The sequence below is a fragment of the Nicotiana sylvestris genome, chromosome 1, assembly GCF_000393655.2.
Source record: "Nicotiana sylvestris chromosome 1, ASM39365v2, whole genome shotgun sequence".
Taxonomy (NCBI): domain Eukaryota; kingdom Viridiplantae; phylum Streptophyta; class Magnoliopsida; order Solanales; family Solanaceae; genus Nicotiana; species Nicotiana sylvestris.
Genome location: NC_091057.1, coordinates 124,824,858 through 124,969,036, shown reverse-complemented (window position 1 = coordinate 124,969,036; position 144,179 = coordinate 124,824,858). Strand labels below are relative to the sequence as shown.

At 38.4% G+C, this 144,179-nt stretch overlaps 2 protein-coding genes and 1 pseudogene across 2 annotated transcripts; all 3 read left to right on the top strand.

Moving 5' to 3' along the window:
- The first annotated feature begins 50 nt into the window (after nucleotides 1-50).
- LOC138874411 (uncharacterized) lies at nucleotides 51-1,685 on the top strand. The gene is made up of 2 exons (XM_070152782.1): nucleotides 51-549; nucleotides 634-1,685. The coding sequence occupies exons 1-2, from the start codon at nucleotides 51-53 to the stop codon at nucleotides 1,683-1,685; spliced, it is 1,551 nt and encodes a 516-aa protein (XP_070008883.1).
- A 37,108-nt stretch (nucleotides 1,686-38,793) lies between these two features.
- Nucleotides 38,794-130,745, top strand: LOC104211031 (germin-like protein subfamily 1 member 20; annotated as a pseudogene).
- Nucleotides 130,746-131,936: 1,191 nt separating this feature from the next.
- LOC104211032 (uncharacterized) lies at nucleotides 131,937-132,903 on the top strand. The gene is made up of 2 exons (XM_009760026.1): nucleotides 131,937-132,530; nucleotides 132,613-132,903. Exons 1-2 carry the CDS (start codon nucleotides 131,937-131,939, stop codon nucleotides 132,901-132,903), a joined length of 885 nt encoding a protein of 294 aa, XP_009758328.1.
- The last annotated feature ends 11,276 nt before the right edge of the window (nucleotides 132,904-144,179 follow it).

Here is a 144,179-nt window from a genome sequence, read left to right as displayed (position 1 = left end):
AGCTTCCACGTGAGGATAATCCATGTTATTTTCAGTTATATATTTTTGACATGGACAATGAATTATGCAATCGGATTTCAAAATTGCAAAAAGCCAACTTATCTGAGGAAGTTGTGACAAAAATTAGGCAGCTAATGGATGGGAATCCTTATGCACAATTCTTTTGCCAGCTAAAGGATCATTCAAGCTTCCAAGATTTAAAAATTCGAATTGTTGTCAATGCTACACTGGATCAACGTGTCTACAACAAATCATCAGTAGATCAAATTGCTGCAATTTGGATAGATGGAAACAATCCAAATATACCATTCGATAGAGAGATTATTGTTCATGAGCATTCCGGCAACAAACATAAAGTCAAACATTATTATGGTTGCTATGGCCCACTCCAATATCCTCTACTTTTTCCAAATGGAGAGGTTGGATGGCATCAAGGAATACACAAATATAAATCAAAAAGAGGTGCAAGTACATCTGAAGTTGCCAATGTAAACCAGAATGTCCCAACATACACGTCCGCTAATGAGGTGTTTCACAAAGAGGAGCAAGGTAAAGTATTGCAATTAAATTACGTATCACTTTAGTTTTCTTATTTAAATATTACCTACAAATAGATACGACTTATTTTTGTAGGTGTACATCGTGAATCTAAATCATGTGTGTCTTGTAGAGAGTATTATTGCTACAAATTTCAAATACGCAAAGGAGAAAAGACAATACTACTATTGTGCGGACGGTTATTGCAGCAATTTGTGATTGACATGTACATCAAGTTAGAAACAACAAGACTTGAATTCTTTAGATTAGAGCAAGAACTAATTAGAAGGGAAATATTGCAAGGTATAGTTGATAGTATCATGGCTGGAGAATATAGAGGAGATAAAGTTTGCCAAAGAGTAATATTGTCGGCATCATTCATCGGAGGCCCTAGAGATATGCGTCGTAGGTATATGGACGCAATGACTTTGGTTCAACATTTTGGAAAACCAGATTTATTTATCACAATGACATTTAATCTCGATTGGGCGGAGATCCAGGAAAATCTATGCGAAGGACAACTTGCACAAGATAGACCAGACTTAGTGACTAGAGTTTTTAGGGCAAAATTACAAGATTTAAAGGATCATATTTTCAAGAAAAAAATATTTTGTCCTGTTGCGGCACATATCTTCGTGGTTGAATTCCAAAAAAGAGGCCTACCACACATACACCTTTTGATAATACTTGAACAAGGGTACAAGATAACATCAGCAGACCAATATGACAAGTTTATTTCTACGAAACTTCCTGATGAAGAAGAATGTCCACTCTTGCATGACTTAGTTGTCAAGCATATGATGCATGGTCCATGTGGAAAACATCATCCAACAAATTCATGCATGAAGGATGGTCAGTGCATGAATCACTATCCTAGGCCATTTAGTAATAAATCAATACAAGGAAAGGATGGATACCCTATTTATAAGAGAAGAAATGATGGAAAGATCGTAAATGTTCGTGGCTTGAGAATGAATAATCAGTGGGTTGTGCCATATAATCCTTACTTACTAACTAGATACAATTGTCATATTAATGTAGAGTCTTGCTCTGGAGTGAAAGCAATCAAGCATCTCTACAAGTATATATATATAAAGGGCATGATATGTGTGCTGTTTATATTGAATCAGATGATGGCGAAAAAGTAGTTGATGAAATCCAAAATTTTCAAGACGCACGTTAGGTGTCTCCGCCAGAAGCACTATGGAGAATTTATGAATTCAATCTCAGTGAAATGCAACCTCCTATCATTAACCTTCAACTACATCTCCCGGATAGACAAACAGATAAATATTTATCTCCAAGAAGGTTAATTAAAACTTTTGATGAAATAAATAACTATACAAGTTTTGTGAAATGTCAATACACAGTGTGCCATTGGAGCAAGCAAAATTTGCAAAATGTGATTGCGTGGGAATATGTGACGCTAACCATGGTCACGGAGTATTTTCGGACATACTCGAGGGATACTGAAGCACGACAATACATATACAAAGAATTTTCAGAGTATTATGTGTGGAACTCACCGGGAAAGATATGGACAAAAAGAAAACAAGATCAGTTATTGGTCTAATTGCTACTGGTAAGATGATCTATCAATTCTCTTTCAGATAAATATTGATGAAATTAATAATTTAAAACAATATTAGTCTTGTAGGATTGGGCACTTTCTGTTTGATAAACTAAAACAATTAAGGCATCAACCAAATAATACGCAGTCTAGGATCTGATATACAGACCATCAAAAAACAGAAGTCAGGGGTAGAAATTCACAACATAAATGTGAGTTTCAGAATGTAGCCAATCCTAAACCCAAATAAATAAGGAGGGTAATGACAGGTTGACGCCAGCGCAAAAATAGTCAAAAGTATAACGAAGCTGTGATTTATAGTCTGGAAACAAATGCGAGTCCTTTGGGACTATTTATACAAAATAGAATCGGGCTATTACTTAAAGTTCTAATCAATAAGAACAAGAATCAGTAAATCTAGGGAGAAATTCAAAAATAGCCAACTTTACAACTGGTCATTCAAAAATAGCCCAATTTGAAAAATAATAGAAATTTAGCCATTTTTCATGTGAAGATTGTCACGACCCAATTCCCGAACCTGGTCGTGATAGCGTCTCTCATGAAGACAAGGCCAACCATTCAACCCAATTCATCCTTTTAAGACAATTAATTAACACAATTATATTATAAACATGGTTTAATAATATCCAATAGCGAAAAGTATAGATAAAATACGGAAATCCAACCAACTCAGCCCTAACCGGGGTGTCACAAGTCATGAGCTACTACAGAGTTTACTAAAATTTTACAAAGTATGGAATTAGGAACAAAGTCTAAAGATATCATAAATAACAGAAGATAAGGGAGAAAACAGGTCTGCGAACGCCATGTAGCTACCTCGATAACTCCGATGAAAACTGAACAGCAGAAAACTCGCTCTATGCCTCAGGAATACATGTACCTGCACATATGGTGCAGGAAGTAATGTGAGTACTCCGACCCGGTGAGTAATAAATATAAATAATGACTGAAGGTAAGAAAACACGTTAAGGCACACAACATTCTATACAGAAGTAGTGAAGTTATTTAAAATAATCCAGTGAAACATCATGTGAAATTTCTTTTAAACCAGTAAAACAGGTAATTTGGCAGTAAAATGACGAGTAGAAATCTGCCCCTCGGGCTCAATATCAAAACAACAAGTAGAAATCTGCCCCTCGGGCTCAGTATCAAAATAATAACTAGAAATCTGTCCCTCTAGCTCAGTATCAAAATAATAAGTAGAAATCTACCCCTCGGGCTCAGTATCAAAATAATAATTAGAAATCTGCCCCTCGGGCTCAGTATCAAAATAATAAAAAGAAATCTGGCCCTCAGGCTCAGTATCTCAGAACAGTATCAGCCCCTCAGGCTCAGAACAGTATAAAGCAACCAGTCAATGAAATAAGAGCATATAATTATTATGGCAGATAATGCACATAAAGAATAAATGCATGAGTGCAATGCAATGCATATGACGGTACCCTCTGGTACCCTCTGCGGCGTGCAGCCCGAGCCATCCATATTTATTTATCGTCGACGGCACTCACTAGGGGTGTGTACAGACTCCAGAGGGGCTCCTACAGCCCAAGCGCAATATCAAGCCATCTCGTGGCATCAAATCTAGGCCCTCGGCCTCATATCAATCTCAGTATAATCACCCAGGCTCTCAGCCTCAATATCAATGTAATCAACTAGGCTCTTGGCCTCAATATCAATGTAATCAACCAGGCTCTCGGCCTCAATATCAATATAACACTGCTGCGGCGCGCAGCCCGATCCATGCTTAATCCAGAAATCATCATAAAACCCTTGGGCATTTGTAAAACAATAGTTCTCAGCCCGAAATATCATTTAAAAATATCATTTAAGTTTTCAAATCTTAGAAAGATGGCTGAGTTTGCAAAACAGTATTTAAAACCTTGGACTGAGGTCAAATGATATGCAAAATATGCGAAAGCAGTGATATCAATCCCTGAAGGATTCAAATAATTGGCAAGAAGCCTACAATTGGAAACATGACTGAGGATATAAATTCTTTAACAAAATAAGTGAGGAAAACCAGTCAAAAATCCCCTAAGGGTTCTACAGGTCGGCACAAGGCCCCAAGCATGGCAACAAGCCCAATTCACAATAATAAAGTATACGTCTCAACCAAAAATGTAGTAAAATATCTCTCGGGACGGACCAAGTCACAATCCCCAATGGTGCTCTACCCCACGCCCATTATCCGGCGTGCAAGTCACCTCAATATAGCGTTACGATGTGAAATTCCGGGGTTTCAAACCCTCAGGACATCATTTACATCTATTACTCACCTCTAGCCGGTCAAATACTACTCCGCGATGCCCTTTCCTTTCGTATCGACCTCCTCGCGCGTCGAATCTGGCCAAAACCACAACAAATACATTACAATAGGCTAAGGGAATATAACCCAATCGAAAAGACTCTAAAAATATCAAAAATCACGAAATTTACAAAACCCGAGCCCCGGGCCCACGTCTTTAAATCCAGAAATTTTTTCATCAAAATGTTCCTTATCTCGCCACGAGTCTATGCATACCAAATTCACAAGAATCGGAGTCCATTTGACCCTTCAAATCCCAAATTTAGAATTTCAATCTCAAGCCCTAATTTCTTATAATTTGGCTATGTTTTCATGGATTTCTAGGATGATTCTTCAATAAAATCATGTATTTAACTCATAAAACTTACCTCCAATCGATCTTAGTTGAAACTCCCTTCAATCCCCGTCCAAAAGCTCTCAAAATGACTAAAAATGGTGGAGAAATGGGTTGTTTTTCGCGAATGAAATGTAAACATTCTGCCCAGAACTTTTCGGAATTACTGTTCACCCCGTATACTGTTCACCCGTGTTACTGTTCACGGGGTACTGTTCACGGATACTGTTCATGTGGCATTGTTCATGGGTACTGTTCATGCCTACTGTTCACAGTGCTGTAAAAAAATTGATCAAAAACTGTGCCTAAATTGATCCGTTAACCTTCCGAAATACACCCGAGGCCCCCGAGACCTCAACTAAAAGCACCAACATGTCTTAAAACATTATCCAAACTTGCTCCAATTGTCAAAACACCTCAACTAACTCCAAAATCATCAAATTATATCGAATTCAAGCCTAAGTTCTTTTAAAACTTCTAAAACACACATTCGATCAAAAACCCGACCAAATGATGTCCGAATGACCTGAAATTTTGCACACATATCCCAAATGACACAATGAAGCTACAGAAACTCTCGGAATTTTATTCCGACACTCGGATCAATATCTCACCTATCAACCGGAATTCGCCAAAATACTAACTTCGCCAATTCAAGCCTAATTCAACACCGGACCTCCAAAATTACTTCCGATCCTGCTCCTAAGTCACAAATCACCTCCCGAAACTAACCGAACCGTCGAAATTCACATCCGAGTCCTCTAACTCATAAGTCAATGTCCGGTTGACTTTTCCAACTTAAACCTTCTTAAAAGAGACTAAATGTCTCATTTCTTATCAAAATCGCTCCAAATAAATTCTAATGCACCCAATATCGATAATGAAACATGAGGAAGCAGAAAATGGGATGAACGAGACAGTAACTCATGAGACGACGGGTCGGGTCATCACAAAGATAAATCTGAGAAAAAACACTATTCAAAACCTGAAAAATACGCCAGCATATTATACTGGAGTTCCAGGATAAGTATGCTGGAACTCCAGCATAATATGATGGAGTTCTAGCATAAGTACACTAGAACTCGAGCATAATATACTGGAGTTCGAGCAAGTATAATTGTCCAGTATAATATATTGGAGTTTGGAGCACCGGTGCTCCAGTCTCTAGTATATTATACTGGAGTCAGCAAATTATATCGGTCCAGCATAATATGCTGGAGTTCATACACAGGTGCACCGAACTCCAGTATATTATGTTGGACCGGTCTCTGTTGCAGCAAAATAGTGGCTATTTTTCATTGGCTTCGTAAACGCTGACTATTTTTGAATGACCAGTCCGAAAACTGACTATACCGTGCTATTTTTAAGTAAATCTAGATAGTTTTTTCCGGGGGTCCTATTCCTTTTACTGCAATATGGCTATATAGCAGTCTATAAGAGTTCATCATTATTTCTTAGAGCTGAATCCATTAGCTTCGTTACACGATTAATTGAAATAAAATACGATACAATGACTTCAACTAATGCCTAATCTATTTTTGGTATATGGCCAAGTTGAAGTTACCGTGATGAAGATACTAAATGGAAAATATTTTTTGTGTTGCATACAAAAATATATACAAATGTGTATAATGCAAAATTATCAAAAACTATTTGCACTTGTCTACAGTAAAGTTAGAAGCTGGTGTTATACGTTTCTTGATAAACATATTTCAATTCTTATCATCTAAGAATATTCTAAGGCTTCAACAAGAATTCAGAATCCAACATGTTTAAATAACGACACTTCTTTTAAGTAAAGAAGGAATATATTTTGGCATCATTCATTGACTTGGCTATATTATACTGACAGTCTGCACCCTGCTGTATTTTATCTGGATAAATGATAATGATTAGTCTCAACAGTTAATATATAATTTTACTCAATGCTATAGCTAATCCTAGAGAAGGCGAAAGGTATTATTTGAGATTATTGTTGAATCACGTCAGAGGACCCTTATCGTTTAAAGACTTGCTTTGACGAACGACATTTCGCTAAGAGCCTTCGTGCTTTTAATATATATATATATATATATATATATATATATGGCTAAATCTTACAAAGGGCTAGATTTAGTGTACGTGCGTTGTACGTGTATTAAGCGTTATGCACAAAAGAGCGTATTTTAATTAGGTAGAATAAAAATGAATTAAGTATAAAGGTAATTGATGATACAACAAATATTTAAATGGTAAACTGTCTAAATAGTGCATATTAAATTGAATAAGAATGAATTAAGTGTAATAGAATTTGACGATGCAAAAAAAGTTATTACATTAAAGAAATAGTTGTATTGAGCGTGTAGACACTAAATTGAGTGTTACAGTGAATCATGAGTGTGGTGATGTTGCTGGAACCATTAGTCAGACTATTGCTACCCTCTTGATGTCATCTGTTGAACAATATTGATGTGCTCCATGAAGAATGTTGCTTCATTTGATACTGGTAAGAGGAAGGCACCTCTAAAATATAACGGTATTATCGATGCATTCGGCGAAACAGTTTATAATCCGTAAAAATAAATATAATTATATAGTTGTAATATATGTGAAATTCATTTATAATATGTATAATTAAATTGTGTATAGTTGAGGAAGTTTCATAAAAAAGAAAATATTGCTTGAAGAATAACAACAGATCATCATACAATTATGTTTCTATGATATATGCTATGGTATGGTGGTGAATCTTACCTAATATCTCTTTATAGACGATGTTCTTCGTATATGTTCCTTTTTTTCGCTTCGGCTGCTCGGTCAAGACTAAAACTTTTGTTGTTGACATAGATATTCCCCTTGAGAGTGCAACATATAGTTGTCTATGTGAGAATACGTGTTGCAGTAAGTACAGTCCCACATTAGGTATTGTTTGTCCTTGTGCTTTATTTATTGTCATCGAAAAGTATAGCCGTACTGAAAATTGTTTTCTGATGAATTTGAAAGGGTAACCTTCATTTTCTGGAGGCGAAAGTTGAATTCTGGGAATAAACACATGTTTGGAAGCATTTTCGCCCATCATTATTTTTGCATGGATGACGTTGTTGTCAAAGCCTCTACATATCATTCTTGAACCATTACATAAGCCATTTGCCGGGTCCAAATTTCTTAATAACATGATCGGAGCATTTTTCTTTAAAACCAACCCGTCAACCAACAAATAATATCTTTAAACATAACCAGCAGAAGTTCAGGTTATCATCCAAATGATTTCATAATACTCTTTCTTTTCTTTTCTTTTCTTTTCTTTTTTCTTTTTTAATTCCTTTAGCTGCTTTGCAAGCTACCAAGATAATTAGAATTATTCATCCTTGATGTCCATTTTTCTGCTTTATTTTGAGTATAAAAAGGCGCACAAGGAAGACGACAGAGAAATAGACATACTTTATTACAGTAACGCCAAAATTACCGGGTCTAAGGCTGAAGTATGTTACTTTGTCTTTATTTCCTTGACAGTTACGTAGAATGTAACAAACAGAATATTTTAGAAATTATAGAAAAATCCAAAAAAAAAACCACCATTAATAATTACCTGCAAACTCTAAAATATTCAAATAAATCTGCAATTGTAGATTGTAAAGATGAAGCTACTATATGTAATAGTATATATTAATATAATTCCCAATTCTCAGAATGATCTACTATAAGTTCCTAATATTGACTTCAATAATAGAACTGAGTACTCTTAGAACTAAAAGGAACACATGCAACTTTTGTGTAAAACTCTGAAAGAAAAATTGTATAAGATGAATTTGCATGAGTATACATAATAGGATTACAGTAAGTTTAATAAATTTATCTCAATTAAAAACATATCGAGAAATTCTTTTTATATTATCAGATCTAGTACACAATGAATTCACAAAAAGATAGAGAATAGCAATTTGACACAAACCTGTGTGGTGGAAGACCACTTGGTGTTAAAGTATTTAAGTACTCTTCCTGGTAGTAGTTGTTGGTATCATCCTCTGCGAAGTCAAAACTCAAAAAAGTTCTGCTTTCACCAGGAAATTTAGCAATTAACATCTTATTTAGTTGATCAACATACTCATATCTACTAGCCAAGATAACACTTTCTGTAATGTATTTTGCACAACTTGACATTTCATCTAGAAAAGGAAATATTTCTCTTATTAAATTATCTTCACCAGTACTATCACCATCATGTTTGACGATCAATTTTTCTGGAAGAAGGACCATGTCATCTCTTATTGTAGGTTCCTCTCTATTACCGATCCGTAGTAAGAAATCGCTGAATGTTGGATCTGCTCTTGCCCTCATATTTCTTATTAATTGAACCTTTTTCATTTTATTCCACAAATATGATTTTACCAAGCTTGTATTTATTGTTTCAGCTCTGGTAAATTTTGGAACTACTTGTAGAACTTGACAAAAATCACCTCCGAAGACCATCACTTTTCCACCAAAGGGTTCATTAATATCCATTATATCTCTAAAGCTCCTATCAACGGTTTCAATCGTCTGATGATTGGCCATATGTGCTTCATCCCAAATTATTAGCTTTGATTTTCTTATCAATGTAGCACCACCACTCTGTTTTGACATATCTGTGATCGTTGTATCAGTTGTCTGAAGAGGGATCTCGAATCTAGAGTGAGTTGTACGACCTCCGGATAAAATTGCAGCTGCTACACCACTTGTTGCCGTTGCTAAAGCTATCATGCCTCTTGATATGAGATTTGCAAGCAATGCACGATATAGGAATGTTTTTCCAGTTCCTCCAGGTCCATCCACAAAGAACAATCCCGCTCTATTAGAGTCGACTCTCTCTAATATAGTCTTGAAAGTTTGTTCTTGTTCAGGATTTAGTTTTTATTGTGCATCAAAATCTCCGAGCGATACATTTATAGACCTTTCTTCGATTATTTCTCTGCATTCCGATACATTACCATTATCCCTCCCATGATCAAGTTTAGGTAAGTCCTACTTGTCAATTTTCTTGCCCATGCTCTCTAAGAAATAATTGATGCTCTTCAACATGCATTGGAGTTGAGCAACAGGAGAATTATCATGTATTTTTCTAAAATCTTCTGACATATCTTCGTAATAGATTTTCCAGAGCTTCCTAATGTCCGTTGGATTACAATGAACCAAAAATGTTGCAAATAAATTTCTCAGCGCTGATGACATTTTGAAGAGGGCCGCTTCACGTAAGCATTCTGAAATACTGTTGTCTGATTTTAATAAACCTCTTTCCTTTGCAGCTTCTTTGAATGTTTCACACTCTCTTCCATCCTAGGAAATCCTAACATTTAGGAACAAAATCCACTAAATATCTAGAAATTTATTTGACGTCAACTACAAGAAGAATAAAACAATTAAATCCCAATTGAATTCAGTTCCAAATTACAATTGTGATACATCTTCCTATCAAATTTAAAAGACAAAATTCACGTGATTATTGAATGTCACGACCCAATTCTCGAACCTGGTCGTGATGGCGCCTCTCATGAAGACAAGGCCAGCCATTCAACCCAATTCATCCTTTTAAGACAATTAATTAACACAATTATAGTATAAACATGGTTTAATAATATCCAATAGCGGAAAGTATAGATAAAATACGGAAATCCAACCCAACTCAACCCTAACCGGGGTGTCACAAGTCATGAGCTACTACAGAGTTTACTAAACTTCTACAAAGTATGGAATTAGGAACAAAGTCTGAAGATATCATAAATAACAGAAGATAAGGGAGAAAACGGGTCTGCGAACGCCATGCAGCTACCTCGATAACTCCGTTAAAAACTGAACAACAAAAAACTCACTCTATGCCTCAGGAATACCTGTATCTGCACACATGGTGCAGGGAGTAATGTGAGTACTCCGACCCAGTGAGTAATAAATATAAATAATGACTGAAGGTAAGAAAACACGTTAAGGCACACAACATTCTATACAGAAGTAGTGAAGTTATTTAAAATAACAATTCAGTGAAACATCATGTGAAATTTCTTTTAAACCAATAAAATAGGTAATTTGGCAGTAAAATGACGAGTAGAAATCTGCCCCTCGGGCTCAATATCAAAACAACAAGTAGAAATCTGCCCCTCGGGCTCAGTATCAAAATAACAAGTAAAAATCTGCCCCTCGGGCTCAGTATCAAAATAATAATTAAAAATCTGCCCCTCGGGCTCAGTATCAAAATAATAATTAGAAATTTGCCCCTCGGGCTCAGAATCAAAATAATAAATAGAAATCTGCCCCTCGGACTCAGTATCTCAGAACAGTATCAGCCCCTCAGGCTCAGAACAGTATGAAGCAACCAGTCAATGAAATAAGAGCACATAATTATTATGGCAGATAATGCAGATAAGGAATAAATGCATGAGTGCAATGCAATGCATATGACGGTACCCACTGCGGCGTGCAGCCCGAGCCATCCATATTTATTTATTGTCGACGGCGCTCACTGGGGGTGTGTACAGACTCCGGAGGGGCTCCTACAGCCCAAGCGCAATATCAAGCCATCTCGTGGAATCAAATCTAGGTCCTCGACCTCATATCAATATCAGTATAATCACACAGGCTCTCGGCCTCAATATCAATGTAATCAACCAGGCTCTCGCCCTCAATATCAATGTAATCAACTAGGCTCTCGGCCTCAATATCAATGTAACATTGTTGCGACGCGCAACCTGATCCATGCTCAGTCCAAAAATCATCATAAGTCCCTTGGGCATTCGTAAAACAATAGTTCTCAGCCCGAAATATCATTTAGAAATATCATTTAAGTTTTCAAATCTTAGAAAGATGGCTGAGTTTGCAAAACAGTATTTAAAACCTTGGACTGAGTCAAATTATATGCAAAATATGCAAAAACAGTGATATCAATCCCTGAAGGATTCAAATAATTGGCAAGAAGCCCAAATGTAACAATCAAATCTTAGTAAGAATGATTCTCAATTTAGTTCAAGTAGAAAATACGGTAAAAACATCTCTCGGGACGGACCAAGTCAGAATTCCCAATTGTTATCTACCCCACGCCCGTTATCCGGCATGCAAGTCACCTCAATATAGCGTTACGATGTGAAATTTCGGGGTTTCAAACCCTCAGGACATCATCAATGTCACAACCCAATTCCCGAACCTGGTCATGATGGCGCCTCTCATGAAGACAAGGCCAACCATTCAACCCAATTCATCCTTTTAAGACAATTAATAACACAATTATAGTATAAACATGGTTTAATAATATCCAATAGCGGAAAGTATAGATAAAATACGGAAATCCAACCCAACTCAGCCATAACCGGGGTGTCACAAGTCAGGAGCTACTACAGAGTTGACTAAAATTCTACAAAGTATGGAATTAGGAACAAAGTCTGAAGATATCATAAATAACAGAAGCTAAGGGAGAAAACGGGTCTGCGAACGCCATGCAGCAACCTCGATAACTCCGATGAAAACTAAACAGTAGAAAACTCGCTCTATGCCTCAGGAATACCTGTACCTGCACACATGGTGCAGGGAGTAATGTGAGTACTCTAACCTAGTGAGTAATAAATATAAATAATGACTGAAGGTAAGAAAACACGTTAAGGCACACAACATTCTATACAGAAGTAGTGAAATCATTTAAAATAACAATTCAGTGAAACATCATGTGAAATTTCTTTTAGACCAGTAAAACAGGTAATTTGGCAGTAAAATGACGAGTAGAAATCTGCCCCTCGGGCTCAATATCAAAACAACAAGTAAAAATCTGCCCCTCGGGCTCAGTATCAAAATAATAACTAGAAATCTGTCCCTCGAGCTCAGTATCAAAATAATAAGTAGAAATCTGCCCCTCGGGCTCAGTATCAAAATAATAATTAGAAATTTGCCCCTCGGGCTCAGTATCAAAATAATAATTAGAAATTTGCCCCTCGGGCTCAGTATCAAAATAATAAGTAAAAATCTGCCCCTCGGGCTCAGTATCTCAGAACAGTATCAACCCCTCAGGCTCAGAACTGTATAAAACAACCAGCCAATGAAATAAGAGCACATAATTATTATGGCAGATAATGCAGATAAAGAATAAATGCATGAGTGCAATGCAATGCATATGACGGTACCCGCTAGTACCCACTTCGGCGTGCAGCCAGAGACATCCATATTTATTTATCGTCGACGACACTCACTGGTGGTGTGTACAGTCTCCGGAGGGGCTCCTACAGCCCAAGCGCAATATCAAGCCATCTTGTGGCATCAAATCTAGGCCATCGGCCTCATATCAATATCAGTATAATCATCCAGGCTCTCGGCCTCAATATCAATGTAATCAACCAGGCCCTCGGCCTCAATATCATTGTAATCAACCAGGCTCTCGGCCTCAATATCAATGTAACACCGCCGCGTCATGCAACCCGATCCATGCTCAGTCCAGAAATCATCATAAACACCTTGGGCATTTGTAAAACAGTAGTTCTCAGCCCGAAATATCATTTAGAAATATCATTTAAATTTTCAAATCTTAGAAAGATGGCTGAGTTTGCAAAACAGTATTTAAAACCTTGGACTGAGATCAAATGATATGCATGTATCAGAAAACAGTGATGTCAATCCCTGAAAGATTCAAATAATTGGCAAGAAGCCTACAATTGGAAACATGATTGAGGATATAAATTCTTTAACAAAATAAGTGAGGAAAACCAGTCAAAAATCCCCTAAGGGTTCTACAGGTCGGCACAAGGACCCAAGCATGGCAACAAGCCCAATTCACAATAATAAAGTATACGTCTCAACCAAAAATGTACTAAAATATCTCTCGGGACGGACCAAATCATAATCCCCAATGGTGCTCTACCTCACGCCCGTTATCCGGCGTGCAAGTCACCTCAATATAGCGTTACGATGTGAAATTCCGGGGTTTCAAACCCTCAAGACATCATTTACATCTATTACTCACCTCTAGCCGGCCAAATACTACTCCGCGATGCCCTTTCCTTTCGTATCGACCTCCTCGCGCGTCTAATCTGGCCAAAACCACAATGAATACATAACAATAGGCTAAGGGAATATAACCCAATCGAAAAGACTCGAAAAATATCAAAAATCACGAAATTTGCAAAACCCGAGCCCTGGGACCACGTCTTGAAATCCAGAAATTTTTACATCAAAATGTTCCTTATCTTGCCACGAGTCTATACATACCAAATTCACAAGAATCGGAGTCCATTTGTCCCCTCAAATCCCAAATTTAGAATTTCAATCTCAAGCCCTAATTTCTTATAATTTGGCTATGTTTTCATGGATTTCTAGGATGATTCTTCAATAAAATCATGTATTTAACTCATAAAACTTACCTCCAATCGATCTTAGTTGAAACTCCCTTCAATCCCCATCCAAAAGCTCTCAAAATGACTAAAAATGGTGGAGAAATGGGGTGTTTTTCGCGAATGAAATGTAAACATTCTGCCCAGATGTTTTTGGAATTACTGTTCACCCAGTGTTACTGTTCATGGGGTACTATTCACGGATATTGTTACCGTAATTCGCCAAAATACTAACTTCGCCAATTCAAGCCTAATTCAACACCGAACCTCCAAAATTACTTCTGGTCCTGCTCCTAAGTCACAAATCACCTCCCCAAACTAACCGAACCGTCGAAATTAACATCCGAGCCCTCTAACTCATAAGTCAACGTCCGATTGACTTTTCCAACTTAAACCTTCTTAAAAGAGACTAAATGTCTCATTTCTTATCAAAATCGCTCCAAATAATTCTAATGCACCCAATACCGATAATGAAACATGAGGAAGCAGAAAATGGGACGAACGGGTCGGGTCGTCACAATCAATTACTCACCTCAAGACGGCCAAAAGTCCAGCTCGCTATGCCCTTGCCTCTCGAATTGACCTCTTCGTGCGTCGAATCTATCCAAAATCAGAACGAATATGTCACATTATGCTGTAGGAACAATACCCATTCGAAAATAACTGAAAAACATCAAAATCCCGAAATTTGGCAAAACCCGAGCCCCGGGCCCACTTCTCGAAATTCAGAAAAATTAACATCAACGGATTCCTTATCTCGCCACGAGTCTATACATATAAAATTTACCAAAATCGGACATCAACTCGACCCTCAAATCTTATTTTCAAATCTCTAGGCCTAAATCCCCAATTTACTCCTCCAAAACATGTAATCTAGTCGGATTATTCGATAATAATTCAATATTATGGAGTAGAAATGATCACAAGTGACTTACCTCAAGATTTCACATGATTTCTTGCTCAAAAATCGCCCCAAGCCATGTTCTTTCACAAGAAAAACGTGAAAATGAACTAAAAAAACAGAACAGCACTAATAAAGCCCATTCTGGTCGCTAAAAGACCTTTCTGGTCGCTAAAGGTGCCAAATCTGGTCGCTAAAGGTGCACACCAGAACCTTCTGCACCAGCAATATTTATTTTCACTAAAAAGGCTCTAACTCCACCATACGAACTCTGAATTCGATGATTCTTGTTCCTATGAGTCACAAATAATGATACGAACATAGTCCTTCAATCGAAACTTAATTCAGAGCTCGTTTGCTCAGTGCGATATCCATTTCGCTCGTTAAACAATTAACAGATGTTTCGCGTCAAAAACCCAATCGCGACTTGATGAAATTAGACCAAACTTTCCAGATCAGTCCTATAATTCATTATCAAAATTCTGGAAGTCTCGAAATCAAATTTCAATTTCTAGAACTAAAAATGGACTTTTGGATCATTACGTGCTTATGCTCAAAACGGCAAAAATCTTCCAAAAACTTTTCCAAAACTTATCCGAGCCTCATGTGACCCCGACCAAACATGCCAACACACCCCATAACATCATTCAAACTTTTTCCAATCAACAAAACACCTCAAACAACATCAAAACCATCAATTCACATCGAATTCAAGCCTAAGTTTTCCAAAAACTTCCGAAACACGCATTTGATCAAAAACCAGACCAAATCACCTCCGAATGACATGAAATTTTGCACACACATCCCAAATCACATAGTGAAACTACAGAAAGTCTCGGAATTTCATTCCGACTGTTGGATCAAAATCTCACTTATCAACCGGAAATCGCTAAAATACTAGTTTCGCCAATTCAAACCAAATTCCACACCGGACCTCCAAAACCAATTACGATCGCGCTCCTAAGTCATAAATCACTTAATGGAGCTAGACAAATCATAAAAATTCCGATCCGAAATCATTTACACATAAGTCAACTCTTGGTCAAACCTTTCAAATTCAAAGCTTTCAACTGAGACTATTCTTTCAAATTCATTCCGATTTTTTTTTCCTGAAAACCAAAACCAACGATCTACATCAGTCATAATACATAACACAGGGCAAGTTATGCCCGAGAACTGGCGATCAAAGCGCAAAAGCTCAAAACGACCGGTCGGGTCGTTACATTGAATTCTTAATTAGGAAATAGACATAAAGCAAACAGAGGTTAACACTATAAGTATGTTACCCAAAAAAGAACTATATATAAGATTACATTATAATAATTTAAAAATATAATTAATAAAAAGAATTTAAATTTAATATATAGATAAGTGTGCATATACAATATTATTTCAGATTTATAACATTTGATGATATCATATTTTTAATAGAAAAATTTGTAATAGCTTTAAATAAATTTGATCATCACTAGAACCTAGATGATTACAATACACCGGAGAGGAACTCAAAAAGATTTTGGTGATTTTTTAATTTTGCTATAAATTGGTGAAGTAATATTTCTAACATTTGTTGATACATTATTTTAACAGAAAAATTGTTGACAATTTTAAATAAATTAATCAAAAAGGTGGCATTCATGCAATTTAAATAAATTAATCAAATATGTGAATAATATAGTAAAGAATTTGGGAACTTTTTGAGGTAAATATTTTTCTTCGTTGAATTAGTTAAATAATATTATCATGTTCAGGGACTTGATTTTTTTCTACTAATTTCTTTTATAACTCAAAATATTCTTTAATAATCATTATGTGATTTAAAAAAAGTTTATATACATTAAAAAAATTACACGCACAACGCGCGTACACTAAGACTAGTATACTATATTAAAAGCACGAAGACTCTTAGCCAAATGTCGTTCGTCTTTTTTACCCTTTGTAAGTGTATTCTACTTTGGATAAAATTTTAATTGCAAATAACTAATACTATAACCCAAAAATATTAACTTGCCGATTTTAGTTGGATACGGCTATTCTTTATTTTAGGATTCTTTAGCAATGAATATTACTTAGGTTGTGTCTTTTCTTTGTATAGATTTAGGATTCACTTTAGGTCCTTCTACCACATATTAATGTTGTAATGTGCAAGAATTTAACCTTGTATGATAGTAATAGAAAGGCTCCAGCAGAAGGCAAAAACAGAGATGGTATCCATGCATGTTGCAAGATCCAGAGGTGTCAACATAACAAATTCACCTATTGATACTGGAGATGATTGCATATCGACTTGTGGGGAAAAAAAAACTAGGCTTAGGATTCGACAATAATATTGAGGTCTGCGGAAATTTCCGATTGTGGCAGGTAAAAAGCCAAAGAGTGCATGGCTTGTGATTTTGTGTAAACTTTAACCCTCTAAGCCGTCCAGAAAATAACACTTTATATCTACCGAATGTCTTGTTTTGCTCTGTTACTTCTATGTTTTTTGGGTAATTACGACAATTTATACTAAATTCATTCAACATCGTGTGATGCCTACGATTACCAGGATTGAAGACTTATGTTTTTTCCTTTTCCTTTTTTCTTTTTTTTGTTCTTGAGTGTTTGCTTTTTGTTTTTTCTCCATTTATCTTTTGTGTAATCTAACTATGGCTAATAGATATTGTGCAATATCTGCCGGCTCTTAAAATCTTGGTATAACTAATTTTTTTCACAACGAAGATTTATAATATGGATCTGTCTGAATATAATCTGGGAATTGAGGTTAAACTTTCTACCGCGAACAAAAATTCGAGCAATATTTTCAATAGTCTTATTGCAAAGTTGAAAGTATATTTAGATCATAAACATAGTCTAAAAGATATTAGATAAGATGCAATAACCTTAACATATTATTATCGTGTACTATAAATATCTATAATTAGAACTACTATATAAGAAATAAACAATATATTCATCTTTGCAGGTTGAGATGATATCAATTTTTAATACAATTTGTCAATGTAATAAACTCATTTTTCTCAAAATGAATATAATGTTGCATTTATTTTAATGTCGATCGAGATGTACACGTGCAACACACGTACTCTATAGTGATTAAAAGCTAAAAATAACAACTTAAGATTGATAATAAATCTATCTATACTTAATATTAAAAGCACGAAACCACTTAGAGAAATATTGTTTGCAATTTTTACCCTTTAAAAATAGATTCACATTGGATAAAATAGTCATTTAATTAATTTCCTAATATTTAAAATTGACTAAAATTTTGATTAGTAAATCTTTCCTTATTTGAGGTAGGTGAGAAGTCTTAAATTTCAGGACTTAAATATCAATTGGTATTTTATCATATATAAATTATTTCCTTGTTTAAACTCCATACATATATAATGTAATTATAATTATTTTCATATTAATTTTAGTGGATGTAGTTTCTATGAAAAAAAGATAAAACTAACGTGTTTTAACGAAATTAAAGTAATTAATAGATCGTGCAACTTTTATGCCTAATATTTAAAAGATTTTTAGGACTTCAAATAAGTAATATAACTTTCCCACATTTAGTCTTATATATATATATATATATATATATATATATATATATACCAAAAAAATTATCATGGATAAAATGTGCAAAGTTATATGTAAAAATATAGGTTAAAGGTAAGCTTTGAAAAGTAACACACTCCCGACAGGTGTAATTCATAATATCATCCATCGTTGGTATTATTGGAAATATACTTTAAAAGTTATCCCTGTCTTGCACCTAATTTTTTTTTGTTTGTTTGTTAAATCTTTATATTGGACTTTAAAGCCAATTAGTATTTTAATTATCTTAAATAAATTATTTTTTCTTTGAATAATGTAACATAATTATAATTCCTTTCATGTTATTATATGTGAACTAAAATAGTTCATATTATATTTGAACTAATTTTCTCTCCAAACAATATTTTTCTTTTTAGTAATTTTTCTTATGTATAATATCTTTAAAAATTACACTTAATAATTAAGATAAATGACTAAGATAATATTTAAAAATATAAGAGAGAGAGAGAGAGACTAGAAAAGTATTTGGTAACATTAATAATTTTGCAAATACAAATATCCAAAATCTAAATATCATATCGATTTTTTATCCCTTAAAACAGAATTTACAGTAAATAAAATTATAATTACAGTTAAATATTAAATTTTGGGTGAACTAATATTAAGAATTTGAATCAATAAGAAATAAATTATTTTCTTTAATGTTGAGAACAAATAATTAAGTTTTTGACTTAACTAATTAACAAAATAATTCTATCCCATTCCTTTCTAAATTCATCATATTAGTTAAAAGAAAATTTAAGTTGGAAAAACTCTTAGGATACATAAATTTGTTTCAATAAAAAGAGTATTGGTGGTTAAGGCAATCAGAAAATAAAACACAATTGATGATGATATAATATCAAGAGTTAAATTAAAATAATACAAAGCAATAATAATGAAATAATAGAAGATGATTTATTTGAGTTGTCATTAATTTTTTTCTCTTGCAACAAATGACAGCTCCCTATATCTTTTTTTTTTTTTGAGCAAACAGGAAATGTATATATTAATACTTAAGGAGGATTAAATACATTGTTCCCATATTTGGTGTCTCTAAGGACACTTTCATTACCTAGGCTTGCCAAAGTGTTGCAAGCATCATAAGAAAGTAGTTTAACAAAAATACATTGTTCTAATAAGTCTTTTTCCACAAAACATTTAACATAAGAGGGAGCTTCAACAAAAATCTTCATTCGTTCACGTTCCTCCTTTGCCTTTTTTGCCATGTGATGAGCTGCATTATTCCCCTGCCTGAATGTGTGCCGGAGGATTATCTCCTTCTGCTGGTGCATTAACCACCTGCATGCATTAACAATATCATCATAAAGCATATTTCCTTGAAAGATCGATTGTATAGTCTCCACAGAATCTGATTTTATTTCAAGCGGGTATAGGTTTTATTCCTTCGCCATTTTGAGCCCTTCTAGCATAGCTTTAAGCTCAGCTTCTAGTGATCCACTTGCATATGACGACTTTCCAAACCCCACAATCCAGTGTCCTTTAGAATTTCTGAAAGTGCCTCCCAAACAACTTTTTTGCGTAACAGTGTTATAGCTAGCATCTATATTAAGTTTAACCCAACCCTTTTGTGGCTTGTGCCAAGCAACATTAATAGGAATTTTAGGGGGAGTGAAGATGCTTTTTTCAGTAAGGAGTTTATATTCAGTAGCCTTTTAAAGATAAAATTACCATTGATTGGGGAGGAGATGCTTTTATGATTGTTATTATTCTTATTTGTCCATGTATACCAAATTATGAAAGGTAATAGACTGTCCCAATTTATGAGATTGTTAGTCATAGTGTATTTAAAAATTTTCAGTTGGATTAGCCAGTGATCACCTGAATCTTTGTAGTAGTGATGTCAACCAATCCTTTCCCAAAAAGGCTTAATAGCCTTACAATTTATAAAAATGTGTTCTTCCTCATTATTTCTACAAACCGGACACATTGAATCTATGTTCAAACCAATTTTTGCCAGATATTGTCTACATGGAATCCTGTTATGGAGACATTGCCACAAAAAATATTTTATTTTATTGGGACAATTTAGCTTCCAAATCCATTGGAAATATTGATAGTTAATATAAGAAGATTCAAGTAACTTAAAGCAAGTTTTAGTAGTGAAAAACTCTTTGGTAGTTAGTGACCATATATGGATGTCACTCTTTGGACCTTTTCTCTGAACTCTAACTTTTTTTAATAATGTCCTTAATGTGATTTGGGATTTCAAGAGAAAGATTATCAAAATCTCATTTTTTCCAATTAGTAACTCCTTTAGTTTAATAGCTTGTTCACTTTTTTGAAGAGGGCCTTCCACAGTAGCTCTAAGGTTTTCTATCCCAGGGATCCAATTAGCTTCCCAAATTTTTATGTTAGAGATGATATGGGGTGACCAAGTGATTCCCTTACTGCATAACTCCCAACCCTTTTTGATGCTTTTCCAAATAAAGGAGTTTTTGTTAATACCATTATTAGAAGCATATGTGGAGATTATAAGAGTAGCCCAAGGAGATGTGAGATTTGTGAGCATTCTCCAAACCATACTAGCCAATATGCAGTGGTTCTTTGAAGTGGCACTATGTATTCCTAGACCATCACTAGGTTTTGGTTGGCATATGGTGGACCAATTTATTAGGTATAATTTTTTCTTTTCATTGGTAGAACCCCAGATGAAATCCCTTTGTACCTTGTCAATGTTTTTGAGAATCTTTTTTGGTAGCAAGTTATATTGCATATAGTGGTTAGGAATAGAATTTAAACAAGAGTGTGCCAGTGTAGTTCGGCCGGCAATATTTAGAAAATTCATCTTCCAAGCAGCTAGCTGGGATCTCATCTTATCAATTATGAATTGGTAATCTCTTGGCCTAGGAGTGTTATTTAATATAGGGAATCCTAAGTAGGTACCAAAAAACTCACTTTTCCTAATACCTAGTATATTTGTAATGTCTTTTATGTCAGGTTCAGGACAATTTTTTGAAAACAAAATTTTGGATTTAGCTAGATTAATTTTTTGCCCAGAAATTTTACTAAAATAGTCAAGACCTTCTTTGATGGAGTAACACGATTTCTTATTGTCTTTAGCCATCAAAGTGAGATCATCTACAAAGAACAGGTGGGAAAATTTTGGACTCTTCCTGTTAGTAGTTATTTTGGATCCCATTTCATTAATCTACCTGATAATGAATATATCTTGAAAGCATTTCAAGACAAAGTATAAAGATATATGGCGAGATGGGATCCCCTTGTCTAATTCCCCTAGTTGGCTCAAAAGAGTTTGTCACAGAGCCATTTATTAGGACATATATTGAGCTAGTTGTAATACAATTTAACACGAGTTTTGAGAACTTAGGAGGAAATTTAAAGTACTGAAGAGTATAGTGTATAAACGATCATTCAATACGATCAAATGCTTTCTCCAAATCGATTTTTAGCAGCATTTGGCCTTGTTTTCCCTTTAATTTTTTAAGTTTGAGACAATTTCTTGGATAATAACAGCATTATCGGAGGCTCTTCTATTTTTCACAAAGTTAGCTTGGAAAGGACTAATAAGGTTATTTAGAAAAGGCTTTAACCTATTTGCTAGTTTCTTTGTCACTATTTATAAATTGTATTACACAAACCAATTGGCCTAAAATTTCTAATGTTATTAGTGTTAGGTATTTTGGGTATTAGGCATAGGTAGGTATTGTTAATAATAGGGGGAATTACTTGGCTGTCGAATATATCTTTACAAAGCTTCACCACAGAAGGACCTATGATATTCCAATACTTTTGGTAAAAGAAAGGATGAAGTCCATCCGGACCCGGGGCTTTAAAAGGCTTGAAAGAAAAAAATAGCTCTCTTGATTTCAATTTCTTGCAAGGGTCCAGCTAGTGTAGTAAGATCCACTTGGCCAACATTTGAACTAGGGTTTAGGGGATTTTTCCTACTAGTTATTACATGGGAGGAGGTAAAAAGATCCTTAAAATAATTGTTAACATAAGACATAATAAGAAGCAGATCATTGATCCAATTACCAACCTCATCCTTAAAAAAATTATTTTATTACGTCTCCTTCTATTTGTGGCACAAATGTAAAAATATTTCGTGTTGGAGTCACCCTCGTTTAGCCACATGATCCTAGATCTAATCTTCCAGTAATCGTCTTCAATTAAGAGAAGATCATTGTAAGAACTTTTTAATTCTTTTTTCCATATTTTGAAGGAAGCTACTGGTTGCATAATGGACTCAATGTTTGAATACCATTTAGTCGAGCCAATAGCTTACGTTTTTTCCCAACAAGTCCCCAAACGTACTAGCTTTCCATTTTTTTTACGCATTGAACAAAATTTTGGCAGTTCCTAAGGTAATTAGGGTCACACCACATTTTTTCTACTAGGGGTTGAAATTCCGGATGATTACACCAATATGTTTCTAGTCTAAAGGGTTATTTGTGGAGGAGTCGATTTTTAGGAATTAGTTCAACTAATATGGGGTTTTGATCCGAATAAGTCTTAGGTAAATGGATTATAGAGCTATTAGGGAATAATTTAATCCATTTATCATTTCGAAAAACCTTATCTAACCTTTCCATTATTAATCCCTTTTTTATGTCTATGATTGGACCAAGTAAACTTGCAACTCTTGAAACCAAGATCAACGAGATTGCAGCTATTAATTTTTTACCAAAGAAATTTTGCCCGTGAATCTTTTATAGGTCTACCACCAAACTTATCACTAGTAGAAAATACATCATTGAAATCCCCTTCCACCATCCAAGGTCCTATATGGTTTCTACTAATTTGCTCTAAGTTATCCCACATAACATTTCTATTATATAAAATAGTGCTAGCATAAATAGTACTAAAGAGCCACTGTTTACGTATAGGTAATACCTCAATCGTTGCATGGATTTCCTGATTCCTACGAACGAAGTTTTGGACAGTCACCATCTCATGGTTGTATAGAAGCATTATACTTTCTGCTTGGCCATCTGATGGAACTTCTATCATTTCTGTGAAGCCAAATTCATTGAGCAATTCCACATGACTTCCTATTCTTGTTTCCAGTAATGCTACCATGCAAGGTCTATGGGTATCGACCATCTCTCTAAAATTCCGCCTAAAGTTTTCATTATTCCCACCTCTTATATTCCAAATAATGATATTTGTGGGACGATTCATGGAAATACTAAGGTTTTGGTTTAGTGGCTCCCCATTTTCCCTCACAATCCCCAGAATAGGGTTCCTTCTTAAAGCTGGTACTAATATCATGGCCATGTTCCCCACCGTTGGATCCTGGGGTGGCCTGATGTCCATCGAGCATTTGTATAATGCTAATGGGCAGTTGAGTACATGCCTCTTCTCCTGCATCTCCGAAAAGACAAATACATTTACCCCGTTTAGGCTTGAGAACTCTAGGATTCGTTCTAAAATTATATTGAGTGGTTCCTCCTCCTCCTCCATTTCTGCCTCTACTGGTTCTTCATTTTGGGCTTGTTGGTGAGGTGGCGATGGAGGTTGTTGGGGTGGTTGAGGAATGTATTGCTCTTGGACTGATGGAGGGTTCTCCGAAGGCATGAAGATAGGGTTGAGTTGGGTTAGTGATTTTGGGGGAAAGAATGGCATGTCCAAAAGAGCATTTTGAGGATATATGGGGATGAAGTGAGGGGGTAAGTTCCAATGATTTCTCATTGCATGCACTAGTTGAGGGTTCACTGAGGCAGCTAGGGGTTGTAGAATGTTGTTAAGCCAAACTTGGTTGAGGTAATTGTTCATAGCTAGTCTTATTCCCTTCGCTACTAGTTGAGCCAGGTACTGGGTGTTGTGAAGTATCACAATTGAGTCCTGGCCGTTGATTTGCAGATTGAATTATATTGCATGGCCCATTAATCCCATTTCCATCCATGATACTGGTTGATAGTCTTGTGCTTGTGGTGGTTGGACGTAGATTATCTAAGGATTTTCTGCTTGTGGTGGGAAGGGTGGAAGGTTCTCCATGGCAATTGCTCTGTGTTGCCTTAGAATTTGTATCAATATGGGACGTTTCCTTATGGATGAAGGAATTCTGGGCATTTTAAGAGGGGATGGGGATATCTAACGTTACTAACTTAGGCGTGTGAGAGGGGCTAGGGGAAGTTTGAGAGGGATTGGGTGGTAGAGTAATGATTTGGTGTTCCGCTTGCATGGCTTTTGGTTGCCCAACGCCATGGTTTATAGGTATTTCCTCTATAGGAGTAGTATCCATTGCTTGGTTGTTTTGGTTGGACAAATGTAAGCTTTGGCCATCTTTTTTTGCCATTTGTCTTACATGCTCAGGGAGGGGGAGATTATGTGATCCTAACGCAAGAATTTTGTCCGAAATTTTGATTAAGGTAGTATAATTACCAAAAGGTATTGTTTTATTAATATTTGGGGTAGTGGAAGTTGTATTAGTAGAAGGGGTACTAAAGTCATTTCCCCTTAATTCATGCATGAGATTATTTTCTCTTTTTGTTGAGTTGGACACGTTAATATCCAACATGGCACAATCCTCATTTGTGTTGGACATTTGTGCCTCTGCGTGGGTCTTTTGATTATTAAGAAAAATTTTATTATTTTTGATTGTTTCATTAGTGGTTACTTCTGAAACCATGTGCTCATTTTCAAGAATATTACAAATATTTTTAATAAGAAGAGGGGTGGTGGTTTTGGCCATGGTTGCCGGATTTTTCATCAGGGAGTTTACAAAATTTGTTTTTTCAATTTTTGTATCCATTGAAGTAGGGGAATCTTTCAAATACTTCGATTTGTATTGCAGATATTTAGTATCAAGATACTTACCCGTGCTAGCGTTGAATATTTTAACAGGGATACCTGGACCTTTGGGGTTGTGAATTGGCTTGGTGGTATTTTGATGAGTGTTCCTTTGTGCTGACCTTTTTTCCTTATTGAACGAGACTGTTTTCTACTCCTCTTCTTGTTTTTTCAACATTGAGTTAGTTGCATGTGCTTCAGTTCCTTCTTTAATGGTTTTGGCATCTAATTTAATAAAGGAGCATTGGTTTTTTGTGTGTCCCAACCTACCACAATTTGTACATAGAAAATTATCTCCTTCGTAGTGGATGTGTTGTTTGTGTTGTCCCACATATAGAAATGGTTGAACTGGGATTTCTAAGGGAAGTTCAACACATAGCCTTGCATATCTTCCCCTTAGTGTAGTTGAGGTACAAACATCCACCTTTAGTAAACGACCAATCGCATTGCCAGTTTTTCTTAGTATTTCTCCATCGTAAAATTCTGTAGGCAACTGTGAGAGTCTAATCCAAACAGCCGTTGTTATCAAACTTTCCTTTGAAGCTACAAAGTTTGGTTTTCATTTAGTAATGGAGAGGAAGTGCCCGTTAATAAACCAAGGGCCTTGTTGAATGGCTTTTTCCATATTGTCCCTTTTTTGAACTTGATTATATAGTAGTCATCTCCTAAATCAATCATTTGGGGATCCTCCGTTGGTCTCCATAGATCTTGAATTTTCTTTTGCAAATAGTGGTGCATTATTCGTTTGCCCACTAATTTCACTATGATGGCATACTTCCAAGGTTCGTAAATTCTTTGCCTATCGTCTTCTGACAAGGCAATAACCTTGATACCTTCTGTAATGAGTGGCTTCGGATTGTCATTCCTTTCTTCCACTTGAGAGTTATCAGTAAGTTCTATATCTTTATGGACTAGGTTTGCATCAAACATCATCGGATTAGATGTTATTAGCATGTCTTTGAAGGATAATTTAATATCTAGGTTTGATTGTATGGAAATGTCATGTTCAATATCCGGTGGTTTGGGTGGTTTTTGGCTTGAGGATTCATGAGTCTGAAGTAGCATTTTTTAGTTGGTATAAAATTTGAGGTATATTGAGTTGAACCACTTTCATAGAATTGTTTCTCCTAAAACTCCATCTCTTTTATATTGCCGTTAGAGTGTTTTTTTTTTCTTCTTCTTTTTTCTGATCTAGACCGTTAATACTCGATTTTCTCTTCAATCATGATAAATATTTTGAGAATTCTACTTTTAAAATGTTTTTATCGTATTTGTATGCGTACAATAGACCCTTGTGGTCCGCGTCTTTCTCGCACCCCGCGCATAGCAGGAGCTTAATGCACCGGGCTGCCCTTTTTGTATATTTAGGATATGTTGAATGCAATTACTATGTTAATGAAATAACATTAAATTTTAGCATTTAAAAAGATGTTGCATTTATTTTAGCATAAACTGCTATTTTTTAAAAAAATTTATGCTATATATATTATTATTATTGTTATTATTATTATTATTATAAAAGCATGAATAAAATGTTGGTTTACCAAAGTATCCTTAAAATATTAATTGACAAATAATGCCATGTAGGGTAAAATTGATATTTTAAGCTTTGCTTAATACTACGATTTTCATGGACTTCTAATATTAAACAAATTTCAGATTCTCAGCTATTTGAGATACTACATATCCTACTAATCATTGAATTGCTATACTCATAAACCGACTTTTGCACCCTTTAACCAAAAATATTAGGATTCTTTAATTTCAAAGATCCACATGAATAAAACATAAGTTACATTATGACGCAGCATTTTACAAGATGAGGGACATAGAAGAGAATCTTTTTCTTTTAAAGATTAAAACATGGCATGCATTATGATGCTTTTGAAATTTTTAGTTTTTCCTTAATTTTTCCTCTAAAATTAAGTTGATTCTTTAATTAGCTTAATTATATTCTTATACAAAATATTATAATGAATATTGAAATTAAAAATTTTAGTATTACTTTGAATTTTAACCAATGTCATGAATGGTGTTTGTTATTTATTACACAGTACATTCCCTCAAGAAGAGTGCCAAAAACTTTAAGTTTGTACCATATATCAGTATCTATTGGTTTTACGTGCAAGGATATTTTTTATTTTTAGGTTGAAAACTTGAAGCGTGAAAGCCGATAATAGAATAGCGAATTCTAAGGTTATCAAAATTCTCACTATAAAAGTATACTAAAACCTGATTATAAAAGAGCACGAAGGCTAAATGTTAATTACATTATTCTTAACATAAATTTATATGAAATTTTGGTAAAAAGAATAAAAATAGATTTCTAAACAAATTCTACTTAAGAATTAAAAGAAATAAATTGAATACAGTTTAAACTTGAATTCAATTTAGTCCCGCTTTTTCTAAAGTTGACGAAGTACCTTCTCCTATTGAATAATGCTTGCAGGCTATATTGTAGAATATTTTATGTCTTTCTTTTTAAGTTAATATCGATTTTGATTATGTCCTTGGACAACTAATTTGAGTGGTGCTTATATCATTGATATAAATTAAACTGTGAGATATTTTTTGTGTTGATTCGATTTCTTCCACCATCATATGGAAATTTTGCAGCATTTGTCAGGTAAAATGTTTACCAACGTCTATAATTATTTTCTGCACTCTGAGTGTTCTCTTATTTTGGTTTAAATTACTTTCATGTGCACATAGTTACTTGATATAGTTTTTATTAGCACATTTATACTCAAAGATTCAAGTAGGATAATAGCATATAGATATACAGGAATACATGTTATTTTCTTTCCCATAAATTTTTGAAAGCTTTGCGAACATAACACTATTAATTGGTGAGCCTGAATATTTATCTCCACAATGCATCAAATATTTATAACTTTAAAGTTGCGGACATAAAATTACTCGGCTATTGGAGATAGGGGTGTTCAAGGTTTGGTTTGGTCGGTTTTTGATTAAAACCAAAATCAAACCAATTTTATCGGTTTTTAAAATTTTAAAACCAAAACCAAACCAGATTAAATACAACCCATCGATTTGATTGTTGTTGGTTTAGTTCGATTTTTCGATTCTTAGTAAGCTAATGATAAGTCGATAATTATATAGTAAAACAATACTAGACGATAATCTGAAAATAATTAGCTAAATTTATGTTTTTTTTTATATATTTCTTTAAGAACCAAAAGTTTATTTACCTGTTTATATGAAAAGAATGAACAAAAATAAACTAAAAGTTTGCTTTCTCAAGCTTTAGCCCATGTTGTCTTGCAATTTGAATTTGTTTTCTTTACTCTTGTGGTAGAGTTTTTTTAACTCTTCTGTTAGGCAAAAATATGTGCCGAGGGTTAGAAAATTGTAAAAATTGCACGGGGCGCCCTATTTGGTCGCCCCCATTTAACCTATACCCATTTTTTTTAAAAGTTTTAACCTGTACCTAGTTTTTAAACAACTTCGCCCCATTTCTCCTCCTCCTCCTCCTCCTCCTCCTCCTCCTCCTCCTCCTTCTTCTTCTTCTTCTTCTTCTTCGTCTTCTTCTTCTTCTTCTTCTTCTTCTTCTTCTTCTTCTTCTTCTTCTATTAACAACTGAAAGACACTATGATTAATTCTCTAATACTACCACCATTCCATATGTCTGACCAATTAGGCTCAAACTTCCCAGCCTTACTTCAAATTTATCGTCGAGAAGGATACTGCTAGCTTGAACATCTCTTCAACCAGAAAATAGAGAATATAATTAGCTTGGTGTAGAACTTTACAATAACTTGAACTTAATAATGGTTCTGTTACAGACAAGAATCATGTATATCATCATTTGAGAAGAAAATCAAGAATGCGAAAAAGTGAAAGAAACAAATACCTATGAACAAGGGGAGGATTACACTCATGGTGTAAATAGGCTTTACTTCAACTCTAGAGCTGAAGTTCGCCAGTTACAAACAAAAACTTCAGCTCTAGAGCTGAAATTTGCCAGTTACAAACAAAAACTTCAACTCTAGAGCTGAAGTTCACAAGTTACAAAACAAAAACTTCAGCTCGAGAGCTGAAGTTTACCAGTTACAAAAACAAAAACTTCGCCAGTTACAAAACAAAAACTTCAGCTCTAGAGCTGACGTTTGCCAGTTACAAAAACAAAAACTTCAGCAATTACAAACAAAAAGTTCAGCAAATAGAAAACAAAACTTCAGCTCCTATGCTTAAGTTCAACAATTACAAACAAAAACTTCAACACACTTGCTACTTCAGTCCTGTCTACTAGAATGCTGAAATTTTGCATGATTGCCTTGAAAGTACAAGGGGGAGGGCGGGGTGAATTGTAGCCTTTTTAAATTTCTAGTCGACTACTCTTCAGACCTAGTCGACTTATGCGGAAACAGCCTGCACAGAACTGTTAGTACTTTCGATTTAAACAAGTGTTAATCACAATAAACAGTAAAGGAATAGAATATAGTATAAGAACGATAAAGTAAATGACACCAGAAATTTTATACTGGTTCGGAACCAATGTGGTATCCTAATCCAATCCTCTTGGGTTGCAAGAGTGTTGTCTTTTAGAGCTCTTCGTAAATTGAATTGAGTACAACCTTTGTGATTTTCAGCGATCACCACCAACGCTGACATGGTTGGTTTTCACTCGCTCACCAATAATGACCCTTTGGTTTTCACTCGCTCACCAAAGAAACGAACAATGACACAACCTCTAGGACACACTGCCTCTCCAATATTTTTCTGTCTCTCTTCTCTCTTTTGGGTACACAGTAAATCTATTAAAGTGAATTACAATGCTTGTTAAGAGTAGAATAAAGAACTTGTAGTTGGATAGACAATTGTATAGAAGGTTGCGTGAGTTTGCTGTTGCAAGTATCTTCTCTTTTATACTTTGTCATTGAATATTCTAGCCGTTGCAGCGGTCTTCTAATTTTGGAAAAAGATTTCCTTTGCTGCTGCTCCAACTTTCCTTTACTGCTTCTTGCCCTTTTGAACATGATCACAATCTACAAGGCAGATTTGGATATCTTCTGTTAATGCAAACTTTCCTCTTGAATTGGACAATTTGAATTTCCAATCATGATGCCAATATCAATTCCTTCCTTGAATAGATACATGATTAATATTCTCTGCAATATATAATCTTTATGAATATCTACTTGAGAATAGTCATAATGATTCAATCAAAATCCCCATGATTTACTTTTTCATGATTGTAGTAATTTATTAATTGATTCCAGTAACTCATGCTTCTTTCCATAAGAATAGTACTTTCCATCTCATCCCGTAGTATATATTTTGAATAATAAGCTTCTTTGTGCAACATTCCTTAAATGCAAGACTTGGCCAATTCCTTGCAGTACTTGTCCTGGTAAAAATATCTTTCTTAAAATATTTCCTTTTTGATAGATCTCAATAAATCTTTGACTCCTTTTTTTATCTTGAAAAATAATCTCTTTCCATAATATAGAATATAATACACCCATAATATATTTTCTTTCCATAGAAAATATATTCTTCTCCCATTATATTGAAAATATTTCTTTCTTGATCTTGAAAAGTAATATCTTTCCATAATATAGATTGTACTACATCCATAATATATTTTCTTTCCATAGAAAATATATTCTTCCTTGTCATTGTAGTATCTTTTCCATATAGTATCTTCCTTCCACAAAATAATAGATCTTCTCCATGATTTTAACAACTTTCCTTTCAAGATGTTGAAAAATCTCCCATCCATAATTTCTGTAGATTCTTCTTCTGATATTGTAGTAAGACATTCAATATCTGAAAATTCACTTTCAAATATTATTCCTTCTATGGCGCTTGGAAATCAAATCTTTGAAAATAATCTTCCTTGATAAATTCTTCACACGATATCTCTTTTCCCATATTGGATCTTTACCATCATCTTCTTTCTTGAATAAACCTATACAAAAAATAAGATTACCACAAGTAAATGTTCTTATATTAATAATTGTATTGGTTTGTTATCATCAAAATTAATACGTGAAACCTTGAAGCTAATAATCTCCCCCTTTTTGACGATGGCAAACCATTGAGTACAAAAGAAGAAAATTTAATCAAAGACTTAGTTAAAGACAGTGATAAGCTAGATAGACTGGTTACTTCCCTGAAGTCTTCCTCTCGAAATGCATGTAGTACATCAAGTGTGAACTCCCCCTCACTCTATGCATTCCTTAGTTATGCTCTCTCCCTGTCTCCATACATTCTACCTGAGTTTTCGACCTTTTGCTACTTCAGCCCCGTATGCTGAAGTTACGCGAAAAGTGGGTACGCTTGCATTTTTTTTTTTGCAAAGCGGACACAAGTTAAAACGTGACCCAAAAAGCGGGTATAGATGCAAATTCCCCTAGAAAATTAGAGTCTAGGAAAAGAAAATTGGTCGAGTCCTATTGTTTTGGGCTTAGGCAATCTTTTAAGATATAAGTAGGATAAACCAAAATTCAAAATAACAATTAAAATGCATAAAATATTTAAAATTATTTACAAAAAGATATTATATTGTATATAAAAAATTATTAAATTTTGTATATAATTAATCGGTTTGGTTCGGTTTATTTTTGGATTTTTTATAATAGAACCAAAACCAAACCAAATATTATTGGTTCTTAAAATTTAAAACCAAAATCAATCCAAATCAAGAAAAATATCGGTTTACTTAATCGGTTTGATTCGATTTTGGGTTTGGATCGGTTTTTCGTCAAACCGTGAACATCCCTAATTGGAGATAGAGCGGGTCTAGGATATAAACTTTATGGGTCCAACCTTTAAGATTTTTAATATAAAACGTAATTTATTTTTAATCTTTAAGGTTCTTAATTATGTATTTAAATCTATTATTGTGTGCAACATTAATAAATTTCTTAACATAAACTCATGTCGTAATGCTACATCCACCCCTTATTGGAGATTTCATTTAGATTATGCGGGGTGGACTTACCGCCATTCCTCGCTCTCGGAGGCTAGAAGAACGTGGGAAATTTAATTTCTTGATTTGTTTTTGACTAACGTGCTTTTTTTTTTCTGCACTAGCAAATGTTTGAGGAATACTAGGAAGAAAACTCTATGTTGAACACTTCAAATTCATTAGATCTCACATAGAACTCTTTGATATTTAGCACATGCTTAGCACCGCTATTATTTTTCATCTATTATATTGTATTTTTTTTAATAAAAAGGAGATTTTGGAATAATGTAACACAAATTATCACGATATTTATTAGATACGACATTCCTAGCTAATATTGTTATCATGTTGATAACTTCTTACCAATTTTAATATAACTTCAAATGTATCTAATCAAAACAAATAAACCTAACATGAACTAGAACTCTCACTATTTTTATGCTTTAATTTTTACTTATAAATTTTAGTATAACTTAAAAATATATTTAATTAACAATTAAAACTAATAAGATCTGGAACTCCCACTACCTATATGCTTTAGTTTTAACTTATAAGTTAAATAAATATTTTTGAATGATACATTGTGTTAAAAATTTATTATCTTTTACATATAAATTTAATACTAGTTGCAGGGATTACACGTTCGAGGCATGTGACATAAAGACTAGTATATATATATATATATCCAGTTACACATGCAACGCACGTACAAACAATCTAGTTGTGTAGAAATGGCATGGGATAATCACTTTTTAATATGGTATTTAGTTTTATTCAGTATTTTTAATGCTGAGCAAAAATAGTCGCTACTCTATTAAGATTAATACGAAAAGACGATTTTACCCTTTCTTCATGAGTGCTGTGTAAATATTAAGGACATGGTGTTCTTAACATTTACACTACACACATGAAGTTAAGGACGCCATGTCCTTAACTTTTATACTGCACATATGAAGTTAAGGACATGATGTCCTAAAGTTTAACAACATAAGGTGCAACGGGATACTTTGTCCTTAATATTTACACAACATTCATGAAGTTAAGGACACCATGTCCTTAATTTTTACACAGCACTCATGTCTAGCACAATGGTATTTTTGTTCGGGCGGGTAAAAATTTATTAAGTACTGGCTAAAGAGTAAATATATTTTAAACAGTGGCTAAAGAGTAAAGATATTTCTAATTAGTGGCTAACCGTGCACTTCCTTTGAAGAAAGAAGCAATTCAGTTATTCAACGAAATCCTCTTTTACATTACCAGCAAAGGTATGGGTGTTAGTTTCTTTGGTCTGGATTGGATTAACAAAACATGATCCAAAATCCAAATATGTACATTTTATAGGAAACATTGATACTGATCTGCTTAGGAAGATCTTTCTTGGCTGCCACATTTTTCTCGAATTGGAGATTGCAGCTCTTTTCTTCCATACTGATCTTAGGATTATAATTAACTTGATCGTCATTTATATTTGAAACAGTACTATGCTGATTATCGTAACAAGAAACATAAAGCGGAAAATTAACGCTGACCTTCTCATGCATCTAATCTAAACTGTAAATAAGTTAACTAATCTTAGAATAATGAAATTTTGGAAATTTATAGGTCATAGGTACCAAGGTGGCAGAAACTAACAATCATATATATTCTCTGAACACTTGGTTAAATGGATACGCAAACACAACCAAACAATAGAAGACTTTTGGTCTTTTGGTTTTAATTTATACATATTTTATGTATGTATATACATAGTACGTACGTACATATATTTTATATTTACATAATTACATACACACACATTTATGTATGGTCCTGTGTGATCTTAGAAGCCCAAAAAAAGTAGGGCTGCTCGGTGGGCCGGGCCTGAACCGGACCGGACCGGGCCCACGGTCCTAACGGGCTTGGTGGGCCGGTCCTGGGTGGGCCGGTCCTGGTGGTCCTCCTGAGCCCGTCACGGGCCGGTCTTCAAGTTTGAGCCCACGAGCCCGGGACCGTTTAGCCCGGGACTGTCAGGCGGGCCTGGGCCGGTCCTGGCGGGCCCAACGGCTATTTTTTTTTTTAAAAAAAAATTTAAAATTCTCCAACGGCCATATTTAAAATCTAGTCGTTTGGGCTGAAAATATGACCGTTTTTAAGTTTAAAAAATGGCCATTTGACCCCCAAACTTTATTTTAACCCCAAACTTTATATAATTACACTTTTCCCCATTTCTCAACTATAAATACCCCCTCATTCTTTCATTTTTATTCACCAATTCATCAATATCTCTCAATATCTCTCAATCTCTCTCAATCTCTCTACTACAATTACTTAATTTATTGTTGAAATTTCGTGAAAAATTGTGAAGTTGTTGAATTGAAGTTTTCAAGTGTTCAACGATTTTCAATTTTCAAGAAGTTGTTCGGCAATCCGGTAAACTCGTTTCAACTCTTACGTTTTTAGAATATATTTTTGTGTGGTTTAGTTTGCATAATTATAATTAATATGGCATTTACTTTGAAAAAAATATTTGGTAAAGGAAAAGATAAAACCGGTGAAAGTAGTGGCCAACCAACTACCCTTCCCCCGGCTCCCCGACCTAGAAAAGATAAGCAAGTTGAAAGTAGTCGCCAACCTAGACGTCCTCCTCCTTCCGTAATTCTTGATAGTGATCACCCTTGTTTTCAATTTACCGATAGTGAATTTTATCATAATGTTGCACCAGGTGATAGATTAGATGATGAAATTATGAATGCTCTTTATCCTAATGAAACCATCTTAGAAAATAATGAGGAAAATGAGGATGATGATGAAACCCAAGCACCGGATTTAGATGATACACCTACTAGTCCTCTTAATAACCCAACTGATGCACCGGTCGACCCACCTGTAGAAACTCCTACTTTTAATAGAGAACCTGCTAAACGCCTAGAAACATCATTAGTTTGGAATTTTTTTACTCAAGTAAGAGAACAAAATAAGGCTAAGTGTAAAACTTGTGGGAAATTAATGGTGCATAAATATACTGGAGACCGTAGCGGCACGGGTAGTTTGACTAGGCACATAAAAACACACCCTAGAGATAAGGCTAGATTTTTTCAAATGAAAGCGCAACTAGAGGGGACAAGTGTAGATTCTGCGGTTAACCCTAGTACAGGTTCAAATCTAGTTCAACCAGGAATTAACACTGTCACCGGAGGTATTTTATATTACGATCCAAATAGAGATCGTGAAGAATTAGCAAAGATGATTACTGTTATGTGCTTACCTTATACTTTTGCATCTAATCCTAATTGGGTTCATTATATTAGAAGAGTTTTTAATCCTACTTATAAAGGTTGGCCTCGCGCAACAGTTAAGAGTGATATTTATAAATTCAAACATGAATATGAACAATATTTGCGGTATTTATTTACTCATATACCTAATCGGATTTCTATTACTACTGATATTGGTAGAAGTGGTAATGATTGTGATTATCTAACTGTTACAAGTCATTGGATAGATGAGGAATGGATAATGCAAAAACGCATAATTGCATATAGAATAATTAATTCGCGTCACACAGGTAAGTTTATAGCTAACACTGTTGCAGATATTTGTAGATATTTTTGCTTTAGCGATAAAATAATGGCAATTTCAATGGATAATGCTTCTAGTAACACCAGTGCTATAGGCATGCTTACAACAACACTAAATCCTGCATTTACTAATATTTTCCATGTTAGATGTATTTGTCATATTTATCATTTAATTGTCGGTGATGGTATGCGAATATTAAACATAGAAATTGAAAAGGTTAGAATGGCTCTTAATTGGCTTTTTTATTCAAACCGTAGAAGTAGACTTAGAGAGTATTTTAAAAAATGTGATGAATATGGCCTTAGAGAAAGAAAGGTTCCTAAACCTTGCCCGACTAGATGGAATTGTATGTACGAAAGTTTAGTAGTAGCATATGAATATAGAAACCCAATTAATGCAACGTTTAATTCTCGGGTAGGTGGTGAGGATGATGATGAAATGCTTACCACTCAAGATTGGACTAATGTTAAAATTCTTTTAGATTTTTTAGAACATTTTCAAATTGCTACAAATGCATTTTCTGGGCAATATTATCCTACTATTTCAAACTGTTTAGTTTATATTGCAGCACTATCTGATTTGTTTGTTGAATTTAGTGAGGGTGGGGATATTTATGAACTTGCTATAAATGAAATGAAACAAAAGTTTAGAGATTTGTTGAAAAATCAGTATTGTTTAGAGATTGGATCCGCTCGGAAAGAAGAAACTTTGGAATTGCAGAAGCACAACCGGCGATAGATGAAGCTTATGAAGAAATGATAGCGGAACTTGCGGAGGATTCGGCTTCGCCCGGAAGTGGTGATGAACAAGCTTCTTTTCCACCACCACCAACGCAACCTCCTCCGAACCTTGAAGGATTTATGAGATTTGTTAGAGATAATACATAGAATAATATGTAACTTGTATTTTGGCACATCTTCCTTAGTTTTTTTCCTTCTAATGGTGGTATTAGTACCTTGTTGTGCTCATTCCATTGGGGGAAGGATGACTAAGAAAGATATGCCATTTTTTGGTAATAAAATTTATTGCTTCTACCCATGAGCTTCTTTTCGCAATATTTCTTTGTCTATACTTAGAATTATTTATAAGCTACAATATATACATAATATACAATATATATACTACAAGAAAATATATAAGAGAATATATATACATAAGATACAATATAATATACTACAAGAAAATATATTATGCGAAAATATATACATAATATACAATATATATACTACAAGACAATATATTATGCGAATATATATACATAATATACAATATATATACTACAAGAAAATATATTATGCTACAATATATACATAATATACAATATATATACTACAAGAAAATATATAAGAGAATATATATACATAAGATACAATATAATATACTACAAGAAAATATATTATGCGAATATATATACATAATATACAATATATATACTACAAGACAATATATTATGCGAATATATATACATAATATACAATATATATACTACAAGAAAATATATTATGCTACAATATATACATAATATACAATATATATACTACAAGAAAATATATAAGAGAATATATATACATAAGATACAATATAATATACTACAAGAAAATATATTATGCGAAAATATATACATAATATACAATATATATACTACAAGAAAATATATTATGCGAACATATATACATAAGATACAATATATATACATAAGATACAATATATTATGCGAATATATATACATAAGATACAATATATATACTACAAGAAAATATATAAGAGAATATATATACATAAGATACAATATAATATACTACAAGAAAATATATTATGCATGACAATTTAGTGTTTTACTATTGTTTTGTTATTTTCTTTTTCGTCAAGCACTTTAATAATTAGATATACATATATACTACATATATATTTTTAATATAGCCATGATACTACAAGAAATTGCCTTAAAAAAAAAAGAAGCCCGCTAGGCCCGCGAAGCCCACAAGCCCGGTCCGTTAAGCACAGGACCATGTGGGCTTAGGCCCGTCACGGGCCGGTTCCACCCATTGAGCCCACGAAGACCGGGACCGCCAGAGCCCAGGACCACGAAGCCCGGGACCGCGAGGCCCGGCCTGTTAGGCCCACTAAAGCCCGGGCCCGGGCCAAAATACAACATTAAAAAAAAAGGAAAGAAAAAAAAAGTCAAGTAATAGATATATTAAATTCTAAAACTTTAAAAGGTGAAGAAGAGGAGGACGCCTTCTGTTGGTTTAATATCTTTTTTGTTTTTCTTTTGCATTATGTAGGACATGAACTGCATGCTCTAACTAGGATATTTGTATTCTAGATCATAGAAAGAAACTACTTAATATCATTGAGGGCAAAGTATATAATTCTTAGCTATTTTTACTTAGTGCGCTCTAGCTATTACTCCTTTATTAGTTGCAACAATTAGCTTGTTAGCAGGCAGTGTTAGTATAAATTTTCAGGTTGTTGTTGTTGTTGTTGGGATGAATGAATTGTGCTCTCGTGTAACCAACTTAGTCATCAGTTTAATTAATTTTAAATTTATAATTGTATTCTGATGTCAATGAAGCTTTAGACTAAATTCTAAATCATATATTTCAGATTATTTTATATTCTTTTTATCTTGGGAAGTAGCTATCATATCTAATTTCTCAACCTAATCTTCATTTTTCCCGCGATTCTCCTCATTTTCATGACTATTTCAAATGGATAGCTGATGTAAGTCCCAGGTTAATAAGATTTAGTCTTTGTAGTTGTTCAAGGAAACTTCAATATAATATTCAAGTGTTTAAAAAATTTACGCATTGATGACTTGTTTAGAGGAAATTGAAGACCAATTAAAACAAATATTCATCTATAAATACGAAATGTTTTCTTGTTATGTTTGTCAAAAAAGAAAGATCATTTAAATTATTTCATAAGATATATAGTTAATTTATATAGCAGCAATGGCACTCAATTCATTTGCATTAACCATTACTATAATGGCTGTGCTATCTTCAATAAGTCATGCATTTGATCCTAGTCCTTTGCAGGATATTTGTGTTGCTGTTGATGACACCAAAGCTGCTGGTAAAAATAATCAAAGTACTCTGAATGCCAAATTACAATCATGATCTTCACAGTGTTTTATTATGTTTTTTTGTACTTTAGCCTATCTCTTTTTGGTAGAAATGACACCAGGTAATCATTTCAGAAGGCCGCTATTTAGAAATTAGCTAGCATATCCCGAATTTCAGTTTTTTTAATTAAATTTTTCAGGACACAAAGTCCTAAAGTTAAAATTTTTAGGATAAAATAAGTACTGACTAATCCCTAAATAGCAGTCTTAAAATGGCTATTTGTATACTTCCCCCTCTTTTTATACCTTTCTTTTAATTAAAGTTTCTTTTTGCAGTTTATGTGAACGGAAAATTTTGCAAGGATCCAAAGCAGGTTGTGGCAAATGATTTTTTTAGATTAGGTCTAAACATACCTGGAAATTGTGACTTGATTTACAAGTCAATTCTGTGTATTGAGGCCTTAAAAACCTTCTTTTATCTCATCTCGATTTGCATGCGCGGTCCGGACGTATATCCGGAACGCTTTTATGTGAAATTTGATAAAAATGCTAATTTTGCCTTTAAAATTGAATATAAGTTAACTTCGGTCAACATTTTCGGTAAACGGACCCCGACCCATAACTTGACGGTCCCGGAAGGTCCGTAAAAAAATACGGGGACTTGGGCATATGCCCGGAATTGAATTCCGAGGTCCCAAGTCCGAGAAACGAATTTTTGAAGAAAATTATATAACTGAAATTATAAGAGTTTTTGGAAACTTAAATGTGTTTGAATTTGATGGTATCGGGCCCGTATTTTAGTTTCGGAGCCCGGTACATGTCTTATATGGTATTTAAGTTGTGCCTATAAAATTTGGTAAGAAACGGACTTCATATGACGTGAGTCGGACCCTCGGTTGTGAAATTTGAAATTTAAGAGTTCTTTAGATTTTTCTTTGATTTTGATGCTAAATTTAAAGTTCTTAGGTGTTAGTTTGGCAATTTGATCGCACGAATAAGTCTGCATGATGTTTTTAGGGTTGTGTGCATGTTTGGTTTGGAGCCCCGAGGGCTCGAGTGAGTTTCGGATAGGCCACGAGATGTTTTTACTCTTAGGAATTTTGCTGTTCTACAGCTTCTGGTGTCTTAATATTTTGTTCTTCGCATTCGCAATACAGCTCACGCGAACGCGAAGCACAAGCTGGGCTGGGAAGGAATTTCTTCTACGCGAACGCGAGGCCTTGGTTGCGAATGCGGAGCACTGGGGGGTTTGCTCTTCGCGAACGCGACTTGCCACACGCGAACACGTAGTGTAATGGAGGTGGCTGGGGGAACTTTGAGTTGTTCCTCGCAAACGCGGTCCCAGGCCCGTGAACGCGATGGTCGGGGGGACAGACCATCGCGAACGCGAGCAACTCATAGCGAACACGTAGGCTCTTCTGGCCATAAGCTTCGCGAATGCGACAGACCCCTCGCGAACGTGAAGAAGGTCTGTCCAGCGATTTAAAACAGAACCAGAACGGGAATTTAGCCATATTTTCATATCTTCTTCCCCAAAATCAGACTCTAGGCGATTTTTGAAGAGCAAATTCAACCCCAAATCATAGGTATGTGTTCTTGAACTCAATTCCTTCACTTTCCATCAACACCCATTAGATTTCTAAGCCAAATTGTTCTTCAATGGTAGAATTAGGGATTTTAGGTAGAATTAGGGCTTTTTGAATAATTGAAATTTAGACCTCGTTTTGGGGTCAAATTTTGAAACTAATTACATATTCGGGCTCGTGGGTGAATGGGTGATCGAGTTTTGGTCCGAACCTCGAGTTTCGACCAAGTGGGTCCGAGGTCAATTTTTGACTTTTTAGGAAAATGATAGAAGACCTATAATTAAGCATTTGGTATGATTTATTTAGCATTTATTGATGTTGTTAAATTAATTTGGGCTAGATACAAGTAAATTAGAGGCAAATTCTAAAGGAAAAGTGGTGTTTGAGGCTTGAATTGGCCGTGGAAGTTCGAGGTAAGTGTTTGGTCTAATCTTAGCTCGAAGGAATAGGTATTGTGCTTTATTTACTATGTGCTAGTGTAGTGTACGACGTATAGCTAGGTGTGGTGACGAGTATCTATACGTTGTGTCAAGCATGTCCGTGAGTCTTAAATTGTGATCGTTGTGTTTTCTTAATAAGTACTACATTTGCCTAAATTGTTGATTATCCATGTTGAGCAAGACATATGATTATCTTCTTGGTATTGGTTTATTATTAAGCATTGGCTCCAGTTGAGTTTCAATTGTGAAGTTAGTTGTTGGTACAAGTTCGGTTATAGCAGATTCCCTTGCCGGGATATTGTTGTTGTTATTGTTTGGGGAGGAAAGAGAGATAAAGCATGAAGGGTGATGCCGTGCACATTCATATTTATGCATATGGTGAGGAAAGAGTGATAAAGCACGAAAGGTGATGTCGTGTACATTTTTGTTGATATTGATGCATATGGTTAGGAAGAGAGATAAAGCACGAAGGGTGATACCGTGCACATTTCTAATATTTACATGGTGAGGAAGAGAGATAAAGCACGAAGGGTGATGCCGTGCATATTTTCATTACTTGATTGCATTGGTGGGGATTGAGAGTAAAAGCACGAAGGGTGATGCCGTGCCCTTATTGCCTGTTTGTTATGATTTCTTTCTACTTTCTGTTCAATTACCTTAATTGTCTTATTCCACTATTACTGTGATTCATTATGTTGGTATTTCCCCAATAGCAAGTTACCTCTCCCCCGTTACTTTTGAATTATTTTTATTACGGTTATTCTACTAGATACTGTTTAGCTATAGGTTTTTTGTTTGTTGTGTTCTAGCCTCGTCACTACTTTGCCGAGGTTAGGCTCGACACTTACTCAATACATGGGGTCGGTTGTACTAATACTACATCTGCACTCTTTTGTGCAGATCCCGGTACTGGAGCATACAGGCCTTAGCTAGGGGTTGCTGCCTTCAGTCCATCAGAGACCCGAGGAACTCCTGCAAGCGTCCGCAGGCCTTGGCGTCCCCTTCCTATCTATTTTCTTTTTGTTCTTTTATATTTCAGAGACAGACATCTATTTATTTTGTTCAAATCCTATTTGTAGTGTTCTTAGATAGTCCGTGAGATTGTGACACCAATTTTGGGTGATTTATGTTTATGGGTTCGTATTGGTATTAGCTTAATCGTTAAATTTCGTTCTTCCGCATTATTATTTTCGCTGTTTATAATATGTTAGCTCTCAATTGTAAAGAAGTTAAAAATAAAAATGGTAAATTAATCGGAATAGTTGGCTTGCCTAACTTTCACTAGTAGGTGCCATCCGAGGGTGGGAAATCCGGGTCGAGATAAGTTGGTATCAGAGCTCTAGGTTGCTTAGGTCTCACAATTCATGGACAATCTTGGTAGAGTATGAGGGATCGGTACAGAGATATCTGTGCTTATCCTCAGAGACTACAGAGTTAGGAACAGTTTCACTTCTATTCTCCTCTGTCGTGTGATTTGGTTTCTCAATGCTAATTGAACTTCTACTATATTCTTTTGTAGATGGCTAGAACGCGTTCTTCTTCATCCGTTGATCAGCAGCCCGAGTCCCCAGCGGCAGATCCTACGAGGGGCAGAGGCCGAGGCCGAGGCCGTGCTAGGGGCCTAGGGAGGGGCAAAGCTCATCCCAGAGCAACAACACCAGCGGCAGAGCCTCAGGTAGAGTTTGATGATTAGGTTATGGCCAAGACAGTTTCGGTGGGCCCAGCTCAGGTCCCAGAGGGGTTGATTGCTACCCTAGTACTCTAGGATGCTCTGGTCCATCTAGTAGGCCTTATGGAGAGTGTCACCCAGGTAGTCTTACTTCTTGTAGCACCAGCCGTCTCTCAGGCTGGGCGAGGAGCACAAACTCCCGCTACCTGCACTTTGGAGCAGATGGCTCCCCAGTTTCAGACTCCAGCAGCTCAGCTAGTTAGAGTAGTTCAGTCGAGTGTAGTAGCTCAGACTAGTGATGGGGCAGCTATGTCTACCGATGCTTTGTGGAGATTGGATAGTTTCACCAAGCTGTTCACTACTACTTATGGTGGTACATCTTCAGAGGATCCCGAAGATAACTTAGATAGTTGTCATGAGGTTCTTCAGAACATGGGGATAGTAGAGACCAATAGGGTCGACTTTGCTGCTTTCCATCTGTTAGGTTCCACCAAGAAGTGGTGGAGAGATTATTGTTTTTCTAGACAAGTTGGATTACCGGCTCTTACTTGGGACCAGTTCTCGCAGCTATTTCTCGAGAAGTTTCTTCCCATCACCCAGAGAGAGGAGTACCACAGGCGGTTCGAGCGTGTCTAGCAGGGTTCTATGACTGTCACCCAGTACGAGACGAGGTTTATAGATTTGGCTCGTCATACTCTTCTGATACTCCCCACTGAGAGACAGAGAGGGAGGGTGAGGAGGTTTATTGAGGGAGTCGCTCAGCCTATTAGACTGTAGATGGCTAAGGAGACAGGTAGCGAGATTTCTTTCCGGGATGTGGCCAATGTGGCCATGTGGGTTGAGATGGTTTTAGCTCAGGGGAGAGGTCAGGGGTCTGATAAGAGGCTTCATCATTCTGGCAGATTCAGTGGTGCCTCGTTTGGAGGCAGAGATTCTTTTGGTAGAGGTCATCCTCCTAGGCACTTTCAGTCAGCACTTCAGGTTTCTCATGGTGCTCCAAGTGGCCATGGCTCTCATTTGTAGTATTCTGATCAGTTGCCTTACAATGCACCACCAGCTCCTATCAGTGCACCTCCGCTCCAGAGTTTTCAAGGTGGTTCTCCAGGCCGTCATGGTCAGTTTCAGGGTTAGCAGTCTCAACAGCTGAAGTCTTGCTATACTTGCAGCGATATGAACCACATTGCTAAGTTTTGCCGTCTAGCCTCGAGCAGTTCTCAGCACCAGGGTTCTCATGCTATGGTTCCAGCACCGGGTTTTCCACTGCCCGCTCAACTAGCTAGAGGTAGGGGTAGAGGTGTTAGAGGTGTAGGTCAGGCCGCTAGAGGTGGAGGCCAGCCAACAGGAGGTCGTCATAGGGATGCAGTTTAGAGTGGTGGGGCCCAACCCCGATATTATGCTATGCCAGGCAGACCTGAGGCTGAGGCCTCTGATATAGTTATCACAGGTACTGTTTTAATGTGCAGTAGATATGCCTCAGTTCTATTTGATCCAGGGTCCACGTATTCTTATGTATCATTTTATTTTGCCCCTTATCCTCGTGATTCTGTAAATTGTGACTTGATTTACCTCGATTCCGAGTCAATTCTGTATTCTGAGGCCTTAAAACCTCCTTTAATCTTACCTCGATTTGCGTGTGCGGTCCGAGTGTATATCCGGAATGCTTTTATGTGAAAATTTGATAAAAATGCTAATTTTGCCTTTAAAATTGAATATAAGTTAACTTCGGTCAACATTTTCGGTAAACGGACCCCGACCCATAACTTGACGGTCCCGGAAGGTCCGTAAAAAATACGGGGACTTGGGCATATGCCCGGAATTGAATTCCGAGGTCCCAAGCCCGAGAAATGAATTTTTGAAGAAAATTATTTAATTGAAATTATAAGAGTTTTTGGAAACTTAAATGTGTTTGAATTTGATGGTATCGGGCCCGTATTTTGGTCCCGGAGCCCGGTACAGGTCTTATATGGTATTTAAGTTGTGCCTGTAAAATTTGGTAAGAAACGGACATCATATGACGTGAATCGGACCCTCGGTTGTGAAATTTGAAACTTAAGAGTTCTTGAGATTTTTCTTTGATTTTGATGCTAAACTTGAAGTTCTAGGTGTTAGTTTGGCTATTTGATCGCACGAATAAGTCCGTATAATGTTTTTAGGGTTGTGTGCACGTTTGGTTTGGAGCCCCGAGGGCTCGGATGAGTTTCTGATAGGCCACAAGATGTTTTTACTCTTAGGAATTTTTTGGTTCTGCTGCTTCTGGTGTCTCAACATTTTGTTCTTCACGTTCGCAATACAGCTCAAGCGAACGTGAAACACAAGCTGGGATAGGGAGGAATTTATTCTATGCGAATGCGAGCCCTTGGTCGTGAACACATAGCACTAAGGGGGTTTGCTCTTCGCGAACGCGACTGGCCATACACGAACGCATAGTGTAATGGAGGTGGCTGGGGAAATCTTTGAGTTGTTCTTTGCGAAAGCAATCCTAAGCCCGCGAACACGATGGTCAGGAGGGACAGGCCATCACGAACGCGTAGGCTTTTCTGGCCATAAGCTTCGCGAATGCGACAGACTCTTTGCGAACGCGAAGAAGGTCTGTCCAGCGATTTAAAACAGAACTAGTGTGAGCACGTGATTTTTGTTTCGCGCGACAATCGCTCCAAAAGAAATAAAAAAAATAACAATTGGTCCTGCTGTACAATTTTTGGATTTTTACATGGCACTTTGTTAATTATTTATGATTTTTGCCCATTTTATTTTATTAAAACAAAATACAAAAAAAATGTATGTGTCATGCATAATTTGAACCGTAATCCGGTTGTTAAATAGAAAATCATAAATATGCATCTTTGTCCGTGATTTTGTTTTTGTTTGATTTTACCTGTCTTAAAATATTTTAATGTGTGTGCAAATAATTGTATTAAGTGTTTATTTAATTTTAATTTGATTTACTTAGGTTTTGTTTTTTAAAATAAAGAAGAAAATAAAATAATAATAAAAAAAAAATCTTTTTCGGACTTGGGCCAATTTTAAACAAATTGGCCCAAACAAACTCAGCCCAAAAACCAGGCTTGCCCGGTCCGTGACCTGCCTACCCCTAGCCATCCAAACGACACCGTTTAATCCAGTATGATCTGGGCCGTTGATCTCAGATTGATCAACGGCCAAGATCTCACACCCCATAACCCACTAATGAACCCGACCCGTTCCACCCGAACCAACCTTGACCCCTACTAAGCCAAACGACACCGTTCCACTTAAGCCCTCAGATCCAGACCGTAGATCTAGATTGATCTAACGGTTGAGATCAAGCCATCCACCCCGTATATAAACCCTAACCCCTTTACCCCGCGCCCTAATCCAAACCCCCCTGCCTTAGGTCGTCTTCACCAGACCCCAGCCCCTCCAAACCCTAGCCGCCCCTGCATACCTTCGCCATGAAAGTCGGCGGCATGGACGCCGGTGACCCTACCCTTAACACCATAGATGCTCCTCACCGTCCTGAACCCAAATCCACCAACCACACACCTCGAATCCCATCCCACCTTCTCGAATCTTCATTTGAAGATTCGAGTCAAAACTCGATCTACCCCGATCTGCCCTAAATTCATACCAGGCAGTCCCTGGACCCCCCTCGTAACAAAACCATGCTTGGTTTGGTCCGAATCTGACCAGGGAAGCATGAATCCCAGATCTAATCTTTGAAACCTTAGGGTTCCTTGTCACTGGTCCGTATCTCGTTTAAACCAAAAGATTAAGGTCTAATGTACCTTAATCGAAGTGTTTCTCATCTGAGAAACACTTCGATTAAAGTCCGTTCAGCCTAAAGAAAGGTCTGTCCGAATCCGAGTTAAGGCTTTTGATTTTTCGAGATTTGAGGTGAGTTTTGCTTTTCTTTTCTTATTTCTGTTAGTCCATGTTCGTTTAAAAGGTCTGTTCAGGTTTTGTTTTAATCTGTGTTTTGAGTTTTATCAACTGTTCCTGTCCACTTTGCCTGAACCTCTGTTGTTTGATTGAGTCCTTCTTCTAATTGTTCTGATAATGTGTATGTATGTATTTGTTGTGCAATTAATTGAATTTCAAATGTGAACTGACCAACTGATTCCTCCCATGTAATTTTGCTTAGTCAGTACAATTCGAATCATGTGTTCGATACTGTTAAATGTCTGATTTTGGTCTCGATTGTATGAGTTATAACTAGTATAGTCGAGTCGACATATGTCGTCAATTAGTTTCAGTTGTCCAAACAATAACAAATCGATTTGCTTCTGTTAAACATTGCCTGAATCAATTAAGAACTAAGTTTGTTTACTTATAGTTGTTAATTTGAATCAGAAATATAAAAGGAATATTTGTTTAAGTTCTGAATTGGAGGGCATGTGCACTTGTGCACCACAGGTGCATTTGTGCACAGCCTATGCCCTGCATAAGGGCTTTTGAATAAAATAGTTGACAGCACATGCTGTCAGATCACATTCTGCTGCCCATACACTGCTTTAGTTTCAGAAATAATAAACCTTACTAAAAAGTAAGTTTGCCAGAGAGTGTGATGGGGGTTCTAATACTTAAATAGCTAAGTGGAACTGAAAAGAAGATGGCACATGGGAGGGGTATCTGATTAGTCTATCAGGCTGTAAAAGTGGTGATGTTAAGGCTTATAAAAAGGAGGCACATTGAGGGACATAGGGAAGGAGGGAGATAGAGATACAGACACACAGGGAATTGTTAACACAAAGAGAGAGGGGATTGGGATTGAACATTTGAGAGCTGAAGTTCTGGGAAAGAGATACACACATACAGAAAGAGAGATACACATAAAACACTGAGATTGAATATTGAGAGTTTTGAGTTCTGAAAAACAGAAAACTGGAAAAGATTTCTTTTGATAACTCAAGTATAGTTTCAAAACGGAAGATTGACATTTGGATTTTGGAAAGAAAGGAGATAGGGAGAGGGATATACAGAAAGCAGAAACTGTTTTCTTCTTCCTGCAGTTTGTTCGATTCCCAGCTTGTTCAACCCGTTCAGTCAGTTCTATTTTTCTTTCAAGTGTCAGCTGAGTTTATGGTTTGGTTTGCATTGGTTGATTCTCTTGGAATTGGTTTGTCTGAATTCTGATTCTACTCCCCTGGCTTTGTTGCTGTCATTTTGCTGCCTCTTTCTTCGTCTATAATTGCATCTTGCATTGGAATTTGTCCTGCTGTTGTTCATCTGTTACTGCTGGTGTTTCGTTTACATTGCTGCTCAACTGACTCCCCTGCTTATTTCATTGTGAGCATCTCCTCAGGTACACATTTCAAATTTGTCTGATGTAACTGATGTCGCAGTGAAAGATTGAATCGAAAGATCTGAAGGGATTATAATCATCTGTTGCTTCGCTTACAAATTTTATAACTACTGTCAAGCTCTGTAAATTTTAGTGTGTTAGTCTAGTAGAGAACATATTAGTAAGTTTGTACTTAATTAAAGTTTATGTTGATCTGAAACTGCGGTATTTGATTCGTTTAGTAGCATACAGGACGTAAATACAACTCATGGAATGTGAAACTATTTAGTACGATTGTTAAAATTAAACTCACCCTTTTCAGCATGCTTTGAATAGATAGGGGCAAATGGCTGTTAAATCTAGCCAAATATAATACAGTTTTGAATCACCCAGTTTCTATTTCTTGAGGCAGTTTATAGGACTAGTTTTGAACATCATCGGTAACATCCTTTAATAAGGAATTCTATCAGTCCTGTTTAAATAAGTTAATTTAGATCCAACTTAAGGATGTTTGTTCTGATTAAGTGTTGTATTTCGTTAGCTCATATGTGATTTTTGTCAAATTAAAGCATTATTTCATGAAATATAATATTTACTCCACTTTGTAAGTAATTAATCAGAAATTGATAAGAGTCCGGTTTAGGCCAAAGCATATACTTCAATTAGCATACATTTTCTTTCTTCTATTTCTGGGAACAAACACATTAGAAATGTAGTCGCTTTAGTATATCCTGTAAAAAAATAATGAGACTAGCCTCGCCAAATAAAAATGCAAATTGCGAGGCCCTCAACAATTAATCATAATATTTAGAATTCAGGCTAGGCCGTTTAGTGAATTTCATGGCCTTCCCCAAGAATTATAACACGTTAGACTCTTTAGGCACAGTTTAATTAAATAACAGTCTTAAACTCGGGTGCACATTGATGTGACCCAAATCCAAATCTCAACGGAGTCAAGATGTGTCGACGACCACGGGTGCATTGATTGTGACGTGGTTCGAGATGCATTTCCACGACGTTGCAATTCTATAAAAAAATAAAAAAATGATAATAATAAAAGCGGTTTAAACTTAATAAAAGCACGTAAGTCATAACATGTATTTAAATCAGATATTTAGCCATTATAACAATTTAAGCGATCGTGCTAGAACCACGGGATTCGAGGGTGCCTAACACCTTCCCTTGGGTCAACAGAATTCCTTACTTAGAATTTCTGGTTCGCAGACTTCATTTGGAAAAGTTGAAAATTTCCTCGATTTGGGATTCAAGATAAACCGGTGACTTGGGACACCAAAAGCCAAACCTTTCCCAAGTGGCGACTCTGAATAAAAATAAATAATCCCATTTCGAATATTGTCACTTAAATTGGCAAAACTCCCCTCGCGCATTTAACCCTTCGGGGCGGGGCGCGCAAAAAGGAGGTGTGACAGCTCTGGTGACTCTGCTGGGGAATATTTACCCAGAACCACTGGTTCAGGGTTCAAGAATTCGAGCTTAGAATAATTGTTATATTTGGCTTTATTATCTGATCTTTATTACATGTTTTGCATAACGTGCTAAATGTTGTCTTTTACCGCTTTGATATTATCTGAATTGTATATAAACTGTGCCGAAACCCTTCTCTTCTTACCTCCGGGGAGAAGCTCGCTGGTCGAGACTCCCTATTCTGTTAGTGTCAATACCTGAAATAAGAAAGAGGCCGGACAAGTTACAAAGCCGGACGATCTCGCGGGTCCCCGGTACGTAGCCCCCTCCTCGACTCGAGTTGTCCGCTCGGGTACACAGTCTAGAACAAATGCTCAGGTTATAAACCTAGTATAACGAAACTTCATGCCGGATCCCTAGTAGGAACGCTTATTTGCATCATGTTGCATTTGACTTAGGGGACTCAACACAGGGGTTGGGTCCGTCTAGGATAGACAACCTGAAATGAAAAGACCATCCTGCTGCATCCTATTTGTTTTGCGCATTTATTTGCTTCAGTTCCGCATGCTGACCGGTTTTTAAAAAAAAATAAAAAGAAAAAATAGCAGCGTAGGGAGATAATTACTTCTTTTGGAAAAATCAATGTCCGAGTAGTGTCGAAACCTCGCCGGAATTCCTTCTAAAATATATATAAAAAAGAGATTGTCTTCTAGTTTGATTTAAAAAAAAAAATAATAATATAATTTTTTTTTATCATTTTCAAAATCAAAAAAAGAGAAGGTATTTATTTAAAGGTTAAAAAAACGGAAAATTCATAATTCAAAAAATGTTGTTTCTTTCGTAGTACCCTTTTATAAAATCAGACTAATAGTCCAAATATTTCCTAAAAAAATATATTTTTTCTTTAGTCTTTATCTCTATTCAAAAATATAATAAAAAAAAAATTCTCGTTTTCTAGGTTTATTTGATTTTCTCTATTCACGATTCCCGAACTACGCCGGTTTGATTCTCACCGGATGTGAGATACGTAGGCAACCCTCGTCGGGTTCAACCCCCGTTTTTGCTAAAATAGCCAAAATCAATGAATAAAAAAAAATGTGTTTCAAACTTTAAAAAAGAGTCGTAAATAAATCAGGTGATGTTGTTTTGTCATAAATAGCCGAATGTTCCCGAAAGGAACGCCGGAAGGTTGACTTTGCATAAACAGCCACCTTTGAGTCATTTTTTTTAAAGGTTTGGCCCAATTGACCCACACAGCCTTAAAATCCTTGTCACCGAGGCGTTGAAAGGCCGTGTTGGCAACATTGAGTTTTCTAATTCGAAAAATGATAAAAAGAGTCATAAATAAATCGGGTGATGCTGTTTTGTCATAAATAGCCTAATATTCCCGAAAGGGACGCCGGAAGGCTGACTTTGCATAAATAGCCACCTTTGGGTCTTGTTTAGTATTTTGTCCAGTTGACCCACACGGCCTTAAAATCTTCGTCCTCAAAGTGTTTAAAGGCCGTGTTCAAAACTTGGTCCCTTTTGTAAAATATTTTTTTTGAGTCAAAATCATTTTTGTTGAAATCACCTTAATAAATGTGCAGGATGAGCACGATGCAAAATGAACATTTTTCAATAATGACCAAAATCCCTGTCAAATTACGGCTATGGTGGAATGATCTAGGCGCTGAAGGACAAAATGAGGTCAAGAAATATCTGAAAGGTCTCGTGGGTTTGTTGGAAATCCAGCCTCGGGGAGATATCATAAGAGCTTTGGTTACCTATTGGGACCCGACGCACAATGTTTTCCATTTCTCTGATTTTGAACTCACCCCGACTTTGGAAGAAATGGCCGGATACATCGGGAATGCTGAACTTCCTTTAAGGCAAAAATACTTGGTCGCCCCAAGAGTTGTCACGGTACATCGGTTCCTAGATTCATTGAAAATACCCAGAACGGTCCACAACCCGGATCTGGCAGCCGGATTTTGTACTCCATGCTTCATATATGATAGGTACGGTCATGAGGGGGGATTCAATAATCCAATCAACAAACTGTGCAGCAAAGGTGTTCGTCAGAAGTGGGACAAACACAGACGGGTAGCTTTCATGATGATGTTCCTGGGCCTTCTGGTATTTCCAAGGAAAGACGGAAACATTGATTTGAAGATATCCGGGGTCGTCAGCACTTTACTCACGCAAAATGACAGTACTCTCGCACCTATGGTGGTATCTGACATCTTTCGAGCTCTTACAGCTTGTAAAGCTGGGGGAAATTTCTTCGAAGGTTGTAACTTGCTCCTACAAATATGGATGACCGAGCACCTCTGCCATCATTCCGAGATTTTGAGCCATGGTTCCCCGGAAAAGACTTGCATAGAAGAATCTTACACGAGAACCAAAGAGATCAGTTTGCCCAAAGGAGTCCTGGCATGGACCTCGTTCTTTCAAGCTCTTACTGCCAGCCAAATACAATGGACGCTAGGATGGTTGCCTGTTGATGAGATCCTATATATGTCGGCAGCTAAAACTTATTTCTTACTGATGGGGCTTAAGAGCATTCAACCTTACGCACCCTGCCGAGTTTTGAGACAGTTCGGAAGATGCCAGACAGTACCTCATGAGGAAGATCTTAGCACTCAAGCAATTGAGATAAGTCCTAACGGACAATTCCCAGAAGCAAAGATTCGCCAAATCTGGAGTGAGTGTCAATATTTGAAATCAGATACTTGCGTGCGGGATCGAGCCAAAGGAGAGACAGCGCCAGGTTACCTTGCATGGTATAGAAGGGAATTTGAGCATGAAAGGCCGGCTAAGAGACCCCACATCCGGAATTTCACCGAATCATCGCAAAGGCAGTGGGATTGGTTAGCAAAGGAAAGAGGCTATTGCGCCGAAATCAGCAGGTTAAAGCAACAAGTAGAAGGCTTGAAATATGAGCACAACGTGCAAGCTGCTACCAATCTGGGAGAGCGGAACAGGTTAATTCAGGAAAACGAAATGCTCAGAGCCCAGATCAAACAGATAAGGGTGGATGCAGATAAACAGCCAAGGCGTCGATCAGACGAGCAGCTGATAAAAAGGTTAAAAAGTGAAATCAGGGAATGGCAAGATGGTTTGGAGAAATCTGAAAACGTCATAGCGGAGCTCAGGGCACAGTGGGATACAAGAACAGATAAGCATTGTCGATACCTGAATCAATTGGAAGGCGACCACGAGAAAACTGTTGCTAAAATAAAGAGAGAGATGGCTGCACTTGAGATCAAAGCAGTTAATCAGGCCAAGGATTTCCAAAATTGAGAGCAGATACTGGTACGACTCAATAGCCCAGATGAAGTTGGAAGTACGGCGACTGAAGCATCAGCATATACAGGATACTCAAGTATTCAAGATATGTAGCGATCAGATAAAACGCCTACTCGTAGAGAAGAAGCAAACCAGAGATAGGATCAAGGCCATTGCCCATGCCATCACCAGACGATGTCTACGATGTGAGAACATGTCCAGCGTTACCGTCCTCTCGGCAGTGATGGGTTATGTCAAGCAGACTATGCATGAGCTGGAGCAACTTGAGAGGGATATCACGCCTAGGACCGCGGCGAGGCCGAACGATGCCCCGCGGACACCAATTTTCAAAACCATAATGCACTCATAAGTCAAGCCTGTATCTTAGCATCTTCTGCCTGTTTTTCCATCAGGGTGATTTTTAGTCTATTTTGAGTCTAGGTTTATTTTCAAAGTTTGCTCTTTCTTTTGCAAAATGTAGTTTGTAATAGACCATTTCAACAATAAAGAGGTTGCTTCTTTTACGCTCATTTGTGTTTTTCGAACTACGTAATGATCTGATTCACGTAGGCATCATGATACGTAGGCAATCCTCATCGGATCCGGTCGCATTTCTTTTACTGCGAAATAAAAAAAAACATAAAAGAAAAACAAAAAAAAAGAAGAAAAAGAAAAAAAAAAAGAAAAAAGGGGGAAAAACTAATAAGAGTAAAAATGCCGGAATGACGCATGCTCTCGTAGCAAACATATAGTAATCCACTTAACTATATAGGTGCATCATGCCCAACGTGAGATTAACTATCTGTTATTTGCTGCAAATTAACCGTGCGTTTGTCGTTGAGTATTCCAGGGTTTTTGGAAAGACGGTTGGTTTGGTGAAAGTCTGGCCTCGCACTCATACTTCACGAGGTCAAGGAGAAGTGTTCAACTACCTGTTGTTAGGACCAGAAGCAGTACTCACACTTACTTCACCAGGTCAAAAGGAAGTGTGGAAATGTCTTCAGAAATTCCATTGCAAACAATCCCTGTTTCCGAGGAGAGCTCGATCTCAGCCGTCCTCACACCTGAATCCGCAACTGCGGAGGAAAATAGAATCCTACGGCTCCGCATGTTGGAAATGCTGGACGATTGGAATAATGGGAAAGAGCCGCCAAGTGTCGTCCCCGGATTCCCTGAATTATTCTCCAGGTCAAGTGGGACTTCTAATGTCCCCATAAATTATCCTGCTACCCCATTCGGGTACCCAGCCACCTCAGCCTTCTCTGCTGGATCGCCTTCTGAGCCTCATCCCCGAATGTCATCCACTGATGCAAGCATGAACATCTTTACTGCATCGCCTTGCCCGATTACGGCACAGCCTACCACGTACAAGCCAAGCTTTGACTCATCCTCTTTTACATTCCAAGCACCATCGTTCTCAATGGAACCAACTAGGTTCTCTACTAGCACTAACCCTCTACCGCCTCAGTGCGAGCTTGCACCCGGGCAAGATCAGAACCCCAGAATTGCAGAACAAAATGAGATTGCCAAGAGAATGAGAAGCCTTGAACAAAGTTTGAAGAATATGCAAGGATTGAGCGGACAGAAGAGCGTCTCTTACGCCGACCTATGCATGTTCCCTCACGTGCACCTGCCAGCGGGTTTCAAGACCCCAAAGTTCGAGAAATACGATGGGCACGGTGACCCCATTGCACATCTTAAGAAATACTGCAACCAATTGCGGGGAGCCGGCGGAAAAGAAGAACTGCTAATGGCATATTTTGGGGAAAGTCTAGTAGGGATAGCCTCAGAATGGTATATGGACCAGGAAATGTCCCGATGGCATATATGGGATGATCTCGCCAGAGATTTTGTGAAACAATTCCAGTATAACATCGACATTGCGCCCGATCGAAATTCTCTGTCGAATTTGAAGAAGAAACCGTCAGAAAGCTTCAGAGAATATGCTATTAAGTGGCGCGAACAGGCGTCAAGAGTGAAGCCTCCCATGGATGAAGTGGAAATGGTCACTACTTTTCTCCAGGCTCAAGAGTCTGACTATTTCCAAAACATGATGTCAGCCATGGGTAAGCCATTCGCGGAAGCGATCAAGATTGGAGAGATGGTAGAAAATGGTCTGAAAACAGGTAGGATTCTGAGTCAAGCAACCATAAGGGCAACCTCCCAGGCCGTCCAAAGTGGTCCCGGAGGAATGACAAGAGGGAAGAAGAAAGAAGAAACGACTATGGCAGCCTCGGAAGCAAGGGAGTATCATCATCCCAGGCCCCGTTTTCCGGAAAGAACACCACAACACTACTACCCCCACTCAAATTTGGCCTATGCTCATCAACCTTATATGGTCATGAATGCCCAACCTTATGCCCATCCACCACAACAAGCCAACCGAGGCCCAGCTCCACCTCCCAGAAATCAGCCTCCTTACCGCAACCACTATAACCCACAACCCCCGCAGAATAACTTCCGCCCTCAAGAGCCACCTCGACGGCGGACTTTCACGCCCATCGGTGAACAATACTCTACTTTGTTCCCGAAGCTAGTCCAATTGGGTTTCTTGCAACCAATCCCTCAAACAAGGCAAAACCCGACGTCACCTTCTTACAAAGCTGGAGTTAGATGCGCCTATCATTCAGGGGCCGAGGGACATGACACAAATGACTGCTGGTCGTTGAAAAGAGTGGTCGAAAACTTGATAGAGCAAGGGAAAATAGTGCTAAAGGACGAGGAGATCCCGAATGTAACTAACAATCTATTACCTGCTCACCATAATGGGCCGCTGATCGGAATGATTTGTGAAGACAAAGAGTTCGACCCTGCTCTGAAATCCATAATTGCCATTGTCGACACGGGAAAGAGGCCCGAAACAAACCAGAAATCAGAAAGGGGGGAGGAGGTCAAGGCTGCAGAAAGCAAGCCTGAAAAGAAGGTGGAGAAGAAAGTGGTACCAGCAAAGGGTGGAGTTCTTTACATACCGCGGGGTCAAGCCAAGAAGACGCAGAACTTCGGGATCAAAAAGACAAAACCTATGTACGTGCCAAAAGGGGCCTATGTGGTCCGGGGGACGATTCAACCACCTCGGCTGAATGAGCCAGTGGTTATCGGACGCGTGCCACAAAAGCCAATGACCAACCCGTCCACAGTGCCGTGGAATTATCAAAAGACTTTGGTAATGTACAAAGGTAAAGAGGTCATGGGAGAACTTCCAGAAAATACTTTCATTGGAAGGTATTCAAATACCCAAGAACTGAACAACGCCACACAAAGGCGCTTCCCGCCAAAGAAGCCCGTGAGTGTTGAAGAAGCGGAAGTGTTCTTCCAACAAATGAAAATGCCGGATTACGAAGTGATAGATCAACTGCGCAAGTACCCCGAGCAAGTGTCCATGCTATCATTGTTAATGAGCTCGACCGAGCATCAAAAGATCTTACTGAAGACCCTGAATGAAGCATATGTGCCAGTTGAAACCTCGGTGGAACAATTAGAGCGGATGACAGAAAGATTCTTCGCCGTCAACCAAATCTCTTTCAGCAAGAACGATCTACCCCCGGAAGGAGCGGCACACAACAAGGCTTTGCACCTAACAGTTAAATGCGAAGACTATTATGTCAAGCGGGTAATGTTGGATGGGGGCTCAGGCGTTGACATTTGCCCGCTCTCCACGCTACAAAGAATGGAAATTGGGACCGGAAGAATCCGACCCAACAATGTCTGCGTAAGGGCTTTCGACGGCATCAAGAGAGATACCATGGGAGAAATAGACCTGTTGTTGGTCATAGGACCAGTCGAATTTCAAGTAACCTTCCAGGTGCTCGACATGGATACATCCTACAATTTTCTCCTTGGCAGACCTTGGATCCATGCGGCAGGAGCCGTGCCTTCCACTCTTCACCAGATGGTGAAGTTCGAGTACGAAGACCGAGAGATCGTGGTCCATGGGGAAGATAAGCATGCTATCTATCGGGACCCATCGATCCCATATCTGGAACCAAGAGAAGGGAGCGAACATACGGTCTATCAAGCTTTTGAGATTGTACTGGCAGAGCAGAACGAAGAGGGAATACCCTGCCCCCAGCCTTTCTTGTCTAACGCCTCGGTTATGGTGGCCAAAGAGATGATCCGGCACAGATTTAGGCCAGGGAAGGGGCTTGGACGAACCCTTCAGGGAATAACAGAACCCATTACCTTGCCAGTCACCAAGAAACCTTTTGGACTAGGTTTCAAACCTACTCCAGCAGACGAAGAGTGGGCAAAGAAAAGGAAAAATGAGGGTTGGAAGTTACCTCGACCACTGCCGGATTTATATGCAACTTTCATCAGGACAAGGTACGCTGAAGAAGAAGATGATGAGGTCTTCACAGTTGAGGAAATCAAGGAGATATGTGGGGCGATGAGAGAGATGCTCTACGAGGTCCACATGGTTCAACCAGGTGAAGGCACAAGCATTGCTGAGATGATGTACATGGGGCCGAACGCCAAACTTCAAAACTGGGAGGCTACGCCATTCCCAACTAGACGGAAGTCCGGGTAGACCTGTCCTGCCACCTTTCCTGTGTCACAAGTTATCTCCAGGACATAACTTGAACGTTTTCTTCCTTTCCATGGTTGTTTTGTATTCCTGAGTTGTAAACATTGTTGTCCTCCAACTTTCCAAAGAAAATAAAAAAAAATCATCATCATTGCTTTCCCATTCTTTCTTTTATTCTGATTTTGTTATTTTTCCTTTTATCTTTATTTTCAGTTATAATAATGCGGCTTTAAATATGACATGCTTGTGGACTTCACGCCCAGATCACAATGAGCTATTTAACTGCGAATTAATGAACCCAGAATCAGAGTATGATGCAGAAGAGGCTTTTAGGGAAATGAACAGAGAGTTGGAATATTTTGAGAATAAACCTAAGCCAAATCTGAATGACACCGAACCGGTTAATTTAGGAACTCCTGAAGAAATCCGGGAAACCAAAATAAGCATTCACACGGACAAGAAAACGCGAGAGGCGATAATTCAACTTCTTTTTGAATTTAAAGACGTGTTTGCTTGGTCATATGATGACATGCCGGGTCTAGGGGTTGATCTAGTGTTTCATAAATTGTCGATTCATCCTGACTGTCCTCCAGTTCAACAAAAGCAACGAAAGTTCAAAACTGAGGTCAGTGACAAGATCAAGGAAGAGATCACCAAACAACTGAAAACGGGAGTGATTCGGGTAGTCCAGTATACAACCTGGTTGGCAAATGTGGTTCCAGTACCGAAAAAGGACGGTAAAACTCGGGTATGTGTAGATTACCGAGATCTGAATAGAGCAAGTCCTAAAGACAATTTCCCACTACCCAACATCCACATCCTCGTTGATAATTGCGCCAAACACGAGATACAGTCTTTCGTAGATTGTTACGCTGGGTATCATCAGGTATTGATGGATGAAGAGGACGCCGAGAAAACTGCCTTCACCACGCCTTGGGGCACCTACTGTTATCGGGTCATGCCATTTGGTTTGAAGAATGCTGGGGCTACTTACATGAGGGCCATGACTGCCATTTTTCATGACATGATGCATCAGGAAATAGAGGTGTACGTGGACGACGTGATAGTCAAGTCCAGGACGCAGGATAATCACATCCAAGACTTGAGGAAATTCTTCGAGAGACTAAGGAAATATGACTTGAAGCTAAACCCAGCCAAGTGTGCTTTCGGAGTTCCGTCGGGCAAACTTTTGGGCTTCATCGTAAGCAGGAGAGGTATCGAGCTAGATCCAACTAAGATAAAATCCATCAGAGATCTGCCTCCCCCGAGAACTAAGAAGGACGTAATGAGTCTGTTGGGCAGGTTGAACTACATCAGTCGGTTTATTGCCCAGCTGACAAGCACATGTGAGCCCATATTCAAGTTGTTAAGGAACGATGCGGCGATTAAATGGACAGCTGAGTGTCAAGAAGCCTTTGATAAAGTCAAAGAATACCTTTCGAATCCCCCGGTCTTGGTCCCTCCAGAACCAGGGAGGCCACTTTTCTTGTATCTAACAGTCTGGGAGAACTCTTTCGGTTGCGTCCTCGGGCAACACGACATAACCGGGAAAAAGGAGCAAGCAATCTACTACTTGAGCAAGAAATTCACCGGCTACAAGGCCAAATACACTATGCTGGAAAGGACATGCTGCGCTCTCACATGGGTTGCTCAAAAGCTGAGACATTATCTCCAAGCCCACACTACTTTCCTCATAAGCAGGCTGGATCCTTTAAAATATATATTTCAGAAACCGATGCCTACTGGAAGACTGGCCAAGTGGCAGATCTTATTTACTGAATTCGACATAGTCTATGTCACTCGCACGGCAATGAAAGCCCAGGCGCTAGCAGATCATTTGGCCGAAAATCCGGTCGATGAGGAATACCAGCCATTGCGTACCTACTTTCCAGATGAAGAGGTAAGTACTGTAGAAGTGGTCTCAGAGGACGCTCATGTTTGGAAGATGTTCTTTGATGGAGCCGTGAATGCCAAAGGTGTAGGGATTGGGGAAATTTTGATTTCGCCTTCTGGTCAGCATTATCCCGCCACAGCTAGATTGCGTTTCTTTTGCACAAATAATACAGCTGAGTATGAAGCCTGCATCATGGGCATGCATATGGCGATCGATCAGGATGTCGAAGACTTACTGATTATGGGAGATTCTGACCTGATTATCCGGCGAGCTCAAGGCGAATGGGAAACTCGGGATGTCAAACTTATCCCTTACCGACAGCATGTGGAGGACCTCAGCAAGCGCTTTACATCAATAGAGTTCAGGTATATCCCGAGGTGTCACAATGAACTGGCAGATGCACTTGCTACTTTGGCTTCAATGCTACCCTACCCGGGCAACGCCCACGTCGATCCTTTGGAAATCCAAATCAAGGAAAGACACGGTTACTGCAGTGTAATCGAGGCGGGATCAAATACGCAGCCTTGGTACCATGACATCAAGAGGTTCCTGAAGACGCAAGAATACCCCGAGCACGCTACTGGAGATCAAAAGAGGACCATTAGGCGACATGCAAGTGGTTTCTTTCTGAGCGGTGAATTGTTATATAAGAGGACCCCGGACCTCAATCTCCTAAGATGTGTCGATATCGAGGAAGCAAGAAAGATCATGCACGAAGTACACGCAGGTGTGTGCGGACCTCACATGAACGGGTATGTCTTAGCGAAGAAAATCCTTCGAGCAGGTTATTACTGGATGACCATGGAAAAGGATTGCTTTAGCTTCGTTCGGAAGTGTCATCAGTGTCAGGTGCACGGTGATTTGATTCATGCACCTCCCACGGAGCTGCATCCCATGTCTGCACCTTGGCCATTTGTCGCTTGGGGCATGGACGTCATTGGACCAATCGAACCAAAGGCTTCGAATGGACACAGGTTTATACTGGTTGTCATAGACTACTTCACAAAATTGGTAGAGGCCGTCACTCTCAAGTCGGTCACTAAAAAAGCTGTAGTTGATTTTGTACACTCAAATCTTATCTGTCGTTTCGGTATTCCTGCGACTATCATTACAGATAACGCAACAAACTTGAACAGTCACTTGATGGGAGATGTATGCGAGCAATTCAAAATAACGCATAGGAATTCTACTCCTTATCGGCCAAAGGCCAATGGTGCTGTAGAAGCGGCGAACAAAAACATCAAGAAGATTTTAAGGAAAACCATCCAAAGTTCCCAACAGTGGCATGAGCAGTTACCATTTGCATTGTTGGGGTACCGCACCACGGTACGCACATCAGTAGGAGCGACTCCTTATCTTTTGGTTTATGGGACCGAGGCTGTAATACCGGCAGAGGTAGAAATTCCTTCGCTTCAAACCATTGTCGAAGCGGAAATCGAAGACAGTGAGTGGGTCAAGACTCGGCTAGAGCAATTGACTTTGATTGATGAAAAGCGAATGGCCGCGGTTTGTCACGGACAGTTGTACCAACGAAGAATGGCCCGTGCTTACAACAAGAAAGTCCGGCCCAGGAATTTCGAAGTAGGTCAGTTGGTACTGAGGCGTATTCTGCCGCATCATGAGGAAGCCAAAGGGAAGTTTGCTCCAAATTGGAAAGGCCCATACATCATAAGGAAGATATTTCCAAGAGGAGCGTTGTATTTAGGTGATATCGAAGGAAATGACCCCGACACAGCAGTAAATGCAGATGCAGTCAAGTGATACTACGTCTAAATCATACCCCAGTGGTCCTGACACATTTGAAAATGACGAAGGTCTTATTCCCCACTACTCCCAAACACTACCCAATTCTCTCTACAAACCTTTGAGCCGCTTAAAAAAAAAACATTGATTGAGGCCTGAACTACGTTTGACTTGATTCCGAAAGGATACGTAGGCAGCCTCTCCCTGAGGTTCAGTCACACCAACAATAAAATCTCATTCGCCCTGAAATTGGGGCACGTCGAGCGGTTGAGAAGTTAGTATCATCTACCTCTCTTTACCAAGCACAAGCCTTCAAATCAATTACCAAAGATAGTGGGGAACCAATAAGCGTCACAAATCGAGACCGACATACGCTGAATTGAGAGAGATAAAAGGAGAGAGTCTCGTCGGTGAAAACCTTCGGGCACCACGAGGCGACGGGAGTAGAGAAACGAAAATGAGAGAGCTTGTTTAGTAAAAACTCACAAAGAGTGCTATCAAGAGATGACAGGAAGAGAAATGAGAGAGGTCAGCCAGCGAAAACCCGCAAAGGGCGCTGTTGGCCGAAAAGAATGACTCCACCCCCAAAGAGGTCTGGGCAAAGTTTCACCAGTTTGGAATCACAGATTCGTTCTGGTTCAGGGAAACACGAGTTCATGAAAGGTCAGGCGTCCAGGCCAAAGAGCATGTCATGTCATTTAAAGCCAGCGTTATCTTCCTCAGATAAGTCTTTTTCGTCCCGAAAGGGACATTCCCTTCCTGAAATTGTTTTCTCCTTTCTTTGTTTCTCTTCGAATCCTTTTTATGTTTTAACCCCAAGTTCAGGATACACCGGAAAGGGCAGGTGGCAGGTTTGTTTTCACGGAATTCCATTTCATGAAGGAAAACACCCCGTTTCATCGGTACGTCTGTCCAAACTTGATAAATCATGATATTTGATGGCGTTCAAAGTAAAGAGGAAAAAGAGAAATCTCCCCCAGCAAGTCCACCTTCGGACGAATCCCCACAGAGTCTCCCTCTGTACAATCCTCCCACAGAGTCTCCCCAATATAAAAATAAAAATAAAAAAAATAAAAAAAAATCCCGTTGGAATTTCCCCAGAACATCCCCAGCGAGTCCCTTTGTAAAAATTCCCCAACAAGCTTACCCCAACAAATCCTGGAAAACCCGTTTTGAAACAAATATCCAGCATGCTCCATTGTACAAAAATCCACACAAAGAATCCACTTTGTAAATATTCCCCCACAGAGCTTCCTTTTGTACAAACCCCCACAGAATACCTCCAATAAAACCCCCATTGAGAACCTCCAAGCAAAACGGGACACAAAAAAAAAAAAAAAAAAAGAGCCTTACGGGGCAAATCTTCACAGAATCTGGAAATGCAAGCCTGAGCAGTCTAAAAGGTTCCGACATATGAATCAAATCAATGACGGGACTTCGCAACAGAAATGAAGACGCAACAAAGCAACCGGGAACGATCGAGGTCACCAAACCGACCGTCATTTCCGAACTAACAATTGTTCTTTGTCTGAAAAGTTCAAACAGGTTTAACCCAAGACAACCGTGCAAGAAGCAGGTGTCGCCAAAAGGAGAAGGTACACGGGTGCAAGAAACATTTTGGGCAATAAGGAATTCACTCGAAAGGTAAGTTTCCACGAAACTCCCTTTTATCTTTTACTAAAACAAGAAAATTCAAAAAAAAAGAGAAGTCAATTGTTGTCCTCGAATTTTGTTCCCAGCCATCAGCATTAGGGTTTTAAACCCTAAACAGAATTTTTTTCCGTTCAGCCAGCATTAGGGTTTTAAACCCTAAACTGAGCTTTTCCATGCAATCAACATTAAGGTTTTAAACCCTAAACTGAATTTTTCCTTTAATCAGCATTAGGGTTTTAAACCCTAAACTGAATTTTTCCTTTTAGTCAGCATTAGGGTTTTAAACCCTAAACTGAACTCTTTTCCCTTCAGCCAGCATTAGGGTTTTAAACCCTAAACTGAGCTTTTCCATGCAATCAGCATTAGGGTTTTAAACCCTAAACTGAATGAACTTTTTTCCATTCAGCCAGCATTAGGGTTTTAAACCCTAAACTAAGCTTTTCCATGCAATCAGCATTAGGGTTTTAAACCCTAAACTGAATTTTTCCTTTAGTCAGCATTAGGGTTTTAAACCCTAAACTGAACTTTTTTCCATTCAGCCAGCATTAGGGTTTTAAACCCTAAACTGAGCTTTTTCATGCAATCAGCATTAGGGTTTTAAACCCTAAACTGAACTTTTTTCCATTCAGCCAGCATTAGGGTTTTAAACCCTAAACTGAGCTTTTCCATGCAATCAGCATTAGGGTTTTAAACCCTAAACTGAATTTTTCCTTTTAGTCAGCATTAGGGTTTTAAACCCTAAACTGAACTCTTTTCCCTTCAGCCAGCATTAGGGTTTTAAACCCTAAACTGAGCTTTTCCATGCAATCAGCATTAGGGTTTTAAACCCTAAACTGAATTACTTTTTTCCATTCAGCCAGCATTAGGGTTTTAAACCCTAAACTGAGCTTTTCCATGCAATCAGCATTAGGGTTTTAAACCCTAAACTGAATTTTTCCTTTTAGTCAGCATTAGGGTTTTAAACCCTAAACTGAACTCTTTTCCCTTCAGCCAGCATTAGGGTTTTAAACCCTAAACTGAGCTTTTCCATGCAATCAACATTAGGGTTTTAAACCCTAAACTGAACTTTTTTCCATTCAGCCAGCATTAGGGTTTTAAACCCTAAACTGAGCTTTTCCATGCAATCAGCATTAGGGTTTTAAACCCTTAACTGAATTTTTCCTTTAGTCAGCATTAGGGTTTTAAACCCTAAACTGAACTCTTTTCCCTTCAGCCAGCATTAGGGTTTTAAACCCTAAACTGAGCTTTTCCATGCAATCAGCATTAGGGTTTTAAACCCTAAACTGAACTTTTTTCCTTCAGCCAGCATTAGGGTTTTAAACCCTAAACTGAGCTTTTCCATGCAATCAGCATTAGGGTTTTAAACCCTAAACTGAATTTTTCCTTTTAGTCAGCATTAGGGTTTTAAACCCTAAACTGAACTCTTTTCCCTTCAGCCAGCATTAGGGTTTTAAACCCTAAACTGAGCTTTTCCATGCAATCAGCATTAGGGTTTTAAACCCTAAACTGAACTTTTTTCCATTCAGCCAGCATTAGGGTTTTAAACCCTAAACTGAGCTTTTCCATGCAATCAGCATTAGGGTTTTAAACCCTAAACTGAATTTTTCCTTTTAGCCAGCATTAGGGTTTTAAACCCTAAACTGAACTCTTTTCCCTTCAGCCAGCATTAGGGTTTTAAACCCTAAACTGAGCTTTTTCCATGCAATCAGCATTAGGGTTTTAAACCCTAAACTGAATTTTTCCATGCAATCAGCATTAGGGTTTTAAACCCTAAACTAAACCTTTTTTTCCATTCAGCCAGCATTAGGGTTTTAAACCCTAAACTGAGCTTTTCCATGCAATCAGCATTAGGGTTTTAAACCCTAAACTGAACTCTTTTCCTTTAGCCAGCATTAGAGTTTTAAACCCTAAACTGAGCTTTTCCATGTAATCAGCATTATGGTTTTAAACCCTAAACTGAATTTTTCCTTTTAATCAGCATTAGAGTTTTAAACCCTAAACTGAACTTTTTCATTTCAGCCAGCATTAGGGTTTTAAACCCTAAACTGAGTTTTTCCATGCAATCAACATTAGGGTTTTAAACCCTAAAACTGAATTTTTCCTTTAGGCAGCATTAGGGTTTTAAACCCTAAACTGAACTTATCCCCAGCTAGTCGGTATTAGGGCTCCAACCCTGAACTGAGCATTTTTTATCTTCCTTCATCAATTTTATGAACTTCCTGGCGAATAATTCACGAAATTCTCCTAGTGAAACTGGGGCAGAAAATTTCGTTCGTTTGTTTTGTTTTCTCCCGCAGGTCTAACCTCGAGCCACACGGATCGAAATGACCCACGAGATGAGTCTCAACTCAGAATCAAAGAAGAAAAAGACAAAAAGAAGATGTCCCGAGATATCAGAGTAAATGGAAGGCGGATCGACTCCAACATTTGATTAATGTCCTGAACTCTGCTAGTCGCGTTTCACTCAGTATCCCAAAGATTGAACAAGTCGCCGCAACTCGCAAGCATCAAGATTCGGATCAAAGTCTCCAAGCACAATCAGCTAAGACCCAAGATCAAGTCGCAAAAGAATCATAGATAGGAATCTTGTAACTCGCAGTTGACATGCATATAAGTAGTTAGTTCAGTTCCAATTTTCCTTTGGTTGTAATAAGGCGGTCAGTGACGCAGCAGTGACAACAACAACAGCAGTAACAGCAAGCATTGCAATCCCATGGTAGTCCCAGCTACCACAGCTTCCCGAACTACATTGACCTGATTCCTGTTTAGCCCAGGATATGTAGGAAATCTTTGAAGCAAGATTCGGTCAGATCTTTCAAAAACATGCTTCACACGGAGTAGTCCATAGGCAAAAATCGCTCATACACGCTCACTTTATCTTTGCACGAAAACTCTTCGTGTTTCCGAACAAAGAGGGGCAGCTGTGAGCACGTGATTTTTGTTTCGCGCGACAATCGCTCCAAAAGAAATAAAAAAAATAACAATTGGTCCTGCTGTACAATTTTTGGATTTTTACATGGCACTTTGTTAATTATTTATGATTTTTGCCCATTTTATTTTATTAAAACAAAATACAAAAAAAATGTATGTGTGTCATGCATAATTTGAACCGTAATCCGGTTGTTAAATAGAAAATCATAAATATGCATCTTTATCCGTAATTTTGTTTTTGTTTGATTTTACCTGTCTTAAAATATTTTAATGTGTGTGCAAATAATTGTATTAAGTGTTTATTTAATATTAATTTGATTTACTTAGGTTTTGTTTTTTAAAATAAAGAAGAAAATAAAATAATAAAAAAAAATCTTTTTCGGACTTGGGCCAATTTTAAACAAATTGGCCCAAACAAACTCAGCCCAAAAACCAGGCTTGCCCGGTCCGTGACCTGCCTACCCCTAGCCATCCAAACGACACCGTTTAATCCAGTATGATCTGGGCCGTTGATCTCAGATTGATCAACGACCAAGATCTCACACCCCATAACCCACTAATGAACCCGACCCGTTCCACCCGAACCAACCTTGACCCCTACTAAGCCAAACGACACCGTTCCACTTAAGCCCTCAGATCCAGACCGTAGATCTAGATTGATCTAACGGTTGAGATCAAGCCATCCACCCCGTATATAAACCCTAACCCCTTTACCCCGCGCCCTAATCCAAACCCCCCTGCCTTAGGTCGTCTTCACCAGACCCCAAACCCTCCAAACCCTAGCCGCCCCTGCATACCTTCGCCATGAAAGCCGGCGGCATGGACGCCGGTGACCCTACCCTTAACACCATAGATGCTCCTCACCGTCCTGAACCCAAATCCACCAACCACACACCTCGAATCCCATCCCACCTTCTCGAATCTTCATTTGAAGATTCGAGTCAAAACTCGATCTACCCCGATCTGCCCTAAATTCATACCAGGCAGTCCCCGGACCCCCCTCGTGACCAAACCATGCTTGGTTTGGTCCGAATCTGACCAGGGAAGCATGAATCCCAGATCTAATCTTTGAAACCTTAGGGTTCCTTGTCACTGGTCCGTATCTCGTTTAAACCAAAAGATTAAGGTCTAATGGACCTTAATCGAAGTGTTTCTCATCTGAGAAACACTTCGATTAAAGTCCGTTCATCCTTAAGAAAGGTCTGTCCGAATCCGAGTTAAGGCTTTTGATTTTTCAAGATTTGAGGTGAGTTTTGCTTTTCTTTTCTTTTTTCTGTTAGTCCATGTTCGTTTAAAAGGTATGTTCAGGTTTTGTTTTAATCTGTGTTTTGAGTTTTATCAACTGTTCCTGTCCACTTTTCTTGAACCTCTGTTGTTTGATTGAGTCCTTCTTCTAATTGTTCTGATAATGTGTATGTATGTATTTGTTGTGCAATTAATTGAATTTCAAATGTGAACTGACCAACTGATTCCTCCCATGTAATTTTGCTTAGTCAGTACAATTCGAATCATGTGTTCGATACTGTTAAATGTCTGATTTTGGTCTCGATTGTATGAGTTATAACTAGTATAGTCGAGTCGACATATGTCGTCAATTAGTTTCAGTTGTCCAAACAATAACAAATCGATTTGCTTATGTTAAACATTGCCTGAATCAATTAAGAACTAAGTTTGTTTACTTATAGTTGTTAATTTGAATCAGAAATATAAAAGGAATATTTGTTTAAGTTCTGAATTGGAGGGCATGTGCACTTGTGCACAACATGTGCCCTTGTGCACCACAGGTGCATTTGTGCACAGCCTATGCCCTGCATAAGGGCTTTTGAATAAAATAGTTGACAGCACATGCTGTCATATCACATTCTGATGCCCATACACTGCTTTAGTTTTAGAAATAATAAACCTTACTAAAAAGTAAGTTTGCCAGAGAGTGTGATGGGGGTTCTAATACTTAAATAGCTAAGTGGAACTGAAAAGAAGATAGCACATGAGAGGGGTATCTGATTAGTCTATCAGGCTGTAAAAGGGGTGATGTTAAGGCTTATAAAAAGGAGGCACATTGAGAGACATAGGGAAGGAGGGAGATAGAGATACAGACACACAGGGAATTGTTAACACAGAGAGAGAGGGGATTGGGATTGAACATTTGAGAGCTGAAGTTCTGGGAAAGAGATACACACATACAGAAAGAGAGATACACATAAAACACTGAGATTGAATATTGAGAGTTTTGAGTTCTGAAAAACAGAAAACTGGAAAAGATTTCTTTTGATAACTCAAGTATAGTTTCAAAACTGAAGATTGACATTTGGATTTTGGAAAGAAAGGAGATAGGGAGAGGGATATACAGAAAGCAGAAACCGTTTTCTTCTTCCTGCTGTTTGTTCGATTCCCAGCTTGTTCAACCCGTTCAGTCAGTTCTGTTTTTCTTTCAAGTGTCAGCTGAGTTTATGGTTTGGTTTGCATTGGTTGATTCTCTTGGAATTGGTTTGTCTGAATTCTGATTCTACTCCCCTGGCTTTGTTGCTGTCATTTTGCTGCCTCTTTCTTCGTCTATAATTGCATCTTGCATATGAATTTGTCCTGATGTTGTTCATCTGTTACTGCTGGTGTTTCATTTACATTGCTGCTCAACTGACTCCCCTGCTTATTTCATTGTAAGAATCTCCTCAGGTACACATTTCGAATTTGTCTGATGTAACTGATGTCGCAGTGAAAGATTGAATCGAAAGATCTGAAGGGATTATAATCATCTGTTGCTTCGCTTACAAATTTTATAACTACTGTCAAGCTGTGTAAATTTTAGTGTGTTAGTCTAGTAGAGAACACATTAGTAAGTTTGTACTTAATTAAAGTTTATGTTGATCTGAAACTGCGGTATTTGATTCGTTTAGTAGCATACAGGACGTAAATACAACTCATGGAATGTGAAACTATTTAGTACGATTGTTAAAATTAAACTCACCCTTTCAGCATGCTTTGAATAGATAGGGGAAAATGACTGTTAAATCTAGCCAAATATAATACAGTTTTGAATCACCCAGTTTCTATTTCTTGAGGCAGTTTATAGGACTAGTTTTGAACATCATCGGTAACATCCTTTAATAAGGAATTCTATCAGTCCTGTTTAAATAAGTTAATTTAGATCCAACTTAAGGATGTTTGTTCGGATTAAGTGTTGTATTTCGTTAGCTCATATGTGATTTTTGTCAAATTAAAGCATTATTTCATGAAATTTAATATTTACTCCACTTTGTAAGTAATTAATCAGAAATTGATAAGAGTCCGGTTTAGGCCAAAGCATATACTTCAATTAGCATACATTTTCTTTCTTCTATTTCTGGGAACAAACACATTAGAAATGTAGTCGCTTTAGGATATCCTGTAAAAAAATAATGAGACGAGCCTCGCCAAATAAAAATGCAAATTACGGGGCCCTCAACAACTAATCATAATATTTAGAATTCAGGCTAGGCCGTTTAGTGAATTTCATGGCCTTCCCCAAGAATTATAACACGTTAGACTCTTTAGGCACGGTTTAATTAAATAATATTCTTAAACTCGGGTGCACATTTATTCAATTAACAAGTAATCAAGTAATTGCAAATAAAGTAGCTTTCCCCATCTTAATGCATATATAATCAAGGAAGTTCAGATAATGAAGGTAATGAGGTTTGGGACTTCTTACACATGTATATGTAAAGAAAAGGAAATTTAGAGAATTTAAACACATATAGGAATTGGTAAAGGGAAGTCCTAAGTTGATTAGCCTACAGGATCATACCCATGCAATGCCCGATAATCACTCCTCAATGAGAGGGGCTACGCGTTGCATTAGCGCGCAGGTCATCATATCCTTTGACTACCCATTACCCTCTCATTAGTGGTTATATGAGCAAGTTTAATTAACGACCTCTAAGCGTGCTGCTACCCGTCCCTTCCTTATGGTACTGGAGGAATTTGGGACCTCTAAATCTGGACAGTTCTAGACAACCTAAGGTTTTTAAAAGGGTAAAAATCTAGGCGACCGACAAATAACATGTAGGACAAGCAAATAGGGACCAATAGTTAGAAGGCTCATATATACCTCCGCATATATACAGGCAATCAAACAGTACGTCTAAAACACAGATTTTTGAAAGAAGTTCAGAAATCCTAAGAACATGATATCTAGGTGAATGTTATAGATATAGGATATGTATAAGGAAAATGTCAGAATCCTAACCAGTTTTGCCTACTGGTTTTATAGCCTGTTAAGCTTAGACAGTTTAACACAATCAAACGCAGTTTTCAGTATATATATATATATATATATATAGAGAGAGAGAGAGAGAGAGAGACTGATAACCATGGCTTGCCTAGGCGGGGACTATTTGCAATCACAATTACAGGAGATGATTAACAGTTTAAGAAATTGTTCAAACTACAAGCATGCTATCACAGATTATAACAAGCGTTTTATTTATTCTAAGCCACAATGTCTATGTGTGAGGCTGCTTAACCCTTTTATATCCAACTATTTATTTAGTCGAAATGGACATGTTCAATGAAATGCAAATAGAGTTCTTAAAGCAGGGTATCTAATGCACATATGGAATGACTATTTTTATTTAAAACATGATTATTGACCTAATGGAAGGATCTCTATGCGATAGTACTTTTGCACAAATCAAAAAATGGGATAATGGTACATGGTATGAAGTATGCTGAAGCGATAAACGTGCATGCCCTAAAACAGGATGTCTAGTGCACAAGTTTGAGCCGTGAAACTTTGATAGAAATCACTCACAGATCATAGACAGACTCTTGAAGAGTTTTAAACGAGATCTGGATTAGATCTCTTCGAGGTCCTTCCACAAAACCACACAATCAAGCAACCAGGAAAAATAGGAGACAAGTAGAGGCCCCGTACAGCCATGGGAAGCCATAGATCGAGTAGGAATCGAAGGGATTAAGGCTGGTTTTGGGTGGCGGCGATTAGGGTTAAGGGTTGGCCTCAGAGAGAACCAGAGAGGAGGGGATTCGAGGGTGGATGTATGGAGGAAATGATTTAGGGTTAGGGGTCATTCAGAATAAAAAAGGAAAGTTTTAATGTGGACAGTTGATCTAAAGGATCAACGACCACGATTTGATGGGGTTTTGGGTCGGGTAGGTGTCTCCAGGTTTGGGCTGGGTGGTTTTTGGGCCTGGTTTAATTAAATTGGGATTTGGGGGGGGGGGGGGTCAAAATTGGGCTGATTTAATAGGTTAAATCCAAAAATAAGAGGGCCATTTATTAAATACCAATTTATTTGATAAAACAATTTTTTAAAAATAGCTAATAGGTTGTAAAAAAATGATTTTCATGCCTGAAAATATTTTAAAATAATTTACTTAATATTTAAAAAATATAAAAGGCCATTATCTGGTAAAATAATATAATAATGCATGCATAGGCTGTAATTGTAAAGTAATTACAATTGCGTCCTAAAAATATAAATGTGGCTATTTGTGCAATAATTGAAACTTAGTACAAATGCAAATGATAAAATTAAGCCACATAAATTATTAGTGATGCAATTAGTGATTGTTTTATAAACAAAATGCTGGGAGAAATTAATTAAAATATTTTTAAATGCAGAAATTGTATGAAAAATACTAATTGATGCCCAGACATAGTTTTGAAAATATTATGGAAAAAATTGGGTATCAACAACTGCCCCTCTTTACTTGGGAAGGATGAAAGAGTTTTCGGATAAAGAAATGATGGCCAATTTTGACCGGATGGGATGTTTTGAAAGATAAAGGTCGAACTCTAGTCTTTGAACTGCTTACATATCCCTGGTTTTACAAGAATCAGGCTATGTATAGTTCTGGATCCATCGGAGGAATGTACCGATGAAGTCATTACAAGAACGGACACGGGATTGTGGGATGAATGCAAGAGTGATTATGGTGAACAGTCAAGTTTGAGATAGCAAAGGAACTAGAGCGAGGTCGCTCCTGTTGGGATAACAGTTACTTACAGGTCACCTACAGATAAAAAGACGCTACAAACATGTATTTGTGCGAAAATTTAAACATGATGCAGATTCCCTTTAGACCATGAAAGTTGTCTTCGGATGGTTAAGGATGACGTCCTCAGACCATGTTGTCCTGGGCCATGAATTGTTCAGTGAGGGATTCGCAGGCCATGAAATGATGTTCTCGGGCCATGAAGATGGTGCCTCCGAACCATGACGCCTTTGAATAATGATATGCAAATTTGACAGATCCTCAGGCCATGGCATGGTGTCTTCCGGCTATGAGGATGATGCCTTTTAGACTATGACGCCTTTGGATAGATTGGCAATATTTCAGCCCATGAGATGCAATGATATGATGTTAACAAGACAAGGCTTAGTCTTGTGAAATGAAGGGCAGAGCTTAGCCCGATTGAAAAGCAAATAAATAGTACCGGAATAGAGAAATATTTATGCAAGGAGGGACCATGCTTAGTCCCATGCAAATGTGGAGGTAGGGATTAGCCTCATGCAAGTATGGAGGCGGGGATTAGCCTCATGCAAATATGGAGGTAGAGATTAGCCTCATGCAGATATGGAGGCAGAGATTAGCCTCATGTAGATATGGAGGCAGGGATTAGCCTTATGCAAGTATGGAGGCAGATATTAGCCTCATGCAAATATGGAGGCAGGGATTAGCCTCATGCAATTATGGAGGCAGAGATTAGCCTCATGCGAGTATGGAGACATGAATTAGCCTCATATAGATATGGAGGCAGGGATTAGTTGTAGACATGTGATTTTTGACCCTCCCCAAGATTTTAGATATTTTAGCATGTAAATATTTAGTTTAGGCCTGATATCGATATTTCAATTAGTTTTGACTCTTTTACTTTGTTTTATCAAAAAATAAAAATTACAAAAATATTTTTTCTTTTTAGTTGCTTTTAGTTTATATACCTTTCGTAAAACTAAAAAAATATAAAAAATAGTATCTTACTTTTATATGATATTTGAATATACCAAAAAAAAATAGGTTTATTTTAACGATTAGTTTTATCTTAATAGTTATTTTTATTTAAGTAGAATTAATTGGTAAATGAGGTCGTATTTTTAGTCTTGTTCACGGATAAAGAATAAAATTTGGGCTCAAACAACCCATTTTTAAGCCTAATTTTTGGACCTAGCCCATAATTCCCAAGCCCATAATTCCTAGGCCCATACCCACTAACCTAAAAAAAACCCTACAAAACAACCTAGACCCTAGAGGGCTAAGGATCAGATCCGCCGTTACACCAAAAATCCCAGCCATTCCTAGATACTAAAAAAGATATACAATTTTGTACTCCATCAAAAATCTCAAGAGTACGGCCAAAATTATTAGCACAGTATCAACAAATCGGAATCAAATCATTTGTTGAATACAAAGAATCTTCTCCTCTAGTACCATGTAATATAAGAATCCTCCGTCCAAGTAAAGCCCCAGGCCCAATCATTAAACCACAAGGCAAAAATTTTGCTCGTCGGCGCCGGCGGCGCACAATCTGATCTGAAACGAAGATGGCTTCGGAGCTTTCTAACGTTCTGTGTTTTCAATTGTTGTAGAAGTTCGGTTATGTATTAAGGTAGAGTTGAGTTTTGTAACTTCTCAATTGAGTGGTCTCAAGATTTCAAGCTCCCATTTTAGCTCTTCAACAACTCCATCGAAACATAGAGTGTATTTCCATTGTGTTAAGCTGAGGTTTTATTTTCCGAGTCGAGTTCGAGAGTTCGGGTTTTCTGTTGAGGTGGACAATAGGCGTTTTGGTCCTGGGATCATTGTTCCTGTTTCTTCTCTATGTTTGTGATCGAGTATTATTGTTTTGGGATCAATTCTAATGCATAACGGAAGTGGAATTTCGGCACTCCATTTAAGGTCCTATCTGTTACTACTTTGCTATTCCATTTCTAGCTAAGGCTGCTCGGTGGGCCGGGCCTGAACCGGACCGGGCCCGCGGTCCTAACGGGCTTGGTGGGCCTGGTGGGCCGGTCCTGGTGGTCCTCCGAAGCCCGTCATGGGCCGGTCTTCTAAAATGAGCCCATGAGTCCGGGACCGTCAGGCAGGCCTGGGCCGGTCCTGGCGGGCCTGGCGGGCCCAACGGCTATTTTTTTTTAAAAAAAAATTTAAAATTCTCCAACGGCCATATTTAAAATCTAGCCGTTTGGGCTGAAAATATGACCGTTTTTATGTTTAAAAATGGTCATTTGGCCCTCAAACTTTATTTTAACCCAAAACTTTATATAGTTACACTTTTCCCCATTTCTCAACTATAAATGCCCCCTCATTCTTTCATTTTTATTCACCAATTCATCAATATCTCTCAATATCTCTCAATCTCTCTACTACAATTACTTAATTTATTTTTGAAATTTCGTGAAAAATTGTGAAGTTGTTGAATTGAAGTTTTCAAGTGTTCAACGATTTTCAATTTTCAAGAAGTTGTTCGGCAATCCGGTAAACTCGTTTCAACTCTTACGTTTTTAGAATATATTTTTGTGTGGTTTAGTTTGCATAATTATAATTAATATGGCATTTACTTTGAAAAAAATGTTTGGTAAAGGAAAAGATAAAACCGGTGAAAGTAGTGGCCAACCAACTACCCTTCCCCCGGCTCCCCGACCTAGAAAAGATAAGCAAGTTGAAAGTAGTCGCCAACCTAGACGTCCTCCTCCTTCCGTAATTCTTGATAGTGATCACCCTTGTTTTCAATTTACCGATAGTGAATTTTATCATAATGTTGCACCAGGTGAAAGATTAGATGATGAAATTATGAATGCTCTTTATCCTAATGAAACCATCTTAGAAAATAATGAGGAAAATGAGGATGATGATGAAACCCAAGCACCGGATTTAGATGATACACCTACTAGTCCTCTTAATAACCCAACTGATGCACCGGTCGACCCACCTGTAGAAACTCCTACTTTTAATAGAGAACCTGCTAAACGCCTAGAAACATCATTAGTTTGGAATTTTTTTACTCAAGTAAGAGAACAAAATAAGGCTAAGTGTAAAACTTGTGGGAAATTAATGGTGCATAAATATACTGGAGACCGTAGCGGCACAGGTAGTTTGACTAGGCACATAAAAATACACCCTAGAGAAAAGACTAGATTTTTTCAAATGAAAGAGCAACTAGAGGGGACAAGTGTAGATTCTGCGGTTAACCCTAGTACAGGTTCAAATCTAGTTCAACCAGGAATTAACACTGTCACCGGAGGTATTTTATATTACGATCCAAATAGAGATCGTGAAGAATTAGCAAAGATGATTACTGTTATGTGCTTACCTTATACTTTTGCATCTAATCCTAATTGGGTTCATTATATTAGAAGAGTTTTTAATCCTACTTATAAAGGTTGGCCTCGCGCAACAGTTAAGAGTGATATTTATAAATTCAAACATGAATATGAACAATATTTGCGGTATTTATTTACTCATATACCTAATCAGATTTCTATTACTACTGATATTGGTAGAAGTGGTAATGATTGTGATTATCTAACTGTTACAAGTCATTGGATAGATGAGGAATGGATAATGCAAAAACGCATAATTGCATATAGAATAATTAATTCGCGTCACACAAGTAAGTTTATAGGCGAACATATATACATAATATACAATATATATATACTACAAGAAAATATATTATGCGAATATATATACATAAGATACAATATATATACTACAAGACAATATATTATGCGAATATATATACATAAGATACAATATATATACTACAAGAAAATATATTATGCGAATATATATACATAAGATACAATATATATACTACAAGACAATATATTATGCGAATATATATACATAAGATACAATATATATACTACAAGACAATATATTATGTGAAAATATATACATAAGATACAATATATATATACTACAAGACAATATATTATGCGAATATATATACATAAGATACAATATATATACTACAAGAAAATATATTATGCGAATATATATACATAAGATACAATATATATACTACAAGACAATATATTATGCGAATATATATACATAAGATACAATATATATACTACAAGAAAATATATTATGCGAATATATATACATAAGATACAATATATATACTACAAGAAAATATATAAGAGAATATATATACATAAGATACAATATAATATACTACAAGAAAATATATTATGCATGACAATTTAGTGTTTTACTATTGTTTTGTTATTTTCTTTTTCGTCAAGCACTTTAATAATTAGATCTACATATATACGACATATATATTTTTAATATAGCCATGATACTACAAGAAATTGCCTTAAAAAAAAAAAAGTCCGCTAGGCCCGCGAAGCCCACGAGCCCGGCCCGTTAAGCACAGGACCATGTGGGCTTAGGCCCGTCACGGACCGGTTCCACCCATTGAGCCCACGAAGACCGGGACCGCCAGGCCCGAGACCCCCAAAGCCCAGGACCACGAAGCCCGGGACCGCAAGGCCCGACCCGTTAGGCCCACTAAGGCCCGGGTCCGGGCCAAAATACAACATTATTTCTAGCTAATGCTGTTTGTTGCCTTTTATGTCTTTTCTGTTTAGTGTCAGTACTTTTATATGTAATATGATGAATGTGTATGTTTACTTATCTTTGATTGTTAATAGTTTAATATATCAAAGTGGCAGGAAGTTGTTGGGAATTGATTAAAAAATTATCTTATTGAATTGATCTAGAAAAGCGTGTATAATTGGTGTTGAACTCGTATAAGCTAGGTAAGGAAATGAATTGGTCATGGGAGTTGGCTTTAAAAAAAATGACGGAAATTGAGTTTGAAATTTAGTAAAAGTACTCTATAATCACGGGCCTTTTCACACACAATCATCGAATTAGGGATTAAATAACTCATGAATTCTCGTAGTTTGCTTTAGGCGCGTTTAATTAAATAAATTGTCATACCTACGGGTACAGTTCCCGTGACGTAGTTGTGATGCCTAATTTCTAAATCTGGGGGTACATTTATGTGACCCAGCAACAATTTAATCTTGTGGGTACGGTTCTCGTGACATGATTCGCAACGTGTAATCAAATAATTAGTTGTATGATAATTGCATTATTAAAAGTTGTTTAAAAGGATTAAAAATGCACATATGTTTCAAAGATGTTTTAAAATCAAATAAATAGGCCAATATTAACAGTTGAGCAACCGCGCTAAAACCACATAACCCGAAAATGCCTAACACCTTCTCCCGGGTTAACAGAATTCCTTACCCAGATTTCTGTGTTTCACAAATTGTAAAACATAGTCAATCTTTCCTTGATTCGGGATTTAAAACCAGTGACTTGGGATACCATAAATTATCCCAAGTGGCAACTCTGATTTCTAAATAAAATAATCTTGTTTCGATTGTCACTTTAATTAGAAAAACTTCCTTATACCCCTTTCGGGGGTAGAAAAAGGAGGTGTGATAGCTCTGATGACTCTGCTGGGGACAAGAACCTAGAATCTATGGTTCAGGGTTCAAGAATTTGAGCTTAGAATAATTGTTATATTTGACTTTTATTTATTATCTGATTTTATTACATGCTTGGGCCTAATGTGCTAAATCCCGCTTCCTACCGCTTTGATATTATTTTAAATATATATAAACTATTGTGAAACCCTTCTCTTCTCGTCTTCGGGGAAGTGCACGCTGGCGTGACTTCTTTTCTATTAATGTCATACCTTAATTTAGAAAGAGGCTCAGACAAGTTACAAAGCCGGATGACCTTTTGCTTTCCAGTACGTAGTCCCCCCGCGGCTCGAGTTGTCCGCTCGGGTACACCAAGTCTAGAATAATATACCCAGGTTTTAAACCCAGAATAACTCATGCAAATATGGAGGCAAGGATTAGCCTCATGTAAATATGGAGGCATGAATTAGCCTCTTGCAGATATGGAGGCAGGGATTAGCCTCATGCGAGTATGGAGGCAGGGATTAGTCTCATGCGAATATGGAGGCAGGGATTAGCCTCATGTAGATATGGACGCAGGGATTAGTCTCATGCAAATGTGGAGGCAGGGATTAGCCTCATGCAAATGTGGAGGCAATGATTAGCCTCATGTAGGATGGAGACAGAGATTAGCCTCATGCAGATATGAAGGATGTGATTAGCCTCATGCAAATATGCGGGACATGGCTTAGTCCCATGCAAAGAACGAGTAGCAAATAAGAGTAGCATATTTCTTAGATGGAGATATATTCGGTGTCTGGTGGCCCGATTGATAGTGATCTTGCTACGTGTATATATTTGCGGATGTTATTGTTATGTCAGATGTGCTTGCGCTCAAAGAAAAATTATAAGTTTTGTGAGAGGGAGGTTGGTTCGTGCCTTTGTCCGCTGGCCCTACTGTGCTCCATTTTGGAGGCCTCGTTGGAGTTTCCCTGGATAACACCTGACTGTTATGAAAAGTAGTGTTTTCGAAAATATGCAATTATTGATAAAAAGAGTTATTTTAGAAACATATTGAAATATCAGGTAATTTCATATGAACTAGTGACTGTAACACATTTCCGAGACATTGCAGCTTTCTCATGTTAGAATTTTGAGGGTCCTAATCAAAATTTTGCCCTAGTTTGGTAGATGATCCTTCGGCCGTTTGCAGGTAACGAGCCTTGTTGAACCTTCTTCGGAATTTTGAGAATCCTTCTTAAAATTCTGCCCTAGTTTCTTAACCGATTTCTGACCGTTTGGCATATGTTGGCGTTGGTTGGACTTGCTCCGGAATTTTGAGGGTCCTCCTCAAAATTCCACCCTAGTTTCTGATCTTAATTGGGGGAAATGGAAATTTTATTATGATATGACCGAACCCACAGGGCTGCATACATATTCCCTCTTAAACGGGAATCAGTTCAAGCGTAATTCAATTACATCAGATGAAAAATGCAAATAGTCTAAGCATAGTATTTTTTGACTGCGTCTGAATTGATTGGTTTTGGCCTAATTTCTCCGTCCATTTTGCAAGTATGAGTGCTCCTCCTGTTAGCGCCCTGTAAACCATGTAAGGAACTTGCTAGTTGGGAGAGAATTTCCCTTTGGCTTCATCTTGATATGGGAAGATCTTCTTCAGCACCAGCTGTCCTGGTGCAAATTGTCTTGGTTTGGCCTTTTTGTTGAAAGCTCTAGACATTCTGTTATGATAAAGCTGACCATGACATACTGCATTCATCCTTTTCCCATCTATAAGGGCCAATTGTTTATAGCGGCTCCTTATCCATTCTGCATCGCTGAGTTCGGCTTCCTGCATGATCCTTAAAGAAGGAATCTCTACCTCGGCTGGGATGACAGCTTCGGCACCATAAACCAGTATGTAAGGAGTTGCCCCGGTTGATGTGCAAACTGTAGTGCGATACCCCAACAAAGCAAATAGTAGCTTCTCCTGCCATTGCTTGTGGTTTTCTACCATCTTCCTTAGTATCTTCTTGATGTTTTTGTTGGCGGCTTCTACAGCTCCATTCATCTGAGGTCTATAGGTTGTGGAATTCTTGTGCTTGATTTTGAAAGTCTCACACATGGCTTTCATCAGGTCACTGTTTAGATTGGGCGCATTACCAGTAACAATGGATTCGGGAACTCCGAATCGGCAAACAATACGATCTTTGACAAAGTCTGTGACGACTTTCTTGGTTACAGCTTTGTAAGATGCAGCCTCTACCTATTCTGTGAAGTAATCAATGGCTACTAGAATAAACCTATGCTCATTTGAAGCAGTGGGCTCAATCAGACCGATGACATCTATTCCCCAGGCGGCGAATGGCCAAGGTGAGCTTGTTGCAATGAGCTCATTTGGCGGCAATTTTATCATATTGGCATGCACTTGGCATTGGTAGCATTTGCGGACATACTGGGTGCAATCTGTCTACATGATCATCCAAAAGTAACCAGCTCTAAGTATATTCTTAGCCAAGATAAAACCATTCATATGTGGGCCATAGGTCCTAGCATGTATCTCCTCAAGCCTTAGCAATCCCAAATCAAGGGTTCTTTTGTACAAGTTTCCTCCGCTGTGGAAGAAGTGATTGGACAATCTCCGAAGTGTGCGTTTCTGAGTGTGGTTTGCATGCTCCGAATATTCTCCTTTTGCTAAATACTCCTTGATGTCATGGAACCAAGGCTACTCGTCCGTTTCCTATTCATCATGGGCACAATACGCCGGCTGATTATGAATTCTCACTAGTATAGGATCAATGAAGTTCTTATCTGGATGTTGTATCATGGATGACAAGGTGGCCAATGCATCGGCAAACTCATTCTGAATTCCGGGCACATGTCGGAACTCTATCTTCGTGAACCTCTTTCTCAATTCCTGTACATTGTACAGATACGACAATATCTTGGAATTCTTGGTGGCCCACTCTCCTTGTACCTGGTGCACAGGCAAATCTGAATCACCGATTACCAGCAGCTCTTGAATATTCATGTTGATTGCCATATTGAGTCCTAGTATGCAGGCTTCATACTCTGCCATGTTGTTAGTGCAGGGAAATTTGAGTTCAGCAGATACCGGATAATGTTGACCTGTTTCTGATACCAAAATTGCTCCGATGCCCACACCTTTGAAATTTGCAGCTCCATCAAAGAACATCCTCCAACTGTCGTACGCTTCGGTAATGTCCTCTTCTACAAATGACACCTCTTTGTCGAACCCCCTCTTTTCCCTTTTGGCAGGGAAGTCCGGGTTTCGACATTCATAGGGGAGATAACTCGTTTCCTTTTGGGAATTGGGTATTTGAAGAGTGGCCACCTAACGGATTATTGTGCGTTAGGGCACCTAGAGCGATTAGCTCTTATAACTAGTTTGCGTTACTAGAGATTAGGGTAAGGGCTCAAAGTAACCTTGAAGGGAAGGTGTTAGGCGCCCCTCGCGGTCCACAGCAGTGGGTCCTGACCGAACATAAACTATGTGAATTAGTCCTTTTAACAAATAAACAGTTTTAACACATATTTGTATATAAAGGCATGTTTTTGATGTTCTAAGTACATGTATGATTCACGTAATGAAAGTAAGGGAAAAAGGTTTGAACAATTTTCACATATGTAAAGAAAGTAGATTCATTTAAATAACGGGAGTTGGGAAAAAGGGGTCCTAAGTTGGTTAGCTACAGGATCATACCCACACAATGCCCGGTAATCACTCCTCAATAAGGGACTACACGTGACATTAGCGCGTAGTCATCATATCCTTACTACCCAATTCTCTCCCCTAGGTCATAGCCTAAAGCATTCTATCAACCTTGAAAATATCCTATGCGTGCATTACCCGTTCCTTCCTTGTGGCCCTGGAGGTATTTAGGACCTCTAATTTCGGTAGTTCTAGACCATCCTAAAGTACTTAAAGGAGAAAAATCTAGGCATCAATCAAAACAATTGGGACTGCATTAAAGAGGACAATAAAGGCTCACATTTACCTCCACAAACATAACAAGTGCACGTCTCAAACAACAGTTTCAAGTATTTAAGAGAAAACCTTAGAACATGATATCTAGGTGAGAAGAGATTATACAGAATTGAATTAGGACCAAAGTGTCAAAGACCTATTCAGCCTCCCTACTGATTTTAGACCTATTTGAGTATGAGTAGTCACGGATAACAGAACATAGTTTTACAGTTGCAGGATTCTTAAGCGCCCTATAGGCTTGCCTAAGCGTATAATAGTGATGTCCTATGAGCATGATATCTTTTATTGATTAGGAAGGCAGTAAATCAGTAAACAATTTTAAACGAGTAATTTTGATCCTATAGGCATGCTTTCTAGTGATATTGATTAACACGAAAATAGTAGGTTATTAAACGGACTCAGAACTTACCAGTATAAGCTTAGAGTTAAATTGATTTTAGGTCTAACTAAACTGGTTTTAGATCCTATAGGCGTGATTTCTATTTAAACATAAGGTGAAGCAAGCAGGATTTATTTGATCAAAGCGAAATCCCTATAGGCATGATTTCTATTAAACTGATTTTAATCCTATAGGCATGATTTCTAAGGAGACGAATTTGAATACATGTTGTAATGGAAACTGAACTTCAGTTACTTTACACCCTATTGGCATGATATCTATTTATAAAGCTGATTTAGATCCTATAGGCATGGCTTCTAATTGTGTGAAAGTAAAGCATGCAGAATTTATTTAAACCAAAACAGATCCTATAGGCATATTATCTAACAAACACATTTGAATCGAAATAGACCCTATAATAATGTTACTACCCGATTTTACCCACAATATGCAACTACCCACCCTTTTTCACTAATTACCCCAATGTTTATTTACAATATTTATTACAGACAAAGAACTGAATATGAATAAAATAGAAGCTAAGGTATAGGGAGCATAAAGCAGGCCCAAAACAGACATGGTGTACTAAGTCCTTAATGGTCTCAAATGCCCAAAGTTCCATACTCCAATTCATGTCTAGGTGTGTCAGAGGTCCCTAAGGACTTTAAGGATCCCGAGCAGTGCTTACACCTAGACTTTCCTCAAACAAAGACTGATTATGTGCAATGTGGAAGTGCCAGCCCTGATATGCCAGAATTCAAAGAGATCTCAAGGGTCTCAAAGCAGTACACATATCAGAGGGGCAGGACTTAGTAATCTAAGAGTAATGTGAGAGTGCACAATGATTTGAAAAAGTTTGGTAAGTAGTAGCAAGAGGGCCTTAGGAATGAAAAAGGATTTTCTGAGACCATTACATAGTTAGGGTGGAAAATAGTTTGAGAAAACATGAAGAACATTTTTAGAGAGCAAGTCACAGAACACACAGTTTCATAACATACTTCACACAAGGAGAATGGGGTAGGGGACACCTAAAATGCACCTTAGTGATGGCAAACAAATACATAGATTCCTCAAGAAGTTATGGAATTGACAAGTTAGTTACAAAGTTATGTTGAGAACACACAGGTCTTAGACACAAATAGGATCTCATTAGTGAAGTAGAGCAAGTTAGACTTAGATGAACAAACTAGACAAACACTTCATGAAGCATTCAAGGTTTTAGAAATACTAATCATATACAGAACAAGCAGAATTTAGACATGCTGGGTGAGACAGTAAACACACAAGACAACTTGGACATACTAGTGAACAAATTATCTAAAGCAAGATTGGCATGCTAAACAATATACTAGTTGTAGCTTTTAACAGAATAAATTTAAACATGCTGAGTGATACAGTAATCTAGGCATGTTGATTGCTCATTGAATAGAATAGCAAATAGAACTGGGAATCACAACTAATAAACTGCAACAACAAAGAAAAAACACATAGTTTTGGAACGGGAATTGAATCAGGACATACTAGTTAAGGAGAGAATACAGAGTATAGAGCAAAGACGGTGCAAGTGCTAGCCTTGGCTTACAGCTAGCTGGATTAGTAAAAATTACAAGTAACAGAAGAGAATAAAAAGCTTTTGAGAGTGTGAGAGTGTAGATGAACTAATGTTTGTGTCTAGAAGTGAGGAGTAAAGGAGAGTATATATAATAGTTAACAGCAAGGAAAATAAGGTAAAAGGAGTCAACCCTTTTGCAATTAAGGAAGCCACATAATCAATTATACACCAATTAGTATAATTTTTCCTTAATTAAGGGTAATTAACCAACGGTAAAGGCAGAATATATTTAAGGAAAGAAAATCAAACAAGCTATTAGGGGTTAATAGATAGAAGTTTAATTAAGGAAATGATCAGTAATGAATCAATGAATATCACGGTTAATTGAATAAGGTGAGAAAGCTAATCAAGATCGTAAATAAAGGAGATACTCAGGAATAGGACTTAACAAAATAAACTAATAAATCAAGAATCCAAATCAATCACTAATTTAAGGAGAAAAGTATAGGTTTACCATGAATAGGCAAAAAATAAACATAGACATATAAAATCAGTAGAAAAGTCGAACCACGAACATTAATAGAGACACATTAGGATAAAAATCAAAGGACATCGAATTAGGCTAAAGAAGAATCACAAAAACCAAAGTGTAGGACAAAGTCAGTACACAAGTAACTTAGACAAACTTAGAATCCAAACAAAGTATCAAAAAAATTAGGGCTTTTAGCATAAACAAGTTAGTGTTAAAGCAATCTTCATAAAATCGGTTAAAACACACAAGAAATAAAAGATTAAATACTCAACATCATCAACGTTTTGGAGAAGGAAATATTTTGAAACCCTAGTCATAGAAATCAAAACCTGAAGTATTGCAGTGTTTAAAATCTGTCAGTAGTAGAGGAATAAGAGAAACTTAAAGAAAAATCATAGAAACTTGAAAACATTTCAAGTATGCAGAGATTCAAATAGTAGATAGCGAAGAACCCAAAATATAGTGCTAAAATCGGTTAACAGTAAAGAAACAAGAGATCTTTACAAAAAAGTCATTGACAAACTCACAATCCTTCTAGATCTACAAAGTTCGGGACGGATTCATGGCGAAAGATTAGGGTTTTGAGGATAAAGGGGAGGGGTAAAGAGAACTCGGTTTTGAACCATGGAACTTCAACAGAAATTACTCGCAAACCATGGACGAACCCTTGAAGAGATTTGAACGAGATCTGGACCAGATCTCTTCGAGGTTCTTCCACAAAAACCACATAATCGAACAACCAAGGAGATAAGAGACAAGTAGAGGCTTTGTACAGCCATAAGACACCATAGATCAGACAGGGATTCAAAAGATTAGGGCTGATTTTGGGTGATGGCGATTAGGGTTTAGGTTAAGAGCATTTGAAAGAGGAGAGGAACAGATGCCGGCGGTGAAAAGAGGAAAATGATTACGGTTTATGGGGGGGGGGGTATAGGTTAGTTTATTTTAGGTAAGGGGAGATCTGGACCATTGATCAAAATGATCAACGGCCAGGATCTAACAAGAACCAGGTCGGGTAGATTTGTTAGGGTCAGATGGGTATTGGGCCTGGGGTTTCTAGGCTGGTTTAAGTGGTTAAAATTGGGCTTAGTTAATAGGCTAAGTTTAAAATGAAAAGGGATTATTTGTTAGATACGTAATTAATTGTTAACATTTTTTTTAAAAATGGTTAATAAATTATAAAAAATTATTTTAATGTGTGGAAATGTTTTAAAGTAATTACTTAATATTTAAAAAATACAAAAGACTATTTTCTGGTAAAATAATATAATAATGCATGCATAGGCTATAATTGCAAAGTAATTGCAATTGTATCTTAAAAATACAGATGTGGATATTTGTGCAATAATTGAAACTTAATACGAATGCAAATGATAAAATTAAGCCACATAAATGATTAAAACTATTTTGTGATGCAATTTAATGATTGTTTTATAAAATAAATGCTGGGAGAAATTAGTTAAAATATTTTTAAAATGCAAAAATTGTATGAAAAAAATACTAATTGATGCCCAAACATAATTTTGAAATATTATGGGAAAAATTGGGTAACAATAATTGTCCCTCTTTATCCGAAAAGGATGAAAGAGTTTTCAGGTAAAGAAATGATGGCCAATTTTGAACGAATGAGATGTTTTGAAGGATAGAGGTCGGTCTCCGGTCTTCGAGATACCTACATATCCCTGGTTTTACAAGAATCAGGCCATGTGTGGTTCTGGATTCATTGGCGGAATATACCGATGAAGTTATTACAAGAACGGACCCGAGATTCTGGGATGGATGCAAGAGTGGTTGTGTCGAACGGTTAGGTTTGAAATAGTTTGAAGGAACTAAAGCGAGGTTGCTCCTGCTAGATAGCGGTTGCTTGCTGGTCACCTACAGATAAAGAGATGCTACGGACATGTATTTGTGCAAAAATTTAAACATGATGCAGATTCCCTTTGGACCATGAAAGTTGTCTTCGGACGAATTAAGGATGACATCCTCAGACCATGATGTTCTAGCCATGAGTTGTTCAATAAGGGATTCACATGCCATGAAATGATGTTCTCGGGCCATGAAGATGGTGCCTCCGAACCATGGCCGCTTTGAATAATGATATGCAAATTTGAGAGATCCTCAGGCCATGGCATGGTGTCTTCTAGCTATGAGGATGATGCCTTTTAGACTATGACGCCTTTGGATAGATTGGCAATATTTCAGACCATGAGATGAAATAATATGATGTTAACAAGACAAGGCTTAGTCTTGTGAAATGAAGGGTGGAGCTTAGCCCGATCGAAAGCAAATAGATAGTACTGGAATAGAGCAATATTCATGTAAAGAGGGATAATGCTTAGTCACATGCAAATGTGGAGGCAGCGATTAGGCTCATGCAAATATGGAGGCAGCGATTAGCCTCATGCAAGTATGGAGGCAGGGACTAACCTCATGTAGATATGGAGGCATGGATTAGCCTCATGCAGATACAGAGGCAGAAATTAGCCTCATGCAGGTAGAGAGGCAAGGATTAGCCTCATGCCAATATGGAGGCAGTGATTAGCCTCGTGCAGGTAGGGAGGCAAGGATTAGCCTCAAGCAAATATGGAGGCAAGGATTAGCCTCATGCAAATATGGAGGCAAGGATTAGCCTCATGCAAATACGGAGGCAAGGATTAGCCTCATGCAGATATGGAGGCAAGGATTAGCCTCACGCAAATACGGAGGCAAGAATTAGCCTCATGCAAGTATGGAGGCAAGGACTAGCCTTATGTAGTTAGGGAGGTAAGGACTAGCCTTATGCAGGTAGGGAGATGTGAAGGCAAGGATTAGCCTCAGGCAGGTGTGGATGCAGGGATTAGCCTCATGCAGTTATGGAGGCAGGGATTAACCTCATGCAAATATGGAGGCAAGGATTAGCCTCATGCAGATATGGGGGTAGGGATTAGCCTCATGTAAATATGGAGGTAAGGATTAGCCTCATGCAGATATGGAGGCATGAATTAGCCTCATGCATATATGGATGCAGGGATTAGCCTCATGCAAGTATGGAGGCAATGATTAGCCTTATGCAAATATGCGGAACAGGGATTGGTCCTATGCAAAGAACGAGTAGCAAATAAGAGTAATATATTTCTTAGCTGGAAATATATGTTCAGTGTCTGATGGCCTGATTGGTTTTGATCTTGTTACGTGTGTACATGTTTGCGAATACCATCGCTACGTCAAATGTGTCTGCGTTCAAAGAAAAATTGTAAGCTTTGTGAGGGGAGGTTGGTTCGTGCTTCTGTCTGCTGGCCTTGCTTTGTTCCGTTCTGAAGGCCTTATTTTAATTTCCTTGGGTAACGCGTGACTATTATAGAAATAGAGTTTTCGAAAATATGCAATTATTGATAAAAATTAAGTCGTTTTAGAAACATATTGATGTATCAAGTGAGTTTTAGATGAATTGGTGACTGTAACATATTTCAGAGACATTGCAACTTCCTCATTTTAGAATTTTGAGGGTCCTCCTCAAAATTCTGCCCCAGTTTGGTAGATGATCCCTCGACCGTTTGCGAGTAACGAGACTTATCGACCCTTCCTTGGAATTTTGAGAACCCTTCTCAAAATTCTGCTCCAGTTTCATAACCGATTTCTGACCATTTGGTATATGTTGGCATTGGCTGGACTTACTCCGGAATTTTGAAGGTCCTCCTTAAAATTGTGTCATAGTTTCTGGTCTTGGGGGGAAATGCAAATTTTATTATGATATCACCGAACCCATAAGGCTTCCTACGTATCCCCTCTTAAAAGGGTATCAGGTAAAGCGTAGTTCAATTACATCAGATGAGTAAATGTAAATAGTCTAAGCATAGTATCTCTTGACTGCATGTGAATTGATTAGTTTTGGCTAGATTTTTCTATCCATCTCTGCGAGTATGAGTGCCCCTCATGTTAGCACCATTTGAATCATGTAAGGACCTTGCCAGTTGGGAGAGAGTTTCCCTTTGACTTCATCTTGGTGTGGGAAGATCTTCTTCAGTACTAACTGTCCTGGTGCAAATTGCCTTGGTTTGACCCTTTTGTTGAAAGCTCTAGACATTCTGTTATGGTAAAGCTGACCATGATATACTGCATTCATCCTTTTTCCATCTACGAGGGCTAATTGTTCATAGCTGTTCCTTATCCATTCTGCATTGCTGAGTTCGGCTTCCTGTATGATTCTTAAAGAAGAAATCTCTACCTCGGCTGGGATGACAGCCTCGGTACCATAAACCAGCATGTAGGGGGTTTCTCCGGTTGATGTGCAAACTGTAGTGCGGTACCCCAACAGAGCAAAAGAAGCTTGCCGTGCCATTGTTTGTGGTTTTCTACCATCTTCCTTAGTATCTTGTTGTTGATTTTGTTGGAGGCTTCTACAGCTCCATTCATCTGAGGTCTATAGACTGTGGAATTCTTGTGTTTTATTTTGAAAGTTTCGCATATGGCTTTCATCATATCACTATTGAGATTGGTAGCGTTATCAGTAACAATGGACTCGGGAACTCTGAATCGACAAACAATACGATCTTTGACAAAGTCTACGACGACCTTCTTGGTGACTGCTTTGTAAGATGCATCCTCTACCCATTTTGTGAAGTAATCAATGGCTACCAGAAATTAACCTGTGCCCATTTGAAGCAGTGGGCTCGATCGGACCGATGACATCCATTCCCTAGGAGGCAAATGGCCAAAGTGAGCGTGTTGCATTGAGCTCATTTGGCTGCATTTTTATCATGTCAGCATGCACTTGGAATTGGTAGCATTTGTGGACATACTGGACGCAGTCTGTCTCCATGGTCATCCAAAAGTAACCGGCCCTGAGTATCTTCTTTGCTAAGACAAAACCATTCCTATGTGGGCTGCAAGTCCAACATGTATCTCCTCAAGTAGCTTAGAAGCCTCTTTTGCGTTGACACATCTTAGAAGTCCCAAAATAGGTGTTCTTCTGTACAAATTTCCTCCATTGTGGAAGAAGTGATTGGAAAATCATCGGAGTGTGCGTTTCTGGGTGTCGTTTGCATGCTCCAGATATTTTCCTTTCGCCAAATACTCATTGATGTCATGGAACCAAGGTTTTCCATTTGTTTCTTCTTCAACATGAGCACAATAAGCCGGTTGATTATGAATTCTCACTTGGATGAGATTAATGAAATTCTTGTTCAGATGTTGTATCATAGATGACAAGGTGGCCAATGCATCGGCAAACTCATTTTGAATTCTGGGCACATGTCGGAACTCTATCTTCGTGAACCTCTTTCTCAATTCTTGCATAAAATGCAGATATGGCAATATCTTGGAATTCTTAGTTACCCATTCTCCTTGTACCTGGTGCACGAGCAAGTATGAATCACCGATTACCAGCAGCTCCTGAATATTCATGTCGATTTCTATGCTGAGTCCTAGTATGCATGCTTCATATTCTGTCATGTTGTTGGTGTAGGGAAATCTAAGTTTAGCAGATACCGGATAATGTTGGCCTGTTTCTGATACAAAAACTGCTCCAATGCCTACCCCTTTGAAATTTGCAGCTCCGTCAATGAACATCCTCCAACCATCGTATGCTTCGGTAATGTCCTCTCCTACGAATGACCTCTTCATCAGGAAAATATGTTTTCAAGGGTTCGTATTCTCCTCCCACTGGGTTTTCAGCAAGATGATATTCCAATGCTTGTCCTTTGACTACCTTTTGAGTTACGTAGATGATATTGAACTCACTCAATAGTATCTACCATTTGGCTAATTTTCCAGTCGGCATGGGTTTCTGAAATATATACATCAAAGGGTCCATCCTGTGTATGAGGTATGTAGTATAGGCACAGAAGTAATGCCTCAACTTCTAGGTCGTCCATGTCAAATCATAGTGAGTGCTCTCTATCAGAGAGTACCGTGCTTCGTAAGGTGTGAATTTCTTACTTAGGTAGTATATGGCTTGCTCCTTTCTCCCTGTCTCATCATGTTGTCCCAGAACACATCTGAAGGCTCCATCCAATACAGATAGATAGAGTAGCAAAGGCCGTCCTGGTTTTGGTGGGACCAGAACTGGTGGTGTGGAAAAGTACTCCTTGATCTTGTCAAAAGCTTTCTAACAATCCTCTGCGCAACTTGTCTTGGTATCTTTCCTCAACATCTTGAAGATGGGTTCACATATAACTGTGGACTGTGGTATGAAGCGACTGATATAGTTGACATGCCCTAGGAAGCTCATCACGTCCTTTTTGCTCTTGGGAGGCGATAATTCCTGGATAGCCTTGACTTTAGATGGATCTAGCTCGATCCCTTGATGACTGACAATGAATCCTAGTAACTTTCTCACGGGGACCTAAATGCACACTTTGCGGTGTTCAGTTTCAAGTTGTACCTCCTTAACCTGTCAAAGAACTTTCTCAAGTCTGCTATGTAATCTACGTCACTCTTGGATTTGATAATGACGTCGTTCACATACACTTCTATTTCTTTGTGTATCATATCATGGAAGATGGTTGTCATGGCTCTCATGTAGGTAGCCCCATCATTCTTTAGACCGAATGACATCATCTTGTAGAAGTATACTCCCCATGGTGTAATAAAAGCTATTTTCTCTACGTCTTCTTCGTCCATCCAGATCTAGTGATAACCCGCGAAGCAATCTACAAAAGATTGGAGTTAATGCTTGGTGCAATTATCGATCAGGATATGTATGTTTGGCAGTGGAAAGTCATCCTTGGGACTTGCTTTGTTTAAATTCTGATAGTCAACACATACTCTGACTTTCCCATCTTTCTTCGTAACTGGCACAATGTTAGCTAACCAGGTTGGGTACTCAACCACCCTGAGAACTTTGGCTTTGATCTGCTTGGTAACTTCCTCCTTGATTTTCAGGCTCATGTCTGGTTTGAACTTTCTGAGTTTCTGCTTCAGTGGCGGACACGTGGGGGTTGGTAGGCAACTTGTGAGCCACTATAGACATGCTCAAACCGGTCATGTCATCATATGACCATGCGAAAATATCTTCATACTCCTTTAAGAAACGAATGTACTCCTTTTTCTCTGTCGGTGATAAGTGAATGCTGATGCGAGCCTCCTTGACGGTCTCGGCGTCCCCCAAATTTACTACTTCGGTCTCGTCCAGGTTGGACTTAGGCTTATTCTCAAAGTTTTCAACCTCCCTGGCAACTTCCTCATGTATCTTATCATCTTTATCCGAGTCACTATTCTCATGTTGCATTGCCTCATTATATGTCACAGTCACCGGTATATCAGGAAAAGTAACAATAACACTGTAGAAAGAAAAATATGAAAGATAATAATAAATAATAAAGAGAAATGCATTTGATCAATGCTTAAAATATCAAAACGAGTACGACTCGATGAATCGAGCATTTATTTTGAAACAAGTGAATCTTAAAAACAAATTACTGAAAATCTTAAATGCCTAGAATGGCTATAGGAATAAAATCTGCCAAGCTACCCAGGGACTCGGTGGGCCCAGGATGGTGTGGCGGTCCAATTCCTGAGAATAACTCCCTTCTCCACGGTCTGAATAGTGAGGCCTTCTTCCTCCTCTTTCTCAATTATTGCACTGCAGTCCATGTCTTCATCCTCCAAGAACAGATTCCTCAGCCCCGCTAATGCTTCTTCTTCTGCAGTTCCCCATATTGTGTCAGCTTGGTGAAAAGTATGATTCAGATGCGGCACCGATTGCTTGAGAGGGTAATATGGTCCATGCCATGGAGGGGACCAATCATCATACTCCTGCCATATATACTGATATCCGAGCCCGAAGGTAATACCGTGACGCTTCAGCTGTATCGTCTTAGTAATACCCTGGAGATTTTTCCCAAGCCCTTTGTCGGGTTCATACCCAGACCATACCAGTATGCTTTCTATTTTGCTACTCCACCATTCGTCTTTTTCGACGGCATTGACACACTCAATGTGATGATAGATTTCTCCCTCCTAACCTTCTTCTGTTTCCAATAACCAGTATGGTTTGACTGGTGTAAATAGGGTTACTCCCATCTCCGTGAATGATCACCTCCTGATGATTCTTTTCAAATTTCACGGCTTGATGTGATGTGGAAGCCATGACCCCGGCAGTATGTATCCATGGTCGGCCTAATAGAAGATTGTATGAGGCTGATATGAGCACCTGAAATTCAACGCCAGACCAAGTTGGCCCCATTTGTAGACAAAGATTAATTTCCCCAATCGTGGCCCTTTGGGATCCATCGAAAGCTTTCACATTCATGCTCCCTGCCCGTTTTTCATGGAAACCTTTTCCCAGTCTTTTCAGATTATCCAACGGACAAAAATTGAGCTTGAACCTCTATCAACCAAGACCCTGGCAATGAACTTGTCTTCATATTGCACTATGATATGCAATGCTCTGTTGTGATTCAACCTTCAGGCGACAACTCATCTTCGTGGAAGATTATCTTATGACTTTCCAGCACATGCCCTACCATATTGGCCATCTCCTCGCAGGTGATATTTTTGGGCACTTAAATTTCACTTAACACCTTCATCAAAGCATTCTTATGTGCCTCTGAATTTTGCAATAGCGACAGTGTGGATATCTGAGATGGGGTTTTGTTCAAATGATCAATGATGGAATATTCCCTTGCTTAAACTTTCCTCCAAAGGCCATCTGGTCCTATTTCAATGACAGGCTGCTTGGTAGCAGCATCCTTACTTGGTTCCACCAAGTGTTTGGGTGTATAGATTCTCCCGGTCCTGGTCATTCCTTGCGCAACATCGGATTCCCCCCATTTTCGCCTTCCCTTTTCGCCTAGCCTTAGCAACATAATCCTAGAGTATTGCTTTTGAGTCGAAAGGAGGTGTGATTGATACTGTCATCGTGAAAGGTGTGGCCACTTCCACTTCAAATGGAACAGGGGTGGCCACAGGCGGAGCTACCTCTACCTCAAACGAAACTGATGCAGTTATCTCAACTTCGATTGGTGTTTGAGTCTATACTACAATGGGAGTGAGTGTGAATACAAGTTTAAAGTCATCTTCTTCCCGAATAAGCCCGATTGACCCCTTAGGATCCCATAATTCGTTCATTTCTATCACATGTATCCCGTCACCCCTATGATCAAGGATGGGGTTGTTTCAGACATTGGGTGTGGCTTCCTTCGCCTGTATGACCTTGTTGTCAATCAGAATTTGGATCTTATCTTTCAACGTTCGGCATTCGTCAATAGTGTGCCTTTTTATACCGGAATGGTATGCACAGGTTTTGTTTAGGTTAACCAATTAGGATTGTTTCTCTAATGCCACAACAGGAATAGGGGTGACATAACCAACGGCTTTCAACCTTTCATAAAGCTGGTCGATGTGTTCAGCAATAACGGTGTACGGTCTGGGTGGCTTACAGTCAAAGTTTGGTCGTGGTCTTGGAAAATTTTGGCGAGTTGGAGGTGATTGGAAATGGGATGGTTGGGAATTATAGGTATGATAGGTAGTAGCTGGTTGGGAATATCCGGGAGACGAGGGTTGATATGTGGGTGGTGGTACTTGGTATGTGGGTGGAGGTGTCTGATATGTGGGTGGAGGTGTTTGATATGTAAGTGGAGATTTCAGGCCTTGAGCTACCATTACTACCCCAATGTCTCTTTTCTTTGATATGCCGCTTGATTACAATGCTTTATTTGTGGCTTGTAATGCCTCAAAATTTGTTACCATCCCGCTTTTGATGCCTTCCTTAATTCTTTCCCCAAGCTTGATGATATCAAAGAATTTATGGTTTTCAATAACTATCAGTCTTTCACAATACTGCGGATCCTGTGCCCTGACGAAGAACTTGTTCATCTGTTCCTCGTCCAAAGATGGCTTGACTTTGGCCGCTTCCGACCTCCAATGAGTAACATACTCGCGAAACATTTCGGTGGGTTTCTTCTTAAGATTCTGGATGTATAAAACATCTGGTGCATTCTCTGTATTGAACCTGAACCGGTCCATAAAATCTGACGCCATACTCACCTAATTGGACCATTTCTTGGGATCTTGGTTGATGTACCAGGACAAAGCATCTCCAATAAGACTCCTCATAAAGAACTTCATCCAGATTTTTTCGTCTTTCCGACCCCGACAAGCTTGTCACAATAGGTCCTCAAATGAACCCTAGGATCACCTGTACCGTCAAACATCTCGAACTTGGGAGGTTTGTATCCCTCTAGTAGTTTTACATCTGGTTGTATGCATAGGTCTTCCTAGTTCAAACCTTCTATTCCATTGCTTCCTTCGACACCCTGAACTCGACTTGTCAACTTCTTGAGTTCTTCAGCCATATTTTTAATGAGCATGTCCTTCTTGGAGGATTCTGGGGTATAGGAGATTGGTTGGATAGAGTGAGGCACAGTTTCTACGTATATGGGTTGTTTTGGTGAGTGTCAGGTGCCTGGGTGTAATGGTGGTCATTGGTAGAGTTTTGCGGGTCAGGAATGGGTTGTGGTGTATTCCGAGGAGTGTGATAAGTGACGGTTGGTGGGTGCTGAATTGGTTGATGGTGGTGTTATGGCGGAGTTGGTATTGGTAGGGGATTAAGATTTTAGGGTGGGGTTTCGTATTGATGTGGTACAGAAGGGTTTTGCAGATGTTGGTTTGGTGTGTTTTAGGGAGGTGTTGGGTTCTTTGTGTTTTGTTGGTTGATGTCGGGGACATTCAGGGTGAGTGACAAGTTTGCAAAGTTGTGGCCCTGCTCAAACTCTCCTTGTAGCTCTAATATCTTTTGTTCCAACCTCAAGACTAAATCATTTGGTGCTGGAGTACTCCGATCGTTCGAAGCTTCTGCATTCATAGCGTTATCCTTTCGAATACCAGTTAGGTCGTCCATTTTTTCTTTTCCTTTGCCCTTTTTATTACTTGGAGGAGGAGGAGGTGGAGGGCCTTGAGATCTGGTGTGATATGCTAATGATGCCAGTATGAGCGAACCAACCATAGGGGATGAGAATAAAGAATAAAAAAACAAAAAGGTAAACAAGTCAGTAAGGATTCTGAAATGTTTGCAATATTTAAACACATATTGCGGGAATGAAAATTTGTGTCCTAATTTGGGAGCCTCGTTGTGCCCGAGGTAGGCATAGCGACAAATAAATTTGGAGAAATTGAGTGCCAATAATTGCCTCATTTCATTAAAGTAAAAGTAAACGAACCAAAACGAAACTAGATAAGATAATGTCACTAATGGCTCTTGGACTTATTACATTTGAAAAGCAAGTAAATCTAATCTATTTGGTCCCAGAAGGTCCCTCTCCAGACTGGATTCTCTTTTCGATCAATTCTCCCAACTCGCGCAGGTTCATTAGAAGGAATGCCCTTGCTAGATGCCCTTATTCGTTTCCTTCAGCATTCTGGCAGTCAGTGACCCTTTTTCTCATCTTCCTTTCCAACTCCATTAAATTGTACTCCAGGTATTCCAGCCTCTTGCTAGATTTAATGGCTCTTTCTTTCCATTCGTTAATCATCTCCATATCATCCTTATGCAGTGTCATATGCTCGGCTTCAGACTCTCGAACTCTTTTCCGCAGCTTGCTGTACTTTACCTCAGTTTCAGCAACCTCATATATGACCCTGCTTCCTAGTCCAACCCTTGGCTGAACGACCCCAGTTATGTTGTCCTCCAACCACAAAAGGTAAAGGTATGAGTGGCCCGCGTGAAATTGATCTGGCTCAATAGTATCCTTCTCCATAATAATCTTTAAGGTCCACATGTGTTGCGCTTCATATTTGTACGGGATGGCGTCACCTTGGAATAGTAAACGAACCAAAACGAAACTAGATAAGATAATGTCACTAATGGCTCTTGGACTTATTACATTTGAAAAGCAAGTAAATCTAATCTATTTGGTCCCAGAAGGTCCCTCTCCAGACTGGATTCTCTTTTCGATCAATTCTCCCAACTCGCGCAGGTTCAGTAGAAGGAATGCCCTTGCTAGATGCCCTCATTCGTTACCTTCAGCGTTCTGGCAGTCAGTGACCCTTTTTCTCATCTTCCCTTCCAACTCCATTAAACTGTACTCCAGGTATTCCAGCCTTTTACTAGATTTAACGGCTCTTTCTTTCCATTCGTTAATCATCTCCATATCATCCTTATGCAGTGCCATATACTCGACTTCAGACTCTCGAACTCTTTTCCGCAGCTTGTTGTACTTTACCTCAGTTTCAGCAACCTCATATATGACCCTGCTTCCTAGTCCAACCCTTGGCTCAACGACCCCAGTTATGTTGTCCTCCAACCACAAAAGGTAAAGGTATGAGTGGCCCGCGTGATATTGATCTGGATCAATAGTATCCTTCTCCATAATAATCTTTAAGGTCCACATGTGTTGCGCTTCATATTTGTACGGGATGGCGTCACCTTGGAATAGTAAACGAACCAAAACGAAACTAGATAAGATAATGTCACTAATGGGTCTTGGACTTATTACATTTGAAAAGCAAGTAAATCTAATCTATTTGGTCCCAGAAGGTCCCTCTCCAGACTAGATTCTCTTTTCGATAAATTCTCCCAACTCGCGCAGGTTTAATAGAAGGAATGCCCTTGCTAGATGCCCTCATTCGTTTCCTTCAGCGTTCTGGCAGTCAGTGACCCTTTTTCTCATCTTCCCTTCCAACTCCATTAAACTGTACTCCAGGTATTCCAGCCTCTTGCTAGATTTAACGGCTCTTTCTTTCCATTCGTTAATCATCTCCATATCATCCTTATGCAGTGCCATATGCTCGGCTTCAGACTCTCGAACTCTTTTCCGCAGCTTGCTGTACTTTACCTCAGTTTCAGCAACCTCATATATGACCCTGCTTTCTAGTCCAACCCTTGGCTCAACGACCCCAGTTATGTTGTCCTCCAACCACAAAAGGTAAAGGTATGAGTGGCCCGCGTGATATTGATCTGGCTCAATAGTATCCTTCTCCATAATAATCTTTAAGGTTCACATGTGTTGCGCTTCATATTTGTACGGGATGGCGTCACCTTGGAATAGTAAACGAACCAAAACGAAACTAGATAAGATAATGTCACTAATGGCTCTTGGACTTATTACATTTGAAAAGCAAGTAAACTAATCTATTTGGTCCCAGAAGGTCCCTCTCCAGACTAGATTCTCTTTTCGATAAATTCTCCCAACTCGCGCAGGTTCAGTAGAAGGAATGCCCTTGCTAGATGCCCTCATTCATTTCCTTCAGCGTTCTGGCAGTCAGTGACCCTTTTTCTCATCTTTCCTTCCAACTCCATTAAACTGTACTCCAGGTATTCCAGCCTCTTGCTAGATTTAACGGCTCTTTCTTTCCATTCGTTAATCATCTCCATATCATCCTTATGCAAGTGCCATATGCTCGGCTTCAGACTCTCGAACTCTTTTCCGTAACTTGCTGTACTTTACCTCAGTTTCAGCAACCTCATATATGACCCTGCTTCCTAGTCCAACCCTTGGCTCAACGACCCCAGTTATGTTGTCCTCCAACCACAAAAGGTAAAGGTATGAGTGACCCGCGTGATATTGATTTGGCTCAATAGTATCCTTCTCTATAATAATCTTTAAGGTCCACATGTGTTGCGCTTCATATTTGTACGGGATGGCGTCACCTTGGAAAATGGCTCTGAAGTGACACATTTTAGTGACCCGTGGTATGATTTATCTCCTTCCTGCTTGTCTCAAAACCCAGATAAGGGTATATGCCCCTCAACTCGATCAACATTAAGTGCTGAAAATCCTTAGATATGATGATGAATTAATAGGTAGGGAACCACTCGAACATCCACTGGACTTGATCCTCAGTTAAATTTTCGAAAACTTGTAACCATCCCACATCGTCCTCTGGCTGAGTAAATAAGTTTGGAATGTAGTTCATTCTTTTGGGATGATGGAAGGCTATATGATCATTCCACGGCCTTCGCAAAAATTCTTGATGGTATTGTCCATTTTAGAGATGTTCCAACAACCAGACCTGTAGTAGCAAGTTGCAACCCTTGAAGAACCTGAACCCCTTCTGACATCGCTCTAAAGCCCGATACGTATCTGCAATGATCATAGGGATGATAGTGTATGTCTCTCCCTCGATCCCGTCTATTAGAGTTTTGGTCACCATGGCCAACCTAGTATAGATCATATCCCCTTGGATTGGGAATACCAGCATGCCCAAGAAACATATAACAAACACGAAGACCCTACGTTGAATCCAACCTAAAGAAGTGATTGAGAACTCATCATCAAAAATACGCTAGGAGCTGCTGTGACCGTATCTTTCATAAAGGAACTCAAAAGGTATGTAGGAGTCCTTTAGGCATTTCAAATTGTCGTTCTTATTCAGCCCCATCATTTTTAGAAATCCCTTAGGAGTGTGATTTTTAGGTGCTAACAGATTAGGGCTATCCCAAGGCAACCCAACAAACCCTCCTATTTCTTTTAGGATGGGTGTCATTTCTATGTTCCCAAAACGGAACACAAAACCTTTCCTTGTCCCAAAACATAGTTGCAGCCTCGATCAATATTTTGTTAAGCTGAAGATCCATTAGTGAAGGCAAGTTTCCTAAGACTCATTTCACACGGTTTTGGTTACATGAAGGAAGATCCATCCACCAATCTAGCAAGAGTGAGGGTGTGCTAACCAAATCGAATCTGGGGACCTCGTGCTTCATTTTCTACAAAACAAAGAGAGTTAGGCCCTTTCCCCCTCCAGGTTCGTCTATTTATACAGTAATGATTAGCATATTGACACTTATTTCTCCAAATTAATGCACATAATCGTGGTTACGTCCGTTGGGATTATGGAAAACCTGATAGACTTTTGGACAAGGCTTGTCTTAAAGGGTTATTATGCGGACAACATATTAACCCGGCTAGGTTTGACCATGATGCATGTACAATTAACTAGAGTAAGGTTGGTATAGTGGTCTAGACTGAGACCCTCAAGCGGACAACTTGAGGGGGAAAGGCACGGAACCGTCGAATGCACCGCTGATCGAACAGTTTTACCTCAAATAAGCCTTTTTGAATTTAAAGGGTGATATATAGGAAGAGCTTAAACACTCATCAAGCGTTGCCATAGGATTAATTACGCACGAGTGGAGTATGATGTTGAGCATGATTTATGCAGCAATAAATAACATGTTGTCCAGTATTTGCACATAAGAAAATAATAAATGCAGTATTTAAATAATTGAAGAGACCGTTATAAAAAAATAAAACAAAGAGACAAGTCAGTTTCAGGAAAAGAAATCATAAATGCTGGAAAATAGATATTGAAATTCAAATATAAGGCATGCTTGGACTAATTCACAAAAGATAAGTTCGTTATGGTAAGTGCCTAAAATATCCCCAACAAAGTTGCCATGCTGCCGCACCCCATTTTTTTCCTTTTAGCGGGGATGTTCGGGTTTCGACATTCATGGGGGAGATAACTCGTTTCCTTTTGGGAATTGGGTATATTTGAAGAGTCGCCACCTAACGGATTATGGTGTGTTATGGCACCTAGAGTGAGTAACTCTTATAATTAGTTTGCATTACTAGAGATTAGGGTAAGTGCTCAAAATAACCTTTGAGAGGAAGGTGTTAGGCACCCATCGCAGTCCACAATGGTGGGTCCCGACCGAACTTAAACTATGTGAATTAGTCCTTTTAACAAATAAAAAGTTTTAACACATATTTACAAATAAAGGCATGTTTTTGATGTTCTAAGTACATGTATGATTCAAGTAATGAAAGTAAGGAAAAATGGTTTGAACAATTTGCACATATGTAAAGAAAGTAGATTCATTTAAATAACGGGAGTTGGGAAAAAGGGGTCCTAGGTTGGTTAGCCTAGAGGTTCATACCCATACAATGCCCCGTAATCACTCCTCAATAAGGGGCTGCACGTGACATTAGCATGTAGTTATCATATCCTTACTAACTAATTCCCTCCCCCCGGTCATAGCCTAAAGCGTTCTATCAACCTTGAAAATATCCTATGCATGCATTACACGTCTCTTCCTTGTGGCCCTGGAGGTATTTAAGACCTCTAATTTAGGTAGTTTTAGCCCATCCTAAAGTACTTAAAGAAGAAAAATCTAGGTGTCAATCAAAACAATTAGGACTACATTGAAGAGGACAATTAAAGGGTCGCATTTACCTCCACAAACATAACAAGTAAGTGCACGTCTCAAACAACAGTTTCAAGTATTTAAGAAAAAACCTTAGAGCATGATATCTAGGTGAGCAGAGATTATATAGTATTGAATTAGGACCAAAGTGTTAAAGACCTCTTCAGCCTGCCTACTGATTTTAGACTTGTTTGAGTATGAGCAGTCACGGATAACAGAACATAGTTTTACAGTTGCAGAATTCTTAAGCACCCTATAGGCTTGCCTAGGCGTATAATAGTGATGTCCTATGAGCATGGTATCTATTATTGATTAGGAAGGCAGTAAATCAGTAAACAATTTTAAACGGGTAATTTGGATCCTATAGGCATGCTTTTTAGTGATATTGATTAACACGAAAAGAGTAGGTTATTAAACTGATTCAAAACTTACCATTATAAGCTTAGAGTTAAACTGATTTTAGGTCTAACTAAACTGGTTTTAGATCCTATAGGTATGATTTCTATTTAAACATAAGGTGAAGCAAGCAGGATTTATTTGATCAAAGCAAAATCTCTATAGGCATGATTTCTATTAAGACTGATTTTAATCCTATAGGTATGATTTCTAAGTAGACGAATTTTAATACATGCTGTAATGGAAACTGAACTTCAATTAATTTACACCCTATATGCATGATATCTAATTATAAAGCTGATTTAGATCCTATAGGCATGGCTTCTAATTGTGTAAAAGTAAAGCATGCAGAATTTATTTAAACCAAAGCAGATCCTATAGGCATATTATCTAACAAACACATTTAAATCGAAATAGACCCTATAAGCATGTTATCTACCCGATTTTACCCACAATATGCAACTATCCACCTTTTTCACTAATCAACCCAATGTTTATTTACAATAATTATTACAGACCAAGAACTGAATATGAATAAAATAGAAGCTAAGCTATAGGGAGCCTGAAGCAGGCCCAAAATAGACATGGTGTACCAAGCCCTTAATGGTCTCAAATGCCCAAAGTTCCATAGTCCAATTCATGTCTAGGTATGTCAGAGTTCCCTAAGGACCTCAAAAATCCCGGGCAGTGCTCACACCCAGACTTTCCTCAAACAAAGACTGATTATGTGCAGTGTGGAAGTGCCAACCCTGATATGTTAGAGTTCAAAGAGATCTCAAGGGTCTCAAAGCAGTACACATATCAGAGTGGCAGGACTTAGTAATCTAAGAGTAATGTGAGAGTGCACAATGATTTGAAAGAGTTTGGTAAGCAGTAGCAAGAGGGCCTTAGGAATGAAAAAGGATTTTCTGAAACCAGTACATAGTTAGGGTGGAAAACAGTTTGAGAAAACATGAAGAACATTTTTAGAGAGCAAGTCACAGAACACACAGTTTCATAACATACTTCACACAAGGAGAATGGGGTAGGGGACACCTAAAATGCACCTTAGTGATGGCAAACAAATACATAGATTCCTCAAGAAGTTATGGAATTGACAAGTTAGTTACAAAGTTATGTTGAGAACACACAGGTCTTAGACACAAATAGGATCTCATTAGTGAAGTAGAGCAAGTTAGACTTAGATGAACAAACTAGACAAACACTTCATGAAGCATTCAAGGTTTTAGAAATACTAATCATATACAGAACAAGCAGAATTTAGACATGTTGGGTGAGACAGTAAACACATAGGGCAACTTGGACATACTAATGAACAAATTATCTAAAGCAAGATTGGCAGCTTTTAACAGAATAAACTTAAACATGCTGAGTGATACAATAATCTAGGCATGCTGATTGCCCATTGAATCGAATATCAAATAGAACTAGGAATCACAACTAATGAACTGTAGCAACAAAGATAAAACACATAGTTTTGTAATGTAAATTGAATCAGGACATACCAGTTAAGGAGAGAATACAGAGTATAGAGCAGAGACGGTGCAAGTGCCAGCCTTGGCTTACAGCCGGCTGGATTAATGAGAATTACAAGTAACAGAAGAGAATAGAGAGCTTTTGAGAGTGTAGATGAACTAATGTTCGTATCCAGAAGTGAGGAGTAAAGGAGAGTATATATAGCAGTTAAGAGCAACAAAAATAAGGTAAAGGGAGTCAACCCTTCTGCAATTAAGGAAGCCACAGAATCAATCATACACCAATTAGTATAATTTTCCCTTAATTAAGGGTAATTAACCAACGATAAAGGCAGAATATATTTAAGGAAAGAAAATCATCAACATTTTGGAGAAGGAAATCGGTTAAAACACACAAGAAATATAAGATTAAACACTCAACATCATCAACGTTTTGGAGAAGGAAAATTTCTGGAAACCGTAGTCATAGAAATCAAAACCTGAAGTATTGTAGTGTTTAAAATCGGTCAGTAGTAGAGGAATAAGAGAAACTTAAAGAAAAATCATAGAAACTCGAAAACATTTCAAGTATGTAGAGATTCAAACAGTAGATAGCAAAGAACCCAAAATATAGTGCTAGAATCGGTTAACAGTAAAGAAAAGTCATTGACAAACTCACAATCCTTCCAGATCTACAAAGATCGGGACGGATTCATGGCTAAAGATTAGGGTTTTGAGGAGAAAGGGGAGGGGTAAAGAGAACCTGGTTTTTAACCAGAGATTTGAACCATGGAACTTCAACATAAATTACTCGCAAACCTTAGATGAACCCTTGAAGAGCTTTGAACGAGATCTGGACCAGATCTCTTTGAGGTTCTTCCACAAAAATCACATAATCGAACAACCAAGGGGATAGGAGATAAGTAGAGGCTTCGTACAGCCATATGACACCATAAATCATATAGGGATTCAAAGGATTAGGGTTGATTTTGGGTGACGACGATTAGGGTTTAGGTTGAGAGCATTTGAAAGAAGAGAGGAACAGATGACGGCGGTGAAATGAGGAAAATGATTACGGTTTGGGGGGGGGTATAGGTTAGTTTATTTTAGGTAAGGGGAGATCTGGACCGTTGATCAAAATAATCAACGGCCAGGATCTAACAAGAACCCGGTTGGGTAGATTTGTTAGGGTCAGATGGGTATTGGGCCTGGGGTTTCTAGGCTGGTTTAAGTGGTTAAAATTGGGCTTAGTTAATAGGCTAAGTTTAAAATGAAAAGGGATTATTTGTTAAATACGTAATTAATTGCTAAAACAATTTTAAAAATGGCTAATAAATTATAAAAAATGATTTTAATCCGTGGAAATGTTTTAAAGTAATTACTTAATATTTAAAAAATATAAAAGGCTATTTTCTAGTAAAATAATGTAATAATGTATGCATAGGCTATAATTGCAAAGTAATTGCAATTGTATCCTAAAAATATAGATGTGGCTATTTGTGCAATAATTGAAACTTAATACGAATGCAAATGATAAAATTAAGCCATAAAAATTATTAAAACTATTTTGTGATGCAATTTAATGATTGTTTTATAAAATAAATGCTGGGAAAAGTTAGTTAAAATATTTTTAAAATGCAGAAATTGTATGAAAAAATACTAATTGATGCCCATGCATAGTTTTGAAATATTATGAGAAAAATTGGGTATCAACACTCTTCATCAGGAAAATACGTTTTCAATGGTTCGTATTCCCCTCCTACTGTATTTTTAGCAAGATGATTTGCCAATGCTTGTCCTTTGACCGCCTTTTGGGCTATGCAGACGATATCGAACTCAATTAACAGTATCTTCCATTTGGCTAACTTCTTAGTTGGTATGGGCTTCTGAAATATGTACTTCAGAGGGTCCATCCTAGATATGAGGTATGTGGTATAGGCACAGAAGTAATGCCTCAACTTTTGGGCCGTCCAGGTCAAGGCACAGCAAGTGCGTTCTAGCTGAGAGTACCGTGCTTCGTAAGGTGTGAACTTCTTACTTAGGTAGTATATGGCTTGCTCCTTTCTCCTTGTCTCTTCATGTTGTCCCAAAACACATCCGAAAGCTCCATCTAATATAGATAAATAGAGTAGCAAAGGTCGCCCAGGTTCCGACGGGACCAGGATTGGTGGTGTGGACAGGTACTCCTTGGTTTTGTCAAAAGCCTTCTGACAATCCTCGGTCCAGCTTGTTTCGGCATCCTTCCTCAGCATCTTGAAGATGGGTTCACATATGAATGTGGACTGTGCTATGAAGCGCCTGATATAGTTGAGACGTCCTAGGAAGCTCATCACGTCCTTTTTGCTCTTAGGTGGCAGTAACTCCTGAATGGCCTTAACTTTATACGAGTCCAGCTCGATTCCTAGGCGACTGACAATGAATCCCAATAGCTTTCCTACGGTAACCCCGAATGCATACTTTGCGGGGTTCAGTTTCAAGTTGTACCTCCTTAACCTGTCAAAGAAATTTCTCAAGTCCGCTATGCGATCCGCGACCATTTAGATTTGATAATGATATCGTCCACATACACCTCTATTTCTTTGTGTATCATATCATGGAAGATGGTTGTCATGGCCCTCATATAAGTAGCCCCAACATTCTTTAGACAAAATGGCATCATTTTGTAACAGTATACCCCACATGGTGTAATAAAAGCAGTTTTCTCTGCGTCTTCTTCATCCATCCAGATCTAGTGATAACCCGGGAAGCAATCTACAAAGGATTGGAGTTCATGCTTGGCACAATTATCGATCAGAATGTGTACGTTTTCCAGTGGAAAGTCGTCCTTGAGACTTGCTCTGTTAAAATCCCGATAGTCAACACATACTTTGACTTTCCCATATTTCTTCGGAACTAGCACAATGTTAGCTAACCAGGTTGGGTATTCAACCACCCTAAGGACTTTGGCTTTGATCTTCTTAGTAACTTCCTCCTTGATTTTCAGGCTCATATCTGGCTTGAATTTTCTGAGTTTCTACTTCACTGGCGGACACATGGGATTAGTAGGAAACTTGTGAGCCACTATGGACATGCTCAGACCAGTCATGTCATCATGTGACCACGCGAAGATATCCTCATACTCCTTTAAGAAATGAATATACTCCTCTTTCTCTGTCAGCGATAGGTGAATGCTGATGCGAGTCTCTTGACGGTCTCGGCGTTTCCCAAAATTTACTGCTTCGGTTTCATCCAGGTTGGACTTGGCTTGTTCTTAAAGTTTTCAACCCTCACTGACAACTTCCTCAGGTATCTCATCTTCTTCGTCTGAATTACTATCCTTATGTTGTGATGCCTCATTACATGTCACAGTCACCTGTTCATTAGGAAAAGTAACAATAAAGCTGTAGAAATAAAATATAATGGAAGATAATAATAAATAATAAAGATAAATGCATTTGATTAAGACTTAAACATCCAAACGAGTACGACTCGATGAATCGAGCATTTATTTTGAAACAAGTGAGTTTTTAAAAACAATATTACTAAAAATCTTAAATGCCTAGAATGGCTATAGAAATAAAATCTGCCAGGCTACCCAGGGACTCGGCGGGCCCGAGATGGTGTGGCGTTTCAATTCCTGAGAACAACTCCCTTCTCCACAGTCTGAATAGTGAGGCTTTCTTCCTCCTCCTCAATTATTGCACTGCAGTCCATGTCTTCATCCTCCAAGAATAGATTCCTCAGCCCAGTTAATGCTTCTTCCTCTGTAGTTCCCCATATTGTATCAGCTTGATGAAAACTTGATTTAGAGACACTGGTTGCTCGAGAGGGTAATAAGGTCCACGCCATGGAGGCGACCAATCATTATAATCTTTCCATGTATACTGGTATCCGAGCCTAAAGGTAGTACCGTGACATTTCAGCTATATCGGTTTGGTAACACCCTGGAGATCTTCCCAAGCCCTTTGCCGGGTTCATACCCAGACCATGCTAGTATGCTTTCTATTTTGTTACTCCATCATTTGTCTTTCTCAACGGCATTGACATGTTTGATGTGATGATAGGTTTCCGCTCCTAACCTTCTTATGTTTCCCATAACTGAGATGGTTTGACTGGTGTTACTCCCATCTCCGTGAATGATCACGTCCTGATGGTTCCATTCAAATTTCACGGCTTGATATAGTGTGGAAGCCACATCCCCAGCAGCATGTATCCATGGTCGGCCAAACAGAAGATCGTATGAGGCTGATATGTCGAGCACCTGAAATTCAATGTCGAACCGAGTTGGCCCCATCTGTAGACAAAGATTAATTTCCCTAATTGTGGCCCTTTGAGACCATTGAAGGATTTCACGTTCATGCTTCCTGACCGTATTTCATGGAAAACTTTTCCCTATCTTTTCAGAGTATCCAAAGGAAAAATGTTGAGGCTTGAACCTCCATCAATCAAGACCCTGGCAATGAATTTGTCTTCAAATTGCACTGTGATATGCAACACTCGGTTGTGATTCAACCCCTCATGTGGTAGCTCATCTTTGTTGAAGATTATCTTATGACTTTCCAGTACCTGCCCTACCATATTGGCCATCTCTCCGCAGGTGATATTGTTGGGTACATAAGCTTCACTCAACACCTTCATCAAAGCATTCTTGTGTGTCTCTGAATTTTGCAACAATGATAGTATGGATATCTGAGCCAGAGTTTTGTTCAAATGATCAATGACGGAATATTCCCTTGCTTGTACTTTCCTCCAAGGTCATCTGGTCTTGTTTCAATGATAGACTGCTTGGTAGTGGCATCCTTACTATAACAACCCGACTGCTCATTTTGCCTTTTAGAACCCTGTTCCTCTAAATAAAACTTCCCGTGCTTACTTTAACTAATTTACGACCTGCTGGGACGGTTGGTTCGAGATTTGGAAGAGTTTGAATTGAAATATGCTCATTTGATTCCGTAAGATTTTCTTAAAAGGATAAGTTTGACTATGGTCAATATTTTTAGCAAACGGACCCAGATTCATGTTTCGACAGTCTTGCAGGGTCTGTGGGAAAAAATGGGACTTGGCCGTATACCCAGAATCAAATTCTGAGGTTCATAGCCCGAGTAATGAATTTTTATTAGAAATTGTTAAACTGAAATTCTAAGGATTTAAAGAAACTAATTAATGATTGATCATGTTGATATCAGGCTCGTATGTTGGTTTCGAAGCCCAGTACAAGTCCAAAATAACATTTAAGACTTGTCCGCAAAATTTGGTGTCAATCCGAGTAGTTTAAGGGCATTTTGGCACGTAAGAGGAAAATTTAGAACTTGAAGTTTATAAGTTTGATTCAATTGGTTTTAGGGGGTGATTCTTAGATTTAGCATTGTTTTGGACATTCCGAATGTTCGAGTAGTTCCGTTTCATGATTTCAGACTTGTCGGTATGTTCGAGCGGGGCTCGGGTTCCTCGAGCATCAATCGGACGAGGCTCGAGTGAAGTTGGAATTTTTTAGAAGTGCTTAAGCATCTGCTTCTGTCATAACCACACCTGTAGTTGGTCGACCGCAGGTGTGAGACCGCAGAAGCGGTCCGCAGAACCATAGAAGCGGCTTCAGGACCGCAGAAGCGGTCGCAGCCCGCTTAGACGGTTCCACAGATGCGCCCGATTTCTCGCAGATGCGGTCCCCTGACCGCATATGTGGAAATCGCTGAAGCAGTGAGCTTCATTTAATATGGGTTCTAAGTCCTTTTTTGCCACTTTTCACTCCTCCATTGGCGATTTTGGGAGCTTTTGAGAGAAGACTTCCACCTAGCATCTTGAGGTAAGCTTATCCACCTATTCTTAGTATAATATTTGTGTCTTAGGTAGATTAAACACTAGGATTAAGGTAAAATCATGGGGTTAGAGCAAAACCTAGGGTTTTGACAAAAGTTGGATTTTACCACAAAATTTGTTATGAAATGAATTAGAAATCATATATTATTAATCCTTAGGTTATAGAAAACAACTTCCTTCGAAATATTTCGGAATCCAGGCACATAGGCCCCGGGTCGGATTTTAGGGAACTTGTGTTAAGGGTTGGGAAATTGCTTAAATAGCTAGAGTACGATCTTGTGAGCTTATATTGACTAGTTCTTACCTCATTTAACTAGTTTGGGATCGTTCGGCTCCGAATTGAGGGTTTGGGCTCGGTCTTGGTATTGGAAGTATACTTTGGAGCGAGGTGAGTCTCTTTTCTAACCTTGTAAGAGGGAATTGTCCCCATAGGTGTAATAATTAAGTAATTTGCTACTAAATGCGAGGGCTACGTATGCACTAGATGACGAGAGTCCATGCGTAGCTACTATTATGTTAACTGTCCGGGTAGTCTAGGACCCGTATCATGTTATATTTCAGAATGTCTCTATATTTTCTTGCTAATGTGATCACTTAGGATATGCTAGAGACTTGGAAAGGAACATAAGCGAATGAATGTACTTGCCGGACATCTGTGTGAAATTACTTCAACATAAATGCGCCATCATGTGTTTTCTTGATATTAATTGATATTTGTGGATTGGGCCAATCGCCTCAGTAGAAATAGATTCATCTATATTCGCGCCATTCGACCCTCTGGCAGTGCACAGTTTATTTTCTGTTGGATCGGGTCGTCGACCTCGGCATAATGTGCACATGATATCTGTGCGCATAATGTGCTCATGATATTTGTTTGAAATGTAAATGGCTAACTGTAAAATTGTTGAGAATATGACTTACTACCTCTTGCTCCAAACTGTTAATTACTTGTGACTCCTATGCTTTGAATAACACTTTATTATATTATTTGACCCTAGTAAGTATCAAGTCAACCTCTCCAAACTGTTATTTGGGTACATGTTGTTTATGCACTCACACTACACTTCTGTACTTAATTGTATAGGATCTGAGGCAGGTACATCTGGCTATCAGTCTGGTGCGCGCCCTGATTCATAGTCCGAGGCTTCCACGGTAAGCTACTCCCTTCCTGCGCCGTTCAACAGCTTGATGGAGTCTTTCTTTACTTTTGTTGTCTATTCTATCTCGGACAGTAGGATAGATCTATTCTTTTGTACATTCTACTAGTTGTCCACTACTTGTGACACCAGGTCTTGGCACACACATTAGTAGACTATTATTTTGGGATTGTATAATTATTTTTTTGCCATATTATTGATCATTTTTGGTTTAAACTTTAACTTAAGAAATTGTTAAACTTATTTTGGCGAATGTAAAAATGAGAACTTAATTATATTTCTGCATTGGCTTGCATGACAATGGTGTTGGGTGCCATCACGACCTATTACGGAAATGGGTCATGGCAACATGGTATCAGAGCACTAGGTTCACGTAGGTCTCACAAGTCATGGGCAAACCTAATAGAGTCTTGCGGATCGGTACGGAGAAGTTTGTATTTATCTTCGAGAGGCTATAGGGTTTTAGGAAAAACTACTCTTTATTCATTTCTATCGTGTAGTGGTTAGTGTACTAAATTTCCCTCTTCTGCTCTATCATAGATGGTAAGGACATGCACGGTAGATGTTCCAGACCCGGGAGGAGCTACTCTCCCCACCACAAGAGGCTGAGGCAGAGGTCGGGGGAGGACACCGGCCCAAGGTAGGGGACGAGGGCGTCCTAGAGTTATCCTAGTAGTACAACCAGCAGATCCTGCTGGAGATCCTATTATCGAGGAGCAAGGGGAGGTGCTCACAGCTGAGCCTACCTCGGCAGACTTTATGACAGCACTGGGTTTTTAGGAGGTCATAGGCCGTATGCTGCGGTTCATGGATTCTATGACTCAGGCTGATTTATTTCCAACGGATCCAGCTACATCACAAGCGAGAGGGGAAGCACAGACCCCTACTGCTCAGGCTCCTAGTCATGCAGCTGCAGTGTATTAGACTCCAGGTGCACTACCCGTAGATGGGGCCCAGCCAGTTGCTGCAGTGGAACCTAGCTTAGACCAACTGCGGATGGCGATATGCAAAAGTTATTGGATAGATGGACTAGGCTTCACCCTCTTGTCTTCAGGGGCGAGCATCATAAGGATGCCCAGAACTTCATAGATAGGTGCAGGGACAGACTGCACAACATGAGGATATTGAAGTCGCATGGAGTTGACTTCACTACTTTTCAGCTTGAGGGTAGGGCCCGTAGATGGTGGCAGTCCTATGTTATGGGCAGGCCAGCAGGTTCTCCTCCTATCACTTGGAGTCAGTTCACGTAGTTGTTTCTGGACAGATATATTCCACCCTCTTAGAGGGAAGAGATGCGATATCCGTTTGAGTAGCTTGAGCAGGGTCAGATGACCGTGATCGATTATGAGGCGAGGTTTTCTGAGCTATCCCGACATGCATTGATGATACTTCCTACTAATGCAGAGAGGGTGCAAAGGTTTGTTGCAGGGTTTCATTCTGGCATCAGGGCCAACATGGCCCGAGAGGTGGAGATGGGGACTCCTTATCAGTTAGTAGTGGATATTGCTTGGAGGATTGAGGGCTACCATCTAAGGGGTAGGGATAAAATGCAGCAGGATAAGAGGACTAGATTCTCCGGAGAGTTCAGAGGTGCCCCGGCTAGGGGCAGTGGTCAATTTGGGAGGGGACAGGCCAGCAGGCCCCCATATTCAGCACCACCACCTGCTCAGAGTGCTCTAGCGCGCCCCTATTTCAGCGCCATGCCAGAGAGTTCTTATCGCTCGCCAGCTATTCAGGGTTCCTCCGGTGGGTATTCAGGTCCTTAGGAGACTTTTGATTCTTATTTCAGTGCTATGTCGGAGAGTTCATACCATCCACTGGCTATTCAGGCTTCTTCTAGTGGGTCTACATGCTATCAGGGTCAGCCATTAGGGCAGCAGGCTGCCGCACCGCGAGATATTTTTGAGTGCGGGGACCTTGGTCATATAAGGAGATACTGCTCTAGGCTTCGGGGCAAAGCAGTGTAGCAGGGTCAGTAGCCTATAATTTTAGCACCGGCTTCCCTACCACCTAGAGGTGGAGGGCAGACTGGTAGGGGCCATCCTAGAGGTAGAGGCCAGACAGGGAGAGGTCCGCCAGCTACTGCTCAGTCAGTTGGAGGCTAGCCAGCCGGCGCTCTAGCCAGATTCTATGCTTTTCCGGCCAGGCCAGATACATTGGCCTCAGATGCCGTCATCACATGTATTATTTCCGTCGGCAGTAGAGATGCTTCAGTATTATTTGATCCAAGGTCTACTTATTCATATGTATCATCTCTGTTTGCTCGTTTCCTGGTTATTTCTCCTGAGCCTTTGGGTACTCCTGTTCATATGTCCACTCATGTGGGCGATTTTGTGGTTATGGATCGGATCTACTGGTCATGTGTGGTCATATTATGTGGTTTCGAGACTAGAGCGGATCTCCTATTGCTTGATATGATCGACTTTGAGGTCATCCTAGGCATGTATTGGCTATCTCCATATCAGTCGTCCTAGATTGCCATGCCAAGACTGTTTCATTAGCGATTCTAGGGTTGTCGAGGTTGGAGTGTAAGGGTTCCACAGTTGATATGTCTAATCGGGTTATCTCTTTCCTGAAGGCTCGGCAAATGGTCGAGAAGGGGTGTTTGGCATATTTGGCTTATGTTCGGGACACCACCGTAGAATCTCCGATGATTGATTCAGTCCAGTAGTTTGAGAGTTCGCCAATGTGTTTTCTTCTAATCTCTCTGGCATGCCACCGGATCGTGATATTGATTTCTGTATTGATTTGGCTCCAGGCACCCAACCTATATCTATTCCATCGTACCGTATAGCTCCTAAAGAGTTGAAAGAGTTGAAGGAGCAGCTTGAGGAGTTGCTAGCAAAAGGGTTTGTTAGGCCTAGTGTATCATTTAGGGGTGCACCAGTGTTATTTGTGAAGAAGAAGGATGGGACTATGCGGATGTGCATTGATTACCGCCAGTTGAACTAAGTCACAATCAAGAACAAGTATTTGTTGCTTCGTATCGATGATTTGTTCGACTAGTTGCAAGGTGCTAGGGTGTTGTCTAAGATCGACTTGAGGTCGAGTTACCATCAGTTGAAGATTCGGGACTCGGATGTTTCGAACACTGCATTCTGAACTAGATATGGTCATTATGAGTTTTTGGTGATGTCCTTTGGCTTGACTAATATGGACTTGATGAACAGGGTGTTCATACCTTATATTGATTCCTTTGTCATCGTCTTCATTGACAACATCTTGATATACACACGTAGCCTGGGGGAGCACGAGCAGCATTTGAGAGTAGTGCTTTAGACATTGCGAGAGCAGAAACTATATGCTAAGTTCTCCAAGTGTAAGTTTTGGCTAGAGTTAGTGGCATTCTTGGGGCATGTTATGTTAGAATAGGGTATTAAGGTGGATCCTAAGAAGATTGGGGCAGTTCAGAGTTGGCCACGTCCTACTTCCGTGGCCGAGATCAGGAGTTTCTTGGGGTTAGCAGGCTATTACCGATGATTCATGCAGGGCTTTTCATCTATTACATCGCCTCTGACTAGATTGACCCAAAAGGGTGCTCCTTTCCATTGGTCCGATGATTGTGAGGAGAGCTTTCAGAAGCTCAAGACAGCTTTGACCACAGCACCAGTTCTTGTGTTGCCTTCCAGTTCGGGGATGTATATGGTATATTGTAACGCTTCACGCATTGGCTTGGGATGTGTATTGATGCATGAGGGGCGAGTTATTGCATACGCTTGACGTCAGCTGAAGGTTCATGAGAAGAATTATCCTGTGCACGATCTAGAGTTGGCTGCAATTGTTCATGCTCTTAAGATATGGAGGCATTATCTGTATGGGGTGTCATGTGAGGTTTATACTGATCGTCGTAGCTTACAACATTTGTTCAAGCAGAGGGATCTTAATTTGAGGCAGTGCAGGTGGCTTGAGTTACTGAAGGATTATGACATCACCATTCTTTATCATCCGGGCAAGGCAAATGTGGTCGCGGATGCCTTATGCAGGAAGGCAGAGAGTATGGGTAGCTTGGCATTCATTCCAGTAGAGGAGAGGCCACTAGCTTTGAACATTCTGTCCTTGGCTAACAGACTTGTGAGGTTGGACATTTCAGAGCCCAACCGAGTTCTTGCGTATGTGGTTGCTCAGTCTTCATTATTGGGGCAGATAAAGGCCCGGCAGTTCGATGATCCACATCTGGCAGTTCTTAGAGATACGGTGCTTCAGGGAGGTGCCAAGGAGGTTTCTATTGGCGAGGATGGTGTTTTGCGACTCCGGGGTCGTCTATGTGTTCCTAATATTGATAGTATGAAGGATAGGATTCTAGAAGAGGCACATAGTTCGTGGTATTCCATTCATCTGGGAGCTACGAAGATGTATCATGCCTTGAGGCAGCATTATTGGTGGCGGAGGATGAAGAAAGAAATAGTGAAGTATATAGATAGGTGTTTGAATTGCCAGCAGGTCAAGTATGAACACAAGAGGCCGAGTGGCCTACTTCAGCAGATGCCTATACCAGAGTGGAAGTGGGAGCGCATTACCATGGATTTAGTAGTTGGGTTTCCGCGGACTTTGCGTAAGTTTGATTTAGTGTGGGTCATCGTAGATAGGTTGACCAAGTCGGCCCACATTATTCCAGTGGCGACTACTTATACAGCAGAGAGGTATGCTCAGATTTACATTCGGGAGATAGTCCGGTTGCACAGTGTTCCTGTTTCCATCATATCAAACAGAGGCCCTCAGTTCACTTCCCATTTCTAGAGAGCTATTTAGAGTGAGTTGGGGACCCGTGTAGAGCTTAGAACAACATTCCATCCTCAGATCGAGGGACAGTCCGAGCGGATAGTTCAGATCTTGGAGTACATGCTCAGAGCATGTGTGATTGACTTTGGAGGATAGTGGGATCAGTTCTTGCCATTGGTAGAGTTTGCGTACAATAACAGCTATCAATCCAGCATAAAGATGGCCCCATTCGAGGCTTTATATAGTCGGCAGTTTCGTTCTCCTATCGGGTGGTTTGATCCTGGTGAGGCTAAGTTATATGGTACAGACTTGGTGCAAGATGCCTTGGACAAGGTAAAGTTGATTCAGAAAAGGCTTCGCACAGCACAGTCCAGACAGAAGAGCTATGCAGATCAGAAGGCGAGTGATGTATCATTCATGGTTGGCGAGAAGGTTCTCTTGAAAATCTCGCCAATGAAAGGCATTATGAGGTTCGGGAAGAAGGGAAAATTGAGCCCTAGGTTTATTGTCCCCTTTGAGGTGTTGAGACGAGTTGGAGAGGTTGCTTACGATCTTGCTTTACCCCCCAGTTTATCGGGGGTTCATACGGTTTTTCATGTATCGATGCTTCGGAAGTATCATGCTGACTTGTCCCATGTGTTAGATTTTAGTACTATTCAGTTGGACGAGAATTTGGGTTATGAGGAGGAGCCAGTTGCCATTATTGATAGACAGGATCGCCAGGTGAGGTCCAATAGGATTTCTACGGTGAGGGTCCAGTGGAGGGGCCAACCAGTCGAGGAGGCAACCTGGGAGTCCAAGGAAAACATAAGCAGATATCCACATTTATTCAGCTACTCAGGTACTTTTCTATGTCCATTCGAGGACGAACGTTTGTTTAAGAGGTGGAAAATATAACGACCCAACTGGTCGTTTTGCCTTTTAGAACCTCGTTCCCTTAAATAAAACTTCTCGTGCTTGCTTTAACTACAACCTACGAGGATGGTTCGGGATTTGGAAGAGTTTAGGTTGAAATATGCTCATTTGATTCCTTAAGATATTCTTAAAAGGCTAAGTTTGACTTTTGTCAACATTTTTAGCAAACGGACCCGGATTCATGTATTGACGGTCCCGGAGGGTCCGTGGGAAAATATGGGACCTGGGCGTATGCCCGGAATCGTATTCCGAGGTCCCTAACCCGAGTAATGAATTTTTATTAGAAATTGTTAAACTGAAATTCTAAGGATTTAAAGAAACTGATTAATGATTGATCACGTTGATATCGGGCTCGTATGTTGGTTCCGGAGCCCAATACAGGTCCATAATAACATTTAAGACTTGCCCGCAAAATTTGGTGTCAATCCGAGTAGTTTAAGGGTGTTTCAGCGCGTCAGAGGAACATTTAGAACTTGAAGTTCATAAGTTTGATTCAGTTGATTTTAGGGGGTGATTCTTAGATTTAACATTGTTTTGGGCATTCTGAAGATTCGAGTAGGTTTGTTTCATGATTTCAAACTTGTCGGTATGTTCGGGAGGGGCCCGGGAGCCCCCGAGCGTCAATCGGACGAGGCTCGAGTGAAGTTGGAATTTTTGAGAAGTGCTTAAGCATCTGCTTCTATCATAACCGCACCTGCGGTTGGTCGACCGTAGGTGCGAGACTGCAGAAGCAGTCCGCCTATCACAGATGCAACCAAGGTAGGCCAGGCCCAGAACCGCAAAAACGGCTACAAGCCGTAGAAGTTGCTTCAGGACCGCAGAAGCAGTCGCAGCCCGCTTGGCCGGTTCCACAGATGCGCCCGATTTCTCGCAGAAGCGGGACCGCATATGCGTTCCCCTTACCGCAGATGCGGAAATCGCTGAAGCAGTGAGCTTCATTTAATACGGGTTCTAAGCCCCTTTTAGCCACTTTTCTCTCCTCCATTGACGATTTTGGGAGCTTTTGAGAGAAGACTTCCACCTAGCATCTTGAGGTAAGCTTATTCCACCTATTCTTAGTTTAATACTTGTGTATTAGGTAGATTAAACACTAGGATTAAGGTAAAATGATGGAGTTAGAGCAAAACCTAGGGTTTTGACAAAAGTTAGAATTAACCACGAAATTTATTATGAAATGAATTAGAAATCATATATTATTAATCCTTAGGTTATAGAGAACAACTTCCTCCGAAAACTTTTGGAATCTGGGCACGTGGGCCCGGGGTCGAATTTTAGGGAACTTGTGTTAAGGGTTGGGAAATTGCTTAAATAGCTAGAATACGATCTTGTGAGCTTATATTGACTAGTTCTTACCTCATTTAACTAGTTTGGGATCGTTTGGCTCCGAATTGAAGGTTTGGGCTCGATCTTGGTATTGGAAGTGCACTTTGGAGTGAGGTGAGTCTCCTTACTAACCTTGTAAGAGGGAATTGTCCCCATAGGTGTAATAATTGAGTCATTTGCTACTAAATGCGGGGGCTACGTACGCACTAGGTGATGAGAGTCTGTGCGTAGCTAATATTATGTTAATTGTCTGGGTAGTCTAGGACCCGTATTATGCTATATTTGCAAATGTCTCTATATTTTCTTGCTAATGTGATCACTTAGGATATGCTAGAGACTTGGAAAGGAACATAAGTGAATGTATGTACTTGTCGGACACCTGTGTGAAATTACTTGAACATAAATGCGCCATCATGTGTTTTCTTGATATTAATTGATATTTGTGGATCGGGTCGATCGCCTCGAATGAAATAGATGCATCTATGGTTCGCGCCATTCGACTCTCTGGCAGTGTACAGTTTATTTTCTGTTGGATCGGGCCGTTGACCTCGGCATAATGTGTGCATGATATCTGTGTGAAATCTTATCCATGACTTGTTCTGCTAAATATTTGAAATATAAATGGCTAACTGTAAAATTGTTGAGAATATGACTTACTACCTCTTGTTATAAACTGTTAATTACTTGTGACTCCCATGCTTTGAATAACACTTTATTATATTATTTGACCCTAGTAAGTATCAAGTCGACCTCCCGTCTCTACTTCTTTGAGATTAGATGGGATACTTGCTGGGTACATGTTGTTTATGTACTCATACTACACTTCAGTACTTAATTGTACACGATCTGAGGCGGGTACATCTGGCTATCAGTCTGGTGCGCGCCCTTGATTCATAATCTGAGGCTTCCACGGTGAGCTGCTCCTTTCCTGCGCCGTTCAGCAGCTTGATGGAGTCTTTCTTTACTTTTGCTGTTTATTCTATCTCAGACGGTAGGATAGATCTATTCTTTTGTACATTCTACTAGTTGCCCACTACCTGTGACACCAGGTCTTGGTACACACATTAGTAGACTATTATTTTAGGATTGTATAATTATTTTTTTGGCACATTATTGATCATTTTTGGTTTAAACTTTAACTTAAGAAATTGCTGCACTTATTTTGGCGAATGTAAAAATGAGAACTTAATTATATTTCCACGTTGGCTTGCCTAACAATGGTGTTGGTGTTGATACCCAATTTTTTTCTATGTATTTTTATATACAAAATACTTTCAAAATAGCATATATATGCATATATAAGCATGCCCAAGTGTTTTGGTATTTTTTCTATTTTTTAAAAAAAAGATTTTAAAATCAATTTATTGTCCACTTTAGCAGTACAAACACCAATAATTATTCCCAAGGTTATCATTTTGGTGAGTAACTTATCTTATTCTCATATTTATACTAAAATATAGTTCATGTGATTTTTGTTTATTTTTACAAATTTTATTTGGTATTTTTAAAGCTAAATTGCATATAATTGCAATTCTAGCCTACTTTAAGATTAATAGCATTTTACAATTGTAAAATTATTTCCAGTATTTTTATAATATTTATATATTATTAATTGGCTCAGTACTTTTAGTTTTCTTTTAAAATTATTTTTTACTATTTTTATAAAATAAAAGGGAAAACTAGCTATTTAACATCTAGCCTCATTCCATTTCAAATACAACCTTTTTACCTTTCAATTTTAACCATTATTTCACCCAATCTTAACCCATTTGGACCGGCCCAATTTTGAATTTGACCAAACCCACAACCCGATCCAAATGACCCTTACCCGGTTCCCTCCTACCCTCCTAAATCTGGGTCGTTGATCACATAAGATCAACGACCATAACTCACCCTTCCATAATTAAACCAAACGACCTACCCTAATCTCCCTCATTCTCACCTGACCCGCCGCCTTTGAATCCCAAACGCTCTCAAATCCTCTCATTAGCTCTTCGAAACCCTAGCCTCTTCCTACCTTATCTTACCATGTTTTCACCGGAATCCATGGCTTCTCAGGCCATGGACGGTCTGTACTCACCCCTCTCCATCATTATACCTTGGGTGTTCGAGGTTTTGAAGGCTGACTTCAATGGTTCTTCCAAATCTTCTCAGATCTTCATTTCTATAGCTTCTCCGGCCATGCTCCGGCACATTCAGGCCTTAGGAGCCTGATTCCTCACCTCTTCGACTCAGAATTTGATTTTTCTTCCAAGACTTTATCATTTCTAGGGTTGTTCGAGGCTCTTCTCTATTTATTTTCTTAGATCTATGGTATGTTCGTGTCCTACTGGGCTTCTGAAGTGTTTACCTCAAATTTTCTTTTCGAAAATCGTTTCTGAAAAAGTTTTCAAAAATGATTGTTCTGATTCTTTCTTTATGTGTGTTTGTCAGTACTATTCTCGTATGGCTTCTTTTACTATGCGTGTACTATTTTCCTACTCTTCTTTTTCTACTATACCTGTTAATCCTTGTTATATTTCCCTTACTCTTCTACTATATGTGCTTACTGTTGAGTTTTTTTTTTATTTTTGTTTGCTCTATTAGACTCTGTTTGCATTCTTACTGAACATGTTTCCTCTATTTTAATTTAAGTCTGTATCACCGCTTCTTTTCTAAACTTCTTTAAGTTCCGAGTTTCTCAAATATGTTCTCTATGACCTCAAATTAGCTTTCTTTCCTTGGATCATATCTGTTTGTTTCTCATAAGTCTTTGAAAGAGGCTTCTGATCTTGTTTCAATGACTTGCTTTCTCATCTCTATGAAACCCTAGGATTTGGGGTTTCTTGGAAGTTTTGAATTTGTGCGAGTTAGGGTTCCGCTTTGGGATCCTGAACCCTCAGACTCATTGTGAGTCTGCAAACTGGACTTGTACCCTTTCTTGCTCATGATTTTGAACCTCTCTTTGAGTAAACTCTCTTCTATATAACTTCTTGATTCACATGTTTGTGTGCTTTATATATGAGAACTCTTCTTTTAAAAGGTCTTTACCGACTAATTGATGATTTCGAATTCCTTCTAATGAGTCCTGACTGATTGTTAATGATTTTGTCTAATTGGACTTTCTTTACCTTTCCTGACTTGGTTCATTTGAGATTAAACCTGTAACTTTGATTCCCCTGGTTGTTTGATTGATTCCCTTGCCTTATTTTTCCCAAGCCGTGCACCACTGAGCTTTTCCTTAAATAAACTTCTATGTATTTACCCCTTTTGTGCTACTTTGAAAAGGTTTTAATCAAAATTTCTTTCCTTAAATGTCTTCTACCCGTTTGAAATCAAATCCCTTAACTGGAGGGAAATTCTATGTGATTGATTGCAAGTTATTTTCTTACCTTTCTTACTTGCTTCTATGCACTATAAAAGGGACTACCCTTCCGCACTTTTAACACACTTACTATTCAATACTTTTACACCACTACTTCGAGTTGAATACCTCGAGCCTTTAGTTTAATACTTTTGACTTACTTACATACTTACAATACTGCTTTGAGTTCAATACTCTTACAACATTCTACTCTTTCTGAGATCTTTTGGAACTGTTTGCTTGCAACTTGGCTTTCTCAAGACTGTTTTTACTTGTTTGTTTTCCCTGAAACTGGTAAGTTCTAATTTAACTTTTCTGCCTCACTCCCCTATGTGTTTATTTACAGTTTCTGCAAGCTTGTTTACTTTGTTGTTCATGTTCAGTGATTAATGTTAACTATGTAAACTATTTTTTTTCTTTGCATCTGTTGTTTGTTATGAATTCCCTATACCCCCACTCCCTTCTATGTGTTGAGTTAAGGTTCATAGCCTGATAGCATCCAAGTTGTTGTTTAGGTCTGAACCTGATCCTCAATGGATCCTAACTCCCAACTTTGGCTAACAGGCTGGTCAGGGGTGTGCCAGCACTCCTAATTGATGGGCATAACCACCAGCCTGTCATGGCCTCCCTCTAAATCCCCTCTATGCACTTGCACTCTCTCTTAGATTCTAAGTTCTGCCCCCTCCTATGAGCCTTGCTTTGGGACCTTGAGTTCCCTCTAAACTTGGACATTTGAGGGATGGCTCTTCCACACTGCACTTGCTTAAGTCTGCAATATATTTGGGGTGTATGCACTGCCCGGAGTCCACTTGAGGCTCTTACGGAACTTTGACACATCCCAAATGAGAGAAAGGCTTTGGAAATCTGATCATGAAAGTTGGTTCATCTCATATTGTTAGACCTTGAGTCTGAATTAGGCTCCTTGGTTATAGCTTAAATTTTTGATGTAATTTTACTTTTCTTGATTTATTCTGGTCTGTAATATTTTATAATAACTTATGGGGTTCTAAGTAAGAAGGGAAGGGTCATTTATGTATGCAAAGGGTAGACAACATGCTCATAGGTGTTACTATTTACAAGTTTTCTGCACTTATGCATTTCATATAGAAATCCTGTCTATAGGTTTCTGCACTTCTGCATATCATATAGAAATCCTGCCTATACGTTTCTGCACTTCTGCGTATCATACAGAAATCCTGCCTATAAGTTTCTGCACTTCTGCATATCATATAGAAATCCTGTCTTTAGTTTTTTTTCTGCACTTCTGCATATAGAAATCATGATTATAGATTTTCTGCACTTTCGCATATACCTCCATCATTAGGCAAATAGTTATAGGTTAAAAAATAACAAAATGCATCCTAGATACCATGTCTATAGGACTTCTGCACTTTCATAATTGTTTTAAACCAACGACGCTTAGAAAGCATGCCTATAGGAATAATTAACCGAATCTGAATCGTTTGCAGGTCTAAAATCAGTAGTAATGTCGTTTAATATTTGTAGATATTATTTTTGTATATATAATTAGTACGCCTTCTTTAAAATCAGAGTAAGCATCGTTAGATATTATACCTATAGGTTTCACCTAGGCAAGCCATTAGGTAATTAATTAACTGCATTAGTCTTTGATAATTACAACCAGTAGAGGCCTAATTCGGACTTCTCATCTGAGAAATATGTGATAAATCAGCCTTTCCTAACGGTTTAAATTTAATTCAGACCATAACCAGTATTTGTAAGTCATGTTAAACAATTTATTTCTTAAAATGAGGAGGCTCGTTTGAGCCCTTTAAACTATTATGTGTTCTCCCATACCTGCCTTATATGTTTTGATTGTCGCCCTAGAATTTTATCCTTTTAGAACTCTGAAAAGCCAAATCTCCCTTCCCTTTAGGACTAGTAGTACCAAATGCCTCCGGGACTGATAGGATCAGGGCGGGTACTAGCATGCAATAAGTAACGATACTATTCCGCGCTTAATACCTTAACGGGATGGGAAATGGTAGATATGGATATGATGACCGGTCGCTAATACCACACGTAACCCCTCTTCTGAGGAGTGATTACTGGGTATTGCATTGATGTGATCCATATTATTTGTAAACCTAGGACCCCATTTCCTTTATTTGTTTATTTTATTCTCAAACTATTTCTTTAAAATTTCCGCTTTCTTTACTTCCGTCAAACTCTCAACTTGCTTGCAATATTATGTGAAAACTCATTTCTACTTGAGACTTATATTTGCTCACTTGTTATTCAAAGTCACAATTGTAGAATGGTCGGGAACCACACTAGTGGATCTTGGGGGGTGCCTAACACCTCCCCCTCGAGATAATTTCTAGCCCTTACCAAACTCTGGTTTTCTAACTTGAACTCTTCTTTAGTGTCCTAATGCACTTTAATCATTAGGTGGCGACTCTTCAAAAAACCCAATTCCCGCGAGGGAACGAGTTGTCCTCCCAAATGTCATGAACCCGATTTCGCTTTTTAGAAAAAGGGGGCACGACAGTTGGGCGCCATCACAACCTATTATGGAAATGGATTGTGACACTTACTTGGTCCTCCCAAGTGTTCAGGTGTATAGATTCTCTCGGTACTAGTCATTCCTTGCGCAACATCGGATTCCTCCATCTTTGCCTTTCCTTTTTGCCTAGATTCGGCAACGTAATCTCAGGGTATTGCTTTTGAGTCGAAAAGAGGTGTGATTGATATTGTCACCATGAAAGGTGTGGCCACTTCCACTTCAAATGGAACATGGGTGGCCGCAGGTGGAGCAACCTCTACCTCAAATGGAACTAATGCATCTACCTCGACTTCGATCGGTGACTGAGTCTACACTACAATAGGAGTAAGTGTGACTACAGGTTTAAAGTCATTGCCTTCTCGAATGAGTCTGATTGACCCTTCAGGATCCCATTATTCATCCATCTCGATCACATATATCCTGTCACCCCTATGATCCGGGAGAGGGTTGTTGCGGACATTGGGTGCAGCTTCTTTCTCCTGTATAACCTTGTTGTCAATCAACGTCTCGATTTTATATTTCAATGTTCGACATTCGTTAATGGTGTGCCCTTTCATACCGGAATGGTATGCACAGGTTTTGTTTGGGTTGACCTATTGGGACGAATTCTCTAGTGCCGCAATGGGAATAGAGGTGACGTAACCAATGGCTTTTACCCTTTTATACAGTCAGTCGATGGGTTCAGCAATAGCAGTGTATTGTCTGGGTGGCTTGCGGTCAAAATTGGGTCGTGGCCTTGGATAATTTTGGCTAGTTGGAGGTCACTGGAAATGAGATGATTGGGAATTATAGGTATGATAGGCAATGGCTGGTTAGGAGTATCTGGGAGATAAGGGTTGGTATTTGGATGGTGGTGCTTGGTATGTGGGTGGAGGTGTTTGATATGTGGGTGGAGGTGTTTGATATGTAAGTGGAGATTTTGGGCCTTGAGCCACCATTACTGCCCCAACGTCTCTCTTCTTAGATATGCCACCTGATTGTAGTTCACCTCTGCTTCAGCAAACTCATCTATGGCCCTGTTTCCTGGACCAACCCTTGGCTCAAAGACTCCTGACATATTATCATCCAACCATGAAGGTTAAAAGAATGAGTAGCCCGCATGGTATCTGTCTGGCTCGAGGGTATCCCTCTCCACAATGATCTTCAAAGTCCACGTATTTGCGCTTCATTCTTATACGAGATGGCTTCACCCTGGAAGTCGGCTCTGAAGTGGCTCATCTTAGCAACCCGTGGTATGACTTGTCTCCTACCTGCCTGTCTTATAACTCTAAGGGGAGCATAAGGGTATATCCCTCTTAACCCAATCAGCATCAAATGTGGGGCGTCTCTAGATCTTATGATGAACTCGTCGGTAGGGAACCACTCGAACATCTACTGAACCTGGTCATCGGTCAGCTTAGTTAAAAACTGCACCCATCCTACAACATCCTTAGGTTGATCAAACATGTCCGGCATGTAAGTCATTCTTTTAGGGTGATGGAAGGTTATGTAGTCATTCCATGGCCTTCGTGGAAACTCCTGGCAGTATTGGCCCCTTTGGAGATGTTCTAACAGCCAGACTTGTAATAGCAAGTTGCAACCCTCAAAGAATCTAGACCCCTTCTGACAGCGTTCCAAGGCCCGGTACATATCCTCAATGATCATACGGACAATAGTATATGTCTGCCCCCTCTATCCCGTCCATTAGAGTTTTGGCCACCATGGCCAGCTTAGTATAGATTCTATCCCTTTGGATTCGGAATACCAGCATGTCCAAGAAACACACAATGAACACGAAGACCCTGCAATGGACCCAGCCTAAAGAAGTAATTGAGAACTCATCATCAAAAATATGGTAAGAGTTGCTATGACTGTATCTTTCATAAAGGAAATCGAAAGGTATGTAGGAGTTTTTCAAGAACTCCAAATCATCATTTTTCTTCAGCCCCATCATCTTAAGGAACCCTCTAGTGGTAGCAGACCAGGGATATCCCAAGGCAACCCAGAAAATCCCCCTATTTCTTCTAGGAGGGGAGTCATTTCTATGTCTCCAAAATGGAACACAGCCCTTTCCTTATCCCAAAATAGAGTGGCAACCTCGATTAGCATCTTGTTTGGTTGAAGATCCAATAGTGATGGCAAATTACCCAAGACTCTTTTCATATGATTTTGATCACTTGAGGGAAGATCCCTCCACCAATCTATCAAAAGTGGAGGAATGTTACCGACCATACCGAATCTGGGGACTTCGTGCCTCATTTTTCTGCAAAACAAGAGAGAGTTAGGTCTTTTCCCCCTCCAGGTTCGTCTATTTATATAGTAATGATTAGCATATTGGCACTTATTTCTCCAAATTAATGCACACAATCGTGGTTACGTCCATTAGGATTATAGAAAACCCAATGGACTTTTGGATGAGGCTTGTCTTAAAGGGTTATTATGCGGACAACATATTAATCCAGCTAGGTTTGACCATAATGCATGTACAATTAATCAGAGTAAGGTTTCTATAGAGGTCTAGACTAGGACCCTCAAGCGGACAACTTGAGGGGGAAAGGCACGGAACCATCAAACGCACCGCTGATTGACTAGTTTTACCGCAAATATGTCTTTCCTAATTTAAAGGGTGATATATTGGAAGAGAACAAACACTCATCAAACATTGCTATTGGATTGATTACGCATGAGTGGAATATGATGTTGAGCATGATTTATGCGGCAATAAATAGCATGTTGTCAAGTATTTGCAGGTAAGAAAAATAATAAATGCAGTATTTAAATAATTGAAAGACAGTTACATAAAAGAAAAAAAAGAGACAAGTCAGTTTTAGGAAAATAAAGAAATCATAAATGCTTGAAAATAGACAGTTAAATTCAAATAAGGGGAAAGGGTACGTGGGATAAAGCATGCTTGGACTAATTCACAAAAATAAGTTCGTTATGGTAAGAGCCTAAAATATCCCTAACAGAGTTGTCATGCTGTCACGCCCCTTTTTTCCCTCTTGCGGGGAAGTCCGAGTTTCAACATTCATGGGGGAACATCTCGTTTCCTTTTAGGAATTGGGTGTTTTGAAGAGGCGCCACCTAACGGATTATTGTGCGTTAGGGCACCTAAAGAGATTAACTCATATAACTAGTTTGCATTACTAGAGATTAGGGTAAGCGCTCGAAATGTCCTTGAGGGGAAGGTGTTATGCACCCCTCGCGGTCCACAACGGTGGGTCCCGACCGAACTTAAACTATGTGAATTATTCAATTAACAAGTAATCAAGTAATTGCAGATAAAGTAGCTTGCCTCATCTAAATGCATCTATAATCAAGGAAGTTCAGATAATAAAGGTAAAGAGGTTTGGGACTGCTTACACATGTATATGTAAAGAAAAAGAAGTTTAGATAATTTAAACATATATAGGAATTAGGAAAGGGAAGTCCTAAGTTGATTAGCCTACAGGATCATACCCATGCAATTCCCGGTAATCACTCCTCAATAAGAGGGGCTACACGTTGCATTAGCGCGCAAGTCATCACATTCTTTTACTACCCATTACCCTCCCCTTAGTGGTTATATGAGCGAGTTTAATTAACGGCCTCTAAGCGTGTTGCTACTCGTCCCTTCCTTATGGTCCTGGAGGAATTTGGGACCTCTAAATCTGGACAGTTCTAGACAACCTAAAGTTTTTAAAAGGGTAAAAATCTAGGCGACAGGTAAATAACATGTAGGGCAAGCAAATAGGGACCAACAGTTAGAAGGCTCATATATACCTCCACATGTATACAGGCAATCAAACAGCACGTCTAAAACACAAATTTTTGAAAGAAGTTCAGAAATCCTAAGAACATGATATCTAGGTGAATGGTACAGATATAGGATATGCATAAGGAAAGTGCCAGAATCCTAACCAGTTTTGCCTACTGGTTTTATAGCATGTTAAGCTTAGACAGTTTAACACAATGAAACGCGACTTCCTGTTTATATATAGAGAGAGACTGATAACCTAAGGCTTGCCTAGGCGGGGACTGTTTTCAATCACAATTATAGGAGATGACTAATAGTTTAAGAAATTATTCAAACTATAAGCATGCTATCACAGATTATAACAGGCGTTTTATTTATTCTAAGCCACGATGTCTATGTGTGAGGCTGCTTAACCCTTTATAGCCAACTATTTGTTTAGTCGAAATGGACATGTTCAATGAAATGCAAACAGAGTTCTTAAAGCAGGGTATCCAATGCATACATGGAATGACTATTTTTATTTAAAATGGGATAATGGTACATGATATGCAGTATACTGAAGCGATAAACGTGCATGCCCTAAATCAAGATGTCTAGTGCACAAGTTTGGCATGGTTTGAATGCAAATAGATATAGTACTTCTAGAACATGATTTTTAACATAGATTTACACAATGTAAGACCTAGAAGCATGTTTTCTACCCAGTTTTACCCATAGTACCATACAACTACCCTCCATTTTCACTAGTCACCCCAATGTTTACAATTAGTTATTATAAACCAATGATTGAATAGAATTACATAAATATAAATTAAGTTATAGGGAGCCTGAAGTAGGCCCAAAGCAAATCCTGGCGTACCAAGCCTTCACTAGTCTCAAATCCCCAAGATTCATTGCCACATTTGTGTCCAGGTGTGTCAGAGTTCCCTAAGGATCTCAAGGATCTCGGGCAGTGCTCACACCCAGACTTTCACAAATAAAGACTGATCATGTGCAGTGTGGAAGAGCCAGCCCTGATATGCCAGAGTTTAGAGAGATCTCAAGGATCTCTAAGCAGTACACATACTAGAAGGACATGGCTTAATAACCTAAGAATGAGTGAGAGTGCATAATTTTGAAAAGGTTTTGGTGAGCAGTATAAAGAAGGGTCTTAGAAGTAAAAAGATTTTCTAAAAATCAGTGCTAATTTGGTGGTAAAACAACAGTTAGAAAAGTATAAAAATATAGTCACAGAACAAAAATCTTTAGAAAATACTTTGGCAAGAAGATTCCACACAACACATAGAATACATCTTAGTGTATAGTGGAGCACATAAACAACAGGGTACATAGAAGTCTCACGGGGTTCTGCAAAACTAATAGGTCAGCTATAAGGTAGGTCATTGAGACATAGAGCAAAGATCACAGCAAAGCCACACTAAAAACACTTGAACACTAGACAGAACCAACAACACAACTAGAGTTACATGAGGGACTAGATGACTTAACATGAGCAAAACAGAATGGGCAAGAACTTAAATGGATAGGCTAGGCCAATATCAACAAGGCATTCTGAACAAAATTTAAACATGCTATGTAAACAATAGACAGGCCAGCATAATTTAGACATGCTAATCACATATGGAACCAGGCAGTATTAGGCATGTTAGATAAACAGTAGACAACCAAGTAAGTTGAGACATACTAATCACATATTGAACAAGGTGTATTAGGCATGCCAGATAGACAGTAAACAGGAGCAGGAATGAACTCAAGACTGATGGACTAAGACAGTAAAGAAACACATGGGGTTTAGGTTCTAAAATTTAATCAGAAGCATACCAGTTAGGGAAAGAGAACAGAAGACGTAAGACAGGTGTTGTGCAATTTCCAGCCTTGGCTTACAACCGGCAAGACTAATGAAGATCACAAGTAGCAGAAAGAACAGAGAGCTTTAGAGTGAAGAGTAGTGATGAACTAATATTCGTGTGTAAGAAGTTAAATAAGAAAGTTTATATAGTAGTTCAAGAGTAGAGCAAATAAGGTAAAGTAATCAATAATCGGCAATTAAGGGATCTCAGAATCAATCACACAAAGAGGTTCAACATAGTCTTCCCCCTTAATTAAGGGCAATTAGCCAACGGTAATGACAAGAACCAGTTAAGGCAAGAGGTTCGAATCAAACTGCGTAAAGAAGTAAAGAATCAGAGGCCTTATTAAGGAAAGAAGTTCAAATCAAACTAAATAAAGAACTTCAGAATAAAATAATCAAGGGTTTAATTAAGGAAAGAATCATGTAAAGAATCGGTAAATATACATCAATCAAATAAGGCAAGAATGACTAATTAAGGTTACAAACACAGAAATAATCAAAAATCATGCACACGAATCTTTTAACAGAGCAATAACTCATAAATTCTGGAAAGAACATATCAGTTCCAATAAACAAAATAGGTTGAGTAAAACTTTTAGGAACACAGAGAAATTAGACGGAAAATAATCCAAAAAGAAAACCTAATTTGAAAACACTTAAAGAAGGAAGACAACCATGGAAAACTTGAAAGCACGTCAACACACAGATATTCGAACAACAGAAATTGTAGAAATCGAAACCTGAAGTAGCGGTGTTTAAAACTGGTTAGTAGTAGAGAAGTACAAAAACCTAAAAGAATAGCCATGGAAGTTTGAAAATACTTCAGATACCCAGAGGTTCGACCGACAAACAACAAGAAAAACAAACCCTAATATAACAAAAATGTTCAAAAATCGATTAATCAGTAAAAAAAATAAAGGAGCCTTAAGGAAAAAGCAATGACGAACTCAAATCGCTCCAGATCTACAAGGATCTGGACGGATTCAAGTCCAAATGCTAAGTTTTGAAGAAAAGAGAAAGGGTAAAGGGAATCTGGCCTTTGAATCAAAGATTTGAGCCATGAAACTTCGATAGAAATCACTCACAGACCATACACATACTCTTGAAGAGCTTTAAATGAGATCTGGACTAGATCTCTTCGAGGTCCTTCCACAAAACCACACAATCGAGCAACTAGGGTAAATAGGAGACAAGTAGAGGCCTCTTAAAGCCATGGGAAGCCATAGATCGAGTAGGAATTGAAGGGACTAGGGATGGTTTTGGGTGGCAGCGATTAGGGTTAGGAGTTGGCCTCAGAGAGAACCAGAGAGGAGGGGATTCGAGGGCAGCTGTATGGAGGAAATGATTTAAGGTTAGGGGTCATTAGGAATAAAAAAGGAAAGTCTTAATGTGGACCGTTGATCTAAAGGATCAACAACCATGATTTGATGGGGTTTTGGGTCGGGTAGGTGTCTCCAGGTTTGGGCTGGGTGGTTTTTGGGCCTGGTTTAATTGATTTGGGATTGTGGGGGGGGGGGGTCAAAATTGGGCTGATTTAATAGGTTAAATCCGAAAATAAGAGGGTCATTTATTAAATACCCATTTATTTGTTAAATTTTTTTTTAAAATAACTAATAGGTTGTAAAAAATGATTTTCATGCCTGAAAATATTTTAAAATAATTACTTAATATTTAAAAAATATAAAAGGCCATTTTTTGGTAAAATAATGTAATAATGCATGCATAAGCTATAATTGCAAAGTAATTGCAATTGCGTCCTAAAAATACAAACTTGGCTATTTTTGCAATAATTGAAACTTAGTACAAATGCAAATGATAAAATTAAGCTACAAGAATTATTATAAAACTATTTGTGATGCATTCAGTGACTGTTTTATAAATAAAATGCTGGGAGAAATTAATTAAAATATTTTTAAAATGCAGAAATTATATAAAAAATACTAATTGATGCCTAGGCATAGTTTTAAAAATATTATGGGGAAAATTGGGTATCACCAATAGGTATGTGTTCTTGAACTCAATTCCTTCACTTTCCATCAACACCCATTAGATTTCTAGGCCAAAATCTTGTTCTTCAATGGTAGAATTAGGGATTTTGGGTAGAATTAGGGTTTTTTGAATAATTGGAATTTAGACCTCGTTTTGGGGTCGAATTTCGAAAATAATTACATATCGGGCTCATGGGAAAATGGGTGATCGGGTTTTGGTCCAAACCTCGAGTTTTGAACAAGCGGGACCGGGGTCGATTTTTGACTTTTTGAGAAAATGATAGAAGATCTATAATTAAGCATTGGGTATAAATTATTTAGCATTTATTGATGTTGTTAAATTAATTTGGGCTAGATACAAGTAAATTGGAGGCGAATTCTAAAGGAAAAGCGGTGTTTGAGGCTTGAGTTGGCCGTGGAAGTTCGAGGTAAGTGTTTGGTGTAACCTTAGCTTGAGGGAATATGTACTGTGCTTTATTTGCTATATGCTAGTGTAGTGTACGATGTATAGGTGTAGTGATGAGTATCTATACGTTGGTGTCAAGCATGCCCGTGAGTCTTAAATTGTGATCGTTGTGTTTTCTTAATAACTACTACAATTGCCTAAATTGTTGATTATCCATGTTGAGCAAGACGTATGATTATCTTCTTGGTATTGGTTTATTATTGAGAATTGGCTCCAGTTGAGGTTCAATTGTGAAGTTAGTTGTTGGTACAAGTTCGGTTATAGCTGATTCTCTTGCCGGGACATATTTATTTCTTACTGTTGATTCCCTTGTCGGGATGTGTTTATTCTTGTTGTTTATTCCCTTGCCGAGATGTTATTGTTGCTATTGTTTGGGTGAGGAAAGAGAGATAAAGCACAAAGGGTGATGTCGTGCACATTCATATTTATGCATATGGTGAGGAAGAGTGATAAAGCACAAAGGGTGATGCGGTGTACATTTTCATTGACATTGATGCATATGGTGAGGAAGCGAGATAAAGCACGAAGGGTGATACCGTGAACATTTCTAATATTTACATGGTGAGGAAGAGAGATAAAGCACGAAGGGTGATGTCGTGCACATTTTCATTACTTGATTGCATTGGTGGAGATTGAGAGTAAAAGCATGAAAGGTGATGTCGTGCACTTATTGCCTGTTTATTATGATTTTTTGCTTCTTTCGGTTCAATTACCTTAATTGTCTTATTCTACTATTACTGTGATTTTTTACGTTGGTATTTTCCCCATAGCATGTTACCCCTCCCCTGTTACCTTTGAATTATTTCTATTACTGTTATTCTGCTAGATACTGTTTAACTGCAGGTTATTTATTTGTTGTGTCCTAGCCTCGTCACTACTTCGCCGAGATTAGGCTCGACACTTACCTAGTACATGGGGTAGGTTGTACTGATACTATACTCTACACTCTTTTATGCAGATCCCGATACTGGAGCATACAGACCTTAGCTAGGGGTTGCTGCCTTCAGTCCATCGGAGACCCGAGGTAGTCCTGCAGGCATCTGTAGGCCTTGGCGTCCCCTTCTTATCTAGTTTCTTTCTGTTTATTTATATTTCAGAGAGAGACATGTATTTATTTTGTTCTGACCATATTTGTAGTGTTCTTAGATAGTCCGTGAGATTGTAACACCAATTCAGGGCGGTTTATATTTATGGGTTCGTATTGGTATTAGATTAATTATTAAATGTCGTTCTTCCGCATTATTATTTCCATTGTTTATAATATGTTAGCTCTCAATTGTTAAGAAGTTAAAAATAAAAATGGCAAATTAATCGGAATAGTTGGCCTGCCTAACTTTCACTAGTAGCCGCCATCACTACTCCCAAGGGTGAGAACTTCGCGTCGTGACAAAAATACTTCAAATCAACTTGGATCAACTGTAACTATTATGAATGTCAACAATTTGCCTGGACTCAACACTATGGGCATTTCGTTAGCTCGTATCGATTATGCACCATATGGTCTCAACCCACTTCATATACACCCCCGAGGAACTGAGCTTATTACTTGTCTTGAGGGAAAACTCTACGTTGGTTTTGTCCTTTCAAACCCTGGTCCAAATCCGGAGATGTGTTTGTTTTCCCAATAGGTATGATTCATTTTCAGTTGAACGTGGGAAAGACTAAAGTTGTTGCAATGTCTGGACTCAGTAGTCAAGATGCAGGAGTCATCACTATAGCAAATGCTGTTTTTGGCTCAGATCCACCAATCAATCCTTATGTTCTCACCAAAGCATTCCAAGTTGAAACGAAAGTCGTAGATTATCTTCAATCACAATTCTGGTGGGATAACAACTAAAATATTATATCAAAAATATATTGATCCAAAAATAATTATGGTTCTCTAAACTGCTTGTATCACATAAATAAGTAGCCAACGACATGTTTTCCTCTCCATTTGAGTATGATGTATTGGATGAGGATATAACATGGCTTATTATGAAATAAAAATAAGTTTATTGTTTGTGATATTTCATCCCTCTTTTTGGGACAAGCTTTGTAGAATATTACCATCCATTTTAATTCTATGCATAAAGAAAGCTACTTTATTTCTCAAAATCCGTGTAGGTTTATTGCTTAAGTTGTACGTATATATTGATATTGCAATTTTTTTACACAATCAGATCATTTAGAAAGTAATTACATGTATATCTCTATATGATAAATAATAACTTGTAACTTAGTAAAAGATGTAATCAACTATAACATGTTAGATCATCATCATGATAGTGTTAAAAATAAATAAACTCTTCGTATATATATAATTTTAATCCAAAAGGAGTTATAGCTGTTGGAGTTACTTGATGATTGGACTGGGCCAACACAAGAGCTGGAGCTGGAACGATTGGACCTAGCCCTTATTTATTTTGTAACAGCTTTCATTTTTCCTTTTTTACACTGTACAAGCCCAGAATATAAATAGGGGCTAATTAACATTCTAGAGCATTCTTTCATTTTCGTTTTTGTAAAGATAACAGAAACTTCTTCTCTAAAAACGATTTTTCCACTTTCTTCTTTCTCATGAACCCTAATTGAAAATCTGTACTCTCATGCTGATTTCTGATTCTAACATGGTATCAGAGCGGGTAATCTGGTAGTCCTCGACGTTTTGCATCGACCGATGCTACCCTCATCAAATTTCATCGGATATATCTTCATCTCTTTGATTTTCGCTGAGATTCAGAATCTGTGATTTTTTGTTGATTGTTTGTTCAATTTACGAGGTAAGGAAGTCCTACTAAACTGTGTCATTCTATTTTGATCAGAATTTGCTGTTGATTATCAGAGTTTTGTACTCTTCATTAAAGCTAGATTTTTTGGTGATTAACGGAGTTTTGTTGGTCTTTGCTAAGGCTGAAATTCTCTTTTCAAGCTGAAGTTTCTCAAGGCCTTTCTTCTTCAGGTTGTGAAGAAGTGTGATACAATCATTTCTATTTGTTCTCTTGTATGAATTCATTGTTGTGAAATTTTGTTGTTGTATTCTGTTATCATGGTTAATTCCACTCCAGACTCAAGTTCTTCCTCCTCTCCTTATACTCGTGAACCTTCAAGTCCGCTATTTCTCCTTCCTTCTAATGTACCGGGGGTGTCTTTAGTTGTTGTGCCTTTTTCTGGGACTAGTTTTGGGGGTTGGAGGAGGAGTATGATTGTGTGTTTGTCCGCTAGAAATAAAATAGGTTTTATCGATGGGTCTTGCTCCAAGCCTGTTGTGGATTCTCCCCAGTACAGACAGTGGGACAGGTGTAATAATATGGTCATATCCTGGTTAGTCAATTCCCTTTCTCCAGATATAGCTGAAAGTGTACAATATTCTGAAACTGCTGAAAGCATATGGAAACAATTGAATTATAGGTATGGGACTATTAATGGAACTAAGGTGTTTGAAATAAAGAGAGAACTTGCATCTATTTATCAAGGGACTCTCGACATAGCTTCCTATTTCAACAAACTTAAAAAACTCTTGGATGAATTGGGGGTTATGTGTACCAGCCATACAAATTCTTGTGTTTGTGCTTCTAAGGAGGGACTCCAGAAGGAGAAAGAAAAGGACAGGGTTCACCAGTTCCTCATGAGTCTTAATGAGGTTTATGTGGGGGTAAGAAGCAACATCTTAATGATGCAACCATTGCCATCCCTTGATATTGTCTACAACATTTTGTTGCAAGATGAAAAATAGATACCGGTTGTCCCATGCTCAACTTAATCCAGAATCAACCTCTTTAAATGCAAATTCCAACATTAACACATTCCCTTCTCAACTCTCATCTACAAAACAATATACACAAAGGGTGAACTTTGATTCAAGCAACCAAAACTTCAATGCTACTTTGTCTTGCAAGTATTGCAAGAAACCTGGTCATACAATTGAGAAATGCTACAAATTACATGGCTTTCCACCAAATTTTAAATTCACAAAGGGTAAGAAGTTTGTTACTACTGCAAGTGCTGAGGGGTAGACTTCTGAACCTTCTGCAATGTATTCTCCTACTGATCAAAGCTCTTTGATACATGGTCTCACCAAAGAGCAGTACTCCTAGTTGATGCAATTGCTCAATCAGTCTACATTGGGTGACTAAGGGTCCCAACCTATTCTAATGGGATCTGCCAATTTTGCTGGTAGTACTTCTTCTCTTCCTGTGTGTTTAAATGGTAGTTCTATTGTGCACATGTTGACTAGTATAGCTGGAAGGGTTTGGATAGTAGATTCATGGGAAACTGACCACATGATTTCAAATAAGGACCTCCTTTTTAATATTACACCTTTTCCTGTTCCTTACTTAGTTTCTTTACCTAATAGTTATAAAGTTAAGGTAACTTGTACTGGTTCCCTTACTTTGTTACCATCTTTCACTCTACACAATGTTTTGTATATTCCATCTTTTAATTATAATATCATTTATGTGAGCAAGGTAATAGCACAATTCAATTGTTATGTTCTATTCACTTCTATTTCTTGCTTAATTTTACATGCTCATTCTATGAAGAAGCTTCTGGAGCTTGGTAGAATGGATCAAGGATTATACAAATTTCACCTCAACCAATCTGCTCCTCCAACAACCTCATCTCCTAATAACTCTGTTTCTCCTTTTACTAATTAAGCAAATAATGCTGAATTTTTTTTGCAAGGAAATGTTCAAAATGTGAACCACAATTCTGTTCCTGTTTTACCTTGTGCTACTGTTCAAAATATGCAAATTGAGAACTCAGGTTATGTTTCTACTTTGCCTTCTTGTACTATTCCAAATAATGTGAATAAAAATGATGTTCTTTGGCATAATAGATTGGGGCATGTTCCTTTTGTTAAAATGAAGCATATACCTTCTATCTCTAATGATTTGTCTGCGAAACAGCCCTTTATTTGTCATGTTTATCCTTTAGCTAGACAACCTAGGTTATCATTCCCAGATATTTCTTCCCATTCCACCTCATTATTCCAACTTATTCATGTTGACACTTGGAGACGATACCACACCCAAACTTACTCTGGAGCAAAATATGTTTTGACAATAGTTGATGACTATAACAGAGTAATATGGACACATATTTTACACTCCAAGAGCTATGCATTTACTTTACTTAAAGCATTTGTAGCCATGGTCAAGACACAGTTTCACCTCTCTATCCAAAAGGTTAGGAGTGATAATGTCTTGGAGCTTGGTTCCTCCAATTCAGCCATTCAATTTTTGTTTGATAATGGTATCATACATCAAACAACTTGCCCACACATACCACAACAGAATGGTGTGGTAGATAGAAAATATAGACACCTACTAGAAACTTCAAGATCTTTGTTGTTTCAATCCAATCTTCCTACCAAGTTCTGGGGAGATTGTGTTTTAATAGCAACCTATCTTATTAATAAATTTCCCTCTAAAGTTTTGTCTAATAAGACTTCGTTTGAATTACTTTATTGGGTTGCTCGCTCTTATTCTCATTTAAAACCTTTTGGGTGCCTCTGCTATGCTAGTGTTCTCAAGTATCATAGAGATAAGTTCCAACCTAAAGCATCTCCTTGTGTGTTCATTGGCTATCCCTTTGCTAAAAAAAGGTATAAAATTTACAGTCCCACCACTAAGTCTATTCTCTACTCTAGGGATGTCATCTTTCATGAATGTGTTTTTCCTTATACTTTGCCATCTTCTGCTCTTTCTCATCTTCCTCCTTCAATGCCTATTTTTTATGATTCTAATGCTGATGTTGTTACTGTTTCTTCTATCCTTACAGATCTCCCTCTCCATGCTTCTCCAATACCTGACACTCATGATGTTCCCAACTCTGTTCACAATACTAATGTTCCTACTCCCATTCATCCTACTGTTCCTGTTGAATCAGTAGTTTTTCCTGGTCATGCAGTCAGAAAAAGTTCCTGAACCCATCAACTCCCTTCTCACTTGAAGTATTATGTGGTCCAACTCCCTTCTGCTTCTTGTTCTTCCTCTTCACTTATGTCTACTATAGTAGAACCCCATTCTTACACTCAGGATGTTGCTATTCCTGCTTGTCAAGAGGCCATGAAGAAAGAATTTGAGGCCCTTGATGCAAACCAAACTTGGAAAATTGTTGAACTACCTGCTGGAAAAAAGCCTATGGGATGCAAGTGGGTGTATAAAATTAAATACAAAGCTAATGGTAGTGTGGAGAGATATAAGGCTAGATTGGTGGTTAGAGGTGATACTCAGATGGAAGACATTGATTTTAATGGATCTTTCTCTCCCATTGTTAAAATGTGTACTATTAGATGTGTGATTGTTGTAGCTGTCAAAAAACAGTGGCCCTTGTTTCAGTTGGATGTTAATAATGCATTTTTGCATGGAGATCTGGATGAAGAGGTTTATATGAAACTTCCTCAAGGTTTTTCTATTACTTCTACATCTTCTGCTTCTTCTATTTCTTCTAAGTCTCCTACTTTGGTTTGCATATTGCAAAAGTCTCTTTATGGTTTGAGACAGACTTCTAGACAATGGTACGCGAAGCTATATCATGCACTCTACTCTAGGGGGTATAATCACTCATTGAATGAATACTCTTTGTTCGTTAAGAAAACTGACTCTTTTACTACCCTTATCGCTGTTTATGTAGATGACATCATTGTCACTGGGGATGACTTGAAAGAAATTTCTGCTCTTAAAGCTTTCTTGGATGCTCAGTTCAAAATTAAGGACTTGGGGTTGCTTAACTATTTCTTGGGTATTGAGGTTTGTTATCTTCAATCAGGTATCCTTTTGTTTCAAAAGAAATTTATCTCTGATTTGCTATCAGAATACAAGTGTACTGATGTTTCTCCTGTTGTTAGTCCTTTGGACATGAGCCAAAAGTTACACTCTGATGTTAAGGGTAGCCTCATCCTGAAAGTTATAGGAGCCTAGTTGGTAAACTAAACTTTTTGACTCATACAAGACCAGATTTATGTTTTGTTGTCCAACATTTGAGTCAATTTTTACAGAGACCTAGAATTACACATATGACTGCAGCTTTACATGTCTTGAGATACTTAAAGGGCACTTCTGATTTTGGGGTCTTGTTGAATAATTCTGCTGATTTGTCTTTGATGGCCAGTTGTGATAATGATTGGGTAGCTTGCCCCAAGTCTAGGAGCTTAGTTTTTGGTTTTTGCATTTAATTGGGTGGTAGCCTAATTAGTTGGAAGTCTAAAAAGCAGCATATTATTTCCTTTTCATCAGCTGAGGCTGAATATAGAGCTATGAGTAAAGTGGTAGCTGAGTTAGTCTGGTTAGTTCGCCTGTTATCTGATTTGGGTCTTTATGTTGTTCTCCCAGGTCCTATCTTGTGCGACAACCAGGCTGCTATTCATATCGCCAAGAACCCAGTGTTCCATGAACGTACCAAGCACATCAAAGTCGACTGCCATTTTATTCGAACAAAGTTGGCAGATGGTCTTATCACCACCCATGTTTCTACTAGCTCCTAACTAGCTGACATATTTACTAAGCCTTTGACATGTCTACACTATTGCTCATTGATTGGCAAGTTGGGTGTGTGTCCACCCTCCAACTTGAGGGGGGATGTTGGAGTTACCTGATGATTAGACTGGGCCAACACAAGAGCTGGAGCTGGAACGATTGGACCTAGCCCGTATTTATTTTGTAACAGCTTTCACTTTTTCCTTTTCATACACTATACAAGCCCACTATATAAATAGGGGCTAATTAACATTCTAGAGCATTCTTTTATTTTCATTTTTGTAAAGATAACAAAACACTTCTTCTCTAAAAACGATTTTCCCCTTTCTTCTTTCTCATGAACCATAATTGAAAAGCTATACTCTCATGTTGATTTTTGATTCTAACAATAGCAAGTGAAACACAATATATAGATGTCAGATGTTCTTTTTTCTTTTCCGAATGGCTTAGCGCTCTCGGATGGGTTCGTAAATAGCCTACTATTAGATGGGTAGAATGGTTATTTAGGGTAAAATTAAAAAATATCAAGATTTATAATTAGTAATTGAAAAATAGCCATAATTTTAAAAGTAATCAAAATTTTGCCACTTTTCATGTAAAGATAAATCTGAAAGAAACTATTGTTCAAAATACGGAAAATATTCTAGCATAATATACTGAAGTACGAATTTTTTACATGTGAACTTCCAGCATAATATACTGGAGTTCCAGCATAATATACTGGAAGTTGATACACATGTGCTCCAATATCCAGTATATTATGCTGAAACTTTTCGTGTGTTGGTGTTCCAACATAATATGCTGGAAATTCATGTACAGGTGCACCAATCTCTAGTATATTATACTGGAACTTTTCGTGTTGCAGCAAAATAATGGCTATTTTTGAATGACTTTGCAAACGCTGGCTACTTTTCAATTACCAGTCCGAAAATTGGCTAGCCCGTGCTATTTTCATGGTTATTTGCTCATGAAGAATGAGTTTGGGCCATTGATTTAGCGTATTTGTCATATTTCCTAACGGGCCAAATTATTCGGTTTCTATATGGGCGACCTCTTGTTTTTGAATTTTTTACACAAATAGCCAGCTGGATTCACTATCAAGGAAATTGGGTAGTGGAATGAATTTGACTATCAGGGAAAGGGAACCTTTGCTGCCTTGGCATTGGGCATATTGAACAAATAAAAGATTGCTTAGGAGAAACTTTATCAGATATGAAAGGAATAGACTTCATTCTATGAAAATGCATATGATCTAATCTTTGATGCCAAAATAGATCCATTTTATTTACAATGGGTGTCTGATCACCTGGAATAGTATTTACAGAAGAAATGGTGGACTCAGACTTATTACATGACACAGAACTAGAAAAAGAAAACAGATCTGGAGGAAAAAAATCAACATCAGGATAAAGAAAATACAACCTTCCAGCAGCCTTACCAATTACCAGTGGCCTCTTCAGAGAAGGGTCCTGTAAAGAACAATTGAACGTGGTAAGAATAGCTATACAATCCAATTGAGAAATCAACTGATGTATAGAAATCAGATTGAAGTTGAAAGATAGTATAAGAAGGACATTAAGAACCCGTTTGGCCATAGATTTTGCCAAAATATATTTGAATTGTTTTTTGGAAAATACATGTTTGTTCATAAATTTTATCCATTTTTAGCAAATTCCCAAAACTTAAATTCCAAAACCAGCTCAAAAGCTGGTTTTAGCCCAAAATATTACTATTACTTTTTAAAAGAATTGCCCCAAACTTTTATATTTTATAAAAGAGCCCATCATTTATTATTTTGTAACAATGTTGCTTCGTCTTATTTGTCATCTGATAATGTATTATGTAGTTTATTATAAAAATGATAATTCTGTACCAAATTTATTTATGTTCACAACTATGGTTTGCGATAATATAATAAATGTTACTAATGAAGGTACTGTTGGGTATTTGTGATAGTTTTTAGAATTTGTGGGTATTAGTCATGTTTCATATTTTTTTTTAAAAAAACAGTAAAATATGTTTTGAAAAGTGATGTCCAAACACATTTTCATCTTCAAACCAAACTTCATTCAAATCAATTTTTTTTCAAAATATATTTGGGAATCTATGGCCATACGCTAGCTAAGTAAGGTGATGTCATGTCTAAGGTGTAGAGAACTAGTTGACACTACCTTAACTTTATATTCATTAGGTGAGGTAACCAGAAAAGGTTTAGGTAATAGTAAAATATTGTGAATTAAGTATTTATGTAAAGTCATGTGGTTTGTTGTCCCTGAGTCTAATATCCAAGGATTTATGCCTAACTGAGAAGTTGTACATACATGAGAATTATCAATATCAACAGCATAAGCAGTAAACAAATCTGCAAAGTGTGAAAAGCCAGGTTCTCAGCAGGAATAGTCTCAGAACTAGTACCAAGAGACATTTGAACTTGTTGGAATAAGGTCATCAGGTGATGATATTGTTCCTTTGTGAACCCATGAGGAGAAATGTCAGAAGATTGAGATGTAGGAATACTTGGCAGACCATGAGGAACGTCAGTTTGAACATATGAGGCTGACTTCTTATTTTTAGTGAACTCGAAGTCTGTAAGGAACCCATATAACCTACAACACTTGTCCACAGTATTACCAGGTTTCTTGTAATACTTGTAAGAAACAGAAGATATATTCCTCCTGGAGTCAAAGTTGACCTTTTGTGTGAAAGTTCTATTTGTAGTGTTAGGAGTTGAAGAAACAGAGAAAGAAGCAGAATCAGTTGAGAAGTTTGGAGTAGTAGATGGAGTTTCCCTTTGACTTTTATCCTGTTGTAGGAGAGAGTAAGTCTTGCTGATAGGTGGCAGGGGATTCATGATCATTATTACACTTTTCATAGTTGAGTACGAGTCATTGAGCCCATTTAAGGACCGAAAAAGTTGTTGATCTTCTATGAACTTGGGAAGGTCTCCACAAGAACATATAGGCCCTACATAAGAGGAGTTCAACTCATCCCAAAGGCTTCTAAGTTTGGTGAAGTATGTGGCAATGTCTGAAAACCCCTAAACAATACCACTTATTTCTCTCTGAATCTGGAGATATTTGGATCCATTGGATTGTCCAAATCTCTCATTGATATCAGTCCAAACTTCTTTGGCAGTTATAAAGCACATAACACTGGTAGCAATATCTCGAGATACAGAATTGGTAATCCAGGCTTTCACTATATCATTGCATCTCTCTCAGTAGGATAATAAGGTGAATTAAGGCTAGGTTGATTGATTCTACCATCTAAAAGCCCTAATTTGTTTTTGGCTGAAAGAGAAGTGAGCATATTGCCCGTCTAAATCACAGGTACCAATTGGCTACCAGGACTATCAGAGGGATGGACATAGAATGGATGAGAGGGATCAGGTGTAAAAGGTGCAAATCCCTCAAGTGTAGAAACTGAACTATCACCAGTACTACCCATAGTATGTACTAATTAGAGACAACTAACAGAAGAAATCCTTATTCATACGATTTGAGAAGAGCTTCAAAAAAAACATGCAAACAAGTAATTCATACGATTTAAACCCTAAGATATATCAAAATAGTCCTGAAGTGTGCAGATTAGAGTGATGTTACTAGCCTTCCTCTGAAAAAACCCGAAGAAGTAAGGCCTTGTATATACCACAGAAACCCTAGCTTGAATCGATCCAAAATTTCAGTTGAATTTCTCGCAGAACTGTAACTCCTCTTCAATACGAGGGTACTAGAGGACGATTTGAAGTAAAACCCTAAGCTTTTCCGACCACAGAAGAAAATTCCACCAGAATCCCCGAATTTAACTAGAAATCGACTTTGTTGGAATCTCTGAGTAAATCTCCATTGGAAATGAAGGTCATGACGCGGAGAATCAGAATTCCTGCTCTGATACCATGTTAGGATGAAGCTCAAACGAGCTATGGAGGATGAATGAACCAGAAAACCCTAGAAGGGTCGAGAAGAAGAAGAGAGACAGAGAGAAATGTAAAAGAGAAATAACCATATGTTATTCTTTATTCCAATAATGAGTATATATATTTACAGCCATAAAATGTATAATGGACAAAATAAAATTTGTAATGTATAATTGGGCCCCGGTCCTATACAATTGTCTATTGGACCTGTTATGCAGAAGGAATACCAGATTGGACTCTCACAACCTACGCTAAAACATAAAAGCATCGTCACTATTAGGAAGAGAACCTTAACTTACATCCATAAAGAGAGCATCAGCATATATACATCCTTCAAATGATTCCATTTGGACCTCTACTTTTAAGTTTTCGGTTCTGGTCCACTTAATTGTACCCGAAATTCTTAAAATTTATTTCAGCCAGCTATGAGCCATGAAAAGTACAAGTAATTTAAAGAATGTGTGAATCCATAATCACACCCTAATATTTTAGAATTTCCACAAGACTAATGATCAACCCTCAAGATAATTGTTTTTTTTTTATAGTTTAATATTCAAAATCAATTTTAAAGAATGCTTCTATCAATCTTTACATTCGAGTTAAAGATAATCTCCATTTTATCTTTTGAGATTAATAAGTAGCTAATGGAAAAACTCCTTCGCTATCATAAACAGCCTCAGGGCATTCGGCCGAACCTAATAACTTTAATTCAAACCTTATATTTGTCTTAAAGAATTTATTGAATATATATAAATTATTAATTTAAAATCCAATAACTTAAATGGACTAAAATTTTAAACCCATAATAAGCTTCAAATTATAGCCCCACCTCTACCTAAAATGTATCCTTATAATTAATGTTTCCGATCTATTATTCATAGAAGTATATCAAATAGAAAACAGTAGAAAGACTGAAATTAGTAGTCATTTTCACTTTTCACTTTGCAGGTAAGGATTCTCCACTATCGCAGGACAACGATTTTTCTCGATTTGGACTATGCTGAAACCATGTAGTCATTATGGGAGAGAATCCGGGGCGGATTTATAGATAAAATTATGAGTCACGTGAACCTATGGTCTTTTTGTACGTATTTTCTAAAATTGGCATAATATTACAGTTGACACTCATACTCCAAGAAAGTTAAATGATGCACTTGGTTGAAGATCATTTCATCCTTAATTAAGTCTTAAGTTCAACTCGAAAAATTTAAATGAAGAAAATTATGGTGAATTAAAGCGCTTTACTTTGTAATAGATTTACCCAACGCGAATTCAAATAATTAGTCGGGCATGTAGAATTCGAATATCGATTTGATAACAAGATAACATCAGCGGCACAGTTCCGAATAATTCTAGCTCCACCTTTATTTCTTTGGTTGTTTTCCAGTTGCATGGTACCTGAATTTAATTTCCAAAAAATATAATATTTGATAGTAGGATGATTTCATTCGATCCAGCCCTACCTCGTACAATACAAGAATGTATTTATCCCATAATAACAAAATAATAATTTTATAATTTCCAAAAGAATAATGAGCATCCCTCAATCTTTAAACTAAACTAGGTTATTAATAATAAAGAAAAGCGACAAAAAAAAAAGAAAAAAAAACATATCTATGTCACAAGTGGGACAGTATTTTATTCTTTAAGACCTATCCATAATTCTACCATTTTTCTTTCTGTGACGACCCAACCGGTCGTCTAAAGAATTAACGCCCTAATCCCCTATTAACTGCTTTTCTGAGTTTAGGTCTGCTATTTAAATTTGCAGAGATACTCGATTTTGAGTTTCGGAGAGTTTTGGGACACTTAGTCCCTAAATGAGAGCTTAAGTGTTGGAAAGTTGAATGTAATCGGAACAGTATGAAGAAGGCCTCGGAATGGAAATTTGATGGTCCCGTTAGCTCTGTTGGGTGATTTCGGGTGTAGGGGCGTGTTCGGATTGTGTTTTGGAGGTCCATAGTTAATTTAGGCTTGAAATGACGAAAGTTAAATTTTTGAAGTTTCCGGTCTGATAGTGAGATTTTGATCCGAGGATCGGAATGGAATTCCGGAAGTTGGAGTAGCTCCGTAGTGTTGAATGTGATGTGTGCGCAAAATTTCAGGTCATTCGGATGAGGTTTGATAGACTTTTTGATCGAAAGCGTATTTTTAGAGTTTTTGGAATTCTTAGGCTTGAATCCGATGAGGAATAGGTGTTCTAATGTTGTTTTGTGCGTTCCGAAGGTTGGAACAAGTTCGAGTGAGGTTTTAGGATATATTGGTATGTTTGGTTGAGGTCCCGGGGGCCTCGGGTGAGTTTCGGGTGGTCAATCGGACCATTCCATCAAGTTTGGAGTTGCAGAAATTGCAAGTTCAGTTGTTGCAGATATTTACTCTTCGCGTTCGCGAGTGGACCCTCGTGTTCGCGAAGAGTAAGTGGAAGATAGTGGAATTTTAGCCTTCACGTTCGCGAAGGGCTGGATGTTTGTGCATCGCGTTCACGAGAAAGGCAGCGCGTTCGCGTAGAGTAATTGGTCAGCTGGGTCTGAGGTCGAGTTTGTTCATCGCTTCGCGAGAGAGGGAGTGCATCCGCGAAGGGTAATTCTGAGGAATCATCGTGTTCGCGAGTGTCTCGTCGCATTCGCATAAGAGGATTTTGGTCAAAGTCATTTTTGTGCTTCGCGAACACGAGGCGTTGACCGCGTTCGCGAAGAAGGAAAACACCCTGGCAAATCTTTAAAATCCAAAATCGAGGATTTGAACCATAATTCATATTTTGGATTTGGGAGCTCGGGAGATTGCGATTTTTGAAGAGATTTTCACCTGGGCAATTAGGATAAGTGATTCCTACTCGGTTTATACTAATTCCCATAAATCTACACTTAAATCCATCCTTCAATTTCGAAATTTTGGTGGAAATTGGGGTAAAAGTTCTTAGACCAAGAAATTGAGTTTTGATTGGGGATTTGACATCGGGTTTGGATAATTTTCGTATGGTTAGACTTGTGAGAGTATGAGGATTCTGAAACCATAAATTTTACCCGATTCCGAGACATGGGCCCGAGGGGTATTTTGGTCATTTTAACTAATTTCGCGTATTAGCTTAGAATTTAATTGTAGAATCACTTACTTGAAGTGTTGTTTACATTATGCAATTGAATTGAATAGATTTGGGCCATTTGGAGTCGAATACTCGTGGCAAGAGCGTGGTTTCGGGTTAATTTTGAGACGGTTCGAGGTAAGTGGCTTGTCTAACCTTGTGTGGGGGATCTTCCCCTTAGGATTGGTAATTGAAACACCTTTTACGTGAGGTGACGAGTGCGTACTTGTGCAAATTGTTGGAAATCTGATCTTCATTAAGTATTTACTAGTATGTTTCCTTTCCTGTTTTTATTACTTGTACTATTAAGCATGTTGTTAGCTTAAGAAGTATGTCTAAGTGATTTAATTGCTTTATTTGTTCAACCTGCTTTACTTGAATTCCATGCAGCACGCTAGGCTAGAATTACTTGTTGCCTTAATATGAAATTTCCATTTCTGAATATTTTTCTATTGCTGCTGTGTATTTACATTGGGACTACGAATGTGAGATTTTGGTAGCTCCCACTTGTCTATTTATTTAGGATTACGGATGTGGAATTCTGGTAGATCTCCCTTGTCTGTTTATTTGGGTCTACAGATGTGGGATTCCGGTAGATCACCCTACACAGATATATGAAACTACGAGATTGCACCCGGTAGATTCCCTTAGTACTAGGTATTTATATTTGGGGACTACGGATCAGGATTCTAGTAGATCCCCACGCACTGATAGTTGGACTACGGAACGAGATCCCGGAAGATCCTTCGAATATATATATGATGGACTACGGGACGGTATCCCGGGAGATCCACTGGACAGTTGTAATTGGGA

Excerpts from the sequence above, each read along its gene's own strand:
- LOC104211032 (XM_009760026.1), top strand. The coding sequence starts at position 131,937 with ATGGTTAATTCCACTCCAGACTCAAGTTCTTCCTCCTCTCCTTATACT. Across the intron at positions 132,531-132,612 it reads TCCTCATGAGTCTTAATGAG|ATGAAAAATAGATACCGGTT; the intron begins GTTTATGTGGGG and ends TTTTGTTGCAAG.
- LOC138874411 (XM_070152782.1), top strand. The coding sequence starts at position 51 with ATGGACAATGAATTATGCAATCGGATTTCAAAATTGCAAAAAGCCAAC. Across the intron at positions 550-633 it reads GTTTCACAAAGAGGAGCAAG|GTGTACATCGTGAATCTAAA; the intron begins GTAAAGTATTGC and ends TTATTTTTGTAG.